Genomic DNA, 115776 nt, shown 5'->3' on the forward strand with positions numbered 1-115776 from the left:
GATGTATTAAAATAGTGATGCACGAAATGGTTCTAAAAAAGTCAAGATTTCAGATTATTCTAATTGTTTAATTGGGTTTTTAAGGTGTCAAACACACTTTTATTGGTTGGCTGTAGATTTGAGTGAAAGCAGAGACTCTCTGCATTTTAACAAGCTGGATAAATAGTAAGTCCAATTTGACAATCAAGATCAAATGAGCAAAAAAGGCTAATAATGAGATTTAAAATATATATATATTTGGTTGTGTTTGCATTTCTATCTCCAGTCAGTCATTTTTATCAGATTTTGAATCACTGATATAAAATACTCCAGATGGTCCGCAGCGACTTGATTACTAATATAAATAAAGGTTTGATGCTGACTGATGAAAGGAAATAAACAAAACCAACAATTATTTGTTAGACATTTTTAATGGTCTTTTAAGCAATCGTCTACACACGTGTGCGTTCACTCCTGGAGGAACATGGTCGATCATACAAAGCCCATATATTAAATATTTAAAATGTAAACAAAAAACACATTTTGCATCACTATTTTAAAGTGTATTCTAGGTGTTTCATTTTTGGGTTACACAAATCAAATATGACGAAGGCTATGCACATTGCAACACAATCTTGCTAAAATGCACATCATGAGTAACACTGATAAGGTCAATAAATTCGGTGAATATAAAATATTTCCACAAATCTCACTTGAACAATCTTAGCAAACCTTTTTTTTTTTTTGTGGCAATAAACTTTACATATGTGGTAGAAGGTGCAAAAAATAGATCTCTGTGGATGTCGTTAAAGGTTTTCAGCAGGCAGTGCTGGACCGAGTTGTTTGTGATTTCTTAGCAATTATCTCTTTCACAAGAACAAAATAAAAAAATCTGACCTAAACTGAAACATTTGGCTCTGAACTACACAACTGGTTATTCTTTTGTTTCTGCAGTGGAATGTTTTTTTTTCTCTCGACCTGATTCATCTGAAGTAAAATGTCAGACATGGCTGCTTCCGAAAGTCAGTCATGTGTGCTATTGACCCCATCTTCTGTGACCCTGCCAGTGATACCGATTCCCTCTCTCGCTCTTTTTCATTTTGCTATGAAGGAAGGGCCCTTTTTTTTTTTTGTTTCTTTACACAAGGATTCCACCTTTCGATAACAGATGGTTCCAGTGGCTGCTCTGCTTTCTCACTCGCTGACTGTCTTTCCGCGAAGACGTATCAGCGAGTGGTGACCAGGACGGATCATATTTCCACGTTTCCGCATTAGTGGATAAAGTCAATGGGGTCTGATAATTTACATCCTGAGCGAACATTGACCCACTTCTCTGTTACATACAAAAAAAAAAAAAAAGCAAATCATTGATTATTCTTGTTCAGTGCTTTTCATCACACGCAAAAACACCCATAAAAAGTGAGTAAAAAGGTGTGCGGTGTTCAAAAGGACACACGGTAATATCAAATGACAACTGAATTGCATCTTTTGGCACACAGAATCAATCACTGGTTTTTTTTTCCGGCTGGAACGCTGTACACGGGGGGGATTCGTGGCGAGCGTGTGTCATCATGACTGTACAGATTCATCACAGCTCCGGTTGTGTGTCGTCCAAGACATTTCTGCGAAGCTTGACAATTTCAAACATGGAGAAAAAGCCCAAAAACATGAAAAAGGAAAAAAAATAATAATAGAGAAAAAGTCTGCTAATACTTATATACGTGTATATAAAAAAGCATAATAGTTCTCGCTACAAAGGGGCCTTAGGTCTGGAGTTTCACAGTCTTTTGTGTACAACAGTACTGAGTTTTTAGTCTTTGTGTAGCGATGCAGTAGCGCTCTGTACATGTGTGTTTGTGATGAGATACTTTTTAATGCCCTGGCGACTTCCGAAATCCAGTTCCATGCTTATTTTTGATCTTGCTTTTCAAATAATGTGACAGCTGCAGGGGCGTCGCAGCATGTGGTGCGAGAAATATCTGCGCCGATGTCTGCTCTCATCTTAACTGGCTTAATTTTTTATTCATGTGTGGAGGTTGTTTTTTTTAGGAGCCATAGTGGTTGCCCTTCATTTGCACCGCTTATAAACATCAAGTTCCAGGAGACCGCCCTTTGCCAAGACTACCTCAGACAACCCCAAGTCAGAGTGTTGGTTGAGGGCCCAGATTAGAGGGAGTATTCTGACTATCTGAAGAAGTTTTTTGGGTTTGTCATGGAGATGGATTTTCACCGCCAATATTGCTGTAGGTCTTTCATGTACCGTACTACATATTAATGTTATTGAAAGACCCTTATGCATACCATCCTACTTCTGACACCATTTTTTACAGAAATCGATCATGACCTGTTTCAAGGTAACCTACGCCTCTGAGAGCTTTGGTAGTCTCAACCTTCATTGGTTATCCTTCCACAGCATCTTGACCCCTTTCATTTTGGCAACACAGTTCCTAATTACTGGCATTTTATCAGTATCTTTTGCTGTAAGGTTTATGTTTATGGCATTTAAGGGTTTTAAAAATAACGCAGCTCTTAATGCCGACCAAGACCTAGTTGGGTTTTTCAGCCAACCAAGGAATTGATTGTATTAAGATGTCTCCATCGTGCCATCATGACCAAGAATATTGCCGCAGATATGCTAAATGTTGTTTTGTATTGACGGCCATTTTAATGTCTGACATGTCAAGCAGACTTAAATAAAACGTTTGTTCTTATTGGTATATAATCACAAGTGATGCTAAAGATCCTGCCACTGGTCGTGAGCAACATTCTACGACAGCTGAACCTCAACACGTGATTAAAACAGCCAAGATCGTAAAACATGTTTTGGCTTCTGCTCAATTCAGACACTCAACCACTGCTCAGTCGTCTCGCCAGAGTAAAGATGATGTATCATTTAAAAGCACTTTTGATTTCCATGCCGAAACAATAAGTGGCTGCAGATGATGATGAATCACATGAGAATATGTAACACGCTGCTTTGATCTGTTTGTCAGTGGAAGTTTCTTAACCCAGATTATCATTTTTCCCATTTTTTTTTCACCAGATGCTTGCAACGTTTATTTCAGCCATAGCTGGAATGAAGTTCGTAATCGCGTCGAGCTTGGTTCTTTACGTCGACAACAAACGGTGGAAGCGGATTTCACGCCCACCTTGTTTCTTCTGAAGCGCCCCCTTTCCAAGGAAGAATGATGATTGGCTGGTGTGACTTGAACCCCTCCCTCTAACTTAACACCAAAGAGGCTAGAAAGACACAGAAAGTCCAGGAATACACTTGCAATGCATTAAAAAACAAATGAATAACATGATAATTAACAATAATCTCAAGAAAAAGTAGTTAAAAGGACACGTACCACGTACAGTTCCATTATTAAAAGAAGGCGTAACGCTTGACAAACTGTAACTGTAACAGTTAGTGTTAGCAATTGTTGCTACTATTTCCACTTGTATACCTTCTGTGTGACATAAAAAGTTTTGAAAATGAGTTATTGGCCCCAAAAAAAGATAAAGTGATGTTGATATCATTATATGTGTGAAAGTAAATAATTTCAAATACTTTTTTCCATGTTGGCAGTAATATAATGACTATAGGAATGATAATCGACATTTCGAACATCAATTGCAACACATGCAATGTTTTAATTGTAAAAAGTTTTAAGCAAAACTTGTACATTTGAACCAAACATCACTGTTTATGCTAGGTATGCTATTCAAATGTTTAAAATACTTAAAGAAAATGAATATTTGAAAGCAAGTATATTCCTGCCTTTATTTGTCATACTTCTCGATTTGCTCTATAGAGCTCCGACATGAAATGGTAGAAAAAATAAATAAATAGATTAGTGGCCACGAATATTAATATTGATATTTTACAAAGCTTATTGTGTTGCGGCTACAGTAGCAGACTTGCTCTCCCATGGCTTCTTTCTTTTTGGTCAGTGTTGCGGCATTTGTTATACTGTGTATTTTGGCATTAGTCATAATAAGAGTCATTATTTTAAGGAATAAACTCTCTAGTGTCACATAATTGATACCAGAGAGTTTTTATTTGAACTCTGTATTCTGCGATTCCTTAGCCTAGTAGAGATATTACAAATTTTTTTGTTACAAATCTGAATATCTATACATAGATATTACACACCATGGTAAAAAATTAAATAATGGCCACAAATATATTTAAAAATATTTTACCACATCATGCCTTGGGCTTCATAGTGCCTTACTTTTGGTCCCTAAGGCAGGCAAAATATTCATAGTACTGTACTTTGATACAGAAATTTGGATCAAATTGTTTTGGGAAAATCATATGGCAAGGTTTTTATAAATATTAAAATTATATCCTTATGTGAAAAGGTAGTTCCCTGCCTGCCAAAAAAATGTAGATTAAAATTTTTACTTGAGAACATGTAAGTTAATGGAAAGGAAATCATAAACATAATATTAAAACGATGACAAAGCCCTAGTGGGTAACGAATGTCCCAAAGTGTCTGCACATGCATGATTGTGCACATTTGTGTTTATACAATAATGATGCACTAAAGAGCTGCTGCAACATCCATATACCGACCAACCATCTACCTCCTCTTCGCCATCTCTCGACATGCAGACAAGATCCAAAACAATGCCATTCCGACTCCTTCTTCCGTCTGCAGCCTCATAGAAATGAGCGACCTTTAGCTGCAGAGATTTGAAAGCACTTTTGAATAGCTTTACTACAAAGCCCGGCATGTCTGCAGTCCAGAGCTTAGCACCAATGCCATGTATCTGTTTCTAAGCCCTCAAGAGATTCGTAGTTGAAGCGTGAGGGAATGATATTTTTCTCCAAACCAGTCGGTGCTTTCTCAGGGTCTGTGAGTGAATTCGCCGTGTTCCTTTCCCACGATGCTTGGTGCTCTGCACTGGATCCTTCATATTGCTTCTGGTTTTGGTTCGGATAGCCCCAAAATTCATTGTCAGCAGTTGTGTCTTAATGGTGTTCCCTCGCTGAAATGTTGGGGAACATTACAGAGTAGATACTTGCTGTGTAAATGTGTACAGACATCCCTGCTCTATAGGCTTGTTGCCGTTACAGTCCCCTTCCGTTTGGCAACGTGATCTGTTGAAGAATTTGATTGATGAACTCTCTTTGAACCGAGGACTGCTCGGACACCCTTCCATCGTCCCTCAACAAAGTCATGACAATCGTTCACTAATACTAACAAGCCTCGACTTCTTCACAAGAACATACATACACATCTGTATTTATGACCAGCCCACGATTGGTTTCTCCACTCAGAGATGAATGAGACACCAGTCCACATGCACCCTTGGCCTCTGTTGACCGCGTAATCTTCTCACACAGTCACTTCTGTCTTGCTGTTGGTAACAAAGTAGGGCTGTGTGGGGAGGAAGTGTTGGCTGTGGCTGTGAACTCTGGTGCCGTGCAGTTGGTTTGGCTCCAAAATGGTACACTGAGGCCTCTTGTGCCCGTAGGTCTTTCTTCGCCCCACCGTCTCAGTCCCATCCCAGCCCTTCAACCCCAAACCCATTGCATGCCCAGCTGCAATCGTATTGGAACTGTATGCCAAAGAGCGGCCCATTGTGGCTGAGCTTGAGCCCATGGTCGTCTCCGACACCCTAGAGAAGCTCATGGATGTACCACCTGGCATAGTCCCTGCCATATGTGCCAGGGAGGTGGGGCCAAGCCCTGGCGGCTTGCTACTGTGGCTGTGAGCATGAGAGTGAACGCTGTGAGAGCTGTGGGCTGCATGGCCATGGCTGATCTTAGGTTTATGACCGTTCGGCTTCAGTCCCCCGCCCACGGCCCCGTGCCGTTCTGTCGGGAGTGTGGAGACGGAGGAGATGGTGGGCATCTCTGTGACATAGGTCGCCACCGGCTCTGGTGTCAGCGGGCCTAAGGAGGTCATTGGTGTGAGGGAGGTCATGTGTGTCATGGACAGCATGGGTTTCATGGAAGCCATTTGTGTGATGGTGGGATTCATGTGGTTGAAAGCCATAGGGTTTGATGCCATTGGGTTGGTGGTCATTTGTGAATTCATCGATGACATGTTGCCCATGGATGGTCTCGAGTTCCCCATTGGTTGAAGGGGAAGTCCGCCTTTCGTTGGCAGCTCCATCAGCCGTCGCTTGTTGTAGACCTCACCGTTGTACTTGGCAGCTGTAAAAAACACAGCAACAGAAAATATACAAGTTATAGAGGAGCAGTTTGGGAAAAGTGAATACATATTTGCTTTTCTTATGTTCTTATTGATACAGTTTTGGCAGATAGGAGAGTTTACACTGGTCCAAGATCAGTTTATTTTTGATCAATGTAAGTTTAAACTACCTGTAAATATTAAAGGAAGTTTTTCGGGAGTAGCAGGAATCTTATAGAAGAGTTTTTAGAAAGACTCAATATAGATGAATCGGAGTTTCAGTATTGGACACATCCTTCAAAGACCTAACCTAAAAAAGACACTTGGGATAAACATCACTTGCACCACATTCTACTCATTAGTACTAATGTAGTCAAGTAACTTGTCCAGTGTGTACTGGAGACAATCATTGATTTATTATCTAGAATTTTGTATCAGTCATTTTACAACTTGTCAAACGGTTATCTCTGTTTCCAGGAACTGTTATTGGGCCTTGAAAAAAAAAAACTTGATCCCACCTCACTCATATTTCAAACCAAAGGGTTTTTTCTAACCAGTGCAGCAACGTGTTTGTAGAACCAAACGTGTACCAGTTTCATGCATAGGTTACTAAAGGAAGGATTGAAATCCAGACTAAACCAACATAATTAAAAGATCTGCGACAATTGTGAGTGGTTTACAACCTGAGGATTTCCTCTCACTGCTCTGGTTTACTGCCATGTATTTATTCTCCTCTGTCACTCATTGTCACCCAGCTCCAGCTATCACTATGAAATATGTTCTGTCTTATCCGTGTTCACTGACAATTCATCCCTCTTTAGCCCTTCTTGTCTCCATGTCCTTGAAGATAAAGTTAACAGGCTCAGTGAGTTTGCTCGAACGCCGTATAAATATAAATCAACTTTATTGCTCTGTGAATGGCAGAGAGGCGAGCAGGCGGCCCGACGAAGGGATGGAAGGAGGTGTGGGGGGGGAGGAGGAAAAAGAGGGTCTGCGCCGCCGTGAGACTGCCCGTGGGGGATCGAACTCGCTCAGACGACAGGTGAATCAATCCCGAGGCACTCAGTCCAGCGGTGCACGCATCAAGGCAGAGGAGGTGAGCGGGAATGGAACACACAGCTGTAACGTCTGCCTGTGGAAGGCCAGCGTCCCACAGGGACTCACACACATTATGCAAAGAAAGAAAAAAAAAAATCAACTAGAGCTACTCTGAAGTCCCTGAGCGGCGATAACATAATGACCTTATTAGGATTAGACTTTCATTGCAGCGTGTCTTCGCTGTATTCAACCCAAGTGATGGACGTGCTGCCCTACTTAAAACAACTACAATCATCTCTCAGACGTTTAATTCATGCCGTCAACTGCAATATATTTCCGTCACTTACAGAACTAATGGAACCATTAAAGCCTACAGGTTTTTACAATAATAATGTGCTTCAATAGCCCCCTTTAGCGTTGAACCTGCTTACGTGTGTGGCATTCACACAAAGTACCAAGACCAACTCCTGGCCTGGAGTCGTCCTATTTGTCCCTGATATAAAAATGTTGTTTGGAGAAATAATGATCACTGTTTTCTCCTGACATTTACCTCTGATGATGATTTAGAGATCAACATTCCTACTTTCTTCAACCTCCCCTTTTTCTTTCTCATGCTGGTAAAGTTTCAGGCACTGATTGAGAATTTAAAGATTAAAATATTAAGTTATTTAAAAAGTGAGCTGAAGTAAACATTGATTAACAAGACAAATGTTTTTGGGAATAATTGTCACGACATAGAACAAGACCTTGTGATTTTAATATTGTTTCTGCCTCAACCCTGTGAATGAAGTAAGTGTGGGTCGAAACTACACAACGTGACAAAAATGTTTTAAAAAAAGGTTGCGCTGTCTTGAAGGAAGTGAATCTTATGGATGTTTCAAGAGTCCAGAATTCTACTATTTTATAAAAGATAGTTTTAGAAACTAAAAGAACCTTCTCTGGAAAAGTTTTTTTTTTCTTGTCTTTCCAACAATATCAGCCATTTAAAGCGAAGTGCATCAACTTTACACAATTTTATCTAGAAATTCAAGGACCAAGGTGATATGGTCGAAACACAACCACAGGTGACTTGAGTTGGACTCATTTTAAAGTATAAAACAAATGAAAGGGTTGATTTTATGGAAATATGGTCTTGTGTAGCCTGCAGTTGGGAAATAAAATGTCTTTAATTGACATTGTCCTTAACAATTATCTCAATTTAGAGTTTGGAACTTAATTTAACACATATTACATTTAACCAGACTGATGTTTAAAGACTGAAGGCAATTGAAAATGACAGACTTTCTCCTATTCGTCATTCACCTACTGGGTCTGATATTCACCAGACGCAGTATTTTTCACGGTTAATTCAAAGTGATACATCTAGTTATGGAGTATGTTGCCCGGGTAATCAACTTTTTGTTGAACCTGAAACCCAAAAAACCACATCAAAGTATCTTTCATTGCACCTGCCTTGTTGAAGAGAAGATAGAGGCGACTCTACAAGTACATCACTGAGAAACCTACATATCACTTTAATCCCAAGCACCTCAAAGTGAGGTACGCAAACATCTGGCCCAAAAAACTAACATCGGAAATCTTTGAGCTTGCTTTGATTTTACCACTTAGCCTTCCTGTAAGACTTGGAAGGAGAATCTTGGTGACAAAATGGTAGCAGGTAACCATTTTTCTTTTGAACCAACTAACCAGAAACTTCAATAAACAAATCAGGTTAAATGAAAGTACTGTATCTTCCCCTTTAATCTTCCAGTGTCGACGTTTAAACAGGACTTGTGAGCATTAGATGTGGAACATAATTGGTCATTTGGACTTTTCAAAGTACTTAAAGTTGATTCACAGCTCTGCATCAGGGGCCTTTATTAGTTAGTTTTAGTCCTGCTAGATGCTGTTAGAATCCAATAAAGTGACCTTATACCGATGCACTAGGGGACGTCGGAGAGGGTTATTGATTGAAGAAGTGCAGCTTATCAGGCGAGCTCTCCAGACCATTGGGAAAAAGGCAAAGGCAATTAAAGAAAAAGGAAAAAAGTCAGTTTGGGCTGTTGGGGAAAGTGTTGTTGATCGTAGCTGTGGTTGTAGCCAACAGGGGATTTACTGGACGAGGAAAAAGAAATTGGATAATAAAAATAATTTTATTTTTTTCTTCTATTTTTTAAATGGAATTTTTGATCACATCAATTTATCGGTAACCAGATACACCACTAAACATTTCTAATCAGTTTTTCATCAGGAAACACTTGTGGAATAGAAACCTGTCCGACAAGTGCAGGGCGGCTGTAGCAGGCGCCCTCTTCAATTAAAGATATAGAATCAGATAAGGGTGGATAGAGATCAGTCGGCCAATTACTCCGCGAGGAGTGATCTGGAAGAGTGCGAGTTTGAAGGAGGAAGGTCAGGGCATGAGGAGGAGATAGCAGATGTAGAAGGCGGATGCAACAAGGGGGGGAAAAAAAAGCGAACATAATGGCACATTGTGGGATGGAGATGATACAGGTGATGATGATAACGGTGGGCGGGAGCTTGACGGGAAGAGAAAGGACGGTTAAAGTCGAGGCAGACTGGACGAGTGTAGGAGGACACAATAAGACAGTGGAAAGTGGAATTAGCAAAGTCAGTTGCCCACAATTAATCAGAATTGAACTGAAGGTTTCACTTCGTCTCTGATGATTATGGTTTTCCTTAAGCAGAAGATGTTAAACATTCAAAACAGGTGGATAATTATTGCTAATTTGGGTTTTGATTGACTGCTATAAGTCTGTCTTTTTTTCTGTCAATGTGCCCAGTACCTGAGCTGAGAGCTGCTCAAACACCTACTGATTTATTTGTTAGAAACACACGAAACCGAGTCAGACGGATTTTATATTCCCTTTAATCTTGCCAGATTTCAGCTATATAGCTTCTTAATATATGTGTACACTTCACTCCCTACGGAGATCAATCCCCTCAATGTATTTTTAATGAGAGGACTCTTTTTGGTTTGGATTTCTTTCACAATAAAGGTTTGATATATTAGTCAAACGGAAACAAACTTTGATTTTAAGTTTACCCACCATTAGCTGAATTTAAACTGTGTCTAAACCAACTGTAAATCAATGGTTCAATCAAATCAGCACAGGTGCAACATCTGGTTTGGAAAAACGAAACAAAGGGCAAAAAGATTAAATTCATCAAGTGTTCACGCAAGCATGTTTGCAGAAAGCCTTGAAGCCAGCAGGTATTTTCTGGTCTTCAGACTTGGACGCTTGGCAAAGTGTGCACCTTCTGGTTGGTCCTGAAACAGCGTAACTAAACTAAGGTGAAACTCCTCCCTTCGAACCATGCGCATAAATAAATAAACACAGATAAACCGAACCCAGACGATAAACAACAAAGCAAAAAAACACCCACCAAAGTATTAATTTAACTTTTTGGGAAAGTGTACTAAGTGTGTTTATTTAAATGGGACTGTGACTTGGCTGGCCTTGATCATCGTGACTACGTTGTGAATGGGTCTAAAATAGCTCATTCTAGTTTGTAGTTCCTTTGTCGTATGTCGTGTCACTGACTTATACATTTTCTAACAATGCTACTCCAACTAGGCAAATCTTCTTCTTTGTCATTTCTGATGTTGTTGAGGATTTAGCAGGTATTCCTGATTCTATTCTTGCCAAAAAGAATAAGCTATAAACCGCACTATTCTGAGATCTTTCTCGCCAAGATGCAGCAATTTTCTCATCATGACGATGGTTATTACTTTATATCTTGGCAAAGTGGTTACGAGGGCGGTGTCCATTATGACGTAATAATGCCAACTGTAATCAGGCCCCGCTTTGTTTATACAACAAGTCCCTTTGAAGGTTGAGACTTCTGGGATTAATGACACCTGTAACAAACATTGACGATTGATGCTCGTGGTTTTGGTAAACAAGATTTCATCTTTAAGAGAGAGTTTTGAGATTGTGTTATAAGGAAGTTTCTAAGGAGCGTCTTGGTGACTGAGATAGTGTTTGTGCCCAATCATGTTACATCTTAATAATATAAATTCATCCATCCAGATATGCTCTACTTCTGACCTTGAGTTACAGCTAAAGTGTAAGTAAGAATTAAAAGCGACAGAAATCATCCATGCACAAAAGTATGTTGATAATAATGTGTTATATATTCCCGCAGGTGGACTGGGGTTTTAGCCTTGTTGTTTTTAGTGTATATCTGTGACACACTTTTTTGTGAAGACCATATTCAGAGTCAGTAAAACTAGATCCTCATCCTCCTGCTGCGAGTCTGCTCTGTGATCTATGAGAGCTGCTGTCTGTCTGCCTCTAGTATGACGGATCGCTTCCCCTCGTCTGATATTAGTGCAAAATGTTGCGTCGAGGAAGACTCCCTTTCGTTCTCTGATCCTCTGACATGACACAATTTTTCACTTCAGATGGATGCACAATTTTCTGTTATCAGTCGCTGCTATAAAAAAAAAAAACCTTGGCATTTCTGACGTCAGTCTTTGACCACTATCTAGGAAGTCTGAACAAAATGGAGCACGACATCCTTTCGTGTGGTAAAGTAGAGCAATATTACTTGTTTTTTCATCAGCACTATATCCTATTTGGATTATTAGTCACATTTAATGTCTCGCAAATGAGCCACCGCCTTTCACTGGCGGTGTGAATATTTCTACACCCACATATGTCACAGCTATCGTATATTTGACTTTTTGCTACTTGGCATGCAGGCGCAGAAGTGACAGGCTGCGTTTATTACGATAATCATCCGATAAAGCGACAAGTCAGAGAAAAATAGTCTTGAATTGGATTTACGAAGCAATCTTTGTGTTCTTAGGCGGTTCACCGGGAGACTTTCGATTGACAGCTTCATGTCAAATAAGTAGAGGACATGTGAAAGTGATACATCTGGTGCGAGAAACTCATGTTTAAGACAGTTAAAGAGTCAACAGCTGCTTCATCCATCAACTAATACACTAACCGTTCTTCCTGAAGACCTCCTGACCCAAGCAGAAATTGTGTTTTGGGATGATGTTTTTTTGTTGTGATTCTGTGCAGCTGATGGGGACAGATGGTGACTTTTCCAAAAAAGATGAGCAAACTCTGTGTAACCCTGCTATGATCAGAGACGGCAACAACAGCTGGCAAATCAAACCACGGCTTTACAAAACAGCGCTAAAGACGCTGCCAATCTCAAACCGTGAAATAAATTTGATTAATTAAAAGAAAAAAAAAGGGAACAGTGGAGGAAGCTGACACTCACCCACAGCCTTTAAAGATGCATACTTGTTCAGATCTTTGTTTTGCTGCTGCTGCTGTTGCTGTTGCTGCTGCTGCTGCTGCTGCTGCTGCTGTTGCTGCTGCTGCTGCTGCTGCTGCTGCTGTTCGTAGACGTGGGTCAGCTGGCTGAGGGCGGGATACGGATGCTGCTGGCCCATGTTGGAGCTCTGGCTCACGTTGTTGTTGATCTGACTTCCCTCTGTTGGAGAAGACACGTGCATGTCACACTTGTGTTCACACTGACAAAGTTCTAGCAATAAAAGTAGACACAGGGTGCTATTTTGCATGCTTAAATGAGTACACAAAATCTCTTAATCTTTTCGGTATCATTCAATGTTCTGGCTTTGTTTGTAGTGCGGAGAAATCCTTTTTCTTCATGCACACCTCGATCATTATCCTGGTTGATGTTTCCGTCAAATATGCTGGAGGGATCCGAGGGAAGAAATTCAGACAGAAAAACAAACTGAAGGTATTTCTGTCCTGATATTTGGGGATGTAACTCAAAAAACATACCAGCTCTGACACCGAGCAACCAGGTGTTTTTTTTTGTGTTGGGTTCTTCCATAGAAATAGAAGAAGCTATTCCATCATAGAAATCTAGCTCAGGAATGCTGTCTGAGGTGAGATATTCTAGGCTTTGTATCTTTAGAACACCATCTGTGAATGCTGTGCACCAGTGTTTGCAGAGACACAACCAGGTCACATGTTGACTCGTTGAGCACATCATTTCTATTACACTTATTATAACACACACACACACACACACACATATAGATATGAATTATAGCGTTTTCATAATTTATGCTCTGTATCATATGGTGCTGCCTCAATCTGCAGCTCCTTGGAACTAAACAGATGGAGAGATGGTGCTTGATGGAGGGAAAAAAGGAAGGCTGACAGTCCAGCAGCGTCTCTACCTTAAAAGCGCAGGCGAATACTAGAATAACTGTGAGAATTCACGGGACACGCTCTGCTCGAGACCACCTGTTAAATGGATACTGATGTTTCAGAAATATATGGCGCCCTGGAGCAGTGCATCCCTAAAGAAAAACGCCTCACTGCTGCCACCGGATAGTTTTGGAAGTCATCTTATGACATAGAACTGGAGAAGCCCCGAGACATACATCTGCCAAGGAGGTCATTTCACATGACAACCAATCAAAAGGTGAGCGTGGAGACGACTAACCTCTCAGACAACTTTGAAACAATATTGGCAACATCGTTTTTTTCTTTCCAGTCACATTGAAGTTGATTATGTTCGTGCATCACCTGTTTGATTTGTTCCATGATAAGCTGTAAAAGTGAAAGACAAATCCTTTTATGTCTTTATCCAGATGGATCTATGAAACCAAAAATGTGATGTGTGTCCCTTTATTAGGAAAGACTATTCACAGAAGGCCATTTTGATGGGGAAAAAAAGGAAGTCCAGCAGAGTCTCGAGGTAATTAAACGTGATTAGTCATAATAAACTTTAAATTAGAAGAGCCGACTGGAAGAAAAAGAGACTTAATGAGTAACTTCTGGCCACGAGCTTTTGAGGATTTGAGTCTTTTTCTTCATGACACTCAACAGATCTAACTTGTATTGTGGACATATGGAGGTAATCCTGATTTTATATTTTGTTCTTACCACTGCACATATATTTTTTTACTTCTAAATTCTATTTTCCCTGAGGTTAAGTCACTGCTGGTGATGTTGCTAGTGACTGTTGGTTTCTGCTATAGCAACCGTTGCATTAAGGGACACAAATTAAGTTAACATCAGGGTTAACTTAACATTGGCAGGTGTTTGTTCATGGAAAACCTTGATTTAAATATACATTTTAAACTGAAAAACGATCCTAAATGAGTGGTTAATTCTTAGTAGCCTCTCAACTTTTCATGGTTCACAATTAACAGGATTTTCTTGCTAGTATTTGTAAAGTCCTATTTCAGATTGTTTGTTGGATTTAGTTCAGTTCACAGCCAGGTGTGATTGCTGAACATTGTCTTGCTCTGGTTTGTTCAATATGTGATAAAAGAAAACATGACCATAATTGTATATGTTGCCTGATAATCACTGTATAACACATTTAGATGGACCCAATTTGTGAGAGTAGAAGGGAATACGATTGTGTTGTGTTGCTAAAGACAACATTCTTCAAATCATTGTCGTACATTGATTTTCTTGGTAGTCCATTATTCAAGAGTTATCTTAAACCTGAGGAGGCGTCTGGACACATGCAAGCAGTAATTGGTTTCAACATCAATACATTTGGAAAGCAAAGGTATCACTCTCAGAAAAGGCGTAAACATTTTCTCTTTAGTGCCAACTCCACGTATCTGTAGCTAGCATGCTGCTATTTAACCCTTGAGTTAACTCAGGGTCAATGTGACCCGAAGGCCCAAAAAAAATGTGTTTGCGGTATCCTTTGTGTTGTCTCTAGGTCAAGGTGATGACCTCCCAGGCTTCCATGGATACATATGCAGTATTGGAGGTCGTTCACCTTGACCCAGAGACAACACAAGGGATAAAACAAATACTATTTTTTTAGGCCTCCGGGTCATCTGGAACCTGAAATACCACAAGGGTTAAATGTTATCTTCATGGACTTACATTCCTTCCTATAACTCTAAAAAGGAATAGATTACTTTGAAAATAAACCCAACCCTTAGTGTACAATGGGGTGAGTAGAAGTTTGGGTGAACTACAATTTATATCTTGGATATATCTGGCTATATATTCAGACTAGACACAATAATCCAATCTACATATTAACATTTTTGTACTTCAATATCTACTTTCTATATTTAGCAGGCCGATAATAAATTAATCTAATGGCTAAATACATAACAATAGTCAGAAACAGCTCTTGAATTTCTTTTTGGGTAGTTTTTTTCTGGGCTGACAAAGCTTAATGTGAAGGAGGAGACTGGAGAAGAGGAACGGCCACAGAGGTAGTAATAACGGGGCAATGGATCTTGGGACGTTGACTTATGGGGGCAGTGAAACCTCTTTTTAATCCGCATAATAGGATTTCTCTCAATTCAATTCAATAGTTACCTGCAGTCATGATGGAAGCTTTCCTTTTCAAAGGAGGCCCAAATGGATAGTGCGAGACCAAACGAGTACAATGATAATGGATTTTATCTTTTTATGAAGAACAATTGGCAAATTCAATATCTCATCAAAGCCCAGCTGCACCTCCTGGATCCGTATTATCAAGCACCCTAGTTTGGAGCCAATCCATTAACACGAACCAGAAAGGCATTGTAAAAACCCTTCAAAACGCCATTATACAAAAGTGTTACAAGAGCTAAACTGCCAGCGTGCAAATTCATAAAAATATGTTGTGATAAACTGAATCGTCACAAGGCCCGGGAGAGTCCCTGTGTTTTGAAATGAACTCTTATCTTTTCTGCCACATTGGCTTGATATGTGACAGACTGGCAAATCAAATTACATTTTCACTGAACCGCGCAAAAAACATCTGGTTACAACTTTATTGTTTTTGTTTAGAGAAATATTTTTACAGTTAGGGAGGTGTTTTTTTTTGGTGGATGCAGAATACTGTACGAACAGGACACTTTTTTTGTCAGGATGGCAACTACAAATATGAGGTAAAGAATTTTAAATGGAGTTATGTTATAATTAGTTGCAGAAAATCTAGAACAACACTACACAACAGACATGAAGCAATCTTAACTATCATAAATACTGGAGCTTCATGATTAGAAAATAATATTACTTACTTTTAACAAAGACTAGAATTCCACATAAATGCAACACTATGTAATATTTAATTTTTTTTACGTTTTATGTATTTTCTGTTTAATTTTGTAAAATAACTTTCTAAATAAAATGACATGAAATGAAATGTATGAAAATACATACATTTAAAAATAAACATTGCATCGCAGTTATACTATTCCGACACAAGTTGGAGCCAGAAACACTTTTTTAAAACCATACGTATTGGGCCTTTAATGTGGCAAAAAAAAGGATTCCAAAAATTTAGAATTTCTTTTTTTTAAACACAAATTCTTAATATTAAATTCAGAAAACATTTTTAAATTTGCATTATTATGAAAAGAATTGCTAACATTCAAAGAGAAAATTGACAAAAATGTCTTGATTTCATTTTTGTTTATTTTATTACCTTTCTCAAACTCATAAATGTTTTTTGTACAAACTGTGTTCGATTCTGTCCTTGGCATGTCCATCAATCAGTCTGACGTTATTCGAAAGCTTCCCTCAAGCATCACACAAAGCAAAATGACAAACACACACACTTACTCGCACAAACACACGCTTTATTCAAAAGTCATAATTAAGTACCAAGAGCACGAGTTTGGGTTGAGGAAGATGCTGAGATTTTATAATTCGACCATTGCGCTGATGGATGAGTCAAAAAGTTCCCAACAGATCAATTATCTTTTTTTTTCTTGGATCGTTCTAATGGTTGCACTGGCAAGTTTGGTGCATCTAGAAATAAATTCTCCTGCTGCGAGTTAAAACATAATCTGTGAAGCCTGACTATTCCTTGCAAGGTGAGAAACCCCATCCATCAACAGCCCACTTGCTTGGTCCACTGGTACCTCAACTAAACCCATTAAAATAATCCTTGGAGTTTTACAGATGGCATTAAAAGAGGCAAAAGTTGAGGTTGCAGACTTCTGAATAATTCATTATGAAAACCGTCTGATTTTGTTTGACGTGTGTTTAATCCTGTTTCTTACTTAGCCTTTGACCTTGAGCAAAAAGAATTCCGCCACGATGCTAAATCTTCTTTTCTGAATAACATCCGACTTGTTTTTCAATGTCAGATTTGATTCAGTTTGAACTGTATAATGTTGATGGTGCTTAGAGAGAGTTTATTCAGAGACGGCTTTGATCCAATTTCTTCCTGAATAAAACCTCATACTGTGGACGTTCTTGCCTGAAAAACATGTGTAAAGGAGGTGTTCCTGTAAATCAGTGGGAATTACATTTCCTCAAGGGCCACATTGTATACTGACTGTTATAAGGAGCCGTCAAGCAAAAGAAAGAAAAAAAAAAAGAAGAAAAAAAAAGTTTCTTAAATAAACTTTAAAGTGGATCTGAAAATGTCTCTTATTTTATTTTAATGTTTTGTATTTGATTTAATAAATCTATTTTTAATCCATTGGTATTGTTTTATTATTATATTCTGAAATGCAACCAAAACAAAATCCTTGGATTTTTAAAATTAAAAATAAATCAAAACAAACAGTAACTATGCCATAAGATAAGTTGAAATAATAATATCTTATTGAATATAAATAACATTTTAAAATCTGATATAAAGGCAATCTTAAAATTTTAATAATTTAAGCAAGAAAAGACATAGATAAGGTCGGAGGGCCGGATCATTCAACTTCAATTTTTTGATAATCCGGTAGCACATTGACAAGGTGAATTTTGGATTGAAAATAAAAAAAACCTATTTTTGTATTGAGGCACGTCTAGAGTACGTCTTGGGGAACATTTCTGGCAGTAGAGTGGATTTAATGCGGCCCCCAGTCTCCGCTTTAAACTGCATTATTCAACCAGAAGAAAAGAAAAAAGAATCAAAAATACACATTTTTGTGTAGACAGGTCGAGTTTTTTAGACGTTCGCGCAGACAAAAATCACGGCAACCAGTCCCAGCTATTGCATCACTCTGGTGGAGCAGAAAAAACGATCCCTCATCAGGACGTCTCCTGAAACTAACACCGCCAACATAAAGGTCACACTTTTCAGGTCATGGCTGCAGAGTCGACACACCATCGTACTGCAAACATACACAACAACCCCCCCATTAAGCAACACTTTCTTAAATGAGTCACACGATCATTTTCCAAACGCTCTTGGCAGCGGGTCAGCGTCTTCACCCGGAGAGTCATCAGACCCCAGCTGGCAGCTCTTGAAGCTATAAGCAGCTCCTACTGTCTCCACGGCCATTAGAAGTTAGTGGTCTGGGGTCCCTGGCTTTTGCCACACAAATATCTGGCACACACTGAAGTCTGCGGACTGATTCTGGACCATAAGGACCGAGCGACTGCTCCTTTGCTCGTTCAGTGTGATCAGGAGGTTAGGTGGTGTATTTAAAGAACTGCATTTAATAACATATACTGTTGAGCTAAGCTGTTTCACCAGAACCTCTTGAGGCTCTTTGTTCCTTATATGAATTTAAAGGCTACAGTTTTCTTACAGGACTGAATGACTAGCAAATCAGCACTTCTTACTCATGGGGTTCAGTCGGATCATGCAGTACATTCTCAGCACGATATTTCAGACAACATGCTACACTTTTTGTTTTTTAAACCTCACAACCAATCACAGCATATTTTCAATTCACATTTAACATGAGATTGGGAATGCGGATTCAGATTTTGCCCAAAACTGTTCATTCAGCTCAAAATTATGTTACGTGCCATAAAATATTTGATATATGTTGCACCATAAACATTTGTTCTCATTGTTAACAGGAGGTAACTTTGATTAAATTAAATGTATCATAACAAACACTATGAGTACATTTGGAGCAAAGGGAGTTAAAGTTTTTTAAAATTCTAACACAAAACTTCTTCCTCCTCTTGTTTACAGCACATTTTGGCTACAAAAGTGCGCTTGCTAGTGTAGGCTAACGGCTACATTAGCATACAGAGTTGCATGTTGGGGATTTTAACCAAATAGCTTAACTTTTTACACTCACATGCTCTACTGACAAGTAATTTATCTGTATTCAATCTAAAAAAATTAGCTTGTAACATGAAATATATACTGTATATATATATATATATATATATAAAGCTGAGGCTCCCATTTGCACAAAATCAGGTGCTCACCTCTGTTATGTATTAATAATAATAATAATCTCAGCTACGGTGGCCTCAGCAGGACACAAGGCAACTATGACATAATGTGTCACCTCTCTCTCTCTATATGTATATATATATATTTATTTATTTTTAAACTTGATACAACCAGATAAAAGACCAAGATCTCTTTCAAAATGGAGCAGCATGCATCATAGGAATACAAAATGAAGGCAACAACTACAAAACAAACACTGGAATACAAAACTGTAGAATGCAACTAGACATACAGTGTTTTTTTCCCCATTTTTCTCAAAATGTCATTGGAACGTAAAGCATGATGCTTCTGGTCTGCTGAATCAAAGAGGGACCTGGAAGTGACAATAAGACTTGAGAATACTGTTGACATTGGTGTGTGTGAGGCAGCTACAGAAACTTCCAATTTGTGCCAAGGAAGGCACCGGCAGCACCGCGGTGCTCATATGGCACAAGCACGTCACGTACAACCCTCCGACCTCGACCGACGCGGCACCTGCTTACTTCCATATCTGAGTGTGCACATTTGAGAGGCACTTTTCTACTTACACAACATTTTATTGGAGAAAATAACACTTGCTTTGCACCATATATTGGTATATTTAACTGCCTTTTGTGAATATATTTGAGCTCTAGTTTTACAAAAGGCGCCGTCATGTTCATGTATCTTTACTGTACTTGCCTAGTTTGTCGTAGTACACTTTAATTGAACGAGGGTTATGATGTCAAATCCGGTGTAAGGCGGTGCACAGACTCTGCGGTTTGTTGTGACAATTGTAAACTACTTGTTTTTCTCGACAAGCACATTGTACAAGCGCTTTGAATTGGATTACAGCGGTACTGTGACTTTATACATCCATCATGGAAAGAGGCTCAAAAGCAGCATCTACATTAAATACTGGGCAGATTAGCGCAGAGGAATCGAGGAGGATAGACGCGCACTTGGCTGCGAACGGATCCCGCAGCTTGAACCTTCCTTTAAAATCAGGGACGACAGCGTTTACATGAATTCACACTGGAGGGCGAAGGCGCCGCAATGTCGGGATTAGAGGAAGTGTGGCTGCGCTGATGAGACAGCATGTGGATGACAAGCTTATGACTGCCAGGTAACAGACAGTCAGCAACGAGCAACCTGAGTGTGCACTATACCCTGCAGAGGCATGCAGCAGCTAAACATCCACATTTCAAAGCCTTAAGAAAGGAGACATGCAGCGCTTGTGTGTAATGCAATCCTCTGGAGGCAGGAAAAGGGATCTTCTCTCATGTCCCAGACAAAAATATATTCTATTCGACATAGAGAGGAGATGTAAATAGAGTAGACAAAACATAAATCCATGTCCCTTGATGTGTGCTGTATGAAAGACAAGGGGAAAAAAAAAAGAAACCAGAGGCGGGGACATCAAGCGAGCCGAGCACATGTATGTAGGAGTGCTTCTATCACTGGCTGCGCTCCATCGCTACTGGCTCTACAGTGAAATTCAACTGCTTCTTTGATACGAAGCTGAAGACCCAGAGCAGCTGACTCATGGTTTATTCCTTATTCCACTTGGATTCACAACGCTAGGAACCCTCCTCTTTCCTCAAACTCTTCTGTCATTAGTCAACCTTCCCTCTCTTTTCCCACTCGTGTCATGGCAACAGTGTAGTATTTTCTGCTCTTCAGCACGCGGCGAGTTCACTCCGTCACCCGCGCCCACTTACCAACACACAGTCCGGCTGTAGTGTACCGGATAAGTCTTTGTTACGCAATCTATGTGTGCTGCCTACTGCTCGCTCGATCGGTCTGTTCACTCTTGGAGTGTCTCTTTTCGTCTGATCTCCGTGACAGTCGATACCTGTTTCCTAAGAGCCTGTTACTCACACTGCTAGCTCTGACGTCAATGCTAGCTCAAGACCAAGTATCTTAGGAATTTTTGTAAACTTGGTAAAAAATTCTTATGTTTAATATTACTGAACATTCTGATGAGTAGTAGGCCTCTAACAAACTCGTTTGTCTTGGTTATGAAACAGAATCTCATCTTGCATACAAACTGCTTTTGTCTATTTTTGTCTGTTTTTTCTTCTTTCTGCATGTGATTTAATAAGAATATGTTTTGGAAAATGAGTGTAACAGGTTGGTTTCTTTGTAAAGATCCGTTCTTCATCCATTAACGATACATAACATTTGGACTTTTTTTAAAGTCATATCTTCTGTAATGATTGGTTTGACTGTTTGCACAAAACTATTTTAATTGAATTTTTTACATTAAAAAATGAAACCCACTGAAACCTTGTTTTTCTGGTAATTAAATCACATACCATTACCCTGCCCTACTCATCTGTGATTGGTCAACATCGAGGTTTGTCACCAAGCGTCATCAATTTCGGAAGTATCCACCTCCAAGGGACTTGTTGTATAAACAAAGAAGGTGTGATTACAGATGGCTGGAGGAGGAGTGAATCCATTATTATGCCAAAATGGACTCGTAACCTCTCATTCGCTGAGATTTCAGACGGGGGAGAACTTATTAAAGTAATAACTTCACAAAGGAGGAATACTTGTGTTTGTCCTTCATCAAACACGAACAAAATCCTTTCCCTCAAAATGAGTTTGAATTTTATTGGAAGTATATCTGCAGACATCAATATCTGTTCCTTGCCCTCAACTAAACACCAGTATCTTTATAAGACAACATCTATATCAACATAAAAATCTTTATTGAGTCTCATGAAAAGACTTGATAAGCCAAAAATATTTGGCCCACAGTCCTTGAGAATGAAACATGATGTTAAGTTTAATTTGTACAGTTTTTGATCAATTTTTAAGCTCTCAGGCATCAAATCTGTAGCACAAAACATTTTTAAACAGGTACATGAAAAATGTAGAGGGGGAATCTAATCTGATTTGAGTTGATGCAATAGTTTTCCCTCCAAAAGCAGCAGCATCACTCTGCTAACTGCTATCCTGTGAGTATTTCCAGCACACTATGGTTGAGAAAGAACTCTTGGATTTTCTGTTATAGATTCTGACACAGATGCCTGCTTCCAAGAGGAAAAACTTCTGGCGGCATTATTACATAAATAGGACATCTCTCTGGGAACCAGTTTTTTTCCCTATTCAATATTGGAAGTGGGATTTCATAAAGTGTAAAATCCCTATTTATTTACGTCAAGTGAGAGCTCTTGACTCGTCCCAGTCATTCAGCACGACTGTGTGTGTGAGTGAGGAAGTGTGCCCGGGTCCTCTCAGTTCCTCGCTGCATATTTAGTCACACTGGGAATAGTAAGCAGGTTATGTGTGAGCCAGTGTGCTGCAGGAGTCAAGAGCTTCCTATTTATTTGCACTTGTGTTTATTTACACTTCTTAAGGACGCTGGTATCTTCCCTGACCTCTTCCCTCTGCTCTGTACCGTGACAGAGAAGGAGAGAACTGTCCGTCCACCGATCTCGGGTTCATGGAGCAGCATCTTTAAGTGCCTCTCAATGAGGTCCATTACAGAAAGCTCCAAACAAAAGTCAAGTGCATTTGATCGCCCATGAGATTCCTTTCAATCTAAGATAGTTGTACTCTTAGTCTCTGTATAATTGTTCACATAGAAAATACCTGTTCCTTATTCACTTGCATTTTCATACATAGAAACTTAATTTCATTTAAAGGCAACCATTGAATGGACCACATAAAATAACTCTCAGATTTGGCCCAGAGGCCTTGAGTTTGATGAAATACAATAATCAAGCATCAGGAAAAACTTGTTTCCTGGATGTTGGCACATGGTAATGTCTATAAAGAGATGGACATTGATGGTAAAACTGCCTCTTTTGTAGGCATCCTGGGAGGATGGATGATTCAAGACCTAATGGATAGATTTAATCTATTTCCCCTGAAAAAAAGGGAGACAAAACCAAAAAACATTTTCAATATATAGATACAGGTTATGGACCATTCATAAAACTTTACATATGGTTCTCAATGGGCTGGAAAATGTACCATATCCAACATAACTTGAAAACTAACCTGGAAAAGCACAGACACGGCACATACCGCCGCCAATGGCACATCTTTGTGAAAATACAACATCCATCCAGATCTATAAAACATCTATCATGATTAAACCAAGATTTTGTTTTACTGCAACAAAAAAACACAACAACGTGCGAGTCAAATGAAATATTTTTTATGAATTAATAATTTTATGTTACATTTATTTGGCTTTTGTAGCTGCACCTGGAAATGTAATTTAAATATTTAGAGAACCTATTTTAATTGTTCTTCTTACAGAAAGAAATACATCTCCTTGGCAGGGGTAATAAATGATTAAAATGAGTGCTACGTTTGCTTCAACATAGCACTACATGCTAAAAAAAACAAGCATTGTTTCTTTGGAATTCCCAAGTCTTCTCTCAGCCTCGGACAGACCATGTTTAAAAGATGACATGTATTGCAGCCTGAAGGCTGCTGCACACAAGTCAGCAAGTTGTTCTGCTCCCAACACAAGGGATGTCAGGTCTCTAATCTGATATATGGACTTGTTTTCCAAACATTGTTTATCTCATTACGATCACCATATGCTGCTAGCTTTGTCTCCGCTCATTAGTGCATCAGCACACTCCCATTTAGGAAGAGATGGATCTCCGAGGGAATCTGGAAAATGCTCCAGAGATGCAGTTAAATGTGCGACAGAGTGTGGTGCCAAACTCTAAACCAATCACACATCTCAGACGAATGCTCACGAGGGCTGACCGTTAAACAGGCGGCAGTCTGATGCAGAGAATGGGATCATTGAAGGTCTGTCATCGGAAGGGAGCTAGTATGGATGGACTATCAAGCAGATTGTTCTTCCAGATGCCTCTGAAAACATAATGACCTCCTATCCTTCCTTAGTGATGAGAGTCCTCTGTCATACCTTCTCATGCTTTGACAACATATGGATCTGTATTGTGATTTATTTTCGATTCACAAGGACCGTTTATAGATCCAGACAATTATGGCGACACATGGTCTCAAAAGGATAAAGTCAGTAACCAAAGCAAACAGTATAAAATATCGCAGTGTTCCACCAAAACACTGAGTCTGATGATGCAGACTAGTGGAGGATAATCTGTTTGGAGGTTTAGAGAAATTATTTCACATCTGTTGGATGGAGATCCAGACAATTATCGCGACACATGGTCTCAAAAAGATAAAGTCAGTAACCAAAGCAAACAGTATAAAATATCGCAGTGTTCCACCAAAACACTGAGTCTGATGATGCAGACTAGTGGAGGATAATCTGTTTGGAGGTTTAGAGAAATTATTTCACATCTGTTGGATGGAGATGATAACAATAATCACAGTCCAATGAGAAATTCGCTCACAGCGTAGTGCACTATTTCTTCTCCTCGCTGCCTCTATGGCACAGTTTACGACTGTTTTCTTCTCTTTTTTTTTCAAACTGCCAACTCCAGACACACAGCAGATGGAGGCAACGGCTTGTAACGGTGTTTTCATGTGTCATTTCATCTGACTTCACGCTCAGATTTAAGCATCAAAGAATGTACCTTGTGGTATGTCCGCTGCACAAGTGGATGGGAACGACTGGCATGTGAAGGGCATTAGAGCAAACCAAATATGTGTTTATCAGACGGTGAAAAGCTGTTGCTGTGCGGACTGAGGGGTCAGAAACTGGTGTTAACTGTGTAGAAAAGAATGTTTGGGTCAGGTAAGAATCAGGGGTTATTGATAGCACCAAACATGAGTTACAGTTAAGCTATCAAGCTCTTTGTGTTTGTGCTGCTCCCCAGACAGGCTTTAGAAGACGGATAAAGTAACTTCAAGAAGATGTGCTTTTCAATGTTGTTGGTTTACAAAAGCCAACAACAACCCCTTGTTGTCTTCTCAGGCGACCATTATCAATTCCTGTGTTTTTTAAAATGCAGGAGGCACCAAGTAAAAAACGTAATAAGTACACACCCCAGGTTTCAATGCAAAGTTCAAGGGCCACAATAAAATAGGACAGGGTTATTTGAGCTGAAGATAAACTTTTGCCCTTGGACTTTCCATCTAGAGTCCATTGAGCCTCTTCCTGGTCGCACTCAGCTGGCCACTGATCGATGGTGCAGTCAGTCGCTGTAGCGATTATCCATCTGTTCTGGGGTATAATAAGAGTGGCAGGTGGTTGTCTTGTACATTATCAACTGAAGTGATGTCTTTTCACCCCATAAAACATTTTCGCCGGAGATGACTTATTCCTGCCCAATCCCCTGGTCAGACACGGAAACAGAAGACAAAAATAGAAGACTGGCGTATTTCTTAAAATAGATTTGATTGAACACATTCACATCTGGGAAATGCCAAAGTCTACCAATGGTTAGTCTTTGCAGAAGCATTCTCATTGTTTAGCATTAAAGCGCAGTACCGAAGCACGCTAACATTAGCCTTACTCTACTCTTGGACTTATTGGACGTATTTCCACCATGTGTCCATTCCTAGCTTTGTTTTGTTGTATTGTTTTAATGCATGCATGCTTGTATTTTGTTTAAGGTTCTACTACCTACTTATTCGGTTCCAGAAATTCTCTTTAGGAAATTCTTGCTGATCCATTGGCATTTGAGCCCTATTTATGGGTCCTGACAGGCTAAATATAAGTACTCTTTTGGTCCTCCCTGACTATTTTGCTAAGGGCACTTTCTACATGAGCGTAGAAAAATCTTTAGAAGCTTTAAAGGAAAACAAAAACTTAAACTGAACAATTGAAAGGGACTTTGCACCACACACAAATAAGTAAAGGTCAATCGGTTCATTTTTTAAAGCTTCTGTTGATTTTGTCAGTTCCTGGTCTGGTCAGTGCCGTTGTCAAATGTAGCCTGGACTCATTTTGTTGATGTAAAAAAAATGTTGTGAATATATTCTAACCATTCAGTTGAAGATTTGTTCACTTATAAAAAAAGCTTATTGTGCAAAAGATTTTGAAAGTGTTGTCTTTTCAGTAAAGGAACTCCAAACTCAACATTTGGGTCATCATTCATTGCAATAAATAATAGATGAACGTTTTCAAGTTGCTTGACCTTTTCCAATAATGACATGTGGGAGTAACTCAACGGAACCTCAAGAGAACAAGACTCAAAATAGTCTAAAGTTGACCAGGTTGACGGTGACAGTGGTTGGCAGCCGGACAATGAGTGGAGTTGATGGCTGATGTGACAGGTGATTCAACCAGGACTTCCTCATTTGGTCCAAGAATGAACTTTCAGTGAACTGCAGAGTGGAATCACAAAAGGGAAATTGCATTAGAACGTCTCTGTATTGCATTAAATAAAGATTACGCACATGCACAGTGCGTTCCACAGACTGCTGTCACGACTGGTCAGTATCCAGCTTTGTGCTACATGCTTGTGTCTGATAAGTGCTCTGGGCTCTAATCGCGGGCAGACTTGGTGTTCCTCTCTCCGACAGAGCTCATCAGTCATTGGTCACATCGGAAGAACTCCTTAAAAAAAAAAATACCTGAAACTGCATGACTGAAAAATAGTTGTGCCCGCATTCATCATGATGATAGAGCGCCGCTCAAGGAGACAGAGCATTTGCAAAAACATTTGGCCTTTTGTTTGTCTTAACGATCTCCTGTCTCGTCTTCAGAAAAATGAGGCGTTTATGGCTCTTTAAGTCAGTCTCTTTCTCCTGCCGTATCTTTCTGTGTCTCCATTTCCTTGTTTTGGGTGACGCCTGATGTTACCATAGCATTGTGTTTTCTGGATCTGAGTTAATATTGCACAGCAGCAGAGCGGCTCCATCAACCGAGAGCAACCTGCTCCACGACACAAAGTGAGACAGACAGACAGGGAGGATGGAGATAGTGATGATAATGATGTATGACTCCATAGGGGGCTGACACCTGTGACAACATGTCACCACTGATGACCCAGTTACTGCCAGGGAAGGTGCTTTTGTCTGGTGGAGTTTCAAGGTTTGCCAGGTACTTTCGCACTGTGGTGTGACAAAACATGTCACTCCAGGAAAGTGGTAACAAAAATGCAGTCATATGTAGTTTCCTATTCTTGACTTGCGGGTCTAGGTTGATCATGCTATCAGGAGTCAAAGAGTATACTAAAATGCAGTCGATCCTTTCAAGATGCTTTATTTTCTTTTAGTTTTCAAGGTTAAAAGTGAGGCATTCAAGTAATCCCACCACTCCTAACTGTTCCTCATTACCTTCTCTTTCGTTGACACATCCTATTTAGATTACCCTTGTGTTATCTGAGGGTCAAGGTGACCTGGTGGCCGAAAACAAATGTGTTTGAGGTATCCCTTGTTTTGCCTCTGTGTCAAAGTGAACGAGGTGGGCCTGTAATCTTCATGGTCTGTTCTAACCTGATGCAAAGACACTTTGGTGCACTTTGAAAATAAAGGGCGACAGGAGAGTTAATAGCAAACAATCTGTTAGTGCTAGAATCAAGCAAAATAAGCTCATTTTATTCTTCTTATTACAAGAAATGTTTTAAACTAAATTTATACTTGAATCACAATTTTTTTTCTTTAATTAAGCAAGTCACAGCCTTTTAATAGTTGCAGGTCCTTTAACGTGTTGGGTTCTTCTTTAGCCATGAGCATCTTCTGCATCAGCATGTTAAAGGGACAATAAAATATTTAAAACTGAATCACATGGCCATTGCATATTTCATTTTTATATTTTTTCCCCCAGTTTTGTATACTTAAAAAAAATCCCTGGGCAACAGCGGGTACTTCAGCTAGTAATTAATATTTCGGTGGAAACAATGACCTTGTTTTTATAGAAGTATATAAGTTGGGTGAATCTTAAATAACCTCGTAAGTAAACCAATCAAGGCAAAAGTTCTGCAAGTTTTTGTGTTTTAAAGATGGGAGCAGATGCCTTTTAAAAAGTCAGTGAAATCTGTGTAATTTGGTTTTCTTTTAGTTGTTTTTGTACTTCAATCAGTAATTACAAATCTTCATCATGACAGCAAATGCCTGATTAAATAGATCCTTTTTTCTGACGTCAACCAACTTTCAAAGTCGTTGTTCCAGAAAAGACTAGAAACAGGAAGTACCAAAGGTTCCAAGTAGCAAACAAATCTCAGCTTTCCCAGGAACAACGAAGAGATACGATAGCAGTGGACTTTGTTGACACATCTAAACAATACAAATTGGACAGTTTTGTGTTCCGCACTTCTCGATGTAGCGATAATACACAAAGCCATGACATCGACAGCACATTCATCTCCATCCGTCACACCGAGTAAACTTACATCAAGTGTCACCTTCATGCTCAGTGCAGCCGCTGCTATTATTCCAGCCAGACTGAAGCCGTTCCCTGGTTGTCTTTAATTGTATGTAATCAACCTCTTGAAGTCTTTGACCCACAATCTGCCCCTCCTGCTCTGCTAATGAGACTTCTCTTTGAAAGGGCTCTAAATGTTCCAAACGATTTTCTTCCCAACAAGCGATATTTGTGAGACCGAACTGTAGGTGCACTCACTATTGCATCAGCACAATCTCCTAAACCCCCGGACCACAATCAGCCGCCATGTTGTGTAAGTCAGTGAACAAAGAGTGAACTCCGATGCCTCATCATCAACAACAGTCCTAATTTGTTTCCCCCGCTGACTCTCACATGTTTTGGTCCTTTTGAAGATTTATCATCATCATCATCATCCAGCTCTCCTTCCGTAAAACAATAACACGTTAATGATCCAGTGACTCAAAATGAGGTTGCGCAATCTCCTTACATCACACACATCATCCATCTGTGGGTCTCATATTTTCTCTTCCTTCAGAGCTAATAACACCCTGATGTTTTCCTTCTGTTTCATCACCATTGGTAATCTGCAAGGATTTTCCTTCAATTCTCGGAAGAGAACACACTCTCCCACACGAGACCTGAAATTGAATCAAATCCAGGATCCTTAAGATTAGTACAGTAATATGTTACAACACATGTAGCTTGATCTGATCGTCAGGCGACCAGTTATTCACTCTTGGCATGAGCATTAGAGAACTCAATAACATCCATCCATCATCTTCCACTGCTTCTCCAAGTTGGGTCGCAGGGACAGCAGCCAATGCAAAGAGGTCTAGCCCTTCCTCTCCACAGAATTCTCTTCCGGTTCTTCAATCAACAGAAAAAGTTTGTTTACTGAATGAAACTTCCTAAAGAAATATAATTTCATTATTAAAAATGAATGCATGAACATTCATTTCTTTTTTTCACAACTTGAGAGATTGTGTTTTATTTGTTACTTGTAAATTCAAATAATTGAAAAACAAGGCTTTTAGTTGACAAGGCTGAAAAGAGAATATATGTAACTGGAACAAATTAAACGAAAAAGATAGTTTGACTTAAAGACTAGACTGAACTCAACTTTTTCAACAGGCTGCCAAAAACCACACCAGCTTATATAGTTTCTTTATTATTGTGTTGCTCTTAATTGAATTTATCTTTATCTTTATCTTTGGTCTTGACACTATCTGGTCATGGTAATGTCGGCTGTTGCGGTTTTGAGTACTTGTCTACTGTATTCTTTCTTGGTTCTACTGACCTTCATTTCTCTGATCTCCCCAGCTTTTCCTTTAACTCATCCTAACACTCAAGTACAAAAGTATTTGACCGTTACTACACAAGTACAAGTACAAATAACTTTATCATCCACAAACATCCTAGTGCAGGGAGATTCCTCTGCTCTTTGGCCAACATTACGGGTGCATGCTAAAAGCGCTACGATACCTTATGGATGTAAGGTTGTGTTTTTGGATTTCATGAGATTATTTTCAGTTAAAACAAAGTGACACGCCCAGAAGACTTGTACAACCATTTGCAATGAATTAAGTTTGGCTTCTGTTCCGACACTACATTGCTGACACGTGCCTCTATCTCAGTGCGCCCATGCTAGCTTACTTGTTTACCTGTTTATCTTTCCCATTCTCTCCATCCTTCCCCCATCACTTATCGGCTGCCTCTCAGCCTTATTGTCTCGGAGGAGCTGAAATAAGACGGTCAGCACTCTTCCGCGGCTCCACTGTACACAGGCAAATAAACATTAGCTTATCTGATATACCTTTCCCCTGCTTCCCCCGCAGCTCATGAATTGTGTCAAAATTCAAAGGAGTGGAATATGATTTCAGGAACCTTGTAGAGGCCCCGGGGGAGACATCGGCGCTCCAAGAGACAGATGAGCCCGCGAGTCAATCCCACTCTTAAACAGCAGGATCTGTCTATTCGTCCTCAGAGAGGGTGACGTTCTATTATTAGTAATATAAACTAACACGGCACTTATTGATGACCTGTGTGGCTGTAATCTACGATGGCAGGACATCCATACTCCCTCTAAGTGTGAGGGATGCCGCTAGGAAAAGAGAGATGAGGGAAAAGTAGGTTACTGGAGAATGAAAGGCAGCTGAGCTCAATTTGTAGGCAGGAGAAGGAAATCTGGCAGGGTGTGAAGTATACAGTGGGTGACTGTGTAAATGGGATGGTGAGCTGTAACACAGAGTGAAATGAGTACGCCTCGGAATTTTTGGGGTCCACAAATAAGTCTCCATCCCTCTAATGGACTCGGGACAATCATTGGTAATATTTGTCTATTTCCTTCTAGTTTATATATTCAGATTTGAATCTTACATGCATTCCTTCTGTTTATTTGTACACTCGAATGTCAAAATGTTTTGTTGGTGAATTTTTTGTCGTGCAGATTGGTAAATGTCGGCGATTCTCTTCTGTGTCTTGGCAACAGGGCTGGTGGGAACCAGTGTGGCTGAGCAAACACAACTCCTTAAACTTGACACAAACGGCGAGGAGGAGAAGCAAACACTTGTTGCAGTGGACGTGGGAGTGTGAAGGTGGGTTAAGATCAGTTTGAAAGGTTAGTTATGCTGGACCAAGGAAACTTCTGGTTAGATCAGAAGTACTACCATGATTGTCTTGTGTTGTTTGAACAATGAAGATGAGCTATGATGATGATGATGATGATGATATTGATGATGATGGTCAAGTAATGTTACCCATTGGATGCGACCATGAGCTTTGAGACACATCACTGTAATTGTTACTTGTAGTTGCCACTAATCACACATTAATCACTCAATTGGTTTTTATTCATTTTGTACGTGGTTCAAGTTGTCACTGGAGGGATATATATAGTTTGAGTAAGAGGCGAGGGACACCCTGAACAGCTAGCCAACTCATTACAGATCAAACATACGATATAAACGGCATGCATTTAGTTTATGGCATCAATAAACCCTACTTGTCTTTTGGGGTTTCAGAGGAAACTAGAGTGTTCCGAAAAACTCACAAAAGCGAGGGAACACACAGCAATCGCTTCAATCTGGAATCAAACCTATAACCTTGTTGCCGTGAGGATCAGACCTGATGATTCGTGGGAAGTGGTGAAGGTGTGTGACGTGTGTCAGCAAGTGACTGTCATTGCGTGACTAAAAGTGCAGTGTTTAGACTAGCCACAGGGATGTACCTGACTTAAGGACCATGATATTAATATGAGCCAAAAGGAAGGTCTGACACATGATCGTAACCCATCTACATTCTAGCCTTTATTTCTATGTCTTATGTTGGTAAAAAGGAATCGCCATGGCAGCAATACTAGATTTGACGGCCCTTTGTTTTACAGAGGAAAAGAAAAAACACCAAGACAAGGACATTAACATCCCAAAGGAAGCAAGTAAAGAAGAAAACATTAAAGAAGATCATCAATTGTCCCGAGATATAACAGCTTTAAACGCATGTAAGAAGGATATTCTATTTGATTCATATTGAGCAGATAGTTCATCCATTGATGTTACAATCTTTTGGAGTAAAAAATCTTCAAATATCCAAAGACATGTTTTTATTTTAATTATCTGCATGTTCCTGATCCATTCTAATCATTCAAAAGTGTCGCGTAGCTACTTCAATCCATCCTAAAGCAGATGATTAAAGTAAATAAATGGTTATATCATCAGTCATTTCCTCAGTTAGGAATAAGTGGCCTGTCCAAGAAATGTAGTAACTCGGACGGTCAACATCCTGACTAATGGTTAAATTCAGTCCCTTTGCAGATTTAAAAGGTTAATCAGGAAACTTTTATTTATTTGGTGTTCAAATCCTCCTCGAGATCTCATTTGAACCTTGACAGAAATGAGTGTCATTGTGTTCACAGGTCTGTTCAGCGTGTTCCCACAAGAATCACAGCGAGACGTTGAGAGTATGAGCAGCTCTCTACGAGAGGAGGACGCACGATCAAATGTTTGCTTTTAGTCTTTAGTCGGGAAACAGTGTTATCACAAAAGTCATTTGTCAGAAAATAAACTCTGTGATGGTCTCTCACCCTAAGTAGCTGGGATAGACTCACATCAATTCTGTGAAGAGAATGAATAAATAATGTATTTTTTACAATATTTGAGTAACTTTTCCTGCAGTATATAGTCTTTCTGTCTCAGACGTCCAAATATCGTTACCCTTCTCAACACCTCATATTTGTGTCTTACTAAACTAGACCTGGTTAATTATGATATTCATTCGTTAGCACCTGTTGGGTAATTAATGCCAATTGCCGGCATGTGGGGAGGAAAATTATCCCCCATAAAAACACACCCTCATTTCCTTCTTCCTTCCTCGCTCCCCTCAATTTCTCCATCAACCTGCGAGCCCACCCGCCTGCTGTTCGGGAGTCATTCCGAAAATAAATGAGCGCGGATAAACAAATGTTGCGGTGCTGCGTGAAGAAGCTGCAGTAAAACCACAAATTGGGAAGATGTCTGCACGACTGCTGATGTGGCAACTGGGAGAACTTCAGTAACCTGAGCGGAAATAATGGTTGTTTTTGTTATTGTGCATCAAACGTCATTTTGAAATTAATTTCCTTTGCTTCGGAGCGCTCTCAAATTAATGTAATAAGTATGATTTCTGCACAAAGACGGCAAATTATTGTTAATAACAAGGTGGATAGCTCAAACGCATGGATATTTGTATGATTGCTATGAAACCAGAACAAGGTACTACAACAGCTGCCTGAAGAAAAAAAAAAAAGATTTGTTATTCCTTTGAAGAATAATAACGCTCGTAATCTTATCTCTTGTTACGTTTGTCTCAGCACAACCCATCAACTAAATTACAATGCAATTTATTTATTGTTTATGTTGTTATCAGCGATGGTGTGGATAGATCGCATGACATCATCCATCCCAGCGCTTGATTTATATGAACTCTTCCTTCTAGATTCTTATAAAATCTAGGTTTTATTGTTTATTTCGCTTTAAATGTTGTGGATTATTCTGTCAGTATAAGTAAGTTTATTGACACTCTGCAGTCCCAGAAAATGACATGTGTGAAGGTTAATTACAATGAAGTAATTACAATGAAGTACATAGTAAATGTCTTGTGTAGTTCATTGTACATATAAATAATTCTCAAAATGTTTAAAAACAAAAACTACATTTTAGCTTTTTTTTTTTTTAGTAGGAAGCCACTCTCCTCTAGATTATATTTTATTAGTTTGTTTATTGTCTCTAGACTCCAATGCTGTTTCTCTGACAACCCGGGTCCATCACGGAAGGATCAATATGTGTTATCTCCTCTCATGACTCGGTGAAAATATACTTTCGATTCACAGCATCTGTGGTGAGATATGGCTGAGAATTAGTGAGGCAACAGGAGACGGACACTGCTGGCGGTGCGAGACGTTCATACATAAATCAAATCATTTCTGGGAGGAACCGAGAAGAATGAATAATACATCATGTATGGTTTTTAACTGATGATCTTTGGGATGCGAGCTGGAGAAATGTACACGGGAAAGCCGTGGATGAACTAACAAGTCCAGGATATTTGGGTGTATTAAGAGAAAAGAAATCAATATGTGAGGCTGTACTAAATGACCAGGATAGAATCCAATATGGTGCTGAATTAAGGGGCCATTTAAGAGCAAAAGTAAACTTTGAAACACATTTGGTTAAAGAATTAAAAACATCTGATTTATTTGTTTTTTTCCTACTTGTTTCATTTAAAAAAAATCATTTGAATAATTTATTTAATATAACTTTCTTTCTCAAGTTTCTGCCAATGGGAATAAAAAAATAAATAATTTTATCCACTTTTACTAGCTAAATTGTGCACAAAGAAAACGGTTATGGTTGTGATATTCAATTTGGTTAATAACGAGAAACACCATTAGAGCCTATTAAAAGGTGACCCTGATTATTTTTGCATTTAGTTTTTATAAAACCTTATTAAACTACAAATTGAAACTTTTTTTTTCCTCTTAAAAGCATAATACCTTCACCGTGCTGGTAAAGGTTATTAAAGTAAGAGTTTCCACAAAACATAAATCTTGTGCTATAATGATAATAAGAAGACAAAAAAGTAAAACACTTTACTTTTTCAAAAGTTGTTTGTGTGTTTTTTAGTTCTATGTTTAAATGTTCACATACAGAATATATATTTTAAACATAAATATATGTTCAGAAGCTTCTGCTTCCACCTTGGTTGCCTGTAGAGTTTCCCTGTGAGTCCTGAGGACAAAGGGGAAGAGAAGGGTGAAAACGCTATTGAGAAAAAGCTTAACACAATTGAGCTCATTTAGGTCCATTATACCTGCTCTGTAAAGCAAGTCAAACAAATTCCGCTTTCGCCTCGTGTTTATCGGGCAACATCACAGAAATCAATGTCTTGTGTTAAGTGGACTGGACCAGAACACCTGTCGCCCTTCCTTCATTTCTTTGTGATCACATTTAGAAATCCTGAAGGGAGAGAGAAGGAGAAAGTCAATGGATTCTCCGACCGATTTAAGGATTGAATAGATGTCCAGGCATTGAGGCAATATGAGCACAGCAGTGGAACATCACCCCACAACGCAGCAAAGGACTTTGTCTGAACGTTATCAAGTGAGTGTCGCCCCACTTTCACACCAGGAGGAATTTGAAAGATTGATGTTTCCAGTGAACATTTCCTCCCTCTAGATTCTGTCAAAGACTCCCCATGGCTCTTCTAGTTCTTTTTTTCTTATCCTTTTTCTACTTTAGTGTCAGAACACGGTCTGGTCACACATTCCTCAAGACTAGGTGCAGAGCTTCTGCTGTTATAATCCCTTTAGAAGTGAATTATTCTCATTGTGTTCTTCACTAACCAGAGAGGGGAATGTTAGAGTCACTGATAACTGTCACGCTCTGAAGCGTCTGCCATCACTAGCCCTGATGATTAAAAGGGTCTCATAGCTACTTCAGACCATCCTAAAGCTGAAGATAACAGTAAATAAATGGTTTTATTATACAGAGGCCAGTGGTCTCCACACTCTAGTGCTTCGTACATGTGGTTTTATGCTGACATGCACTTCAGGCAATGAGACCAGGTGGATTTAATTTATTTCCTGTCAGTTTGTCACGAGAACTTGTCAGCATTTGGTTTCTGTGTTTGGTGTGGTCAGTAAGTCAAATTTAAAACTTGACCAGTTGAGTGGAAAGAATGTTTTTTAAACACTACAAGCAGCTACAATACAGAGCTAGCTAACGCGAATAATACACAAGTGGAAAGATTTTCTTTCAGCCAGAAAATTGAAATCCATTTACTGATTCTATGTTTTTCCAATTTCTTATTTTTCTTTACAAACGTGCTTTTCCTGGGGTCAGCTCTAAGTTACTGTACAATCTCTGAAACCACTATCCATAGCAGACGGATGAGACAAGGCCTGGGCTAGTCAAGAATCCTACCTATGTGGAAAAACCTGCACAAACACTACCAGAACACTAAAATGAAATGGTAGTTTCATGGAAAAGTGTAAAATTGAATACTTTTTTTCACAAATTCCTCCGAAAAGAAAGTGATTTTCAAGCTTTACTTCGACAGTATCATAAGGACTCATGAGTCTCAGATGAAATCTCTTTGTGTTGAATAGTGACTTTGACAGCCCAGATGTGAAACTACCGCCGCCGTCTGCATCCTGAGATCATTGTTAGTCGCTTCATTTTCCGTCTTCCTCACCATCTGTCTCCCTTGACCTTTCTAGCTGCCTCTGGTTGAACAGCGAGCGGCGTCCACCTCTCCACAACCCGGAGAGGCTGATTCAATCAAGGTTTTTCCAGGAGGTCGATAAGAGGAAGCTGATGGTTCGTCTCCCTCAGTCATGCTTTTTTGACACTCGGCCACAAATCTCCGCGCACCATATGGCAACACATCTATTTTATTCAAGATTGTTATCCTTTAAACAAATACACACTGAGCTGTGTGATTATGAGCCACAGGTAGCCGCCTCAGATATTTCCATAAAGATTCATGACAGCTGCGCTGATAATGGATTTGAGATGTGACATCACACTATACATTAGCATGGGGTCCTCCATATGAAAGTATTTTGTTTGTTTTATGTTCAATAAACAGACACGCCATCGGGACTGCATGAAGTTGCTCTTCGTAAACAGAGCTGCGATTAATATTTCGATGCATTAATCCATGTGTATTTTTCTTTATTTGCTTTTAGAACTTTTTTTAAATCTATTTGAAATTCAGCCCACCTTTTAGAACTTTTTGAACAATAGACAGGTCTATAGGATTCATTTTCAAGGGCCAGCTTACAGATAAAAACAGCAGATCGTTAATATAATAAATATTAAAACCCATAAAAAAGTGCATGAAAAATACAGATCAACCAAAATCAGCCACAACACTGTAGAGTCGTATAGGTTATATAGTCTTTGTCACTCATTTTTGCTAATATTCAGGCTTGTTCTTTCAATAAACTTGACTGAAAGAAGTGAGTCACAGGAAAATGTGATTTTAGAACTACAAATATTAAATAAAAAAGCATTTCAGACAGTAATAATAATAAATACTGAGATTAAAACGAATATGGTAAAACCTGTAAATTGATTGTATATAATTTTATATCGTTTTTTTATGTTAAAAATAATAATATAATTATAAACAATTATAATTAAACATTTGGATAATGTACCGTCAATGCATTTAGTGTCAAAATATCTTTTTTAATTTATTTCCCGAATCATTTTGAAATACTGACATAAAAGGCGATTAAAAAGAAGGAATAAATAAAATTATTAAAAAATAAAAATATATTTGGATTCAAGCTTGTAATGAGTTCAGGACAGACACACAATCTTTGCCCAGTTCTACTCTGAGTCTCGAGCAGATGACTAACTCGCCCTTTGTCACATCCGAGAGCTCCTGATATTAACTTCTCTATATGTTAAGATGTTTTTCTACTGACGGAACAACGTGTGCACAGTGAAGTGAGAAACCCTGAGAAGAGTTTGGTAGACTTGTTCATTTCTGAAGAAAAGAGGGTTTAAAAAATGAGTCAGAAGCTTAAATAAGCAACTTTTGTTTGTGTTTACCAGGCTGGTAGTTTAGGCACAAAATCTGTCGGAGGCACGGCTCAGTATCGTGACGCATTTCTACCACATGTCCCCGGTCCATGAGCCAGTGCCTCGGAGGGTGGTGGGCAGAGTACGAGCAAGGGGCGGGAAGCCTCAGCACAAGTCTGCGTGTCTCTGTGTCCATATGCAAGTGTGGGGAAGGGAGGGTGAGTGACAGATAGAATGCCAATGTGGCTCGGCCTCCTCCGGGGATGGCCACTGAGCGAGCCAGGCCATGCTGGAGCCCGTAGGCGAGCAGGGTGGGAACGCGCTCTCCAAAGACTGCCACCCTGAAAGTGGCTCGGTGGTCGGTGGGTGTTTGCGTGGCACGGTCGGTGCATGTAGATGGAGGGGGGGATGTGGGGGGTGCATGGTTTAACATCGCTTCTGGCATCAGTCAGGCAGCCAAGCAAATCTGCTGCCAGCCCTCGGGCCATGAGAATAGAACAAGTTCAACATGACCTGGCAGCTTTGGATGCCATATGTACGTGTGTGCATCAGGCTGAAACCCCCCCACCCCGCCCCTAAAAAATATTTTCAGAACATTGGAAGAGGTCTGTTGCTCTGGACTCATTATCCTCCTTCACCAATCAACATAAAGAGAATCCTAAATAATGATTTGTTATTAACTCCTAAGACCCAGTAAAACCTGACTAAAGCTGGTAAATATGATGGATGTGATGGTTTTGAATGCTGCTGCATTGATTTCTCTTCATATAGCAAACCAGTGACAAGTCTTTCATCATGGAATGAAGGTTTGAATAGTGTTTCATTTCTTGGAAAGTAAAATCATTTTGTCATGTCAACCAACACAGTAGGAACTAATAATTGAAGCAGTTCTGGAGTGAATGATGTCAAACCACTTTGACAGACTGTACAAAGATTTGTTTTATTTTGTGGGATTTGAATCTCTTCTATCACATAGTTTGGACATCAAAGGTCATTTTTTGGGTTGTGTATCAATGTTATAATTCCCATCATGCCATTTATATTCCATTTATTGCACAGTTTGACGTTTTCTTTGCACTGTGTATATTTTCTTTTTTTGTATATTTTTGTATATATTGTTCATCCTTATCTTTAGTCTTCTCAAATGTTTTCTACAACCAATTCCAAAGACATCAACAGCCATGTACAATTCCATGTATATATATTTTTCCTTCTCTGATGCGGTGCGGGGTCAGTTTGTAACTATCGCTTAACAATATAACCCTTTCCAGGTTCTTCACAAAAAAAGGAAATTATTAATAACTAAATTAACGAAATAAATAATAACCAAATAACCCTCTCTGGATTCGTCACAGGAAAAAGTTAGGTTTGGGAAGATTTTGACCCTAAATTGTTGATTTTTTTGATCGCAGTCCTTTCCAGAGAGCAAATAAATCTAGGTAGATTTAGAACATAACAACAAAAACATAGAGTCTAGACTTTTATTTACCCCACCCAAAAATGGATGGTCCAGTGTAATACTTACGGTTTGTACTGTATATGAAAAACAAATTGAAATGCGTCTCTGGTACTGTCTATTGGGAACTACTATTGTACATGGTAATTTAATTAAAAGGTTTGTTGCAGTTGAGGCTAACTGAAGAAACACCAAAACACTCTTTCATAGCATTCAAAAAACAAATAAATAATATCCCTGATCTTTACAGTTTTCAAGAATTTGGGCCATGGTTGACTTGTCTTACATAGTTGCTGTAGCCTCAACATTATGGGCGTGGTTTCTGTTGCCCAATCACAATTTAGCTTGCATCTCCACGTAGTTTGACTTTATTTCCTTTGGTTGGCTGTGACCACCAATTGGTTACAAAACTCTGGCTCAGAAACAGATGGCTGACGTCACAGATGATACGTCCAAAAGATATAGTCTATGAGTGGAGTTAATGAGCTGAATATCGACTCAAAAAAGTCCTCAATCCTGAACTCAAACATTGGAAATGGCATCAAAGCTTTGAGAGGTTTTATGTGACGAGAACATTCCCACAATATTTGCTGACGGCTTAACTCTATTTACACAGTTGATTAAAGGTTTTACTGGAAGCAAATGTTCGGTTTCAACAGTCCAAACACTCCGCTGATGATCCCGGGAAGGTCTCTGTCGCAGATTAGTCCGTCCAAATGCAACAAAGTGTTGACTCGTGTTTGCATGTGTAGATATGTGTGACAGACATCTTAGTGACACGTGTCCTCACACAGATATACAAGCGTAATGTTAAATGACCTGTCAAATAGAAGGAGGGACTTCTGGGATTTAATGACTGATTAATAGTTGTGAGGTGGCTGATGGGAAGTTAAAATACTTACCTTCGCCATGACTTTTATTATTTCAACCAAAACCCATTATTGAACATTGCAGCAAGTTCTCCTGTCGACTAAACTATTACTCATTAAATGAAATTGATGTGTCTGCCCGCAAAAGCTTGATAAGAACCTGAGACCAGCAAATCGAGAAATACATTGGTTACATCTCTTTGTTTTTGCAAACATGGGATGGGACAGTCCTCATTTACCCCTACATTCTTATTTTCATTTAACTATATATATATATATATTCACTGATCTGATCCAGCCTTACACCCCAGCTCGGGCTCTGAGATCTGTGGATCAGAATCTACTTATGGTTCCACATACACGGCTCAGGACCAGAGGAGAGAAATCTTTTCAGGCTGTTGCTCCTAAGCTTTGGAACGATCTTCCTCTCTCTTTGCGCTTGATGGATCTACTGACTCCTTTAAGAAACATCTTAAGACGTTTCTATTTGTTCAGGCTTTTCCTTGAATTTCTCGAACTCCTGTGTTGTTCTCAGTATTATCTTGATCTTTAAAGTATGTACTTTTTTGAGTATTGTTTTGATTGTTTAAGCGCTTTGTGACCCTGGTCTCGAAAAGCGCTATATAAATAAATATTACTTACTTACTTACTTATATATGTCACAGTACAGATTGGAATCCAGTAGGATCTGGAATCCTAGCAGTACAGATTGGAATTCCTAGTACGGTACTAGAGCAGATTGGAATCCTGCTACTGAACTGGGATCTTAATATTGATATGTAAAATAGAGAAAAATCGTTGGTGACTCAGTATAAAAGAGCTAACTTCCCCCTCCCAAGCCAGTTCCAAAGTTGATGTCAAAGTGACAGCATAAAGTAGCTTGATCAAGTGATGGCGGCGGATGAGCAGCAGCAGAAAGCAGAATTTTACAGATCGCTGGAAGAGAAGATCAGCAGCCTTGGGCAGAGAAAGAAGGAAAGCTACTGCATCACACAAGAAAGATATGGTGTGAAATGATTCAGTCTATTTTCAAAACATTTCGATGTTATCCGAATTTCTCCTATTAGAATGGTCCTGGTGGAATACCCATTTTCCCTAGGACAGATTTGAATTCCAATATTCAGATCCAGTAGTAGGATTCCAATCTCTCCTAGTAGAGATTGGAATTCACTAGTAAAATCTGGAATCCTCCTAGGACAGATGGAATTATGTACTAGATACTGGTACTGGATTCCAATCTGTACTGTGGCACATATATATAACTATTATTATTTTATTTACTTTCAAAGAGAAGCAGTGAAACATATAAACTATATTAAAAACAACTTTAAAATGTCACAAACATTCATTAGTGTTACAAAAAGAAAAGAATAAATGTCATTGTACTTGTTTTTATTTGAATATCTCCTAGTTAAAAACAAGAAAACTTCTTTTTCTTAACATCGGACTATTCTAAAGGAACAGCTCCGGTTTTCTCGTGACCCTCCGTAACCTTTTGTGAAAACTTGTTAATGACTGTCTCTTGTTTCTTTCTCCTCTCTCCTCCGGTGTTGCACTTCCTGGCCTTTCTCCTTTAGATATAATCAGTGTGGACGGTCGTCATTGGTCACTGCTTCCCGTCCACGCTGCCCCAGGGTCCTGATAAACAGAGGTCTAATGGTGTCCCCGGATGGCCGAGAAGTTCCACATTAAGTTAATTAGGTGGCGAGAGGTTCCATGTGAGAGACTGTGGGAGAGAGAGGGACGGACTTCTAACGCCTGACTCACATGCTTGTCTTGTTTCTTGCCCAAGTTTCTTTCCCTGAGTTATGTCTATGTATAATCAAAGGATGACGAGGGGACAGCGTGTTTCAGGAAGCAGCTACAATTTTAAAAATGTTCAGAATATTGCCTGAACTAAGCTTTACATATGAATAGAAAAAACAAACCTTGGAAACATACTTGTGTTACTTAATTAATGGGTAAGTAATGTGTCTCTTAAACTGATCTTGGACCACTTTTGTATCATCAGTATGTGTCTGTTTGTACAAAACTCTCTTTTTATTGAAAAACTTACATTAGAAAATATGCTTAAGCCCCGCCCAATGTAAACACTTCATTTTTGTTCACCATAACCACACCCACTTTGCTGTGATTGGTCAAACATCACGGTCTGTCACTGCCATTATCAATCCCAAAAGTCTCCACCTCTGAGGGACTTGTTGTATAAACAAAGCAGAGTGTGATTACAGCTGGCTGGAGGAGGAGTGAAGACATTATTACGTATTATTGGACTACGCTCTCGTAACCACTCGTTCGCTGAAATTTCAGACGGGGGAGAACTTTATAAAGTAATATGTTAAAAACATGGTCATGATATGAGACTTACTGCATTTTGAGAGGATGTGAGTGAGTCAGGAGAGTTGGGTTTCGACATCACTTGCCCTTTATTAATTTGCTATTTCCTCAAGTTGCCGGTGAGAATTTCAAGTGGTGATTATGAAACATAATAACAAAGTTGAGTTTGAAAAAAATAATGAAAAATACAAATTGAAATTCAAAGCACAACTTTATAAACTTTCACACCCAATGGAAAACATCAAAAACCTGCGGGAAATGGAATGAATAAATCCCAGCTGTAGGAGCTTCAGTGCACTGGGGAGATCCAGCAGCATAAAAAAAAGAAACTCTACAGGACATTGTTTTCTCATTCTTGGCTGAAATAGTCGAGCGACGCAACTACAATTTTACTTTGATCTTCTAGTAAAATAGACATTCAAACACTTGTGTTTCACTGCAACACACAACATTATAATCATCATGAAATCAAGTTTAAAATTGATTATCCAGAGTCGGGTCATGGGGGCAGCAGCCTCATCAGAGAAGACCAGACATGCTACTGGTAATCTATTCAATCACGGATCCAAATAATAGATAGACAACTGATGTATATTAACTTAGATAAAGTTATTACGATGTAAAACACAAGCAGGTCAATGCAAGATTACATTAAGATCTAGATGAGTCAGTCACTGACGTCGATGAAATTAACACTGACCCACTGCTGACCCTGCTCACTTCTATCATCCTCCCTGCTTTAAAGAGAGAAATTCTGTTTTCATATTGAAACATCCTCTTCCTGCTCAAGTGTTTTTGAACTTCTGCCCCTTATTTTGTTAGTAAAAAGCGAGATAGGATCTGAGATTAACTGATACCAGCAGCTTTTCAGACCATTTATTTGTACCTTCATCTAGGCCCTCTTTGTATCTCTGATTTATTTATTTTATAATGTATCATTGCCTGGTTTTCTTCTACCATATCTGTATTGAAACATCACTTTAATTGCGGCTAAGATTTAAAAGTACATTTTTCCGAGGTTTTACTACTTTCTTTAAATAAAAATCAAATAGCTTTGGGTATAAAAAATAAGAAATGTTCTTTTTGAAGTATCTCCTAATTGTTTTTGAGGGTCAAAAAGGAAAATTAAGTCCATTATGGAATATTCACAATTGAGATAGTAACTATTGTGAAAACCTTCTACAAGATCCAATTAATAGTTTTACTCTGGTGTGAATATACTGTATGTGACAAAAATATAGGACCACCCATAATTAGGCTTAAGTAGCTAAATAAAAATAAAAGTAAGTAAGTAATTTATATGAGTAGAACGCTTTTTCAGAACTGGCAGCCAGTGAAGAGTTTTAAGGATCGGAGAAATGTGAGTTCTTCTACTAGAGCACGTCAGATTTCTCGCTGCAGAGTTCTGATGTATCCATTGTGTTGCCTCTGGGTCATGTAGTTTGCCAAGAATTACAAAGTTCTTCTACATGAGCTCATTTTAAATGTAACCAATCATTGCAGAATGATTTATTTGTAATTAATAATGCCAAAATGTTAAATATTGTTGCTTTAATGCCGGAATATATGGCGAATGTTAGGTATGATTGCTAGTAAACACGTTTACACTCATTCCTGATCTGCAGCCACTAAAAGCAGTGGGAAAAAACAAACTAATAAAAAAACCCAAGTTGACTGTGTCTCTTGCATGTGTGAAAAGCTGCTCATACATAACCGGGCCCTCTATCTCCGCCGCTACAGCCTGCACTCACTAGACAAGGTAGCTCCATTCCCCTCGTATGTCTTTGCTTGTTTCCTCGGCTTGCAGCTTCACTGACCGATTCTTCTCCCGGCGCCGCTGACACTCCGGAATCAGAAGTGACACGCTGACGGCTCAGGTGACAGCCGGGAAGACAAGGTCCCACAGTCGCCTACTTTTAACGAAGGACACGCTCGGCTCCATCTGACAGGCCCGCGTTGTGCATAAACACACACTCGTGCGCCGGCGTCAACTTTTGCACGCGCACACTCTCGCACACAAACACTCCTACGTGAGGCGGTGCAGAAGTATTTTGCAGACAGAGCCGTTTCTCGTGCCTGTGCAATCTCTAAAGCAATTACCTATTAAAATTTCATCCTTCCCATCTCGGAATGTTTAGGGAAAGATTATAACTGCTGAGAAGGTAATTAAGCCTGCAAATTGTGAAGTGAGTTGTGAATGCAGAGCGTGTGCCTTTTTTTTTTCCTTCTACTTAATAAAAAACTAATAGTACTTCGCACTTAAGAACTCTATTGATGCTGGAAAGGACAGTTACATAACTCACAAAACAGTGTTGGTCTGGGGGAAGTGTTAAGCACTTTCAGTTTAGCTAAATGACAATTCTTGTCTTTAAGTAAATTCGATTTTTGAGTGTTTGATTAGAGAATCTTTTTACCGACAATTAAATGGGATGAGCTGCATTAAACTACTTACACTGCTCCAAGTATGATGGCGACATCCCCACTGTTTATCCATTTTATTCCACTTAATAAGGTTGACATCACTGAGTACTTTCTAAGTGGAGATATATTTTCTCCTTAGCCCTTGTGTTAGCTCAGGGTCAAGGTGACCCAAAGGCTCGAAAACAAATGTGTTTGAGATATCCCTTGTGTTGGCCCTGGGTCAAGATGAACGACCTACCTTTCTTCCATTAATAGATACGGTATGCATTGGTAACACATGGGATAGCACAAACACATTTGTTCCCAGGCCCTTGGGTCACCTTGACCCTGAGATAACACAAGGGATACCTCAAACACATTTGTTTCCAGGCCTTTGGGTCACCTAACCATGAGATAACACAAGGGAAACCTCAAACACATTTGTTTCCAGGCTTTTTGGTCACCTTGACCCTGAGATAACACAAGGGATACCACAAACACGTGTTTTTCCAGGCCTTTGGGTCACCTTGACCCTGAGATACCACAAGGGATATCTCAAACACATTTGTTTCCAGGCCTTTGGGTCACCTTGACCCTTAAATAACACAAGGGATTCCACAAACACATTTGTTTCCAGGCCTTTGGGTCACCTTGACCCTGAGATAACACAAGTGATACCACAAACACATTTGTTTCCAGGCCTTTGGGTCACCTTGACCCTGAGATAACACAAGTGATACCACAAACACATTTGTTTCAAGACCTTTGGGTCACCTTGACCCTGAGATAACACAAGTGATACCACAAACACATTTGTTTCCAGGCCTTTGGGTCACCTTGACCCTGAGATAACACAAGTGATACCACAAACACATTTGTTTCAAGACCTTTGGGTCACCTTGACCCTGAGATAACACAAGGGTTAAAGGTTTGGTTTTGAAGAAAAACAACTTCCTGTAAATATATTAGCTTAAATGTCAACCCTAAATAGTTTATAGTTGTTTTTATGCATTCTTTTTTTTATGTTCATTTCCCTATAATGGACTGGCAACATTTCCAGGGTGTCCCTGACACCAACCCTGAATTGTTTTAATCTGAATTAAGCAATGGTTTCTCAGCGAACCAAAATATAAACTCTCTTTAAAAAGAAACATTTATACTCTTTTATATCAAACAGAGATGTAAAATTAAAATGATGTTCAATAAAAAGTGACATAAATATTTATGAATTTAAACCACCAGTGACTAGTGTCGAGATGTTTACTCTTGGATTTATACATCTTCATGAACATGCACAGACACCAAGTCAAGGCCATTGGCTCTTTGAATGTTGGTGAAGGAAGCGTACCTGACTTTAAAGTGAGTCATGGAGTGTAATTTAATAGTGAACAACACTGCAAGAGTGACTTAAAGTATATTAGTGTTTGACCAGCATCACACAACATGACAACTTGTGTCTATAAAATCCTTCTGCTCAAATACAGTATGATCCGTGTGTAGCTAGAATAACTGATCACACAAGCATGTGAGTGAAAGGGAAAATCTGATGTTTGTTCTTACAGTTGTTGTAATTTAATTTTAAGTTGTGTTTAAACATTCATTATATGTCAGAATAAGGGACTTTATGTTTTCTGAGCGACTGAAACTCTGAGACATTTTGACCAATAAGTGTTGAATTCTCTTTGCTGATGAAAATACGTCTCTTACGTCATGTTTTTTACACTACTCTCCATCTCCCTCTTTTCTTTTGTCCTTCCTCTTGTGCAGAGGTCCCTCTTTTTTTTCTGCCGCTCTTTGAAGCTGCCGACGAAGAAATTCAGGGTTTTCAGTCTTTTAATGGTTTAAACTAAGTTTCTGGGTCTCGGAGACGACATGAAAGTCTGCCAGTCGGTCCCTACAGGGGATTGTTTGGGACGCCACACTCCAGTTCATAAGAGAGAAATATGGTCCATTTTGAATATGCAATAGCTTTTGCATTGCTGCTGGAGTACACACTCCTGCCTTTACTGATGATTCAATACAGTATATGATACTTTATATTCTGATGTTGCAGCAGCTAAACATTTCGTCTCCCCGCCTGTCTTGTAAAACCCATTTTGTATGCTATATTATATCAGTGGTTCCCAAACTTCACCATGTCAGGGCCCCCCAAGGGCAGTTTGTGTTTTGTATTTTAATTAAATAACATCATAATAAATTCCATTTGTCCCTTCCCCCCAGTTTCTGAGCCCCTTTGGTGGCCCCCACTTTGAAAAACCACTGTGCTATAACACAAGCAACAAACTTTATCCTTGTTAAGCCTCCCATTTTTGACTTAATTTGATTCCATTTATACAAGAACATTTACAACTCAATGACACTTCACTGTCAAAAGAGTGTTGTTTACATAGAAACCGATTTGGATTGGAGCAGCTTTCTACCAGTTAGGAAATGAATCATTGGGCCCTTTCTTTGTCATAATCTTTGCCCTTTTAATAGGATCATTTGTTTCATTCATGCAGTTGTGAACTAAAACGGTTGCTTTGGTGCTTGAAGGACAGCTTGGGTAATTGTCTGAAATGTTCTGATTTTATTCAAAAGTGTTAAAGGGTTAGAAGTCAGGCCATGCTGTGGTCCAAAACTAACCACTGTAGACGTCAAAATAAAGACCTCATTTGGTCCATAGTGTCAAGTGAGTGAAGTGAGAGTGTCTTCATGGAAGGATGTGTTGGTGCACACATATCAGTCATGAAGTGATGTTTATTTAAATCCATGTTGGTAAATAGTCTTTTATTTGTAGATGATGCTCTTAACTTTTATCATCTGACTTCCTGCATGAACAATCCTTTCAAGCGACACCACCGTTTGATCCAGAAAAAAACACTGTTTCCTTTATCTTTTACTACTTAAACCCAACTTTCCTGACTCCCTCACATGTTTCAAATATTAAAGTCTTCCTCTCCAAGATGCAGTAAGTCTCTCATCATGACCATGTTTTTAACTTATTACTGTATAAAGTTCTCCCCCGTCTGAAATCTCAGCAAACGAGAGGTTACCAGAGCGGAATGCGTTATGACGTAATAATGGCGTCACTTCTGCTCCAGCCAGCTGTAATCACACCCTGCTCTGTTTATACAACAAGTCCCCTTGGATGTGGAGACTTCTGGGATTGATGACGTGCGGTGACGAACCATGGCTCTTGACCAATCACAGCAGAGAGTTTTGTACAAACAGACACATACTGATGAGAACGATCGAATCCAATTTCAATAAAATGCTTTTAGGCATACCAGCTTTTCTTTTTTTGTCTGTGAGTTCAATGATACACAAGGCCGCTCGAATAATTTTCACACGAGTGTATGTTCAGCCGCAAGTGTTAAGCATGACAGGTTATTAAAATAAAGCACTTGGGAAATGAGAAGAAACTCGTGTCCCCGCTGATCTCTGGCTCCCCTACAGATGAATCACATCTATGACTGACAGCCGCACGAAACCCTACAGAACCTCCTCTCCCAGTGCAGCCGGCTGCCGCCAGAGCAGATGCAGCCAGTAATAAGGCAATCTAGCCGAAAGCTATAAATCAATATATTGTTTGCACAAAGCATTCACCTTCCATCACAAGCCTCGCGCTCTTTCTCCGCGTCTGAAGGGCGATGTATACCGAGGCCGTTTCTTTAACGCAACCGCTCATCTTTACCTTCCAATTACCACTCTTCAATTTTCTCTCTTGTCTTCTCCGGCGCCTGACTCATAATTAAAAATGATTTCGCCCTTTTCTCTCCGCCGTATCCTCCGTTAATCACTTAAAACAAGAATAACATGTCGCCGTCCGCTGAATCCATATCTAATTCCTCTTCACTGCCCCATCTCCTCCCTTGCGTTTGTGATGAATTATCTCTGGTACCAGTAGAAAACCCACCGAGCCAGTCTGAGAGGTTTTGAGCGTGAACGCAGGAGTTAATAACATTCCACATGATTGCCCACTAGCAGAAGGATTAGAGGGTTCATGGCAGCAGTAACAGATTGCAAATAATGATCAATATTTCACAGTAGTGTCCATTTGGGCTCTCGGGTTGATGAACCACCTCCATATCTCATCTCGTCCATCACTATAGAAGGGTGGTGGTCGTGGTGGTCGTGGTGGTGGTGGTGGGGGGGGGGGGGTATTGGCTATGAGCAACAGTTTTGTTTATCTGATTAAAAAGGCTTCAGATGTTGACCCATCACAGCTCCTCTTGGAACGATGTTAATAGATACAACCTTTACATCACGTGTCGATGCTGATGGACTCTGTGGGCGAAGTGTTTCACGACGAGTCGAATTGTGTTTAATCCCTTATCCATGAAGGAAACCATTGTGTGACCAGTCTCTGGGTTAGTCCTCTTGAAAAATACCAGAAAAGCCTCTATTTGAAATATTATGTAATAAAAGTATGGACATAAACTGTATTCAACAATTGTTAAAAACAGAAAATCAAGGACACAGCAGGAATCCAACTGGCACCTTTTTGTACTTGATTTTAACCACTGCACCACCAGTGGCGTTTGGCTCGTAAGGCACTCGTGCCCGACCACAGGGTCGCAGCCTAGTACCAGTTGATGTAGCACTTCTTATTGGGTTAATACTTTTCGTAGTATTGAAAGTTATTGTCTGAAACTTTTTGTTTTGATAAGCGACCTGATTTTCTTTAACCTAACATTTCCACTGGACATTCAAAAGCGTTAAAACCGTACCACCCGTACCAACCACAGCCTATGTTGTCCTTCCAGAGTTCCACAGCGCCTGTTGCGGCTCTGATAGCAGCTGCAGCTGGTCATGCAATCACAACCTCGGCAGCAGAGCTTAAAGCCACCTCTCCTGCAGCAACAGGTGCCAGATTATAATCGTCACTCCCTGGTATGTACGTTCTCTATACTCTCCTCTTGGATTACAGTTATTCCTTGTTTTTGGTGTTTTTGTCCTCCTTGTGCCTGAGGCTACATTTTATCATTTTATCCAGCGTGTGATTGTTCTAATCACCGCTCTCTTTCTTTATTCACTCTCCTTGAGTTCTCCGCCCGACGTATGGTGCACTTTCAGTTTCCTTTGGAAAGTGATATGGACACTTGAGAATTTTGTTTGTTTTTTATTGAACTATTGAGATGAAACATTTTTAGATTCTTTCCACTTTTGCCTGTTGTTTGCATCTGCACTGTACTTAGGTTCACCTCTAGTCAAAAACCTCACAATTTTATTAGATTGAATGCTGTGTTTCTTAAAGCTTTCCATTTGGTGCGTGTGAACGGAGTTGGCAGCGAGCCATAGTTTTATAATAATAATAATAATAATATAATAATAATACATTTTATAAGTATAATTTTGTAACTGACCTTTCTTTATTATTTTTAATAAATTTACATTGCCAGGTTAGTTGAACAGCCACCCCCTCCAACATAAGCTCTCTGGGCCCACTCCCCCTCCCCGCTCTCTCTCAACATGTTCCCTCCTGTGGTGCGACAATGATCGCATTGTTTACATAACAAAATGAAGATCCACAGGGTTTTTTATTAGCCAATCGGCTGCCGTGTGGGAATTCTAGGTAGAACAATAAAATCCTGGGACTTATTAATTATTCTGGGAATTATTAAAAGCGACTTTCAAGAGACTCAATGTCAGCTTGATTTTGAGTTGATACAATAATAAACGCAAAATAAAATTGTTAGTTGTCGGAAAAAATGGTCTTCTCTGACCTCTTGAATACAGTCAAAGGACCAAATGTAGCCCCCGGGCCGCACTTGTCCAGGTGTGATCTAGCACATTTCAAATTAGGAATCGGAATTACAATCCAAGTTGCCAAAAAACAGGATTTTTTGGTTGTGGCAGTACAAAATAAACTGGAAGGTTGGAATGGAAGATGCAAATCTTACAATGTTTTCTTAGTCGAAGATTTTAGGTGTTGATTAAGTTGATGCAACAGTAATTCGGATAAAGCTTTTTCTAAAGGTGGAGAGCTTCTTTAGCGGCAACATAACGACTCTAAAAGACTTTGAGGCTCATAATATTTGGAGAAAATTTCTTAGGGAAGTATTAGTATCATGATTGAAGATGGTTTTTAATTAGAATTGTGCCCTCATTCATTAGGTGTAGAGGGTATTTTTCATATTTGTCAGGGCACTTCATGAAGATGTCACTTGGTCCATTTTCCTTTTCTTATTTTTTCTTGTACTTCTAAGCAAAAAGGAAAATTCATATTTTCAGGGAGAACCCTTTAGTATTGATTGAGTCACAAGACTCGGAAAAAAAAAAGGCGTAGACTGTTTAGTCAAATACAGCAGATAAATCTACATTAAGATGGTTATCATGTCACTTGTAATGTCATGTTTGTTCTGTTTTGACGAAATAAAAGTCTAATATAGTGATTCGTTTGGCAAATCTCTTCTGTTTGCTGCCTTCTTATCCGCTGTGGTGCGTCCACTCACTCGTGAGTTTGTTTGTGAGTGTTTGTGTGTTCAACAGTTTGCGCTCGGCTCTTTAAACACAAAGAGTCAGCAGCCCACATGAGCCAACCGAAATAGATGGCAATCATTTTCACTCCAATCCACCAAACACACATCCACTCAAACACTCATCTCTTCCACTTCCTCACCGACTCACACACCCACCGACTCTTTCTTTATCTTATTACATCACAAATGCATGAAGAGAAATTAGACAGCGAATCACCACTGAAGGGCAGTTCCTCTGAGCCTGTTACGAAACATGTGGCTATTTATCCAGAATGCTTAAAACAAACCGAGATAAACATAATCCTGAAGAGATGTGTGTGTGTGTTTGTTGGTGTTCATGGTCTCCATGAGGTTAACTTGACATATTTCTCCCAAATCTGCATCAGCAACTGTAGGGGCGAGCACGCCTGAAACGGTTGACAGATGAGATGACTGAGCGGATCTGAAATTCTTACATCAACTTCTTTCCCGACCTTTGACACCTCAGAAACACCCCAAATGCTTTAAATATTTTTCGCTGACACAACACCAACATAGCCAAGTAATACACAGAGCAACACAGTGGTCAGTGGATAAATAAAAATTAAAAAAAACTCACGGAGGTTTGTGGCCCTGGAAAAGTAGTGCTGCGAGTTCATGCCGAGGGCCTCCTCGCCCCGATAGTTCTCACCTGGACGCCCGCCCTGCAGGACGCTGGCCACGGCCCTGGTGGACAGAACAAGAGGAGACTCAGATGAGGACGGAGAGAAGAAAATTGAGACGACCCATCACATGCTTGGCTTCCCCTTTTTTTGCCTTTAGTGCTGCCCATACAACCCAACCTTTGATGGAGATGGATTTCTTTTTTCTAACATGTTCTTCCTACAGGCCTCACAGCAGGAAGGTTGCAGGTTCGCTTCCAGGTCCAGAGGGAGGCAATGTATGTACTCTTGATGTTGCATGGGTTTACTCCAGGTTTCCTCCCGGAGTCCAAACGCATACAGAGGTTGATTGGGAACTGCCTATAGGTATGAGTGTGTGTGTGAATGGTTGTATGTCTTGGCATCCTATCCAGGGTGTCCCATACTTATCGCCCTACAGTAGTTAAGCAGGATAGGCTCCAGACCCCCCGCTACCCCTATAAAGAATTAAGCGGCAGAAAATTAATGTTCTTCTGCTTACTTTCTTATCAGTGTCGTAGAGGGCTGGAGCCTATCCCAGCTACATAGGGCGAGAGGCAAAAGGGATAGCCCTGAACAAGTCACAAGCTTGTCCCAGAAGACACAAAAAACATTCACACACAATCACACATAAAGGCAGTACTCAATCAACCTCTGAATGTTTTGGGAGGAAACCGGAGTGCTCAGAGTAAACCCACACATGCACGGAGAGAAAATATAAATGTTCCCTCATGCTAGAATCGAGGTCATGTTAGCACCACCTTGTGTCTGAGTCCTATTATAGTTTGGGGTGGGGGGGCAAGTTTTCTCAATTATAGTTTTTCTGACTATAAACAAATATATCACAATAAATACTAAATGATTATCAAATATGTAAAGAGTTGACAAATACCTACTGGATGCACTAAGCAATGAGATCAAGTCAGTCATCAGCTTTGTCATTTAAACAGTCATGACTCAAATTAAACTTTCCATTAGAAAATAAACATTTTCAGATACAAATCATTAAGAGAATTGTTTGTATTTTGTTTCTCATAGAATTCATATACGAAATGTAAGTCTGGTTCCCAATTCAACACTCGTTGACGTTTTTATTATTATGGAACTGTTTATTTACTCCTATTTCTACTTGCTGGATTATTTCTGCATTTTCACTTCAAGTGTGTTTTGTATTTTGTTGTTTGCCTCCGGTGTTTCCTGGCAGTGAGTTCCTTAGTGTGCGTATAAAAACGTGAGTGGAAACTGTGATCATCTGGACCAAATTCTGTTGAAATAAGGTTTGCATCTGTATCAGTGTTTGAGAAAACCTGAGCTGATGTGTTTTTCTCTATCTTTGTGAAGCAACTTGTGTTGTGCATTTCTTCCTGCTATATACATAAATGTGTTGCATTTAAATCAACTGCTCAAACCTCACCTTGACTTAAGGAATTCAGTTGAAACTTTATTTGTAATAGCAACACTAACTGCACCTGACACTGAGGATTGATAGAAATGAAGTAAAGATTATTGTGGGTTGTTGCCATTTCTCACCTGAGGCGTTTTGGCTTGTCAGCGTGTGATAGGTTGAAGGTTTGAATCCATTTCCTGATTCATCCGATATTTTTGTTTATAAGAGAATAACTAAATCTAGCTTTACTTTACATGTCCAAACATTAACAAGAGAGAGGGGGGAGAGCAGACGATAAGACTCCAGCAAACCACAACCTCATCATTTTCTAATGTATAGATTCCTCTCTTAGCTGGGAGGCTAACATACGCCTGACGTATCACTCCTGCAACTATTCTTACTCTTAACTATAGTTGTGTTTTCTAACTTGTGTCTTCTGATTTAAAAGGATTTAAAAGGTTGTTTAAAGCAGCAGAAAACTTCTTGAAATATGTTCTATAAAGAATTTTAATAAAGCTTTAAGCTACGTTATGCAGATAAAACCCATATAGGATATGACACTTGACCTCTTATATGAGCCTGGCTTTTATTAAAAGCCATAAGAGTGGAAGAGAGAACCACACAATCTGAAACTGTACTCCATATATGGGATAAATCTCCAGTATTTTGTCCGTAAATGGTCTTTTCTAAGGAAATAAATAATTTGAGTTGATACATGTTTGCGCTAAACTTTAAACATAAATGAACTGGTTATAAATATGGTTTGAATTTAATTTAAACTTGACATCTTTGGATTTCCATGGGGATCTTCAGTCCTTCTTGGCCACTTTCCCTTTACCTGAACAAGTTCAGGGTATTAAGTTGAGGTAGACACACGTACCACAGTGTTTTATACACCCTATATAGATAACTTTATAATTTGAGTGTACTGGTGGAATTTCTAAAATTATATTTTACCCTGGAATATATTTCCGTTATAATAAAAAACAGCTATGAAACGAGGAAGTGTCAAAAATACCAAAATTGAAGAGCCAACAGGTGGAAATAACCCAAAAAAGAGCAAAGGCTTATAAACGTTCACATATGCTCCCTGAGATAAGACTATTGAGCCATGTAGATCAGTGAACAGATTATCTTCTATTTGTGGTTGAAATTGACCTCAACAATACAGTCAATTTTGAGTACATTTTTCTTAAGGGGTGTGGCTTTGCTGCTTCCACAATGGGTTTTTTTTTCACTTTGGTATAACATTCATTTTATTTTAATGATGTTAAGTTACTGAACATGTTTTTTTTATTATTATTTATTTTTGGAGTTCGGCTTGGTCAAAGAAATAAACCCCCCCATTGACATTAAAATGTAACTGCAGCAATAGAATTAACAAACACATCTTCTTGATTTAATTCAACTTATCCTGATATTACAGCTCATTGGTTAAATGGATATACAGTCAGTGTCCTTCTGTCTCGCTCGCCAGCTGGTGACTGTCCTGGGCATTACATCACTGTGAATTCAGCCTGGAACAAAAGAGTTCCTAAAATGACAACTAGATTTCTCCATTCAAAGATTAATATTGAAAGATGTATTATTTTGATGACGTTTATGGTGTAAATCCAATTCATTTGACCAATTATATGAATGGTACCATGTACCACTTATTTATTTGCCCAGAGGTTCAAAAATCACCCTCGAGTGTTTTATGCAACTGAGTAATACAGTCGTCGCACTATATTGTTTGGATGTATCATCGTATGTCGTACGCCATCAGAAGATGTTTACTAAACTGAAAATGCATCTCTTTTCATGACATCTTAATTCACAGTATTTGTCAACCTTTTGTTTGCTGTTTTGGGGGGTTTTCTGCCCACGTTTCTGTTTAAAGGTCAGACTTCAACTGGAGAATGAAATATGTTTTTAGAGTATTTTCCATTGGGAATGATCCAGGGGAGCAGCTCTTGTCCAAGTTTTTTTTTTTTTAGATTCCAAAGTTGACCCTCGTAGATCACAACATCACTCCTGTTTGTAAATGTCTGAGGTATTGGGGTTCAAACGTAAATAGGAGACCATTGAAAATATCGTATTGATCAGTGATGAAGATTTAAAAACATTTATATATAATATTAGATGAATTAATTAGCACTTTTTATTTCAGTTTCATCTTTTCATCCAACTTTTACAAATTTTAATGAGATTTATAGCTATTTTAATGTTATCCTCAATACCATTAACTGTACATTTTTGTTTGGAATACTTTATATAGTATTGATTTTAGCTTATTCATAGAGAGAATATACCCTCCTGATACCATATGAACCTGAGCTGTTCAATAGAGGCTCTATTGTGAATCCAAACACAAGGTACATTTTCACAATAAAGTGCTTTAAGCTGTAGACACATACAGTATATTGCACATCTATTTTGTGTCAAGTCATGACGTCACAAAAGAGAATTCAACGTTTTTTTCCCCCTGATATGTTCCTTTCTCTTGAGCATTTGCTGAACAACGAAGCGCACTGCCTGCTACTTTACTAGGAATCCGCCCCCGCCTGGAGAGAGATATTCTACTACGCCACATCATGGTTGTAGAACCTGAGACATGCTCACTTTTAGAAGTAGAAACAGAAGGTTTTTTCCTCCTTTTTTAAAAAAAAACTCAATAAACGCGCAGGTGAACAAAGCGCTTCAGCCCATTGCGCACCGTGATTACCGCATGTCTAGTAAACAAGCGCACCGGGAATCTATTTACCTGGACATGTTCTCCCTCTGAGGACGATGCGCCTTCTCCAAACCCAATTTCGTGAAAATCCCCACAAGCGCCATGATGGCCACTACTCCACAAATGATGTAGACGATTAAGTTCGTCTTGTCTTTGGTGCTGTCGTGCATCTTGTTCATCTTCTTGTAGGGGGTCTGCCCGGTCTTCATCCACAGCGGGGTGCCGTAGTTCTTACAGGTGCTCTGGTCCAGTCTGGAGTGTTTGTAGGAGCAGCAGAAGCGGAATCCACAGGTGCCGCAGCAGTACAGGTAGTTGCCGGTCTTGCAGATGAACGGCGGGTCCCACTGGCCCATCACGTCGTAGTAACCCCGGCATTTGTCCTCGGTGTGCGGGGTCTCCTCCGACGCGCTCTCCTCCTCCCGGGAGCCGTTGGACGTGGCGATCATCACGAACCCCCCTAGAAGTCCCGGCTCCCCGTCGGCTTTACACACCAGAGCCATAAGTTTGAGCAACAAGAAGCCGAGGAGAAAGTATTTCCCCCGCATGGTGCCTCCACCGCCGACCCACTTCACGCAGAAAGGACAAGACCAGGAGTGAGATGGAGAGGCGCGCGGTCATGATACGATGGAAAGTGTGGAAACATGCGTCCAAACAGCGGCGCGGCCTCATCGGCGCTGGTCAACATCTTTCCTGACATCTCATCTTCTGGAGGCTCCAACTGACGCTGGTCCCGACGACTGGAAGAAGATGCACCGGTGCGCACTTACGCACGGGGAGCGGAGGAACAACAGGATGGGAGCGCAGGGAGAGAAGATAGAGAGGAGAGGAGGCGAGGGTGGGAGAGTCTGGTGCGCACAAGGAGAGGAGGAGGAGGAGGAGGAGGAGGAGGAGGAAGGAAAACAGGGGGAGGGAGACTGGAACACAAAAAGGACTTAAAAAAAAGAAATGGAGTCAACATCATTCGACGGAAAAATAAATAAAAACAATATTGTGATCGATCTCCACAGAAGACACCTAAAGGGTCCTGACAGATCACACCTGTGGGTGTCGAAGAACTACACATGTATGCACACGTTATTTAAGTTATTTTTGAAAAAAAAAAAAATAATCACAGCTAAGTCATCACAAAAATACACCAATAAAAGCTAAAACAATATCAACAACAATAATTATTGTGTAATAATACATATTAGTAAGTAAGTAAGTAAGTATTTTTTATTTATATAGCGCTTTTCCAGACCATGGTCACACAGCGCTTAAACAGTCAACAATATTCAATAAAGTATATACTTTAAAGATCAAGATAAAACTGATAACACAACAGGAGTTCCAGAAAATCAAGGAAAAGCCTTAGTATTATTATTTATTTTACAAAAAAGAGAATAAGAAATGTTACGAGGGGTGTTACAGTACTGAGGGGTTGGGCTTGACAGTTAATAGTTTATCACACTTAAATTATTTTTGCTCATCTGTTGAATCAAAATCACTGAAGAATAAGAAAAAGTGTGTCTTGAGACCTCTGTCCACGGTGCTGAAATCTTAATCCAGACTCGAGGTCGTTTGTCCAAGATTGTACTTCTAGCTGCAGTCACTGCAGTAACCTGGCATGCATTTACATTACTACAATTATTCTTTTAATTTTAATCTTGAATTATTATTGAAACAAAAGTTAATTTCTTTTTTCAGAAGAGTATCATCATCCTTTGGCCATTTGGGTTTACTCCAGGCACTCCGGTTTCCTCCCACAGTCCAGAAACATACAGAGGTTGATTGAGAACTTACGTATGAGAGCATGTGTGAATGTTTTTGTGTTTTTTTGTGCCCTGTGACCGACCGGCATCCTGTCCAGGGTGTCCCCTGCCTCTCGCCATATGTAACTGGGATAGGCTCCAGTCTCCCCGCGACCCCCACAAAGGATAAAACGGTAGAAAATGAATGAATTAATAAATATTCGGGTCAAGGTATTAGGTAGTAAGTAGTAAGATGTTATAGTAGTATTGATAGTAGCAGTTGCTGTAATAGTATAGTTGGCCTAAAATATACCAAGTTACTGTGTGTATTGATGAGTTACACTATTATCTTAACACGATTGAGTCACGATTAAGTGACACAGAAGTACTGTATTTTATTTTTTATGTATAAAGGTACTTTTTTTTGTTATGAGGGATCCTTTGATGAATTCATTTATATTCTACTATTTTGTCCTTATCTATGTCAAGTGGGTTAGGCAGGTTTGTCAGCCGATCACAGACAGTAGTTTTCTGTCGGGGGCTGATATGCCATCATGATATTTGAGCATTTGTTGATGGAATACAGGAACACAGATACTTTCACTTTGCACCAGTGCTGTTCCTCATATGGCCAATATGAACTTGAATATTTGTTATAAAGCATGACTCAACAGAATGCAAGAGAATTGGTGTGACTTAATGCTCAGTGAGGCATCGCAGTAACCTGCCTCACCTCTAGGGGCATACTTGACAGATTCTCAGCAATAGCCGAGAGAGACTAAGGGTGAAGAAGAGTTGTGGTTTTCAAACTGAGTGGTCCAAACCAAAAGTCTGTGTGGCTGTCCTGTCAGACACATCCTTTCCTGATTTACTTGCCTTTTACTATCATCTTGTGATAACATCTGGACTAACTCTCACCTGAAGCCTCGTCAGACATAAAGAATCATAACATTTAAAGACGGTTTCTTTTAAAACTTTGGGAAATTCTAGGATTGGTTTGGCATTGGATGAGCAAGCTAGACTAAACTTAAGTTTTTTAAGTAATGTAAGGGAAAACCCAGAGATAAAAAAAATATATATTAATCTTTTCTAGCCAAACAGGAATTAGCATTTTGTGCTAACGATTAAAGTGCAAACTGCTTGAATCAAAGCATGTAGAACTGCTTCATGCTTTTGTAGAGAAAAGTGGAATCCACATCCACTGTATTTCCTGGCTTTTAAAAAAAAGGAAATACAATTATATAATTAAAGTAGTCGGTGATCACAAAGGATCTTAAAAAGAAGATTAATGATGCTTTATTTGTTTCAGTAGAAGTAGATAAAACTAATGATGCCACTAACAAAAGCAGAGATTTTTGTCATTGTTTTTTTGTGTGATTTTGTGTGATTCATTTGAAGCGAATTATTTCCCTGACAACTCGAGGGCACCTTAATTTTTTTTTTTAAAGGGTCTGATTACATTTATTTTCAATAAAACATTTAGAAAATAAATAGTAAAATAGAAACCACACTTGACCTCACAGCACATCCCTGATCACAGAACACACACAGACCAACAACCATTCATGCACACATTCACACGTTCCAAAAATGCAGAGTGCTCTTCACCAGAATAACCTGATGGTGATTATCATTGAGATTTCATGGTGGTTTGATACTGTCAAGTTAGACTTTGTCCATCCCAGAGACCTTCAAAAACTTAGACAAAATAAATTAAAAATATATTTATTCCAAAATAATTAACAGTTATTCTTTTGTGTATGTGTGTGTGTCCTCCAATGCACCAAAAAGCACCTCCTCAAGTTTCAGGGAATCAAATTGTTAATATAATTTTCGGAAGGCCCCTTCAAAAAAAACAACTCCTAACCATTTTTTACCCATTTCAATATATGTTCAGGTGATTAAAAAAATAAATAATTTATAAAATATTGAACCTTTTTTCCATTTTATGACATTTTGATCAAGTGCAGAATTAAAACAATGCATACTTATTGAATCGGTGATCAATATTCTTGGCGACACATATAAAGCTTCGGGTAGTGATTGAAAGAACAATAGAGCCATTAAATGAGATCTCCCCTCAGGAGGAATATATTTTGGTGTAGGTAGGTAGAACTTTATTGATTGTTTTTTTCCAATTAGCCACAGCAATACAGCAATTATTCATAAAAATAAATATAAGACAAGAACAAAGAGAAATAAAGAGAAAGAACAAGATGATACAATATAAGTATAAAGATAAGATAAAGAACATAGATTAAAGAAAAATAACAAAGACAAAGGATAGTATAGTGTAAGGTAAGGTAAAACTATTGATTGAAATTGTTTAAATATTGTTTAATTTAATATATAATTTTATATATATATATATGTTTAATATAGTGTAGAATCATTACTTAATCAAATACAAAAATAATCTAAATAATTCAACTTTTTATAACTGTATTGTGTAAAAAATCGAATATAAAATATATAAATTAAAAAAAAAAAAGTATTCAAAATGAAAATGGTGTTTTAATATACTAATTTAAGGTTTGGATTACAAATATAATGCAAATAAAAAAAGACGAGTTGAAAAGTGATATTAACTCAATAAAGATGAATACCAAACCATTAGATTAAATATAATTACACGTTAAGACAATTTTTTTTAAATATAATTAAGTCTTCTTTATTTAACAACAACAACATTCTAATATGAATGAGATCATTTTGTTGGGATTTCTAGTCGACTATGGAATCACCACCAGGCATTACTAATCGATAGCCGATCGACTCCAGCATGATCGACCGTCACGGGGCGACCGGAGCATAACAAACTCGGGTTCAGTGCAGCAGCTGTTTAACTGTCACTGAATCATCCTAGTTTTCAGAGCATTTTTCCAAACCTCCGAGTCCGATGGAAGACACCGTGGATGTGTTTCTCAAAGCGAGGCAGAGAACTTTCGTGGGACTGACAGAAGGTTAGCTGTTGTTGCTTTAGCATAAGTCAGCGCTAGCTTGACAAGTTTCACATTAAAACTCGCGTGAAAGAACATAAAGGTTTTTTTTACGGCTTCGCTGTGTCTTTTAGCTCAATAGTTTCTTATCAAAGCTAACGTAGAGACTAAACGCGCTTGTGTTTTATACAAAAACTGTGTTAATACGACGAGCTAATATACTTGTGTGACGTAAAGCAGTGGAAGTGAGTCTGTAAACATTCTTTCATTGAAGCAGTGAAACATCATGTTTTTGATTTATTATATCGAGATGCTTCAAGTTTCTCATATCAGTGGTCTGTGGTTTTAAGTCTCTTTGATGTCAGTGTCTTATCAGATTTGTCCTGTCTGTTGAATGGGTGACATTGGCAAATGTAATGCTTTCTACTAACGCCCCCTGCTTTTATCTCCAATGATGGTTATTCTGAGCAAACCATCTGCCACCTGAGACATTTCTACAATTTGTGTTTGAAGTTGTTCCCACCCAGTGGAGGCACACGAGCTCATTGCCTCTTATCTGATGCCATGAGATCTTTGCAGGACGCCCCAAGTCTCTCTCATATTCTACTTATATTCTTATCTAACTTATCTGACTTATTGTGTTTCTTTCTCTTACTTTATTGTCTCAATTTAGTTGATGGAATATTTGACATATTCACTCTGGTTTCATTCAATTTTGAAACTGTCAAACTAAACATTTCACACAGTGACACATGCAAGTCCCGCTAGGTCTGATTGTCTGGAAGATTTGATGAGTTCCTGACATTTACGAAGGTTGTTACCTGTCTTTCAAACCATGTTGCATCACCGAGAGAGGAGAGATTATTTTTCCGACCCTATCCGGGCTGCCATCGACTTCTTTTCAGATATTAATGCGTAAATATAACGTTAATGAAAAGCAAGGAATAGTCTTTTGGCGCCTTTAATATCCATCCTGCGCTGAAGTATATGTTGTTGTATCTGCTGTGTACGGATGAACTTTAAAATCATTGTCTTTCTAAACGTAAACGACTGAACCAATTAATTTTATATGAAAAGTTAAAGTAGAATTTAAAATGGTTCCTTTAAGTTTATATTGAGTCCTGGATCATTAAAATGGGAAGTCTTGTCGTTCATTAAACAACACACCGCAAGTCATTCCCGTGTGGATTTGTCACATTAAATTACGTGGAGAGGATCATTTGATACCTTGTCAGTTTCCCAGGAGCAAGACACTTGTTGTTCTTTCTCTTCCTTGTCTCTGCTCAAGTTACCCCGGAGGACGGAATTATCATAAAGTCATTTGGGAACGAGAGAGACGGCGTTTAAGAGAGGATAGTGAACAGCTAAGTGGCCTCAGCTGAGTGTGAGTGAAGAGACTCGTACAGCATGTAGATGAAGATACTTCACAATGTTACAACATGGGGCTGAGTAATTGGAGCAGAAAGTGTTGTTTACACCTACTCTGCTCATTGTTTCTATGCAGAAGGATAATTTTTCCTTTTCTTCTCCTCTTCCCACCTTTTCTATTTTCTTTTAATTTTCCATCAACTGAATTAGGTCTTATCAGGATTTAGAATGAATTAATATGTCCAGCTTTTAAGAAAAGGTTTAACACTTTACTCCCCGCTGGCTTTTATTTTAGCGGCTCTCTCCGGAGCAGGATTTCCCGCAATGAATACTTATCCCCATGAAGCTTCTACCACGGGTGTTGAATGACTAACACCGTGATGACGCCTAATCACTGAAGCTTTTACGTTTCTGTAGAATAAGAGCAGTGTTGGCGAAGCTTTGAGAGGGCATGAGTCAAAGTTGATACTCCATAACGTTGGAGTGGCTTTAAGGTAATCCATTCCAACTTTCTGCAGATGTGGAGCGTGAGTGGACCGGTCCATTTTACTTCATCCAAGCGGCAGACCCTCAGCTGGGCTTGATGAAGGCCTGGAGGGAGGGGGACTGTGACGGAGGCGGCGATGAGTGGGCGGAGGAGGTCCAGCTCACCAAACAGACAGTAGAGGCCGTGAACCGACTCAGACCGAGGCCACGTTTTATGGTTCTGTGTGGAGACCTGGTCCACGCCATGCCAGGTGAGTTCACACTAGGACTGAACCATTATTAATAATAAACTAATCTCAATTAATTTCCTCAATATTGACATTTAATATGTGGTTTTGATATCTTTCAACATCCTCTTTTCATTTGTTTCTTCTCTAATACAAGAAAAAAATGACTATTGAAATAAAAAAAAAATTAATTCTGATTATTATGATTTATTGGTAGAGCCATCATTAAGATCAAAGCAAATTCACTGCAAAAAAAAAAAAGATTCCTGCGCAAATATGCTCAAAAGAATGGTGTATATATTTTTATTTATCATTCATAAATAAATCACAGAGTCTTGAGTACAGAGTTAACAAGTCATGTCTGCCTTTTTCAGCTTCCACCTTTTTTTTTTACAGTGGCTCTTGTCACTGTTATCTTCAAGTGCATCTCCTGTAATGCAAAATAATACTCATACAAGGTACTCAAACAAGGTAAATAAAAAACGTAAGAGTCCAATTGAACCATGATATAAAAAAAAGATCTAGTTTTGAATCAGAATCAAAACGTTTTTACTGCCAGTGTAGATAATACGAATTTAATAAGATATTAATAAAGTAATAGATTAAAATAATACAAGAGTCTTAACCAAGAAAGGGCATAGAAATATATAATGAATACAATTAGATTGAATACATTATTAATTTAATCAAACAATTTTTTAAATCCCGACAGCAGCCGGATAGAGTGAATTCTTGAACCGGTATGTTCTGGTCTCCATCGAAATCAGTCTCCTGCCGTGCGGGAGTGTTCCCCCGGATCCTTTAAAGGAAGGCATTCAATTTAGGAATCTTAAAAAAAAGGGCCTTTTTTGTCATTAAAATGTCTTCAGTCAATTTTTTAAAAATGTGATATAAGTTATATTTTCAAATCTCTAAATATTTGGTAACTCTAATCTTGAGTTATTTTAAAAAAAATTTTTATGGATCACAAAAGCGGAACTGAAAAATCAGTAAAGAAGTGATGATGTAGCAACTTTGGAAAGAGGCGTGTTTGCTTATTGCAACATGGGAAGGTGTACATTGAATGAGAATAGGTTGTTCAATCAACATATTTCTTCATGGCTGAGAGCGGTACCAGTCAACGTTTTTCCTAAAATTCTGGTTGATTGTCGAGTTTTTCTTAAATGACATCTGAAGATATAGGAACCCTGACCATGGTTGTACAAGTTACACTTTTGCCACAGTACCACTGTCTAGATAGAAGAGATGCATTGAGTGTGTAAGTAAGTAAGTAAGTAATGGTGTTTTTAGAGGGCCTTTCTAGACCAGGGTCACAAAGTGCTTTAACAATGACAAACTATACACAGTAAAATATATACTTAAAAGATCAAGACACATAAGACAAACACAGGAGTCCCAGACAATCAGGGAAAAGCACAAATAAGAATTTCTTAAGATGTTTCTTGAAGGAGTCAGTAGATCTATCAAACACAGAAAGAAGAAGGTAGTTCCAAAGCTTAGGAGCAACAGTCTGGAAGGATCTCTCTCCTCTGGTCCGGAAGCGTGTTCAGGAACCATCAGTAGATTCTGATCCACAGACCTCAGAGCCAGAGCTGGGGTGTAAGGCTGGATCAGATCACTGATGTAAGGAGGAGCCTGACCATGAATAGATCTGAAAATAAGAACCAGAATTTTAAAATTGATCTTGAAAGAGATTGGCGGCCAGTAAAGAGTGTTAAGGATCAGAGTAATGTGAGTTCTTCTACTAGAGCGGGTCAGAAAACAGAGTTTTGTATTAACTGCAGCAGCTCCTTCTTGTTTAGACACCAAAAAAAACTTATTTTTCTCAGTTGAAGGAAACCGTTTCTAGTCAGTTTTCTGCAGTGTTGAACCAGAGACATGTCTTTGTCAAATACAACCCACAGGTTTCTCAGGCTCAGTTTGACAGACTGACCTAACTCACTCAAGTACTGACTCAACCCTGGAACCTTATCATCAGGCGCAATAACCAGAATTTAGTTTTGTCCACATGTCTAAAGCTGTGAACCTGCTTCAGCAGGAAAGCGCACGTGTAGGTTAATCTTTGCTATCGGAATCATATAATGAGTGACTTATTGTTCCTGATTCCTGGTTTCAGGTGAGTTTTGTCTGCCAAGTGAAAACCAGGTGTTAGGAAGAACAAGGACTAAAACCGCAGCGAGTAATCTAGCAGGCTTTCTGTACGCGCAGAATAAACAAGATAATAGAATCAAGTACATTAGCAGCCAATTATCTGCCTCGTGTCAACACACAGATGCCAGTTGCGTGAGCTTTAACTCTTCTCAGCCTCTTTGGTTTACACCCGACGATCCGGCAGCTTCCCCTGAGCTTTACCTCATGGCATCTGACAACACTTCTCATCTCACGCAAACACTGCACCTACAAACCACACCTGATGGATGACGCTCGACTCTTTACTCAGACAAGTTTTTGCTCTCTTGATACTCCAGCATTAACTTGTTTTGTATCTGGTGTTGGAGTCTTTGTGTGCATAGAGTAGTTTTATCAAACAATGTTGACGAATGAGCAGAATCCCAGGGAGATAATGAGAAATACCTGGAGATGATCGATTGTCAACATGCAAACCCTGAAAAATGTTCTTCTGGGAACTATTATTTTCACTGCAGTGTTTATGTACTTCCAGAGCAATGATGACAGTCTAACCATTTTCTTCCAATATAAATCCTGACGCTCATTTCTTAATTGTTTTTTGACTTCATTACACAAGCTTTTGATTATTTATCAACCCTTAAAGAGACAGGCAAACATTTTCAATTGCCTCGTTTCTTTGGCTGATTGTACAAAGATCACAGTGACAGTTTGGTTATGATTCACCTTTTAATCCCTCCTTGTTGAGGACAGTGTGAACATTAGCATTCTCTGCTTCCCCACCAAAGTCAGTAAACAGCTCAGCCCCCTATGACAGAGGCTGATATTTATCTATGAAAATCACAACGCTTCTGGCTTTTTCTCTGGGAGCTTTAGTTTCTTTGCCGATGAGAATTTTAGATTTTGGATCACACAGCTGTCCCAGTCTTAAAGAATTACAAAAAAACAGTCTGAAACACACAAGTTTTGACCATGTGTCAATAGAATCAAGAAAAGCCCTTTGGCTGTCTTTTAACAATACTTAATACTAATAATGAAAAAGAAAACATATTTTATGATCTGCAGGATTAAGTTAAATTTTTTATGTGTTACCTGTTAATTTTGCTTATTTATGATGAAACAATAAATATATATACTTTTGAATTACATTTCTATCATAAAATGTGGTCATTTTATATGGTTATATGGTAATACCTGTGAGTCAGGCCTTAAAAAAACCTTCTTCAACCTTTTTTTTTAGTTTTTGTTCCAGGGAAAGCAGCTAGAAGACAGACTTTCCTCTCAGAAACTTCTCCCATGTGTGAACACCGAGGTATTCTAAGACGAAGTGGGAGAAATGTTCTCTTCAACCTGTCCTGGGTCTGTCTCGAGGTCTCGTCTCGGCTCTAAACATGGTTTCTCAGAGTAGAACTGGAGTTCCTCCACATGGACATAAGCCAGATGAATGTTTCCGACAAATATGAACAATTATTGGATGGAAAAAATGCATACAGCTTCTCTAACAAAGATACAGAACAAATATCTTGATGTACCCAACATCTGCTACCTTGGAATCATTTAATATTATTATAATTCTTTACACATTTTGACATAAATGTCTCTTCCCTTATTCCCCACATTTCCATTACAACCATCTTTACACATGTGTTCTTGACACGTAGTATGTCACAACATTTATGAACTGAAGGTTGGTTGTATAACAGTCCTGGAATCACAAGAGATGGACATGCAAAATAAAAATAAAATACATCTCAATTAAATATAATTGAATCCTAACAATGTATGGTGTAGTTCAGAAGTGCATGTGCTCTTGTGTCCAGCTGTGTGATAGTTGGACAGCAGCATCTGGCTTCACATGTGTATCAGTGAGAGCCTCCGGCCAATGCAAACTACCTTTGCATGACAATTATGTTTCCATCATTTCATGCCTGCCACAGGCCTCAAGGTCTGGACTACAGTTGGCAGGTTCAGAGCCCTAGTTTTCTCTCCCCACTTTCCTCACGCCATCTATCAGCAAATCATCTTCTACATTTAATTACAAGGTGAAATCATAATTTAACTAGGCTGTGCTGCAATGTTATTTATATGCAACCCAGATCTGGCTTGCCTTGCTCATCTGCCTCCTAACTATTTTGGGTCATTATGACTGCCTGTTTTCCTCAAAAGGATTCCCACTGCTCCTAAATTATTTTCCCCCTCTTCGCTGAATGTAATGTATGCTAATGTTCACATGTTCATCTCCACAAGAGAAGATTTTCTAGACCTGATTCAACGTCTTCCCCGGGCTGCCTCTGATCACATTTATAGGTCATATCAAGTTCCATTTCAGATTCATAGTTGACTGTAAACACAAACCCAAAACTGTAAAGCCTTGGGGACCTTTTAAGTGTCGCCGCGTCAGTCCATGTTATTATCAAGCTCGGTTAGCAGGTTGTGACTGCCACCCTCATTACTCTGCATGTCCGTCACACCCCTGGCATCTGGGCCGCTGCGTTGGCGAGATGGCGGGATTGGACATTATAGACAAAGCCTCTCCTTCTGTATCTGGGCTGACATTTCTCCCTAAACTGTTTATTTACAATACAGAATGAATGGGTTGCGGCCAGAGGAAGCTGGCTGTCAACCCACATTGTCAACACTGCTGCCTGTCATCGACAGGAAATTGGCAACTTTATTTCAGTTCGCAGAGATTCCACTCTCCATCTCTCCTCTGTCTGGCTCGCACTTTCTTATTTTCCTTCTGTTTCTCACTTTTCCTCCTGTGTGTCTGCTCTCTTTAGTAAACAGCTGTGGTCTTGATATCTCACACCGCATTTTGACAGTCTTTTTTTAGCTGACAATGACATTTATTTTCTTTCCTCTAATAAACGCAGTAGATGCATCCAGTGAAATGGCATCAGAGCTGTGAGTAAACAAACAAAGTCAATTAGCTGTTTATCATATTCTCGGTTACTAAAGGCACAAATCTCAGTTATTTCAAATGATTTTAGTAAGTAAGTAAGTAATTTATATTTATAGACCCCTTTTTCCACTCAATTTTCTTTTCTAAAACAAATATCGTCCAAATGAATGGTATTTTAAGGGGAAAGGCATAGATGTACAGTATGTCCATTATCATTTTCTAATTGTTCATTCTACTCGGATTGGTTCATGAAGCAGGAAGCATAGGTACTTGGCTTTCAAGGTACTGACTCTAGTGGAGAATTTTTAATTTTAAAAACTTCAAAGCAAATGTTATTTATCTCATCTATGGCTATACTGTATATCCGGCAGCATGCAACTTGTAATACTTCATATTGTAATTTTTTTCTTTTTTTTAATTTCAGTATCCTTCTTGTATACTGCACCGATATTAAAAAAAGTCTCCACATTGTACATGCATTGGATTCTTCAAGTTTTTCCACGTAAAAAAAATCCATAATTGGCAAACAAGACAAACATTTTAAAGCCATATATTTTCCAATTACTTTTTTCGTATATACTAACAAAATCTTGTGTAATTCAAAATAATCTTTTTCCTAATGGAGGAAATGTGCATTCTAATTCATATTGCTCTCATTTAGTGAACAGTATAAATATGAATTTAAAACTATGTGATATTTACATTACAAACAATACAAAATATAACAGAGTAGTTTACTTAAATTAATTAGCATGTTTCAAATTATCCAAATAAATTAACTCAATAAAAACATAAAGACCTTTTGTACCTAATAAAATTCCAACAATGGAGTTGTCCGGGTATGCTATCGCAGTAGAATATTATATTTAAAGCAATAGAGAAATCAACCAACATGTTGACTCTTTAAATCACGCGGAGAAATTTAATTTATGTTAAAGAAAATGTTTATAAGACCAGAGATACTTAATCTGAATGCTCTTAGCTTTAAATGAAAAGCCCCCAAACTGCTTTTTCTCATTAAAAGTTGACCCTAAATTCCAATTTCAGAAACAAATGTAGCAGTCAGTCAGATATTCTGTGAACTTTTTAAAACCCTTTTTAAATTAAATGTGAGAGACACCAGAATTAACTTTAAAAAGTACCAAGAAGTTGATTTTAGCAACTCGGGTCTATTGGGGGTAATGAATGCTACTTTGGAAAGTAATAATAGTTTTAATTTAAATGAACTTCATTATTTTCCTTTATTGAACCAACAGATAATTAGAAAAATGCATTTAATGGCTTTTATGAATTCCATGTTAGATTCTAAGTGCAATTAAATTTTAGATAGTATTTCTTTTCTACTAATTGTATCAAAGATGTGCTTGGAGTTGTCTGGAACCTTGGTCCCATAGCTGGGTCTTAGCAGAGATATCACTGTATGCTTTATCGCTGACCTAAGTTTCTTCAATTGAAAAGCTAAACAAGTGCTCATAGATAACTTTGTCACAAATGTACATAGACTATGCACTGATGTTGAATCTAAAGTTGGTCTTGGTCCAGGATTAAGTTTTCCTCTCATCATCGTGATGTGAAAAACCCCTTCCTCTAATTGAAATCTTGAATCTTTCCACAGCCGGTCTCGTCCAAAATGATTGCACCGACATCCATCTTGGCACTTCTCTTATCCAGTTAACGCAATAGTAACTTTCCCATCTCAAGGACTTTTCAATCCTCAACTCCCGTTCCTCTCCATTTCTCCGCCGCTCACTGCAACCCTCTGGTGTCTTTCTCGCACTTACTTTCAAAGCTGACAAATGAAGAGGATAAAGAGCCGGGATGAGGCGGGGGGGTGCAGGATGGAGGGGGATAGAGAGCTGATTAGATTAGAGAAACACGCTGGACTTACCACTCTCCTAATGAGCACTACAAAGGATTCAAGTGATGTCTCTTGGGGTTCTACCAGGGATGCTATGTGTGATACGGTTGGGAGTGCACAAGCATGTGCACACGTGTGTCTTACGTTCTCAAAAGTGAACTTGAGGTTTCTCTGGGACGAGCATGCTCTCTCACTCGCTTATGATATTGTGTCAGCGCACGTCTCTGTGCACGGGTATAATAAGATGCTCGGAAACGTATTTATCTTGAAAGTGTTTTGGATGCCGTCTGGGAAGGTGCTTTTTGAAGTGTTATTTAACAGGATCGTCCAGTGGCCTATGTGCACTAATAGGTTTCCAAGGGGGTTGGGAATGTCGGTATGTAGATTTTGAGCCTCTGTAAGTACTTTTGTGGATACCCTGGAGTTTAGCAGATCAAATGTAACTTTAAAACAGAATATCTTCTCGGATGCCTGAAAGAAAAAAAACCTTGAAATGTGAGGACAAGCATCAGTCTGACCGTTCAGTCGTCTTCTTGGGTTGAGGTCACGCGGCAGCAGGCCTTAGAATAGCCAGACTACTTTGTTTCACAAACCCTTTTCCATGGGGAATGTTGCTACTGTATATGATTCAATCGTTGCTCATTTTAAATGGTGTAATTTCTTTCTGCAGTCCAATCATTATTGAATAGATAAAAGTTTTTAAATCCTTCATGTTTTAAACATTATTTAGAACCTCAAAGGAATGGGGAAAAATAATTTTCTCCTGCTGAATAACAAACATTGCATCTACTGTCACTGTTTTTTGGGCTACTTTGCCAAGTTTCAACCACATATTTAAGAACAGTTCTTGTCAAGTTCTCTTTCATTTTTAACTCAAAAGTATGCGATTAATGCATTAAACTAAATGTCATTTTGTATTAAAATATAAAATATATGTTTTGCAATCTGTTTTACACTTAATATACAGTATTTATTATTTTCTTAATTCAAGATCTGTAAAGCTTATTTTATTTCCCTAAAACCAGTGTAAAACAGAAGGTCCTGCTCATTAAAAGTTGGTTCAAGTGTAGAGCATATATGTGTCAGCCACCCCACACAGAGCTTTTTTTTTTCCTCATCTTTCAAACTGGAGAGAAAAGTGCTAACGCAGCTGTAAATGATATACAGGAACCTGCCAAAGTCTCCTGTCAAGCTTTTGGAATCAAAGTGTTCATTAACTAAAATGTTTGTCAGGCTTTCATCCTGTGAGACCAGAGAAATGGTTCTATTAGTTTTATAGAATGTTTTATTTTTTTTAATTTTCAACAGTATCTGAATGTACATTTACTCACAATATGCATTTTCAGCTTCAATTAAATCTTCACACATCTCCCTATTTTCTCTTGTCTTTTAAATCCACAATAAGATTGTATCTTGAACGGATACGATTCCTCCTTACCCGAGAAGAAAAAAGGTGTATCAGGAGTAGACTAATGGCGTTCTGAATACTGCAGGATGATTTATGAAACTGACATGTTAGTAGATAGTGAGAACCAGAGCAGACAGCAGGAGGTGTGAGGAAGCAGAAGGCTGCACAGTTTCCGTGCCACCATGTGGCTTGTGTGTCTTTTTATCCTGTACATGTAATGAATTCAGTCCTCTGGAGAAAGTTGAAAATGGTTCTGTTGAGAGTCAACATTTTAAGTAACAAAACCTGCGTAACGCTTGTCAATTTGTTGTTCCCGTCTGTCATTATATGAATATTTGCTGTTTGGATCCAATTAGGCTGCCCTGATGTTTGAGTGCAGATGTCAAGTTGACTCCCGGCGTGACTAATTCAAAGGTTTTTTTTCCGACTGTTACCTGACTTTGAAACTAAATTTGGACTGCTTTTGTCCTTCAGAAACTCTGATATTTGATTTGGGATGCATTAAAGTACAATGTCAAATCACAAACTTCAGTCTCATCAGTCCATCATTTATATTCATTACAGTTATTTAAAAAGGATTGAGCAAAGAAGAAAAGAACCTCTGTACTTTGTACTTGCAGTCGGACTTACAAACATGAGGATGAATTAAGTGGCCCGGTCTTGAGTTTGACAAATGTTCCCCTGACAGACAAGCTGTTGATTATTGGCCTCACACAATTAACACGATAAGTTGAGTAATAATTTAATACAATTATTTTCCTCTCAAAGATCGGTAAGTCCCTCATCACGATGTTTTGAGTATTTTATAAAGTTATCCCCCTTCCAAAATCTTGGCGAACGAGAGGTTACGACAGCAGAGTCCATTATGACATAATCATAGCTTCACTCATCCTCCGGCCAACTGTGATCACACCCTGCTTTTTTTATACAACGAGTGCCTTGGAGGTGAATAATTCAGCAATTGATGGCACGCAGTGAAAAAGATTTTATTTAAAGAAAAAACAAAAGGTTTTTATCTAATGTAAATATTTAAATGAAGAGAGTTTTGTTTAAACATACAGATACTGATGATACAATAGAGTCCAACATCTATTTAATACACGCTTAAATCAACACATTAGTTTTCATGCAAGGTATAGAACAATACGTCATCAATCGGAATCAGGCTCCAATACCGAGTTAATTTAAAAATAACACAGACCACACATCTTTTGGGGGGGAAGGTTTGAAAACTAGATGGAAATGATTAAGGACAATGTCTAATTGTCGAGATGAGCGCTTAAACACAAGTGTGTTCTCGCTCCATCTTGCACAAGGCGCTCTATCAGTACAGAAGCTTACGTAAGGAGTCCTATCCAAATATCCAAGGAAGAGCTCGCTCCAGAACTAGGTCAGCAAAATAATTACTTAGATGAATAAAAGCTAAAGAAATGAGAGAACAGGGAGGGGTGGGAATAATTTATGTGCAGAGATGATGGGTTTGTTTGATAAACATTTTAAATTATAAATAGATTTGAGTCCAACCCTTCCAATGCCGTTAACCACACTGGGACCAAATTAATTTAGCTTAAATCTTTTCCCTGGATTTCCAGCTCTCATTCAGCGTGAAGGCATTATGAATAAATTAGTAGGACAATTTCAGCACAACAAACATGCTGTTCGTACAATGGAGAACATTGCGTATACCTTGTAAAACAAATGTGTCTTAAAGTGGCGGCTCAGACGAGGGGTTGGTTCGCGCGGCTCAGCAGAATTGTTGGGTAGCACCATAGAATCTTTCTCGTCATGCATGTAACCATGGTGATATACAGTCGGGCGGTACAGTGCATTGAACATTCCCCGAGCTGTCATCATTATCCCCCTAATATTCCCTCCATCCCTCAGGCCAGTCTTGATTTTGCCCTTCACTTTCTCAACCGGACAGTTTTCATCAATATTCATACCTATTTTCTCCATGTCTGTCTGATTTTCACCAACCCTGCACAGACATATCTCCCCCTGTACTCTATGGATATCCGTCCATCTCTTCAGAGATCTGTAACCGCCATTTCACCGCAGCAAGGACACCATTTCTGTCCTTCACTCTTGTCACAAGCATCTTTCTGTTTCCTTCTTCAGACACCCCATTCAGAGAGGGTCAAGAGCAAGACCTGAAGATGGCGCTGAAGGACACGGACCCCTCAATTCCTCTGGTGTTTGTGAGTGGCAACCATGACCTTGGGAACACGCCAACTCCCAGGTCGCTGCAGCAGTTTTGCAGTTCGTGGGGAGACGACTATTTTAGCTTCTGGGTAAGTCTATCGCTCACATGAAGTGGAATCATTGGACGTCGACATTTGCATGCCTTACATTTGCATGCATCCTTGATTCCAACTCCCTCGCGACTTCGAGATGTATGCCTTGTCCATATCGCACTGGTACCTTGAGTCCAAATATGTTTACTAAATGCTAAACAAGAGAGACCTGCTTGACATGTATGATTGGACGTGACATGATCGACAACTCAATCAGGCGATCGATCATCTTGCTGAAAATGGCAGGAAACGGTAACGGATCACATCGGTTGTTTTATCGTCCTCTGAGGAGAAGTTTTTGAGATATACACTTTATAAAGGAACTGGATGACAAAGATGGATGCGGCTGCTGAGATATGACTTCTAGGAGAGAAATGATCTCAGAACGTTTTGTCATGTGCTAAAGAACTGATTGTGGCTGTGGAAGTGAATTAAAGTGGTGGTTCCGGTCGTGTACAAGGCTCTCAATACATCGTGTAGACTTGGAACGTCAGGTTATCATTTAATACTTTGTCATTCAGCAGCAAGAAAAAAGTAAAGTTGCCAAAATGCAGTTATTAAGGAGTCATTATGATGTTTAATATTAATTAAAGTTTACTATAAAGACCCCTTTTCAGCTTTCAACTTCTTTTTTGCAGTTTTTTACTTGAGCGTGGACAACATGGTAGCTGTAACCAGGTTTTTTTTTTTTTTTAGATGGTATTAAATTCATATCATAATTTATTAATCTCTGTTCCTTTTTTCCCTTGACAGGACTATAAATTATAACTATTATAACTACCATATGGTATGTTTTAGTTCATATGCAGCTTTTATTTTACATTACATTACAGATTTTCTGTAATTTAGTTAGAGGACATCATTAACCAAGTATATAACAGTGGGGTTAAAACATTAAACCAGACAAATGAATTGTATTAATTAGATATTGATTTATTATTTACAAGTATATTTTACAACAAAAGTCAAATATACGGAGAAGCCAGGACTATGGCAAGTTTAAGTTTAAAGTTTTTAATTTTTAAAAAGGAATAATGAAAAATTGCATGTCTTACATATTTAGATTCTAATTATTTTCATTTTTTATTTTTCTTATAGTATATTTGATAATTTAAATAAAAGCATTGTTACTTTGTGCTGTTTTAAGAACAAAAAACTATTATTAACATTAAGGTTGTATCTCAGGTAGAATAAGATAAAAAAACAGTATTTTTCATTACTGTCATTTTAATTGATTACTTAAATGATAATCATTTTTGACACACTAAAGTCTGCATGTAAATGTAAATATAAATGTATAAAAATCAAGTTTTATTGTCATTAAGATTTGATTGTAATCCTAATGAATATATTTTCTAATTGGAAGACTGTTTGGAGCATATTTTAAGTCATGTTTGTCATTTTCATGAACCTTTTCCCCCCCGTCTCCTAGGTGGGTGGAGTCCTTTGTCTCGTCCTGAACTCTCAGTTGTTCTACGATGCTTCTGCATGTCCTCAGCAGAAGGAGGCCCAGGAGACGTGGTTAGAGGAGCAGCTGAGAAGAGCCTCCTCATCTACAGCAAAAGTATGTTCTCTGCTCAAAAAATTCTCTCCAAAGAGTTTATATTTCCACACGCTTCTTCTCAGGAATCAAAACACAGACATCTCCTGGTGTTTCAGCACATCCCTCTCTATCTAAAGAACCCTGACGAAGATGACGACTACTTTAACCTGCAGAGAGAAGTCAGACAGCAGTTGCTGCAGCGGTTTAAAAGAGCAGGTACAACAATATTATTATTGTATTATAATAATAATTATAATAGTTTGTTTTTTTCTCTTCCATTAGAAAAGGTTTAAAAAATATACAAATGGATAACAAATGAAATATGAACCTTTAGTTAATATTGCTATCATAATCCAGAGTTATTATATAGTAATTTACTTTTATAATTATGTTATTTTTTATGATATCGAGTCATGTTTAACAAAGTCAAACGTTTCGAACGCACTTTAACACATATTGCATGGCATTTTTTTTTATCAGGATACTCATTAGACATCCTGCTCGTTGAATTTCATTAAATCTGCTCCTCTCTATCAGCCATCACTGCCTGGAACTCAATGGAGAAGCTCTTTTCATGCACGCGAGAGGCTGATAATTGGATTAATTCATGCAATAGCATCTAATTGTTGAGTACTAGTCCTTTATTAGGGTATAAAGGAGTTTGATAAAGACAAAACTCCCACAAGGACGGCACGTCTTTAGGAGGCTGGAAACTTTTCACCCGAATGATTCTGCACTTCTGATTGACACGCTCTTCTGCCAACATGTGGCAGAATTCTCAATCATTCACCAAGGTGACTGGCGGGAATTTTCTTAATCTCATTAACAAGGCATTATCTCCAGGATGTGTTGGACCGTGTTTTTTTGGTTGGTTGTCACCCTTCTTATTGATTCCACGCATTTAAAGGGCAATCTACTTGATATACAGGCATACTAAGAGTGGAGAACATGTGTCGGTGTCCTTAATTAACTACACATGTCATCCAAGGTATTATGAATTCACACGACTCACGTGTGGCGTGTTCTCTACATCCATACATGACCGTAGTTTTAAATAAATAATGGCTGACAGGCTCTGGCTGGCTTGTGTAGCCCGGTGACCATGACATGATTTTCTCATGTTCAATGTCGCCACTCGTGGGTTCTTGAGTGTAAGTGTCTCAAGTCAACGTTAACCATCAGAGCGAAGAACTGCTGGGATTGAGTCTTATTCTTTGTATGTTTTTAAAACACAGCTAGATCAAACAGGTGTTTGATATGGAGATTTTTAATTTGTTACGAAACTTCAATGCCGTTTAAATGCCTTTTGAAGCCTTTAATGTGTTCTTGTTGAACTGTTTGAAAGAGGAAAATGTGTTGTTGTCTCACACTGGTGTAATTTCATAGTTACAAATTCTAACAGGAAACTGAAATGTTTACAAAAGATATAGGAGTGCTAATACAGTATAATCTAGATTTCAAGAAAAAATTAGGTTTTTTTTTGAAGCCTCAATTTTGACATTGTTTTTTTCTAATTTGGTCTTATAAAGAGTGAACTGCGTTCGTGCTTTACGGTTTGTTGTGTGGTCCTAGTTTCCTGTTAAAATCCACTTTCACACTCACTAAGGCCCGCAGGCAGGAGTTACAGGGAGTCTGATTTTACAACCAGCTACATGGCATGTGTGACATTCATCCGCGGGCTAGTCCACGTATTTAGTTTGAATATTATGTTGGAAAACATGGCTTGTAAGTGTGTATCAGAAATCAATCGTTTTTTTTTCTTCCAATGAGGGTCCATTATGAATCATCTTAAAGGCAAACATATATATTTTTAATACTGTAAAACAGATTTTGTCCAGCAGTGAAGGATCCAAATCAAACCAGCATTTCAGGTCAGCGACTCAAAACTTCTAATAAATCAGATTTCTCATTTCAAGTAAAAGACTAATAAGAGCAATTGAAGCAAATGTTACTTTTACTCATGGTTTTTTGTTAATACCTTTGGTGTCTAAGACTAAGCATAGATCTACATTACTAATGATACATTATAACTTATAACTAGTTAATTTTCATTTAATCATCTATGTAATCACTTTTTCTTTTCTTTTATTTCAGCAATACTGCAATACTTTTTTAAAAGTTTCAGATGAAATATTATAACATGTTATATAGAGTATTATCCGTTACTTTCCATAATAATTATCCTGGAATTTAATTCTATTTCTCCTTGTTGATAATATATTACACATAATTTAATGTGATTTTCTAACCCAATTTTGCGTCTGTGTCTTCTCATTTAGACTATTGCAGCAGTTTATTGTCGTGTCTAAACAAGAAGGATCCGTCTCACCTGCAGTTAATACAAAACTCTACAGCGAGAATTCTGACCCGCTCTAGTAGAAGAACTCACATTTCAACGATCCTTTAAACTCTTCACTGGCTGCCAGTTTCTTTCAGGATCAATTTTAAAATTCTGGTTCTTACTTCCAGATCTATTCATGGTCAGACTCCTCCTTCCATCAGTGATCTGATCCAGCCTTACACCCCAGCTCGGGCTCTGAGGTCTGTGGATCAGAATCTACTGATGGTTCCTGAACACGGTTCAGGACCAGAGGAGAGAAATCCTTCCAGACTGTTGCTCCTAAGCTTTGGTTCGATCTTCCTCTTCCTCTGCGCTTGATGAAGTCTACTGATTCTGCTACCTGGCAACTGTTGCTGTTCTCTACATCCAGTAACTCTCAAAAGCTCGACGAAGAACTGGTCAGAGCGAGAGCAGCTCCAGAATGTGTCGGTGTGGAAATGAAACCGAGAGCTGTTTATGGCTGATACCCAGCGGTTTGCAGGGTCAAATGGAGGGTAGAAGGCGGATGCAGGGATCATCTTCTACACTCATCAATCAGCCTTTATTCATACGAGATGAATGGCTTCATTGGCTTAGAGCACGTCTTTTTTGTGGTACTTTCTTTTAGGAACTGATCAATGTTTGTCTCACAATTGAATATGAAGGCTACCAATTTCCTCTTCAAAGGAACAGATATCAGGGTTTGTTACACCTATGTGTTGTTCTGTTGTTGTTCTACTTTGTATACATTTAAATTAAACAGGCCAAAGATAATAAATATACTATAATTTCCCTAAAATTACATCATAAATATGTTAATAATGGTTATATTTGTTCACTGCATGTTGGACAATACAGAGAGCTCAGGAAGCATCTAGTTTATCACACTTTGTTTTTGTCAAGGCAGAATCCTTTCATCTGCAATAAATCAAGTCTCTTCTTGCATTTGAACAGTACATCGTGGCGCCCTCTCTTCCCGTCTTTACGTCGGTTATTCACGCATCATCACCCTCCTCTTCTGGTCCGTACCCTCTGTGATCTGAAGCCTCCAGATGTGTTCTTGTACTCTGGGGATCGTTACTGTCATTACAGTAAAGGGCACAGCATCATTAACCACACACAAACACACACACACCCCCACACACACACACACACACACACACACACACACACACACACACACACACACACACACACACACACACACACACACACACACATGCACACACGCACTCAGACTTCACTGAACATTGGTTATAAAGTAATAACGGAACCGATTTCACATCGTAATACTCACATTTACTGTAAATCCTGACTGTCAGAGACGGAGTACATCATCATTATAAGTAGGCTTTATTTTTTTCCCCACAATAACTTGTTAGGTTGTCTCTCTACTTTTCTTTTTAGTCTGTATTGTTTACCTGTCATTCACAAACGAAGATATAAAGATACTTACGTATACACAATCTTGTTTTCAAGATGTGCCAATAAGGGATTGTTACAGATGTGTAGATTGTGGATGAAAAGGATTGATCAGAGACTTATTCTATATCATATTTTGAAGGAAATTGTAGTTTTGTAGTCTGTAAAGAAACATGCTGATGTGCTTTGTTGTATATGTACGTTCATAGATTGTGCGTGTCTTTGTCTGATCATTCAGCCAATCCAGTTCATTGTTTTTGCTTTAAAAATACCAACCCTACCCATTTAGCTCAAAGAACACATTCAAATATTCATAAAAAATGTAAATTCTTAAATGAATTAAACTAATTAAAGAAGTCGTTTTGGAATGAAATTAAGCCTTTTTAATATATGATCAAAGATGGGACGTATGGCAGATTTTATTTGCTCCATTTTGGTCAAATTTTCATCGTTTAACACCACAATTTCACTTTCATTACTCACCTTAACTCATTCAAGTCACTAGCATTGCTAGTATAGCAAGTGTTTAGAGTCGTCTTTGTTGGCCTACGAGACAGAGTTAGCGCACAGAACACTTTTGGAAAGTTGCCACAAATACTACATGTTCTTTGATAATTGATAATAGAAGCTGGGTCTTCCCTGGTTTATCCTTCAATTGTATTCACCAAGGAGTTGTCACTGGTCTTCCCTCAAAGGAGGAGCATTGATTCTACTCTACCAAGAATTCTGAGCTTCTTTCCCTTTGTGCAAGGAAGACTCCAGGAACGCTTTGGAAAGAAAAGTTTGTTGTTTCAGTTGCTTCTAAGAGTGTCCATTGATTAAGGTTTTAACTTCAACATTCATTTTGAGAGTTTCACCGTCGGGCTGAGCTCCTCGTCACTGAAGACTGGGAAGAACGTGTTTAAAAAAAAAACCTTTATGACGACCTGTATATGGCCGATCATTCACACATAAACGACTTGAACTTTTATTTCCCTCCGCGTGATGGATTCTCCCGCACATAATCTATACGTTATCTCAGTAATGCAGCCACGGCGGAACAAGGTGAAACACCAATTAGTCTTCCTCAGGCGCATCAGAGCGAGCGCTTCCACGCTGGGAGCCGTTGACAGCGTTCTGCTCCATATTAATGATGCGCAGACGTTGAGTGATGACCTCAGGCTCATACTCATGCAGATCCTCCTTTTAATTGCACAAGCGATTACAGTAGTTTGATTGAGATTCACCCTGTATTGCACGTTGTTTTTTAATCAAATGGTTGGGAGATAAAGAGCATGTCAGTCTTAGTCCCAATTGTTATTTAAAGCGGTTATCTCTTTATTCCCTTCTTATAAACTCTGTTTTTGCTTTTATTACACACATCATTTCCAAATGACTTGAATTTTACAAAAAATTCTTGACTTTTATAATGATAAAACTTTAAGATATAGTATACATTAGGTTTGTGTGTTGGCAAGAATCAGGAGCTGCTGTACGTATCACGATACAGCGGCAACGATACGATATAGTGCGATACTGTAGGTACAATAAAATATTTGTGGTACTGTCCCATTGGTCGCCTTTGGTGAAATTTATAGACCACATGACTCTTGACAAATTTGTAACTGCTTCCCTTTGTTTTGAAACCAACCAGCTTTAAAAGCTACTAGTGTCGACTGTATCCTCTCATTCTCAGTCATGGACAGTATCTTGCTGCTATATTTGGCTGCAGAGAACAGAATATATGCTGTCATCTTGCTGCTGGAAGTTTATTTCCAACCGAGAAAATATTTACAGTTTAATTGTAGAAAATAGAGTTATTTTATTTTGAACTATAAACCATATGATAACGCATAAAGTATGAATTGTAAGCCAAATATAAAAATATATATTTAAGTAAAATATAAATCTATATATTCAGAACAAACTGACAAACATATTCACACAATATAAACGAGTGTATATGTTTAAGCAAAGGAAGGGAGGTGAGAAGAACTCAAAGGACTTAATAATGTCTTTAATACAGGTTATTATTATTTTTGTTACATACATAAAGCTAATAAAGCAAAATAGATGGTGTTTCTCTGCTTTACTAAAATGTTCTAGAATATAGTTCTGGACCAACGACGGATTCTTTCTTGCCCTGAGAGGACGTTTAGTTGCCATTAAATCACACAAAGCCATGAACCCCCCCCTGGAGGCCGAAGTTTCAGCTCCTTCTTTGACGTCTTTTCCCGTTCATTTTGGTAATGAGAGTAAATCATGTTCCTCTGCTTTATTAACAAAATATATGTGCTGGTCCAGCCTAACACCGGTCATCGGTCACCCTCAAATCAATCATTATCATCTCTCTCGCTGAATTTGCAGAGAAATAAAATCTAGCCCATCATAATTCTCACAATCCCAGAGGCAAGCGAAGTAATATTGCAGCACACACACTCGTATAACAAGGATTTATTGGTGGATTCCTTTATACATCACAATATAGTATAAACTAAACAATAAGAGAGGAATTCTCTCCTGGATTGCCTGAAGCTGTAGAACTGTACACACGCTCTAATTAGAGACTGCCTGCTGCCCTGCATACAATCTCTATCCTTCATTCTCTCGACGCTCTTTATCAGCAAGGATCTGACTCCACATGGGATTCACAGTGGGGAGACATGTATCACCCACTGGCGTTTGATAGGAGACTTTAACCCTTATGTTTCAATAATGAGCTTTATTATCTTCTCATTTTAATTGTCTCTTCCTTTTTGTCCCTCATTCTTGGAATTTGCTGAACCCGGCTTTCAGAGTTTCCAAGAGAACCAAGAGAATACCACATTTAAAAAAAGTAATTTGTAGTGATAGTTTACCCAAAATCTATAATGACAAATTTTCTACTCACCCTCATGTTGACTAAGATTATTTTCAAAGTAATCTGTTCCTTTTAGAGTTATTGGCAAAAATGTAAATCCATTTTAATGTAGCGACTGGAGCTCAGTTGTCTTCGTCTTCGTCCAAAAAGACTCCAAAACAGACTTTCTTACTTGCGGATTACTCTAAAATAATCCCAACCCTTTTGAGGGCGAGTAGAATATAACTGTATTTTGGGTGCACTAAAACTTTAATACGACGGATTGTTCAAACTTTACATACAAGTCACAGTCAGTGAATATGTGACCTACACATCATCATTTTAAAAATGTTTAAGTCATTGAATGATTTTGAAAAGTGGAATCAGGGCATTGACCTTGGAAATGTGACAAATATTACATTGTACTTTTTTCTTCTTGGTCTTCTGAAACGAGCCTGAACAATGAGCCAGCCCTTTGAATTCTGCCTTTGCTTCGCTCCTCCAGATCCAGAGGTGTTAATGAAATCCTGTCTCTGCAAAAATTATCTGCATCCAGAAGTTCAGATTGAAATATATAGTGCTGCTAGAGCTGTTGCTTACAATGTCATGATTATTTTTTCTGTATGTATTGATATGTCTTTTTTTTATGTTATCACTGTGTTCATTTATAATTTTTTGAAACTAAAGAATGTCACTTTTTGCACTTTAGCAACAAACTCCTTAACACAGGTGTTGAAGCCAAAAGATTGTCTTATCTTACAAATAATATTAATCTGTCTTGACAGGCACATTTCCTAAGTACTTTTGGTTTGTATTTTAAACAAATCCCAACACCCTATAGCTATGGTAACTTATTGTATTGTATTTAAAGGCAATCAGTATGAATAAAAGGAAATGTGTTTCTGAGGCATTGGAATAAGAGAAGTACAACGGCAACTCAAACAACATAAAGTTAAACAAACTTCTAGCGTGGACCATTTATCCTTTTCTGTAATTTACAAAATGTATTAAGCCTAGAGAAACCGCGGCCCTTTCTCAGAATTTGTGAGTGTAATGGAGTCATTGGTTTTCTGCCAATGTCAATGAGATGTCGCACTCATATTTTATAAGGAGTCATTTTGCACCTTCCGTTTTCCATTCGTTTGTTTTTCCAAAGCCTCCAGACATAGTCATCTTCTTTTCTACGTTGCTATTCAGACCTTGGGCGATGTTAACTACTACTGTGTGAATCTGAGATAATCCCCAAAATTTAGAATTACATATAACTTGCTCAGATTTCACACACAGTCTGTGAATACATTAGAATTAATAAAGTGAGGCATAATATGGAAAAGAAATGTAACCTCATCGGCACGTATCAATATGTCTAATCTTGGTTTCAGAATCATCTCCAGATGTTTAGCCATGAGAATTAAGCCCACAGCGTCTCAGGGGCATCTGTAGCCAGTTAATTTCACAGCATAAATGTTGCATATGAAATTGGAGGGATACCCTTCTTCATTCTGTGCCAACATCTGGTGGAGCATCAGTTAATCCATACACATGTGATCAAGATTTTTCTTCAATTCTGAAAGGAACCCAGCTCTTTACAATGACCAACTAATCCATGTTGATTTAGACGGCTTGAAGAGATGGAATTGCTGTTATCTGCATCCATGTTAATTAGATATAATTCTAATTTGATTTAATGGTGTTGGCAAAGTGGTTGGCATTATGGCGGGCTCGACTTCTGACAATTGAGATCCGGATGAGTACCAATAACAAATAGATCATCCTGAAAGATGCTGCATAGACAGACCCGAGCCTGACATTGACCTGCATCTTGGACTTGTTTGGGGGTTTGGACTTGGAAGAGAAGTTGGTGGGACAGATGCATGAAAGTACTTCTAATGTCTTATCTCCTTAACAATCCTCACTACCACCGGAATCAGTCTATCGTGATTCAACAGCACCTACTGTATCACCGGCTTAGTGGGACAGTGTTTAGATCTGTAGTTTTCATCTTGGAGAGGGTATTTTAAAGAAACCTTTCGGTCCTGTCTTTTTTTTAATGCTGCATGGACAACAACCCAACTAGGTACTGGAGGGAGAGCGTGTGTTTGAACAAGCCATGTGAAGTTGAAGGATAATTGCACGTTGACAAACATTGTGTCCAGGGGACAGCAAAGCCGTCTGGTGTGGTGGGATGTTAATTGAGCAGCAGCTAGATTGTAGATTAGTTCTCTCTCTCTGGACTGATGAGCGAGAAAACGTCTGCACTCTAGTGATAACGAATACTACCAGTAATATTTAAAATAAATACCTTGAATAAATGAATGATTTTTTTCGTCATGAATTCATCATGTAGCTAAAGATTCATTGATCTCCTTATCTTTACTGACTACCTGTTCTTGACTGATGTTCCTTACCAATTAAAAATACTTAATTAGTTAACGTGGATACGATTTATAAAGGTCACGGAGCAGCAGAATATACGATGAATGTAAATGGAGGCCATCAGGATGGAGGATAAAGGGAGCTGGAACAAAGATCAGAATGCACTGTCAACTGCAAGGTTAACAGAGCGCTAGTTACATCACTGCACAACACAGTGAAGGATAATTCAATAAATAAAGTTCTTCTATTGCCTCCTGACATCTTCTTCTCTACTTTATTTTACAGTGCACAGGCGATGTTAACCTACTGTGCGAGTCTGTGAGAAATCCCAAAACTGAGAATTACAACAAAAACAAAACTTGCTCAAATTGCACACACAATCTCTTAATACGTTTAAATAATTTAAGTGTGACAATATTTTTATTAAAGAAATAAGATTAGATATTTTTATTATATATTAATCCCTTGGAAGATTTTCTTAGAGTTAGGGTTCCAGCACAAAGCAGCTGACAGAGGAACAGGTACTAACAAATGCAATAAAACAAGGATAAAAAGCAAAGAACAAGAGCAAAGTGAATGTAACATTTTAAGCAAGTATGAAAGCAATATCTCTAACCCGGGGCTCAGAATCATCTCTAAATAAAACCCATAAGAGAAGCATTCCTGGATAGGATAAGCCAAACCAATAATTATAAAAAATGTGAAATTAATTAATTAAAAGTTTGTGAAACAATAATTTTTTTTATATTTTAAATAACTTGAGTGCTTCCTTGGGTTACAATATAATGGTTAAAGCCAATTGAGCAGGATTGGGTCCCGTTAATTAAAATGATTTTCACTGACATCACTGACTTGCATTCAATTGTTTTCCTTGAAAATGGAATGTCATTATATTGGATTTATTCACCAGACTGACAAATTAATTTGTAAAAAATGGGAGGAGCGGAATTAAAAGACGATAAGGAAATCCCTGTCAGAAAATATCTTCTCCTCCAGGTAATATTTTACCGGAGTTGTTTTGAGCGCGGGGATATTAACTTAGCATGCAATTAGCCAATCCAATCTTGTAGCCTGCAAATCAGTGGCCGAGAGATAAAAGGGAGATGATGGAGAGCCGAGAGGAAAAAGGGAAAGGGCAGATGGAGGGAAGGAGCGCAGGCTTCAAGACTGATTAGATGTGCACCTTACTTTTCACATTCCTTTATGAAGCGGTCTGCGTGCACGTTACCATTAGCATATAAATGGTAAAAGGTGTTTCGGGATGTACAAAGAGATCCAGCAATTAAGCCAAACACGAATCAGATGACTGCTGCGAATAAAATACGCAGTAAACAACAGGCAGAATGAAAGAGACTACACTGTTCATTTTCTGTGCCGAATTCAATTCAAGTCCCGGTAATTTTCTACCATTTGCATTCAATATGTTTTCATTTTTCCGCCTGCCTAGTGAGAGTATTTTCTCTCTGCACCAACACCACCTCTGCCAGACACCCCCACCTCCACCACCCCCACCTCCACCTGCCTGTCAAAGCAAAGAGCAGTCCCCAGGTAGACGTCCTTATCAGAAAGAGAAGCACAAAAGCAGCAGGAAATGTTTAATGGTCGGCAGGCAAATGTGTTTTCTCTAAAGGACCGAGACAAGACGTGGAATTAGTGGCACAGCAAAGGCAAAACTCGGCTCACTGGAAACAAAGTCGGTTAAGCAAGGAACTGCGTGCGAAAAGCGGCGTTTTACGACTCTGGTGATTGACCTAATTTGCATACAGTTCATTTCAATGATGCTCCAAAGATACTATATGTTCCAATCGCTGCACAGTTGAGTGGGTTCGCTATTGTCGGTATAATATTCAATTACCAAAGCGCTGACAGATCCACGTTCTGCCAGCCCGCCCCAAGCCTGCAGGCACTTTGAGTGACGTCCGCAGTGATGGATTTGTTAGAGTGGAATTGTGTGGAAACAAAGAATACGTTTTGGGGAAGTACTGGCTGTGCAGTTGAGTAAAGTTGCAGGATCCAGACGTGCTGGTGGAAACTGGTAGATGGGGATGTGTCCCACGGCCCAAGGCACACGCATGTCAGTTGCAGAAGCTGAGAGACGCCAGCAGAGAGGGTGCCAACGGATCAATCAAAGGAGGCAGATTAATCCTCCTGGAAGGGGCTGGATCAGCCTGAGCCTGGCATTGACCTGCAGCTTAGACGTGTGTGGGGATCTGGCCTCCGAAGGGTAATGGTCCCTTGGATCTTCTGTTCTGGACATACAGGAACATACCTTAACTGTCTGTGTCCATGGAAAAAAAATGAAATTGTGGTTTTGCCACAGTGATAAAGATTTAAGTGAAGATGGAATATTGACAATTTTTTACTTTTTAGTCAATCCGGATTCACGCTACAGCGCCTACTGTACTCCTGGCTTAGTCAGACATTCTTAGATCCCATCCCAGATGATGACATCATAGAGAAGGCCAGTAGAGTAGTGAAACCTTTCAGTCCTGTCTCTCTTGAATTCTGTGTGGACAACTAGTAACATCAGGTGCAGGAAGGAGAGCGTATGTTTGAACCAGCGATGTGAAGTTGAAGGATGATTGCCGGTACAAGCAGTACTGCGCACGTTGACAAATATTGTGGCCAGCAGACAGGAAAGCCGTCTGGTGTGGCGGGATGTTAATTGAGCAGCGGTTAGATCGTAGATTAGTTCTCTCGCTCTCTCTCTCTGGACTGATGAGCAAGAAGGACATGTAATAATCGCAGAACGTCTGCTCTCTAGTGATAATGAATCCTGCGACTAATATTAAAAAATGTACCATACAGAACACATTCTTTGATTTATAGAAGAAAAAAAAGGAATTGGATCATCGACTCCAATAATTGAATTGACTTATTTAATTAATCCTATAGATGTAGTTCAATTAATCTCCCTATCTGTACTGATTTTAAGTTCTTAACCAATCAATGACTCTTAAATAAAAATAAATAAATATATGAATTAATAAAGTTAAGGTGAAGATTGGTCACATAGTACATGAATATATATGATGGGTGTAAATGAACGCTATGAGGACGAGCAGAGCTTGAACAAAATTGTGGATGCACAGGAGACACGTGGTAAAGTCAGATTACACCACGGCTGAAGTGAATGAAAGGCTAGAGCGACGATTCGTGATCTTCCAAGGCGGACGGTGCAATCTCCTTGACTGAGTTAACATGTATTTCCATAGCCTCCAGAAATCTTCATCATCTTTCTACTTCTACTTCAGTTTTCAGATCATCACGTGGAAGAACTTTAGACTCAAGGTTCACTGAGTCAGTTTGTGTGACACAGTTGAAGCTCACTATTGCATTTCTTCTCAAACCCACGAAACTGGAGGTGACGACTAAACAAAGAATGAAGTTTAACAAACCATAACATACCAACCCTGAAACTGCTAATGTCGGTGTTTGCAGAAAGGCAGTTTTTTTTAGAGTCCAAGAGAGTACCAAGTTTCAGTTCCAGTCTCAAGTCAGTTCGGGGTCTTTGAAGAGGTCAGGATGATTCAGATACAATCCCTGTAGCAAGGGAGGTTCCATCTCAATCCTACTCCAAGATTGATCGAAGAAATTTGACAGCTCCTATTGGTTGATGAGGAGCATTTAGATCTTGAATCTTTTGACCGCATGTCTTTGACATTCTTATATGACCCTTTCTTCTCTAGTGTACCTGCAAACACGTGAAGAAATAGAATTTAAATCAAACAAAGAAATGTACTTTTTGGAAATGTCTCTTGTAAACATGTCTTCCTCAATGGCTGCTGACCAACCTCGGAGCCTCAAAGTTGAGGGCAGCTTGAGAGTCATAAAAGGGGTTTAAGGAATCCTTATCTGGTGTATTTGTCCAGGAATTGGGTAATCCAATTGGCAACCTGGGACACACAGTATCTCTTTATCGTGGAAAGAAATGATTATTGTCACAGTTTGTAGAATTATAAGCCACACAGACCATTATTATGTGGGGTTAAAGGTCTTCATGTGCCCCAGTGGCTTCAGTTTATATATAATAGAAAGACGTTTCTTTCACAAAAAGGTTAAATTTATTCTTTCAGATGTTTTGTTTTTTTGTAACGGGCCGTGCTCAGAAAGTCTGACATCTAAAGCCTTTGAAAGGCTGTAAAAATGAATCTGCTGTGATAATTCACGTCGAGCTGTTATGGTTGACCCGCGACTCAATTGTAATTGGTTTTAGTCCATAATTGTGTGCAGACGTCTGGCAGGGCCATTACAACATCCAGTCTCTTTGGATTTGAAGATGTATTTATGACCTTTAGATGAAGTTAAATGTCGACCTGAAGGCAGTTTCCTCCGGTCGACAGACGTTAGTCTCCTTTGATAACGGCACTCCGTGCAGCTTTGCATCTTCTCCACCAGCAGGGGACTCTTTTTAAAAGGCCAATTGATTGAATAATCCTCAGAATGAACTATGATATTATGACCACCTGCTGCCATAGTACATTTTGTAATGTGTTACATCCTGTAGAGGTCAGCTTCTATCAAACATAAAACAGAGTGTATGTTTATGGTGGTCAGCCTGTTATATAATATACTGATAAAGTGATTAATCTGAACTAATGTAGCTTAATTAACCCATTTTTAGTTTATCGTTTTGACTTATTTTAGTAATTTTAGATCATTTTATTAAAATCCCATATGATGCATGATAAAAGCAGAGCAAATGAGAATGTGTGATAGTTATTATTTGAAATTGGTATTTCAAAAAAGTCCATTAATTAACTTAATTATTACATGCAAAACCTGTTTAGGCTTCCATTTATATTTTTTTGAATGGGGCAGATATATTATATAATAATAATATATCATAATATAAGTAAGTAAGTAAGTAAGTAAGTCATTTTTATTTGTATAGCGCTTTTCCAGACCAGGGTCACAAAGCGCTTAAACAATCAAAACAATAATCAATAAAGTATATACTTTAAAGATCAAGATAAAACTGATAACACAACAGGAGTTCCAGAAAATTAAGGAAAAGCCTGAACAAATAAAAACGTCTTAAGATGTTTCTTGAAGGAGTCAGTAGATCCATCAAGCGCAAAGAGAGAAGAAGATCGTTCCAAAGTTTAGGAGCAACAGTCTGAAAGGAATCAAAAATGAAAAATTAGTTTCAATTGTTTAATTTTCTGCAGTTAAAAGAGTGTGAAGAACTGCACTCACACATGGAAGCTATTCATAGAAAGGTACTCATGTTGTTGGCCTTGATAGACGGACACAGTCATCATGTGGAATATCAAAATCACACAGGATTTTGTGACCTGGTTCAATCCGTCCACTTCACTAGTTAAAGACGGTGACAAGGTTAAAAGTAGGAACAACAGTCCAGCTCTGCAAACAAGTCTGTGGTCTGCACGAGCCGCAGGTTGATCATCACAGGCTGGCCTTGTGTCAATATGGCCTCAGGTTGTGTTGTGAATGGATTTAGCACAGAGACACACATGCCGACCCAAATCATCGCTTTGCATTGAAGGCAGATTAATAATTTAATGGTCCAGCGAGTCCAACTGCTTTCCTCATGTGAAGATAAATGTGGGTCATTCTTGTTTTCTGCTTTCATAAGAGCGGAGTGTTTGTGGAAGGCTTGTTCTTGTCTTTGTTCTTCAGACAGACCCATGCTTTGCTCACATACATGCTGAAATTCATCCTCTTGTTGCCAGTTTTAATCGTTTCTGCGGCTGCCTGTTTCTCTGGAGACAAGCAGCAAGACTTGCATTCATGGAAACACTTGCTTTAGAAAAATAGAGCCGCTAATCTCCCTGAAAAAAAAAAAGAGACACAGATTACTTTTTCACATAGGCACTCCTGCTTAGCTCTCTTTTTAAGGCTTTCCAGTTTTGTAACCAGACAGATTTCATGTACATATTTGTGTTATTATTATATTCTGATGGAGTGGACCACTGGTGCAGGATCTTTATATTTTAGAAGAAGCACGGTTTGTTTCCAATTGTAAAATCCATTTAGTGCAGTTTAATGAAAATACATTTTCTTTCAAAAGTTGTCTCATTAAATGGGCCATTATTTTCTCGTTTTGTTGCTTATTTTATAAGAAAACGACAAAAACAGATAAAGAAAACTTTGAGTAGAACCATTTTAAAGCAGCACTTTGCAGATGCCTGTCTGAGTAACAAATCTCAACTTTTGCAGACAAAACTTCTTTCTGGACGTGTAGATTGAATAGTGATGCCCCTTGTTTTAATTATAGTAGAAAAGGTCATCTTGCTAATGTGAACCTACTGTTAAAGTTTGGTGGAAAAAGTAGAACCTGCCGTTTCAATAAAGCAAATATGTAGATCGATTAAATTACTGTTCAATTACTGTCTCAATCAATCCAGTCTAATATGTGATCATTGAATTTGATTTACTTGAGCAAGCAACTTGCAATTACCATAATGTCTTTTTTTCAATAAGAAATAAATATTTTTTGTTGTTTTAAAGAACCTAAAAAACATTAAACGTTTTGTTAAACCTGCTATTTAATCTGATAAATACATCCAGTCATATGATCTTTATTGGTAATATTTAAATCCAACAATGCCAAAGTGTAGCTTTTGGGCCATTTGTGGCTCTTAAGAAGATCCCATATGACCCGCAGTCTCGGTTATAAACCTTGTATTTCAACCGGAGGATTTAAACCACACAGAATTTGAAAAATTGTAAATATAAATTATTTTAAATGTCACACAAAATGTATGATAATTCTTCAATATCAAAAACATATAACAAAATATTTATTTTTGTGTAGAAGTAGATGAAGATGTAGACATTTAATATTTTGATCGTCTAAATTACAAAAGTCTCTGTGTGCTGTTTTCACATCATCAAACGTGCCAATACTCAAATTGGTTTAATCAAAGTTTTGAAATGTACCACTGCCCACTTTGCCTCGCCTTGCAAGGTTTGGTGCATTTCTATTGACCAGTGGTTCTTCCTCTTCTTCTGCCCAGCTGCTCGGCCACACGTCCTCCACGAAGCACCTCTGAGGCAGAAGGCGAAGCAGATTACGTTTAAACACAGCTTCCAGAATGAGAACCGTTTCCTGCCACAGCTATGTTTCTTGTGCTTCAGACAGTCGCAGAGACCGTCTGACATTAATATCTCTTTTTATTCCGGTCATGCAAGGTGACGACGGAAGGTTTCGCTCGTTCCTTCTCTTCGACGTTGTGACGCAGCATCGGGGCCCGCGGGCGTCGACCAGCTCAGCACTGATGGTGTTTTAATTGAAAATAAATTGAAAATCTCGGCTCACTAATGAAAAACCTTCCCTATCTTCTTGAATATTCTACAAGTTGAAAGCTCAACATTTTGTTCCTTTTTTTTTTTTCATCCTGAACATTTCCACATCTTCTTCTTCTACCCCTTTCTTTCTGCTGTGAATGAATAGAAACATACTTGTAACACTTCAGTTTATGGTCTTCTTCTCACTTAAAACTTTTGTAAGAATCACAGCAGATCTAAGATGGATTTCTTCGGTCAGATAATGGAATGTTTTAGTCCATACGTCTAAGGAAGAGGAGGATAGAGGATGTCAATGGTGTCAAAAGAGCCTGCACTGACCCATGGGTGTTTCCCTGCAGGGGTGAAGGCCGTCTTCTCCGGCCACTATCACAGGAACGCTGGAGGCTGCCACGACGGCCTGGACATGGTGGTGAGCTCGGCTATAGGATGCCAGCTGGGCGAGGACACGCACGGCGTCAGAGTGGTGGTGGTGACGAAGGATGAGGTCATCCACCGGTACCACAGTCTGGAGCAGCTGAGGGACGGAGGCATGGACGAGGAGCTGAAGAAGCTCCTGCAGGCGTGACGCTCTTGAACCAGGACCTTAGGACACATTTCTCGGTGATGGACTCCATTTGTACAAAGACTTGATGACCCTTCCTGGTACATTACAGGCAGAATATACAGGTTATGATCATTCATTAATTGATTATTTACAGCGCAACAACATGCTTTGGATTCATTGGATAACCATGTGATCATGCTACTGATGTAGTAACGTATAAATGGTTATAATTATTGAAATTTAAGTGAAAACTCTGATTTGATTTTACTTATACATTTAAATGAGGAGTCAATTAAGGGGGACCTTACAAATTATAATCAAAAATCGTTTATAAAAAACGATTAAGTTACGTTTTAAATTGTTAAAACTCTCTAAAATTCTTGAGAATAAAAAAAAAAAAAATGACGATTTGAAAAGTTGATCAAATACCTATTAAAAAATACATTTGCCAAAGTTTGTCAATGTCTTTATTAGATCAGTGGATTAACTTTTTTTTAACGATTGTCAAGGCTAGATTTCAATCCTAGAACCTCGATAATGTCACCATCACAAAGTGATCTTCCAGCAACACAACAACAAAAAAACAACACACTCACTTTTCTACTTGGGAAATTAGGCTCAGACTTGGAGGTGCTGATCCCCATCACCCTAAATGAACAATAAGAAGTGGATTTCACAGACGAGAAAAACATTCTTCAGGACAAAAGTTGGCAGGACTGTCTGAGGCAACAGGTTTCAAGGTGAACTATGCAAATCTAGTTCTTCCAAACATTTATGAATCAATCAATAATTAGGTCAAGATTCATGAAAAAACCCTTGAAGTCCTCCAGTGTGAACCCCAATCATTGAGGTAAATACAACATCTGCCTTCCAGGAATTCTTAAAGAATCCAGTGAATGATTAATCGTCTGGACTCTGATCAAAAGCGCTGCTCTGGGATTTTTAGTCCGTCTTTGATGTTTGTGATGAAAACCTTGTTTCTGCTAGCAACGGAGAAGACTGGCAACGTATGCTTGTTTAATCCTGGACCTTCACTTCTCCATGTGCAGAATCAACAAAACTATCTTGGTGATGAACGCCAGATTAAACAATTGAATATTAGTCCAGAGCAGAATAAGCATTTTACCTAAGAACCTCAAATTTAGATTCAAGAAATCAGCAAAAATAAAATGTCTATAAAATATTTTAATATAATAAATGGCATCATTTAAATGTGAAATCTGCAAACTGGTACATTATTTTAACTAATAATAATCATAATAATAATTTAACATCATTTCTATGTTTGTTTTAAAGCCATTTAAATAAATAGTCTTGTCAAAATCGACGAGTTATTGATAGAAAAGAGCTGAATATTATTTTTTTTAAAACAAACCGTTGTGTAACGGAGAAAAATGAAAAACAAAAGAAAGTCATCTCTGCATTAGTCAATCAATATTTGGAACAGGATTTTTGTTTCAGTGATTACATAATTTGCACGAGCGCACACAGGCTCGCACAAAGGCTCTCCAACATACCCTGGATATGCAAGAGTTGCTATGGTAACCGTTTAGCAACACATCTCAGCCTCGGAGAGAATGCTGCGTCCGTGTGCGTGTGCATATATGGATGTGCGCGGCCGTCATCCGAGCTCGGTTTCTACGCGATTCATTTTTTTTCCATCCGCCACACGTCCAGTGACCTCACTTCTCTCAGACTTGAGCAGTGTGATGGTGGAAGAATGGATCATGACTGATGTGTGAACGACGACTCAGTCCGTCACCTTCATTTCCTGCATGACAAGTAACCTCATGTCCCTTATCTATTTTTGATATCCTCCCGGTTCCCCTCCTCACTCATGGCGTTCCTCACCTATTTTTCAGTGCGTTCAAATGTGAGGTGAATGAAATGTAGGGTCGCACGTTAACACTTTTTGTTATTGACCGTCTTCCTGTGCTCGGAAAGTTTTTTTATATTAAAAGTTTGTTCATTAAATAGATTGGGTTGTGTTTTAATGGCCTTAATATTATTGAACTGTTTGCAAACAAGGACATGCCATGACTTCCTCTGTCCATCTGAACTCGTGTCACTCTCTGACATCCAGCAGGAAGTGTGTTTTGGGTGCGCACGATGAAAGCAACTTCCTGTTTATTGATCTTAAAACCATGTTTTTTTTTTTCCTTTACTGGGCCAGCACTCAGACCTGTAATAACACGGACGCACTCGGAGGTAAAAGACCAGAAAGACTTTCATCAGCCGCCCGAGTGTGAAAAACAGATGTTTTTTTTCAGACACTTCAAGAGCATGTAGTGGTCCAGGGTCAAAGGTCAGCTGGTGGAGAGCTGCAGAGATGACGATCGTCAAAGAGCCTCAAATTAACCCGGAATACTTGGTGTAAAATAAACCTTTTCATCCGTCCATTAAATTATCCAGGCTCAGGGAGCGAAGGGGCAGCGGCCGAAGCAAAGAGCTCCAGACTTTCTTCTCAGCAGAAACTTTATCCAACTCTTCTGAGAGAACCCCAGGGTCTAGGTGTGATAATACTCTCTCAATGTGTTCTAGGTCTGCCCCTGAGGTCTCCTCCCAGCCAAACATGCTCAGAAAACCTCCTAAAGAAGGTGCCTGAACCACGTCAACTGTCTTCTTTCAAATTGATTCCTTTTGGTTTGGCCTGGTCTAGACTGTAGTTGCATGTTGTCTCCACCAAGTATCTTTTGGAGTAGATGCTGTCGATCAAACCTTCAGTGGGTGAGAAGCTCCACAAGCCAAGTTACAAAGCTGACCCACTGCTCCCCCGCATGCAAACCAGGTCAAACTCCTCGTCATCACCTTCAAGTCCATCCATAACCTGGGCCCTCCTCACCTGCGTGACCTCCTCCCACAACACCATTATTATCCTATTAGTTTTCTATGGCTTCTTCTCATTATTGGGATGTCAGAAGCATTTGCATCAGCTCTGTGGAAGGATAATGGCCGGAGTAAACCAACACAACATGGTTGACGGATTTCCTCAATCGGGAAGCGAACCCAGAGCCTTCCTACTGTGGTTGTCGTGGTGAGATAATGCAGGTTATCATCCTTGTAATTAATGTCACTTTTATTTCATTTATTGCAGTAGTTAAACTCATGTTTCAGATTTTTATAGTTAAAACATGATATTCTTGATCGTTTTGGTTTCTCTGACAACATTTATGACTTACCTCTTTTCTTTAACCTCGTCTTCTTCCTCAAACATGTCCACGGTTTCTCTTCTCCACGTCTCCAAACCATCTGTTGTCTGGCCTTCCTAACTTCGTCTCCAGACATCCACACAACCTCCGTCTTGATATCTCGCCTTTACTTTGATACGTTTATTCTCCGATCGACACAAGGTTTTCACAGGAACCTTGAAGCTTCGCTAACCTCAGCATTCTTCACCGACATACTGTATACTGACTTGTGATAATCTTGGAGACATTTTCACAGTTCTTCTGATGGCTTATATGGTGAGGTGAGGACGAAGGTTAAAGACAAGAATGGTCCTTGTGAATCTAAGTTAAGAAAATATTGCCTCTTTGAAGACATCTGCCTGAAAAATGACTTTAGTCCAGAAGCAGCAACTTAACCCTTTTCAAGACAGATTAAGAAAGGGTCTTTCGGACTCTAGAAAATTGGCCAGAACAGATGTGGCAACTTGGGGTGGGACATGGAAACAAAGCAAAAAGTGAAGCACTATTTGTTCTCCAAATGAAAAAAAGTTCAGGCTGCAACAACAAGTTCTGTTCCATAAGGAAGCTTCCTGAAAAGAGCCATCATGCCATGTCAAGTATAGAAATTGGCTCTCCGGGCCGGCGTCCAAAACCACCACGCAGTCATCTTCCCACCAGTCCGCAGGTGTTGTGAGTGGGGGGGTAAATGTAAGTTGGCGCCCACCAATGCTGGTCTGACGTCAGGTCTCCTCCCGTGCTGGCGGCGCGCCTGCTGACACAGCGCGCCATCTGGGCCTGTGACCTGCCCTCTGGGCCTGCAGCCAGCACCAGACTGGGAGAGCTGGAGGGCATCCCATTTCCTAGCTGGCGCGTTGAGGGACAGCATGTTATGAAGATGATACAATTCATGTGGGTCATAAATGACATGGTTGACGTTACCGAGAGTGTTTCGGTGTCGGCGACCTGCTGCCAACTGTTGCTTTAAGGCGCTCGAAGAGTCTCTCACAGCAGGTCGACTACGAGAGAAAAAAAACATGTCTGACGCCTCAAACCTTTGTTACTATTGTCTCTAAAACATTGATATACTGTCAACACGTGACATCAGTTTTGGACCTAATTGAATACGACAACCAGCATCAGGCGCTGCTTTAAAATGAACTTACATTTTTTTCCAAAGACCTTCTCTGGCTCTCCTACTGTCTGTAGCCGGACCACAAAAGATGTTTGTTCGCTTAGTCAGACACAGAACAGAAGGCTCTCGTGACATTTACCCACAATGCTGTTCTTCACACCACCACCGACGGGACTCCCACTCTCCCTCTTTAGAAAGTGCTCACGTCAAAAAAAAAAAAAGCGTGTGTGCATCACACATGTGACGTTGAATGTGGGCACTCTGAAAAGTGACGAGACACGGATGAAAGATTCAGACAAATTGAATTTACTCTGAATATATGTAGGTATGTTTTCATTGCAGCTCATATTCTTTTAATTAATTAATTAATTTCGACAATTAAGTTTCTTTCACAGTCTACACAGGTTTGTCAAACATACTGGTTCACAAACAAAACTTGTTTAAAGTTAGTTTTCTACATGTGATATCATTGGTAAACACATGTTGTGATTTTCAACTAAAGATCTGTGAAGTCTTGTCTCTGGATGTTGTTGGTTGACGTGTCTACCAATATGAGACATATATTCTTCACATTTGCACTTATTTTGTTTTCTGATTTATTTTCTGACTTGTAAATATTAATATACTATTAATATATTTAACTATTACCCTGAATTATTTGGCTCTCATGACACCAACTTTTGTTTTGATTCACTATTATCCTCCTCCGTCAACTTCTATGGGATATTTATGATTTACTTTTCCACAGTTTTTGATATTTGTTTTATAAAAACACCAACAGTAGAGCGGTGAACCATGACGTGATTTTCTTTCTTTCTGATGATATCATTTTCTCCAGATTCTTGTTTCTGTCATTTTTTTGTAATGTAAATATGTTTTGGTCTTTAGAATAACTTGATGTTTTTTGTAAAAAAAATGAACCAACTATCTTTTTATTTTAGCCAAGTTCTATTTATAGTGCTTTTATATCCGAGACCTGATGATACCTTTACAAATATTTAAATTAACTAAATGAATTGTGTTGTCAAACTATCACACCAGACCAACTCAACATGAGTCTGACAGACTGGCTCAACCAAACAGAATGATCTTCCCCAAACCCTCCTCATTAAACTCAGCCATTCTTCTTAAAGCTGAGACACTTGTTTCTTCTGTTTAAATCATATTTTCTGTATTTTTTTAAAGACCAGCATCACCATATTACACATCATGAACTTTAGTTTTATGGCTAGAACACACATAGGCCAGTGTTCTTATCGGTCGTTATCAAGGACCCGTTCTATCCAATCAGGTCAAGCTTAGTTTTCTCAAAGTCTTTTTTACTAATTGTCTGGGTGCTTCTTCTATGACTGACAAAAGATGAAGCTGGACAAACAAAGTCCTACTTACCTCATGATTCATGCCGTCCACTGCCTGATAAAAATAGATAGTATAGATTTGACATTTGTGGACTTTAAGATATTGCTTATCTATGTCCAGAGTCAAAGGTTAAACCCAGAGTTTGCAAAATATCTTCACTTCGTCAGAGTTTATCTAAAGCATTGTTTTTATTAATATCATTTTGTGGTTTTAAGTGGATGGCAAAACATTTTGTTCATCAAATGTCAGGTGTCATTTTAAGTTGATCAGCTAGCTCGCCATTAAAATGACTTGGTGGACCAGATTTTGCCCCGTGGACCTGGGTTTGACAGGTGATGAAGATGAATCGTCTCCGAGCGATGCCAGGATGTCGTGCTAGACTTGTTTCTTCTCACAACAACAACAACCACGGCGGAAGAATTTCATGCTGGATGAGTTTGAAAGTTGGAGCTTCCTGCAGGCCAGAGCTTACCGACTCAGACTTTCTTTTAGCCAGCAGAGCAGTTTGTACCTTCGGTGTAGAGGACGTTTCCCGGCGTCATCACAACACTGCCCCCACAGTTAATATAAGACCCCCAGGAGCAGCGGAGTGGAAACTGCTAAACACGCACACACTCACCTCGCGGTGAACATAAACACACTCCCATTGAAAGAGAAAATATTGAGCCTTTTTTTTTTTTTAAATCAGCTTTTCATTGCGATGGTGACTTGCTTATCCTCGCCCCCTTTCACACCTGAAAGAACCTTAAGTGCTTCTTGTGGGGTTCAAAGGTGACCTGACGGGGTCTCGTCGGGGGAGATCGGAGAGGATGAAGAGGAATCCACAAACTGGTTTTGATTTTTTTGCTGGACGGTCAGAATTCCCCCTTGCATCTCATCTGCTGTGCACCATATCTCATCTGCATTCCATCACTGAGAATTTCCACACTAATGGAGCCGTAGTTGCGGTAAACTGTGGGGAACATTAGCCCCCGAGAAGCAGGCTAACAACACACTAAAGCGATGGTCGCTGACGTGCTGAGCATCGCTGTCAGCCGCTCTAAAGGGGGAAGCGGCGTCTCACTCTGCATACTGATGTTTGAGTGAGGATGGAAAGAAGGACATCGAGCTCATGCAGGGTTCCTTCATCATGCAGAGGAAAAACGGAAAAGAACACATGGCTTCCTCACTTCATGCATTTATGCACACGCTCTCTCCTTAATCAACTTTACATTCCATAGTCGTGATGCAGTCTTGGTTTAACCACTGAAGGAAACTACAGCCCTCCAGACGAATGGCTGACGAAGAAATTCTATAAACCATTTTCTGTTAAAAGAGTGATCTTAGGAGACACCACTAACTTTTATCTGCTGTTTGATACAGTATATAAGATATTCAAAAATTAATTTTGATTGGTCAAGATTTGGGCTTGTCACCGCGCATCACAAATCCTGAAAGTCTCGACCTCCAAGATACTTGTTGTATAAACAAAGCAGGGTGTGATTACAGTTGGCTAGAGGATGAGTGAAGCCATTATTACATCATAATGTACTCTGCTCTCGTAACCTCTTGTTCGCCCAGATTCCAGAGGGAGGAGAACTTTATAAATTAATAAGTTCAAAACTTGGTCATGATGAGAGACTTACTGAGTCTTGGAGAGAAAGACTTCAACATGTGAGTGAGTCAGGAGAGTTGAAGCTTCACATTAGTTACCCTTAAAGAAGTAATTGTATACATTGTGTCTCTGAAATCACCCTGAAAAAAACAAAATCTTCATCGGAAAGAAATGCTCAAAAAGATTTTAAAAAAAAAAGAAAATCTAAAATTGCATCGTGATATTGGGTTTGAAGTATTTTTAAAATCGTGTCCAGATTCTGTCTAAATGTACTTCTTTTCTAAAAAAAAAAAAAAAGGGGAAAAAAAGCTCAACAAACATTGTGTGATCTTCAAACTTCAAAGATGGAGAGAAAAAAATATAACTGTGTGGAGAGTGGATATTCGCTAGAAGAAGTAGAATGGATCTATAAATGTCAGAAATTGGTAACTAGATCACTTTTTTCTCTTTTATTTTGTTAATAGTTTTGTGATGATTTTGGTTTCTGAATGTGTGTGTGACCAGTTACAATAGAGTAGACTTTGTCAATAATAAGTCAACTACAAATAATATGTTTGTACAAATATAAAAATAAGAAAAATACATCATAAGGGTTTAATCCAATAGTCTTAGTTAAGTTCTTACATCAATAGTGGTGTCATTGCAGTACTTTAAGGCACTCCATGTTGTCTGTTGTGTCTGATAGTCACATGATGCACACAGCAGTTGCTACTCGATTGATAAACATTGTTTGAAGAGGACAAAGCTGCTCTAATCAGTTATCAAGTGATTCTAAGGCTCTTTGAACTTCAACAATACAGCACGATTCAACACAATGTTAAAGGAACTCAAATCTCTTTCCTGTCTAATGAGTTCTGCGCATTCGTTTGATCCAAGGAAGAGTGACATTTTAGAATTAAAACAGTCAATTTATTAATAACAAAGTATGATTACCAAAGTAGGCCTTACAAGACCTTAAATACAACAGTTTAACAAAGAAATGCAAATTATTCAAATTGTTCAGAAATACCACAGTTCCAGCGCTTGGTCCAGTCTCTGTCAGTCATCCTGGCTCACCCAGGTCCTCCCAGAGAGTGGCCCTTAATCTTTAGATCGTCTCGTCTTTTAAAGCCAAGACACTCAAGACACTCCCAGAACCAAATCTGACTCCATAATGAACAACAGATGTTGTTTGATCTGATCACTAATCTAAACAAAGAATCTCCTGACCTCCTTCACACCTGTTATCTCCAACCAGGTTCGAGGGCCCTAAATTCCGTGTCCTGATACTTCAAAAGTCGGGAACATCCTTGTCTAAACAATCACAACATTTGTTACTGTGGCTTTATCCTTCCTCCCCCAATACATACAGTATGTTATCTTCACAGTCACCTTTAAGCCATGTCACCAAGGGCCATAAAAGTTAAGACACAATTGGCCAGAGCCCCTGAGCCCTGAAACTTCATAACCCCTGCTGTGAGGAAGAGAGCTGTCGTAAAACACAACACAGGATGTTTAAGATCTGAATGAGAGATGACATTATCAATGTTTAACAGTTGATTACACAAAGGACATACATTCAACTCATCAATGGATACACCTATAGGAAATTAATTTAGAATATGTCTTCAATCCCTCCTTTGACCTCTGAAACCAGAGGTCAACCTTTAAAATGTTGAAGTTCAAAACCTTTTGTCTCAAAATCTGGTATATGGTAAATGATCAATCAGTTTGCAGTTATTTCCATAACTTCTACACACCATTTTCTCACCACAAACCCTTAAACAAACTCTGTAATCGAAAAAGGAGCAGGCTGAAGCCCAAACTTATTTTCCTATCCTATGTAATCCATGAAATAAACCCAAAATATCAATTTTCTAAACAAAAAAAATAAAAACAATCATTTCACATTTCATTCATTTCACCTTGTAATCCTTAGGTATTTTACATTTCAATGTTATTAGCTTTTCATTTATATTTTTTAAATGTATCTTATTTTTAAACTGACCAGTTTCTACAAAACTATTTCACAAAACCTCTTTCATTATTTCGCTTACATAAATGAAACCAACTATATTTAACATTAGTTCTCAATTCTTAACTCAAAATAATGCTTCTAATGTTTTAAATGTAAAAATGTCAACTAATTTTTAAAATGCCAGACTTTCTAAGTTATGTATTAGTAGTTTTTCTAATGGGAAGCATTGCGAATTATTCTAATAACTCATTCTGGAGTTTTTAATCATAGGGTCTATGTATTTCTACATGTATTTCCCCAAAACCTCAACACAATTTCATAAACGGCCTTATACGTGAGAATTATAATATGCAAAAATTTTACAAATCCCCTACTTTGTAGATTATACAATTCGATTTTTCTCATTTCTTTTTTCCAAATTATTATTATTTTTTAAATACTGTGGCTTCCAACTAAATTCATGCTCACAGATTACTCCCAAAAACATCATCTCATACAATCTTTCAATTTTTACGGACACCCTATGTGTCTGTTTCCCACTTTTGCAAGCATTCAAAAACTATTTAACCTGTGAATTTGATATGAATCATACACCCTCCTTTCACTGAACAATACCAATTGCTACAGTGAAATCTAGCATTTTTAAATCTATTTGTTCAAAACCAACCAAGATTTTATCATTTCCAGTGTGAATCTTAAAACAAGAAAACCTCAATAGTTAATTCCCAAGTTTGTGTCAGAAAGGCAGCATTACAAGGGATATCATTTAAAGAGTTTTCAAGCGAGCTACCAATGTTGTTTGTGGGCTTCCAAACTTTTTAGTTCATCAAGTGAATTGAGATGATTTCATGAGCAAAACAAACACTCAATGAGGGACATGATCGCTTGGTGGAGGCGCAGGATTCCATTCAGCACCTCTTTGATAGAAAGAAATGGAAATTCCCTGAGCGCCCCAGTCCATGTGGCTCAAGACTCAGGACAATGCACTCATGTAGGCATTGTAGGGTGTTTCCGCTGGTTGTTGTGGAAAGCCATATTTCAAAATGGTTTAAGGAAATAGGCAAAAGCAGGAAAATTGCCATCAAGCGGTAGTGATGTGGTGGAAAAGGTCATCGCTGGCAGCAAGACTTCATCAGGTGCAGGGGTGGATCACTGCTGGTGAAAAGCAGTGAGACTTCAAGGAGTGAGGATGCAGGGACCACAGGAAGTAGGGCCACAGATTGTAGGGCCGCAGTTGGTGGTAACGTTCTACCACTTGTTGGGGACAGCACGCATCTTCTCTTCTGTCCACCTGGAACTCCAATCCGGTCCGGACTTGGATGTAGCCGGTTCAGCTTCCCGTGTAGAACCCTCACGTGTCTGGTCTGGTCTCACGTTACACCCTCCTTCGGCTGGTCCTGTCTCCAGCGTGGCACCTTTGACCTCTCCGCTAGACTTGCCGTTCGTCTGGACTAGGTCTCCTTTCTCAGACCCTCAAAGCCATGTCGGCGGTGAGCTCTTAGTCATGGTCCCACCCAGCACAGTCTCCAAACTCAACCAGGCATCGTCTCGCGGCAGCTATCACCACCTTCCTAAATTTCGAAAAATCTTTTCTTGTTATGAATTCCTGGTCTTACCTTAGTCATGGAGGTCCCACACTTAAACCTATCAGTGCTGCAAATCATTTCTCTATAAAATTGAAGGTTATTTCGCAAGCGCACAATGTTCATCACAAAGGACAAGACAGTTACACATTATCACAATATCATGAGACACAACACACTCAACAAGGTCCTGGTGTCTCTAGACCACCAAACTACTGACAGGTGTGTTGCTTCTGCTCCTGGAGAATTTAAGTCATCATTAGAAACAAACACTGTTACTAAACATCATTGATATGTGAAATGGAGCCTTCAGGTTCTGACCTGATCCTGCAAAATAAACGTTTGGTGAAGGGTCTCTCTCACTCTCACACACACAGAATTGAGGAAAGAAGAGATTTATGAGGACTCTTCTCCACCTCACTTGAGGTGCAGCATTCCTAGAACCTTTTAGGATAAATCTTGTTCACTTCGTTAGACAAATATCAAAACAATGATCAATTGAATCATGCACATGCACGTATCACATGCCGGTATATGTTAGTGTTCATTGCTTCTTTCTCTCAGTGCAAACACACACATGATCTCATCTTCTTGCATCCTGGCACTCACATAGACACACAGACAAATAGACACATGGACACATAGACACACAAACACACAAACACATAGACACAAAATCTGTTGCACTGCAGATGCACAGTGTTCGGTCTACGTCATGTCATGTCTGTAAGTCAGTCAAATGCATAAGTTCAGTTATCATCTGATCAAACTGATGATTCAAATATAAAGCGGTTATTTCTTTTAAATGTTCTTTCTTCAATTCATTTATCCAGTTGTTCGACTCATAACGTTTTTTTTCCGTTTTTTTTTTTTTATTAAACTTTACACAAATCAAATTCATAATAAGTGATTTCCAGTTTAAGTTTAGAAATTAACTATTTTAAAGTAATCATCAAATCAACAATTATCAAAAGTTCCCAAAAATATTCTAACCCCTTATAGTTATTTAAAGTATTTATATTTTTCTTTATGACACACACCAAACTGTTCCCTAAAGAATCTGAAAATCAATCATTTTAATTGTATTATCAATTATCACTTCTATAAAATCCTTCATAGGACATGATCTCACTGCCATCAGCGCTAATGACAATGTATCAAGCCTCGTCATTACTTTTCAAATCTAAGTTAAAAATTATTTTTACTTACAGACCTCAACAGACTGAATTAAGAATCAACTTCTTCATTAACTTCTTTATCACCTCGATTATTCATTCACTTCTGGTTGGTAAAGTCTCAACATTCCTAAACACAAATTAACAAGTTTCCTCTTTCATCTTCAAAGTAGATCTGAGATTGTTCTGTTGTCAAGCCTGTCACTCCAAACCAGTCAGCGTATCAAATCATTTACAATCAGAATATCATGTAGCAATACTTATCCTAAAAATTATCCCAATTCAATGATACTACATTTTCAACCATATATCTTCTTCCTCTCCTTTTATCCCTTTTTCTTTCCAAAAGTAGCAGATAAAAGGATAGTTTACTTCCCGTTTTTTATGCAATTCCATTTCACTTAAATTTCCTAACTCCCTACATTACACCGTCTCACAGTTATGACTGTTCAGAATCTCTTCTACTAGAGAATTATACTTCCCAATCAAAAATAAAAATCTCAAAATCTTCTCTACAGAGAATTCCCCTTTTCTATTTTAAATCAGAGCTTTCAATGCTTTCAATTAACGGACAAGAAAATGTCAAGAAAACAATATCATGCAAGAAAAGGAGGATTTTCTTCAGCTACAAACATCCTCATGGGATCAGTCAATGTATTGGTTTTGGCCTGTTTCGCAAAACATGACCCATGAGTGGCTTCGTCGTGTCATCAGACAGGGTTCTGACAAACTTTCTCTTCCACCTCAGCTCACCAGCATCACCTGCATGGTCCCATCAGTGAGAAATCTTCTCACGGGACTTAGGTCAAGTAATTGTGACTGTGCCTGTCTTAGGTTGTCCCATGGTTTTAGTCAGGATCTTACCCGTCATAAGCGAACCAGCCTTCCATACTCTCCTGAATCAGGCTGCTTCATAGGGCGAGAGTGATAACAGTAGAGGGGAGAGAAGCCACTTTGCCTTTTTCTTAAACCAAACATTTGTTGTGATGACTGTCGGACCCCAGAAAATTGTTTGTCAAAGTAATGGTCATTTTCTGATGTTTCACTGTGACCCATAGTACTTTGATTGTTTGACAGAAAATTTCATCTCCATAAAAGAAAAGCTTTTTTGAAAAAGTGTAATTAGATGGACACTATGTCTCAAATTTGTTAAAAGTCACAGAGTGGAAGGAGTGTGTTAGTAGGACAGGAACAGATCTCAGAGTCTAACCCCAAGTAGTGAACAATCCCACAGATAGAGCTCCTCCCTCTAGAGGTTCAGTCTAATTTCATGTCATGGACAAGAAAACACTCAGTGGAGCAGAACTTGCTTTGAATTATAAAATGATCTTGAAAACCTAAAAAATATACCTAATTTAAACAATCCTAGATGTTAAAACAGCTGACACAGTCTCAGAGTAAACAAACAAGCCACAAAGAACAATCTCAGTCAGAGTCGAAACTTTACAACAAGGACTAACTTTAGCTCACAATTTAAACAAGTAACCATTACTCTTATCAGCCAAGACAAATACTTCCATAGTCCAACCAAATAGAGTCAAGCAACATAAATTCACAGAACAACCATAAAACCAACTAGATTTAACCTCATGATACAATGTGGGTTGTGTTTTTAAGCTTTTAAACTAAGATTTACAAAAAGTAAAATTCACAGTATGGAGGGATGCGTGTTGCTACACAGCGTCCTTTTGACCTTACCATCCCCCCTGTTAAGACATGTGTTACTCCATGACAGAACTCTGTCCAACAATGAGCCTGTTCAATAATGGAACTGGTTTTACTTTAATATGTTCAAATTCATTTTTATCTTTAACAGTTAGTTTCTTGTCTTTTCACTGATGTTGAGGAACAAAAAAAACCTTTATCTTTTGACCTATTATTACTTTTTATTGGTATAGGATTTTTAGCGCTATAATCTTAATTATTTTCTTTCGAGTAATTTATTGTATTCAGTTCTTATCAATTTGGTATTTTTAATAGGAATTTTTATTTTCAATAACAATATTTTAAGGCCTAGTTTTCCAAACCATTCATAATGAGTGTATTTTTGTGTTCATATTACCAAGTCAGAAGTCCCTTGGGTCGTCAATAGTTCCATGTCAAGTCACTGGCTTTAGAAAGTTGTCTGCTTTCCTCCCGTCGATCAGATGGTCGAGTGACGTGGATGTTTGCCGTGATCCTGCATGTAGTTCCAGGTTTCTCCTGTGTTTCTGTATTTCGGGGGTTGTGGGGAATTTCCCCCTCATTTCTCCTCTCAGAGACACTCTCCTTCCAACATTTCTCTGCACATCCCTCTTTTTCAACTTCCTTTGCATCCTTGGCTGTTGGGACAGAACTTCTCATTTGCTCGAATATTTTTTCAAGTTGCATCCCAACAGATTCACCACACCGTGGAACCATTCCCCAGTCAAACCATTCTTTCTCCCGGTCAATTTCCACACTCATTTTGTTACAAGAAATGAAAACGTCCACAGACGTTTCTCAGCACAGCGGCTGTAAATTAGGAAAGTAAAAGAAGAAAAAATGCAACGTTCAAAGACGCTGTAAGTTTGATATCAAAGGAAATATAAAAGGAGAACGTAACATTCACAGAAGTTACGTTTTTTCAAGAGAATATGGAAAGAAAAGAAAAACGTAACATTAAAGATGTTATACGTTTTAGTTCAAGGGAATTTGTTTTATCAACGCTCTGTCTGCGTTTTAGTCCAGGGATTCACCTAAAAAAGGACAAGATTGTAGGTTTTTTCCTCAGCTCAGCAGGCTGCACCCAAAATTCCACTTCGAACCACAGATTAATTTCAACTTCATAGAAAATTAACTTCTTAACAACACAAAATCAAGCTATTATCACAATACAAAGCAAAACAAAACTAACAAAAATGACGTCTTTAATTAAACCTAGTTCAAACACAGAGTCCCACTCTGGGTTCTTTTGGTTGTAAATTACCAGGGCCTCCAACCCTTTCGGTTCTTCTCGTTATTGATACAACTCAATACTCCGGCCTCATCCAGAGGAGAACGCAGGTTCCTAACCTTTTTTTTTTTATAAAGACTCAACCTAGTTTGAACTTGGAGTCTAACTCCTTGGGTTCTTAAGGGGCGGATCAGACCCCAAGGCCTCCAACCTTTTTCGGTTCTTCAAGTTATTGATACAACTCAATACTCCGGGCCCAGCCCGAGGAGAACGCAGGTTCCAAACCTTAAAGGCATTGATTCCCAATCAATATTAGGCGTCTTAAGCCTAAGCCTTTATTAAAATATTTGTTTCATTTCTATTTTGATTTTAATTTTATTATTTATCTATTTTTTATTTATTTTTTCTTCCAGATGTGTCTGCTTTTCTATGATCGTGAAAGTAGTCACAACCCTTATTGATTTAATCTTAACATTTTATGATCATGTTTAATTCAATGAACAAGTTGGGTTCATACAACTTGTCTCATTGCATCAACAATGACCCTTATTTTTTTACTTTTTAATTTTAACAGCTTATGATCATTTCCTATTCAATGAACAAGTTGTTTGTGTCGACCCCCTCAGGTTCGTACAACTTGCTTCATTAAATCAAAAACGACCCTTATTTTTTAACTTTATCAATTTTAACAGCTTATGATCATTTCTCATTCAATGAACAAGTTATTTATGTTGACACCCTTTAGGTTCATAAAACTTGATTCATTAAATCAAAAATGACCCTTATTTTCTTACTTTATAAAATTTCAAATCAAAAGCAGCACATCTGACCTTATTCCTTACACATATTTAACAACAACAACAAAATTTAACAATCAACCTCTGGTATTTCCGAACAATCAAACACACTTTGCTCTATACTTATTTAAATTTAAATTTATCTTGATCTCAGCCACGAAACCTGGATCTGGACTCAAAAGAAGACTTCTAATCAATAAAGTGGTGTCTTCTTACCGTTTTATGCTGCGCAGCTTGTAATTTTTGAGTCCAGGAATCCAGGCCCCGTCACCTCAACCGGAGTCGTCTTTCCTCCCTGGATCACGTCGAGGGTCCACCAATTTAAAGGAACTCAAATCTCTTTCCTGTCTAATGAGTTCTGCGCATTCGTTTGATCCAAGGAAGAGTGACATTTTAGAATTAAAACAGTCAATTTATTAATAACAAAGTATGATTACCAAAGTAGGCCTTACAAGACCTTAAATACAACAGTTTAACAAAGAAATGCAAATTATTCAAATTGTTCAGAAATACCACAGTTCCAGCGCTTGGTCCAGTCTCTGTCAGTCATCCTGGCTCACCCAGGTCCTCCCAGAGAGTGGCCCTTAATCTTTAGATCGTCTCGTCTTTTAAAGCCAAGACACTCAAGACACTCCCAGAACCAAATCTGACTCCATAATGAACAACAGATGTTGTTTGATCTGATCACTAATCTAAACAAAGAATCTCCTGACCTCCTTCACACCTGTTATCTCCAACCAGGTTCGAGGGCCCTAAATTCCGTGTCCTGATACTTCAAAAGTCGGGAACATCCTTGTCTAAACAATCACAACATTTGTTACTGTGGCTTTATCCTTCCTCCCCCAATACATACAGTATGTTATCTTCACAGTCACCTTTAAGCCATGTCACCAAGGGCCATAAAAGTTAAGACACAATTGGCCAGAGCCCCTGAGCCCTGAAACTTCATAACCCCTGCTGTGAGGAAGAGAGCTGTCGTAAAACACAACACAGGATGTTTAAGATCTGAATGAGAGATGACATTATCAATGTTTAACAGTTGATTACACAAAGGACATACATTCAACTCATCAATGGATACACCTATAGGAAATTAATTTAGAATATGTCTTCAATGTGAAGGATTAACACTTTCAATTTCCATTAGCTTTATGCTAATTTGCGCTTTGTAGAAATCAATCTTTTGCTCACCAGCAGTAACAGGAGCAGCGCAGGGTGTTATACCGATGTAATAAAATATCTCCACACTTTCTCTCAGGAAAGAGCAAAATGGAAATCCCTCCCACGTGGCGTCTCGCAGACCTCCTGCCACGTTTACATGTTATGTGTTTAACTTTCGAAATTTAATCTCTCGTTGTAATTAACTCGTAAAAATAGCAGCTGCGTGATTAAAGCGGGAAAATCCAATCAAACGTGCTTCTTATGCCACGCCGCTGACGAGATGCCGGATTGGATACAGTAACAATGACATTCGCAAACACTGCTAAACACACATGGAACCGTCGAGGACGCACACTCGCCGCCAACATTGCTAATTAATCCACATATCTCCGCCACACAGGATCTCATCTGCTTTCATCCCTATTACCTTCAACTTCCTTCACTTCCGCTTCCGGTGAGCATCTGATCGGCTGCTTCGACCACTTATTCTCATGTTATGCATATTGATTCACTGTTTCAGTAATCATTGTGTTGAAATACTGGATCAAGTGGCACCCATTAAATCGAACCTGACAATTCAGAAAAAAAACAGTGCCCTTGGACAAATGAAGATCTCCTGAGTCCGAAGAGACTTTGTCGAAAAACTTCAACCCAGGGATCTTATGTCCTCATACAATGAGATGGTGGAAACTGCCAGATCTGATTACATCATGAAACTGGTAGCACCTAATAAGAAAAACCCTAAAGTGTTGTTTCATTCTCTCATGTCTCCTGCTCCTCAAATCACGCCTGTCTTCTGTGAAGTTGAAGCAATGCATTGTTGAGACTTTTCATTGACAAATTTAAATTGATCAAAGAGAAAATCCCTCGACCTTTGTGTGGAACCCCTGCTTTTACTGAGCCTGTCTCCACTTCGTGGTCTTCCTTCAGTGCTGTATCTCTGGGTGATATTTCGGCACTGGTGAACAAGATGACACCCTCCTCTTGCTCAGACGACGTCCTTCCATGTAGGCTCTTCATTAAAGTGTTTGATGTAATTGGCCCCTGGGTGACCAATATGGTGAACCTCTCCCTTTCCACAGGGGTTTTTCCCAATGCATTTAAACGTGCCAGTGTGGACCCTTTGCTTAAAAAGCCAGGCTTTGACCTCATTGACCTCAGTAATTTCAGGCCTTTTTCTAAGCTCCCTATCTTGTCCAAGATCTTGGAGAAGGTGGTGTCTGAGCAGCTGCTTTTGTTCTTGTTCCTGGATCAGAGCGACATTCATGAGAAGTTTCAGTCTGGCTTCCGTGAACATCACTCTACTGAGACAGCCTTACTGAAAGTGTCCAGTGACATCATGTGGCGTCTGATTCGGGTAGAGACACTGTTCTGGTTCTCTTGGATCTGTACTACTAACTAGCCTTTGACACACTTGATCACCAGATCCTTCTGAGAAGACTGAGGGATGAAGTGGGACTGTCTGGGTCTGTGTTACAGTGGTTATCGTCATTCCTTTCTGGGCGCAGTTTTAGTGTATCTGCCAATCAAATGAGGTCTGAATCAGCGGATCTGTTGTGTGGAGTCCCTCACGGTTCTGTTCTGGGTCCTTTTATTGTTTTGGCTGTACTTGATTCTCCTCGGTAAAATCATTGAGAGATTTCCTGATGTTTCATATTTTTGCTGATGACATCCAGCTTTACTGCTCATTTGATCCATCTGAGCCCCAGAGGCTGAACAGCTCAGTCAATTGTTTGCTAGAAATCAAACAATGGCTGAGTGAAAACACACTGCAGCTTCATTTGGACAAAACTGAAACTTTGGTTATTGCTCCTGATGATAAGGTTCCAGTGGTGGGTCAATACTCAGTCTGTCAAACTGAGCCTTAGAAATCTGGGTGTTTTGTTTGACAAATACATGTCTCTAGTTCAACACTGCAGAAAACTGACCAGAAACTGTTTCCTTCCACTGAGAAAAATCTCTAAACTTTTATGTTGACTAAAAATGTTGTCACAACATGATCTGGAGTTTATTATCCATGCGTTTGTGTCTATTGTGACAGTTTGTTTTCATGTTTTAACAAGAAGGAGCTGTCTCACCTGCTGTTAATACAAAACTCTGCAGCAAGAATTCTGACCTGCTCTAGTAGAAGAACTCACATTTCTCTGATCCTTAAAACTCTTCACTGGCTTCCAGTTTCTTTAAGAAGCAATTTTAAAATTCTGGTTCTTACTTTCAGATCTATTCATGGTCAGACTTCTCCTTACATCAGTGATCTGATCCAGACTTACACCTCAGCTCGGGCTCTGAGGTCTGTGGATCAGAATCTACTGATGGTTCCTGAACACAGTTCAGGACCAGAGGAGAGAAATCCTTCCAGGCTGTTGCTCCTAAGATTTGGAACGATCTTTCTCTTCCTCTGCGCTTGATGATCTACTGACTCCTTCAAGAAACATATGAAGACACTTTTATTCGTCCAGGCTTTTCCTTGATTCTCTGAGACTCCTGTGTTCGTCTCGGTGGTGGGTATTGTTTTGATTGTTTAAGCGCTTTGTGACCCGGGTCTAGAAAAGCGCTCTACAAATATTACTTACTTACTTACTTACTTACTTACTTGTGTTGCTCCTGGGATTACGAGGAATTATGGATTGATGCCTGTCTTTGAATTCCTTCACTACAGATTTTTCCCAGGTTTGTGTGTGTTTCCTGTGTGCACACGTGTGTGTGTTTTGCACATACGTGCTTTGCGTAAGCTGTCAACGATAACACGTGAGCTTCAGTCCTGACAGCCGGATCAGTCGAGATGAGGCGGCGAGAGCAAACAACCCTTTTTGATGTTTTCATTTCAACTCTGACCTTTTTCTCTCAGCTTGTTTAACACGCTGGAAGCAGGGGAGGAGAACTTAATTCCTGTTAAGCACATCAAACTGCTTCTCCATTAGCTTGTCATCCATATTGACTTATCTTCTTTCTATTTCCAGGTCTAAGACGGCAACCTTTGTGGCTCTCCTTACAGAAGAGCTGGTCATGATCACATGCTAGTTTATCTTTAGACACTCGACTCTCTAAAACTATCTACCACGGACTTAAATATTTAAAACACAATATTCTATAAAAGTAATGTACGAAAATGTACAATACTGCAGTCATAGTGTAGCTGCCGCTGTTTGGGTTGCCATGGCAACGCTTAAAATGTGTTACTCAATTGAATGTGGTTGCTTATATGATATATTAGAGAGAGATTGTAATATTCAGAAAATGAAACCTAAGAAGTCGGGGGTTTTTTTGTACAACATTTGTTCGGTAATACTGCATATAAATATCACGTGAGGTCTGAGGTGGACGGAAGTTCTGTTAGATGCAGCAGCACAGAGTTGACGAAAGAACACGTGCAAGACAGAGAATTTTCATCCTGTTCATCCTTAGAATCCTAACTGTTGGTCAGCAGGCGAACACGGTAAACTTTGTTTTGTTTTTTGACACGATTAAACAAGAAGTTTGTAACAAACTGTCATATGTTTTCGCTATCAAGGTGTTTCCATGACGTCCCCTTATGTGGGAAATAAACCTGTTGTGGGAACCAGAAACGCTTTATATCCCACATATTGGGGCTTTAATCTTGGCTTGCCTTTTTGTTTCCAAGCAATGCTTTTATCTCAGAATATAAATGAAAACTTAAAAAAAACTTCTTCATGCTTAAATTTTAGAGTATATGTCTTACACAAATGGACATTATAACATCCAACGGACATCTAACTCACATCCATCTGTTCTCTACTTTTCAATCTTACATTCACAAATAACTGGTTTGTGTGAACATTGGACCTGGGTGTGCATTCTAAGCAGTAACTAGTAAATAGCAGACTATTAAATGATTGATTTGGCTCTCAGGTGTGTAACTTCTATTTAATTACACCAGGGCTTGTGTCAATCAAATGCCACCTGTTAGGTGCAATGAGTTTCATGTTTTACATGAACATTTAAATATATTTATTGAATGTTAAATACCTCATCTATTTCTCTTATATCTAGCAATTTATCACATTCTGCATGTCCAAATACATATCAGACAAATTTCTGCTCTGAGACTGATTTATTAATGAGTCGCGAACAGATGCAGAAGATTGATGTTCAGTTGTCATAAGTGGGTCGAACACTCGCTGTAATGGTGTAAGGATTGAACCGCACATGTAAACAAACATGGCTCAGTCCAGTGAAGCAGAGGATGTTGTGATATCAGAGAGGATCTGAGAAATTTGTGGATAGTTTTTGTGGAATAAGATGTTTATATAAAAGAAGGTCTGCAGCCAGATGTATATGAAACATATCGTTCAGAAAGTCATGATGACTTACACTTGTAAGTAAGTAAGTAAGTCATTTATATTCATAGAGCGCTTTTCCAGACCAGCGTCACAAAGCGCTTAAACAGTCAAAATAATACTCAATCAAATATATACTTAAAAGGTCAATATAACACCGAGAATAACACAGGAGTTCCAGAAAATCAAGGAAATGCCTGCACAAATAAAAATGTCTCAAGATGTTTCTTGAAGGCGTCAGTAGATCCATCAAGCACAGAGAGAGAGGAAGATCGTTCCAAAGGATTTCTCTCCTCTGGTCCTGAACCGTGTGCGAGGAACCATCAGTAGATTCTGATCCACACACCTCAGAGCCCGAGCTGGGGTGTAAGGCTGGATCAGATCACTGATGTAAGGAGGAGTCTGACCATGAATAGATCTGAAAGTAAGAACCAGAATTTTAAAGTTGATCCTGAAAGTAACTGGCAGCCAGTGAAGAGTTTTAAGGATCGGAGAAATGTGAGTTCTTCTACTAGAGCAGGTCAGAATTCTCGCTGCAGAGTTCTGAATCAACTGCAGACGAGACAGCTCCTTCTTGTTAAGACATGAAAACAAACTGTTACAATATTCCAGACGAGAAGAAACAAACACATGGATTACAAGCTCCAGATCATGTTGTGAAAACCTTTTCCTAAGTTTAGAGATTTTTCTCAAATGAAGGAAAGTTTCTGGTCATTTTTCTACAGTGATGAACTAGAGACATGTCTTTGTCCAATACAACACCCAGGTTTCTCAGGCTCAGCTTAACAGACTGACCTAAGTCACCCAAGAACTGACTCCACCCTGGAACCTTATCATCAGGAGAAATAACCAGAGTTTCGGTTTATATGGTCAGATGAACACAACTCTAAACAGTAAAATAGAAATGTAAACTCTGTTAAGGTGAAAGTATACAGAGTATGTGGTTTAAATGTTAGATACATAGATACTACTGACAAAAATACAGAAATTATGTGATCTGTAATCTGCGAAGAAGTCCATCTTTTTTTTTTTATTGTTTTGATCTTGTTATAAAACACCAACAATTGTTTTTCGATCACACACTTCCATCACACTCTTCCTGAATTGTTTTGACACTGTTTCTTTTCTATTTTGCTTCTGTTATGTTGACATCTTCTTGAGTTGTTTGTTTGTATTGAAAAAACAATGATGTTTCTGCCACCAACATGTCCACATTCTTCACTGAATGAAACTACTTACTTAGTGTTCGAATCAACCAGAGCTTCTTCATAGTCATGTGTTCAACATCCTCCCACAAAAAAAAACTTTTAAATTAGATTCATAAACTGATAAAAACATATTTAAGAGAAGGTGAACTCATCAATGAGTCTATGGAGTTCATCAATTACAGATATTTTAGCAGAAAACAAGGCATAGTGCAAAATGCTTCTTTGGTTTGAGTTATTCAAAAAAGTGATTACGTGAGTTTTTTAGCCTGGACACATTTTAATGTAAATCATGTGCGATATATGGCAGATATGTACAGATGAAACATAATAGCTCCAGGGCTCTACCTCCCCGTCCGGAGCTGCTGCTGGATCCAGGATCTCCTGCACAACGATGTCAAAGATCCAGATTTCTCCCCAAGACCCTCCCTGGAATCTGCTACCATACTCTCCTCTTTTCTCCCACTGTATTCTCCTTCTCGTATCATGCGTGAAACTTATTGCACGTGACATAAATCATGCATTAAACTTATCGTCTGTGAAACAAATCGTCTATGAACCTTATCGTATGTGAAACATATTGTTCGTTAAACGTATCGTACATTAATCTTATCGTACGTGAAACATATCGTGCATGAAACTTATCGTACGTGAAACATATTGTTCGTGAAACGTATCGTACATTAAACTTATCGTACGTGAAACATATCGTGCATGAAACTAATCTTACGTGAAACGTATCGTATGTGAAAAATATTGTTTGTGAAACATATTATTCGTGAAACATATCGTCCGTGAAACTTATCGTACGTGAAACGTATTGTTCGTGAAACATATCGTACGTGAAACATATTTTTCGTGAAACATATCGTGCATTAAACATATCGTACGTGAAACATATTGTTCGTGAAACGTATCGTACATTAAACTTATCGTACGTGAAACATTTCGTGCATGAAACTTATCGTACGTGAAACATTTCGTGCATGAAACTTATCGTACTTGAAACGTATTGTGCGTGAAACATATCGTATATGAAACTTATCGTACGTGAAACGTATTGTTCGTGAAACGTATCGTACATTAAACTTATCGTACGTGAAACATTTCGTGCATGAAACTTATCGTACGTGAAACGTATTGTGCGTGAAACATATCGTATATGAAACTTATCGTACGTGAAACGTATTGTTCGTGAAACGTATCGTACATTAAACTTATCGTACGTGAAACATTTCGTGCATGAAACTTATCGTACGTGAAACGTATTGTGCGTGAAACATATCGTATATGAAACTTATCGTACGTGAAACGTATTGTTCGTGAAACATGTTTTTTACATAAGTTAAGTTAAGATAAGTTTCATGTATCATACGTGAGACGTGTCATAAATAAACACCTGAATACAAAATAGCTTTTTTCTCATATGTTGTCCTTGTTTAAGTAAAAATGTTCACCTTAATTAAGCGTCACTCTCATCACCTGATTCTTCCTCCAGACAAGCGTGTGAAATTCCACCCACCTTGAAGCCTCTGCAGGGGTTCAGAGCAGACGCCAACCTTCCTTGATCTCTGCTGCTCTGCTTCTGCTTCTAACTTGCTCCCCAGACTTATTTTTCTCTTGTCCGGGAACTGCTTTGTTTGAGGTTCTCTTGTCGATACCAGACTGTGATGTGTCTGGATTTAAGATGTATTGGTTTATGGATGTAGAGCAGACGGGCTTTCACACAACATCACAGAGAAAACTTAAGTGTGTGGACAAACAAGGCCCTCAAGGGTGAGGTGAGTTTGTGAAAATCACTTTTGAATGGTTTGATGTTTCTCTTCGCCGGGGTCGGTTCTCACAAACAGGCTTCTTTGTCACCATTCAGCTCGTCTGCTCCACGATAAATCCTCTCATACGGCAAGTTCGCCAAACATTCCAGAAATGTGCTTATCAGTCTCTCTGTGTCTCCTTCTCCCGCCGTCTTATCTCCTCTGCGTTGCCCTT

At 38.8% G+C, this 115776-nt stretch overlaps 2 protein-coding genes across 2 annotated transcripts; one reads left to right on the forward strand and one right to left on the reverse strand.

The window, feature by feature from the left end:
• Window positions 1-391: 391 nt before the first annotated feature.
• On the reverse strand, window positions 392-56561 carry shisa9a (shisa family member 9a). Its single transcript, XM_087783790.1, has 4 exons — window positions 55839-56561; window positions 51645-51751; window positions 12390-12605; window positions 392-6133 (listed from the first exon to the last, which is right to left on the reverse strand). The coding sequence occupies exons 1-4, from the start codon at window positions 56351-56353 to the stop codon at window positions 5310-5312; spliced, it is 1662 nt and encodes a 553-aa protein (XP_087639916.1). The 5' UTR covers window positions 56354-56561; the 3' UTR covers window positions 392-5309.
• Window positions 56562-60321: 3760 nt separating this feature from the next.
• Window positions 60322-91898, forward strand: cpped1 (calcineurin-like phosphoesterase domain containing 1). Its single transcript, XM_087783791.1, has 6 exons — window positions 60322-60501; window positions 62364-62582; window positions 72972-73144; window positions 74580-74711; window positions 74774-74906; window positions 91240-91898. Exons 1-6 carry the CDS (start codon window positions 60438-60440, stop codon window positions 91464-91466), a joined length of 948 nt encoding a protein of 315 aa, XP_087639917.1. The 5' UTR covers window positions 60322-60437; the 3' UTR covers window positions 91467-91898.
• Window positions 91899-115776: the final 23878 nt, after the last annotated feature.

This window comes from Callionymus lyra, chromosome 2 (genome assembly GCF_982586985.1).
Source record: "Callionymus lyra chromosome 2, fCalLyr1.hap1.1, whole genome shotgun sequence".
In the NCBI taxonomy this organism is placed as follows: domain Eukaryota; kingdom Metazoa; phylum Chordata; class Actinopteri; order Syngnathiformes; family Callionymidae; genus Callionymus; species Callionymus lyra.

What these genes read in the sequence shown, in the direction of transcription:
- shisa9a (XM_087783790.1), bottom strand. Translation starts at nt 56,353, where the DNA reads ATGCGGGGGAAATACTTTCTCCTCGGCTTCTTGTTGCTCAAACTTATG. An exon ending in CAGAGGGAGAACATGTCCAG is followed by an intron (nt 51,752 to 55,838) that starts GTAAATAGATTC and finishes TCTGTCCACCAG; the next exon opens with GGCCGTGGCCAGCGTCCTGC. An exon ending in TGCATCTTTAAAGGCTGTGG is followed by an intron (nt 6,134 to 12,389) that starts GTGAGTGTCAGC and finishes TGTTTTTTACAG; the next exon opens with CTGCCAAGTACAACGGTGAG.
- cpped1 (XM_087783791.1), top strand. Translation starts at nt 60,438, where the DNA reads ATGGAAGACACCGTGGATGTGTTTCTCAAAGCGAGGCAGAGAACTTTC. An exon ending in CCTCCTCATCTACAGCAAAA is followed by an intron (nt 74,712 to 74,773) that starts GTATGTTCTCTG and finishes GCTTCTTCTCAG; the next exon opens with GAATCAAAACACAGACATCT. An exon ending in GCAGCGGTTTAAAAGAGCAG is followed by an intron (nt 74,907 to 91,239) that starts GTACAACAATAT and finishes GTTTCCCTGCAG; the next exon opens with GGGTGAAGGCCGTCTTCTCC.